Below are 123,215 nucleotides of genomic sequence, written 5' to 3'. Positions count from 1 at the left end.
TGGATTTTGTTGTCGGAATGTGTGACCGTGTGTACAAGGGCTAATAGATGTGTTTTTCTGTGTTCTCTAAACCAGACTTTTTCAACCAGGGTGCCTTGACATGTCTTCAGGGGTGCCTAAAAATTGCCCAGTGAGTGGATCAATCTTGCCTTTTAATTACACAGGTTTTTTTTTGTTTTGTTTTTTGTTTTTTTGTTTTGTTTTCATAAACGTTTTATTGAGAATTTTCAGGATACAGAATATAAAATGGGGGAAGGGGGAAGCAAAGAAATTCTGGGATACAGAATATAAAGTAAGGGGATAGGTAAAGCAAAGTGTACATCTTGTACAGGTTTACACTTCCATGCTCATTGTGTTGTTATCTAGACATAGATTTCTAGAGAACAGAGATATAACACGCAACATAATCATACACAACATAACATTTTAAGACAAACCCTTCCAGTGTGGTGATTACTTGACATAGTACATTTATATAGTGCCCTGGATGCCCAAGGAGAACAGCCAGGGTGCTCGTGTAGTAAGGAGCTCCTGACAGTTTTATAAAGAACTCCCCCTGTCCGGGGTGGTCTACAGTGTAATAGTACATCTCAAGCATGTTAGTAGGTCGCTTCAACCTTCTCTCCCGTAATCGGGATTTCTAAGGACAGGGGAAGGGTGAGCGAAGAAGGGAGAGAAGAGAGGAAAAGGAAGAAAAAAAAAAAAGGGGGGGTGTGGGGGGGAGAGATGGGGGGGTTAGAATTGAGGGGGTAGGGATAGCGTCCACTGTTTGCTTCCAAGATGGGAGAGAAGAGAGGAAAAGGAAGAAAAAAAAGGGGGGGGGGGTGTGGGGGGGGGGAGAGATGGGGGGGGGTTTGAATTGAGGGGGTAGGGATAGCGTCCACTGTTTGCTTCCAAGATGGGAGAGAAGAGAGGAAAAGGAAGAAAAAAAAAAGGGGGGGGTGTGGGGGGAAGAGATGGGGGGTTAGAATTGAGGGGGTAGGGATAGCGTCCACTGTTTGTTTCCAAGACGGGAGAGAAGAGAGGAAAAGGAAGAAAAAAAAGGGGGGGGGGAGAAAAAAAAGGGGGGTGTGTGAGGGGGCGGGGGGTTTGAGATGGGGGGTTTAGAATTGAGGGGGTACGGATAGCGTCTACTGTTTGTTTCCTAGACCCGTACCTGAGGAGAGGGGGTGAAATCGTCGCCACAGGTTTTTATAATGCATCATTACGACCTTCTAGTCATCAGCATCCTAACAACCAATGATGTCATCAGTTAGTAAGGAGGATGTTGGTCACCTACCTACACGGCATCCTTGTGTGACCCTCCTCTGCCCCTCTCCATCAGCGTTGGAGTCATATTAGCTGACTGATGGAGAGAAACTGATAGGGAAGAGAAAATTTGGAATACTAGTCAGTACCAGTGTGCCTGGCTAACGCCCCCTCTATTCGTATAAACAGCGGCATCATTTTGTAAAGAGTTACCGGGTCAGGATAAAAGGAACATTTTCGCAACATTTCTTAGTATTTGAACGTACAAAACACAATCCAGCTAAATACACAATTCAGGTTTGATGCATTGTTCCTGCACTCTGGAGGCTGATGGGAGTTTGAAAAACGTGACTTCTCCGTGATTATGACATTGAGGCCGGGTTCACATTGCAGCGATGCGGGAACGCCGCAAATCCGCGGCGGGTTCCCGCATCGCATGCCTCCCAGCGGCAGTTCACACTGCCCTATGCGAACTGCTGGGAGTGTCAGTGAAATGTTAATGACACCCCCAAATCAGTTCGCATATCGCAGTGCGATCTGCAAACTCGGACAGGAATCGGATCGCATGGTGTGAACACCCATGCGATCTGATTCTGCTGCGGACCAAAAAAAGGGTCCTGTGTGAGTTTGCGGCGGGTGCGATGCGAATTCAGCCATACTATCTGTATGGGTGAACTCGCATCGCACAGAGATCGGATGTGATTTGCAGTGCGGTGCGAATCACATCCGGTTCTCGTAGCCGCAGCAGTGTGAACCCAGCCTAAAAGAGCATTACCTGCATGTGCTCGGAGACAGAAGGTTTGTAGCAAGAATCTTCCTCCTAGCAAAAGCTTATGCCAAATTTTGGGATTTGGGAGCAGCTTTGTTGTGCTTTTTGCAAAAAAATAAAAACAAATACAGTTCACAATAAAAGACCTGCATTTTTAGTTTCTAATCATTTAAAACCTATCTGTAACTTTGTCTAATTGAAGCCTACAGGCATGCTCAGAAGTTTGCATATCCTGGCAGAAATTGTGAAATTTTTGCATTAATATTGAAAATATGACTGATCATGCCAAAAAACTATCTTTTATTTAACCGCTTCCCGACCGCACATACAGGCAGAATCACGTACCTGTGTGTTGCCCTTTAAGAGGCGGGCGGGGGTGCTCGTGCTCCCGCGGGTAGCTCCGTGAGTCGGGTCGCGGGTCCTGCGGACTCCATCACCGCGGGAATACCCGCGATCGCCTCACGGAGAGGAAGAACGGGGAGATGATAAAGTAAACGAGCATCTCCCCCTGTTCTGCCTAGCAACAGCGTCACTGATCTCTGCTCCCTGTGATTGGAGCAGAGATCAGTGATGTGTAAAACACAGCCACGCCCCCCCCACAGTTAGAAACACACCCCTAGGACACACTTAACCCCTACACTGCAAACTAGTGGTTAACCCCTTCATTGCCAGTGTCATTTACACAAGAATCGGTGCATTTGTATAGCACTGATTGCTGTATAAATGACAATGGTCCCAAAAATGTGTCAAAAATTTCTGATGTGTCCACCTTAGTGTCGCAGTCATGATAAATATCGCTGATCGCCGCCATTTAAAAAAAAAAATAATATTAATAAAAGTGCCATAAAACTATCCCCTATTTTGTAAACGCTATAAGTTTTGCGCAAACCAATCAATTATCGCTTATTGCGATTTTTTTTTTACCAAAAATATGTAGAAGAATACGTATCGGCCTAAACTGAGGAACAAAAATGTTTTTTTTTTAATATATTTTTGGGGGATATTTATTATAGCAAAAAGTAAAAAATAATGTGTTTTTTTCTTTCAAAATTGGCGCTCTATTTTTGTTTATAGCGCAAAAAATAAAAACCGCAGGGGTGATCAAATACCACCAAAAGAAAACTCTATTTGTAGGGAAAAAAAAAGGACGTCAATTTTGTTTGGGAGCCATGTCGCACGAGCGCGCAAATGTCAGTTAAAGCGACGCAGTGCCGAATCGCAAAAAGTGCTCTGGTCAGGAAGGGGGTAAATTCTCCCGGGGCTGAAGTGGTTAAGGATAGCAATCACATAAAGCCATTTATATATTTATCACATAGTTTTTTGGATACTTTTTTAAACCATATGATATAACAGAAATCGCCCAAATGGCCCTAATAAAAAGTTTACATACCCTGGAATATTTGGCCTTGGTACAAACACAGAAGGTGGCACACACAGGTTAAAATGGCAATTAAAAGTTAATGTCCCACATTTGTGGCTTTTTAACCACTTCAGCCTCAGACCATTTTGCTGGTCAAAGACCAGACCACTTTTCGCGCACAGGAGAGGGGAGCGGGGAGAAGAAGCAGATCGGCTGTGTCATCTTGTGCGAGAGAGGAAGGAGGAGGGAGCAGCGAGAACTGTAAGCTCTGAGCTGTATGAGAGATACGCTCTCTGCTCAGAGCCGTAGGACTATCAACCCTGCTGGGGCCCCCCCGACAGTGGCGGAATGCCAGGGCCCAGTCACCAGTGTGACCCTGGTAGTTCCGCCATTGTCTCACTGCCAAGCCTGAGACACTAGCACCATCTTAGAGGACTAGAACAAAAAGCAATTGGATATTGGGTCTTTAGAGGTGCTAAATCCTATCCCATCTTAGAGGAGTCATTATATGTAAGTCGAAGATAGATGGATGACAATGTTCTGGCTATATCCCTAGCTGTGAGAAGTTTTTTAACTAAATGAGAGACGAGGATAAAAGGGTTAGGAAATTGCGCTCGAACAGCATGTCTAAGCTGTAAAAAACTGAAGTGCATCCAGGTAGGAAACTGAAACTTGACATTTACTCTCTACTAAGAAGAGAAGACATCCTTCCGGCATGTGTTGCACATTCCTGGTACCATACCTGGTCCAAACCTGCGAGTCTGGCACAGATCACAAGTAAGACAATGAAGGCTTACCCCACAGTCAGGGCTGTCTTTAATATTGATTAGGCCCCGGGCAAAACTTTTCTTGGGGCCCCCCCATGTAGTTTCGCTCGCCATCTGCTCTGAGACATACAATAAATAGCAGCTAGTCTCAAAATCGGTTTACTGAATCAGATCAGGCAGCTATTGCGATTGGTTGCCAGAGGTTACAGTGTATCATTACCGCTCGTGGACTGGTTGCTAGAGGTTACAGCACACATTAAGGCTCACAGATTAGTTACTAGAGGTTACAGCACATGATTTCTGCCTGGTGATTGGTTGCTAGAGATTACTGTGGATATGACCTGAGGGGGCCATGGTATACATATTAATGCTGCCGGCAGCCCCTATTTACATATGAATGCTGATAATTTACATGTAAACACAGGGTCTACAGGTGAGTCATCTTTACACAACAATAGGGCAGAGCTGGGCAGCATTAGTAGCAGCACTTCACACTGAGATATTGGGATACAGCACAGGATTAAAACCTCAAGGGAAGAGGGAGTTTAAACCAGGATAGTTGGCAAGTATGAGGCAGCTGCTTTGGGCCCCACAACAATGACAGGGCCCAGGGCAACTGCCCCTTTTGCCCTGCCTTAAAAAACGGCCCTGCCCACAGTGGAGTATAAGGGGATATAGTTTGAGGGTCGCTGAGGACTGTCTCCAAAACTGATACTGTAGTTTTCATAGGAGCAGTAACACGAGGACTGGATCTTGGGCCTCTGTTGACCAAATTACTTAGTTCCGAATAGGATCCGAGAAGTGCGTGCTTTAAAGCACGCAATTCTGATCTTGATAGTTTAATGAGAAAATTAGGATCCGAGAAGTGCCACCTCCAAATTCACTGCCGGGTTGGAGTGGAGTGGTCCAGGGCAAATCACCATCTCACAGTAACAAGAACAGATGCCCAATAATTTTTCTTAAAACATGGCAGCGCGAGACCCCCCTCAGACAAGGGAAGCTGTAATGTAGATCTAGCCACACGGGGGGACTGCCCAAACAATTTAATACATTTTTTTTAAACAATTTTGATCTAATTTAACAATTAAGGCATTAGGGATAGGTACAATGGTATGACAAAATATATACCGACATTTTGGGAGATAAGTAATTTTAATCAGATTCACCCTACCCACTGGGGTCAATGGCAATAACTTCCAAGTGGAGCTTTTCTGGATAAACTGTTGGAGGACAGGGTTTAGGCTATCTTCTAATTTAGGACGTTAAATCTTTCTGCACGTAGACTCCCTGATACCTAAAGTGTGTCACCCAATTGAGGGGGGGCAAGAAAATTTGCAGGGGGCGCCACCTGGGTCAGGGAAAACAGAACCAATTTATCCCAGTTCACCTTGACCGAAAATGAACCAAAACCATTGATAATCATCCGCAATGTTTAGCGTGGATGGAGGAATCTGTTAGTGTTCTCGCACCCCACCTGTTCTTGCACCTAGATGTGTCAGGTACTCACCAGGGGCCGAAGTGCTGAGAGCGGCTTCCCTTGCAACTGGGTGCACAGTACCCCTGAGGGTGGAACAGCGGGTACAGGGCACGAAGGGGCATGGGTTGCCAGCAAGTGACTGGTATGCAGGAAGTCTTCGGAGGGAAGTGATGCCCGTGCAGATGGCCTTGGGATGTACTTGAAGAGAACACCCGGCAGGGGTTCTAACACCTGACTTGTGTGAAGGTCTGGAAGAGAGCTTGTGCAGGAACAGGCCGAGGGTCAAACACAAGTAAACAGTCCCGGGAGCCAGCAAGGCTGAATGTAGAGGGTATTCCAGAGGCAGGCCGAGGGTCAAACACAAGTATCAGTCCGGGAGCCAGCATGGCTAAGAGCAGGAAGTCCGTTAAACAAGCCAGGGATCAGGTCAGGAGAGAATCAGAGTAGTCTTCAGGCAATCCGGGTCACAACAGGAAGTGGCAAACAGGAACACAGGTGAGCTGAGGAGACAAACCAGCAAAGACACAGAGCAAATGGTTGCCTTTTATAGGCCTGCCAGAGTGATCAGGTGATGTGCAAACCCGCCGTATCGCGCACCCGTGTGCACCTCTGCGCTGGTTTACCACGCAGGCGCACAGGGAAGCACGTTGAAGTCTGTTGATCCTCTGACAAGCTGTGACCTTCCACAGCTGAAGCTCCCATCTGGTGCTGCTGGAAGTTTCCACTGTTTTACTCCTTTAAAGAGGAAGTAAACCCTGATGGGTTTACTTCCTCTTTTTTTCCCTGCAAAGGTAAAGCATAATGTGTCACTTACCTGACACAGGAGCCAGCGAAGTCGCCGCTGATCCCTGTAGTCCGCCGCATCCATGTTGCTGGTGGCGTCTCGCAGCTCCGACGAATCACAGCGGCGAAGCCGCGATGACGTCACTCCCGCGCATGCGCACGGGAGTCGCGTCTCGCAGCTCCGCCGCTGCCACTCGGCGAAGCCGCGATGACGTCACTCCCGCGCATGCGCACGGGAGTCGACAAATTAGGCAAATCCATTCATGGATTTGCCGCATTTAGTGCGCCTGCGCGCCGCTGTCTACGGCGCATGCGCCGTAGACAGCGGTGCCCATTTTCGGGCAAATATCTCCTAAACCATATAGGTTTAGGAGATATTGCTTGGACCTACAGGTAAGCCTTAATCTAGGCTTACCTGTAGGTCCAAGTTGTTTGGAAGGGTTTACTTCCTCTTTAAGCAGCACTACTTCCAAGGCAGATATCTAGAACACCACATTCAGGAGATAAGCTACCGGCTGCTCCCTGAGTTGGCTTGCTGCCTCATCTGTAACATATAACAGTATTCTGACATCTGACGGGTTCCCTTTATTTGCCAGCTTGTGTGCCATTTAACTTTTCAGAGCTTCATTAGCTGTTCAGTGAAATCCGCAGGGAAATTGTTACGCTGTCAGCTATCTGCATCCCTATTTTTACTTATCATTGACATATCCAAACAAAAATAGGGATATATATTAGTTGCCCGCAGTCAACATAAGTGAAAGTGTTTCCTGTAGCTTATCTTTTTTTTTTTTAAACAACTGAGCATAAATTTTGTCAGTCTCTGCTGGCGCTGGCAGCCAATTCCCGACACTAATTTGCAAGCCGACAAAGGTAAAAAAGTCTGCTGAAGGTAAATATGACTCTCTGTCTCTCTCTTGTCTCTGGGGACAGCTAATTTAGAAAGGGGAATTTTCAGAGAGTGTCTCAGGACCACCGAACGCCAGCAGCCATTGCATAAAGGGCATTTCTCAGGAAATATTCACTTGAAAGGCGGCTTACGCAAAAATATGACATTGATGTATATCAAACGGCTGCTTATAAATGAGCAAAAAAAACATACATAAATTAATTGCGGTTTATATTTATTTAAATCAATGCTCTGCAGGGTACACAAGACCTGACTTGCATAATTGCTACCTCTTTTCCTGATAACCTCTGTGTGTTGTGTTTTTTTTCCTTTCCTCCTGTTGCATTCACCATAATACAAAATTATTTAAAGTGGATCTCTTGCTGAACCTTTTTTTTTTTTGTTTTTTTTATAATTTTTTATTCATTTTGGATATTGTGGTGCCAGGAATTTATTGCTGTATGTGTACCTGCTAGGGAGAATATCTCTCTTTCCTGATGAGTATTGTCATTGGGATGAAAAGTGGTAAGAAATCTAAAATTTTACATCTGTCATCAGAACAGGAGGCGAGGGAAAATCTGACAGTGGGGACACCTGTTTCAGCGACAACTGTCTTTGGGTCAGGAAACAAAGGGAAATCTCCCCAAAAGAACATAGGCAGAATACAAAAGGAAAGGGATCTAACTATTTAGTACTCAGTCCAAAACATATAAAACCATTTGGGAAATATACAGTTTAAAGATCCTGTAGAAAGTTTGGGAGTCTCTTTTATTGACTACAGCAGGTGTACATACAAACTTGGCGCATGCATCTTAACTAAATCCCTGGCAGATAGAAAAACATTTTGGTAATTTAGCTCCTTTACTAGTAAAATACTGTATTGCTAAAGTGAATTTCTAACAATGGATATTCCCAGAGTTAAAGCAGTTGTAAACCCGCTGTTTTTTTTTTTTTTTTCCACCTGCAAAGGAAAAGGCATAATGAGCTAGTATGCACCGCATACTAGCTCATTATGAAATACTTACCTTAGAATGAGGCCCCGACATCTGGCCCGATCCACGCCAAGGGAGCTGACATGTTCCCTCTGTGTTTCTTCCGGGTATCACGGCTCCAGTGCTGTGAGTGGCCGGAGCCGCGATATCGTCACTCCCGTGCATGCGCGCGGGAGATTTCTTTCCGGCAGGGTCTGGCGTCTGCCGGGCTTTCAGCCGAGAATCCCCTGTGCGCATGCGCCACTGCAGTCAGCGGCGCATTGCGAGGGGAATATCTCCTAAACCGTATAGGTTTAGGAGATATTTTTTTTTACCTACAGGTAAGCCTTGTTATAGGCTTTGCTGTAGGTAAAAGTCCCCAAAATGACTATACAACCACTTTAACTGAATATTATTATTATAATACGGGATTTATATAGTGGCACCAGTATGCACAGCAAATCTCTTTATAAAACAAAGGGACACAGGACAGTTACAATACAATTTGATAGAAGATGGCCCTGCTCGTAGACAGGGGCAGACTGACCATTTGGCCACTCGGGCACTGCCCGAGGGCCCCAAGCCACTAGGGGGCCCCATCAGGGTTGCCAGCCTCAGTAAAACCAGGGACAGTATGTAAAAATCTTTTTTTTTTTTTTTTACATCTAAAAATAATATACACTGGTCTCACGAGACCAGACCGCGCTATGGGGGTACTACTAGGCACGGTATAAGTTAACACTAAGAATGGTGTCGCCACCCCTGTATCTTGCAGTCCTGAAAAAGATCGCAAGTGAAGGCAAAGATCAAGTAATTAAATAAGGAGGGGCCAGGCGCTACCTATAGTGTCTCAGACGAGGTGTACAGAAATATGTTTTCGGATAGCTCCCGACCATGACTACCCAGACAGAACTCCTAAACTTCTGGTGCTATTGGGGGGGTATCTCCCTCCAGGGCGAACCCAGCTGATAGTCCCGGTGAGGAGCGAAAAGATCCGACACGCCTACGAGGAGGATAAGCGTGCGTTCCACCCTGCGTTCCACCTGTGCTCAGTAAACTTCCGGAAGTGGTGTGCGTGATACGTCAGACGCGTTTCGTCATAGGACGTCTTCAGCGACGATATCACGCACCCACACACCTACTTCTTAAATATTCAAAGAGAGGCCACCCATAACCCAAGGAGGGTAGGTGATAGGCCGACTCTCGCTAGGGGATACGCCCACATCGTACATTGCATGAGGTCGGTTAAGTAAACCATAGGAAAGCTGTATGACAAAGAGAGTCCCTACAGGCAACCAAGACGGCTCCAGTGCAGGGGAGACAATACCAGACAGACCACCGCGCCAACCCATTTCCCCGCGCAGGCTACATATTTGCCCCATACATGAGGGCCCCTCCACTAGAGCTATTATTACTAAATTAAAAAACTAAATTAACTAAAATAAGGCAGACATGGGGCCAGTTATATCAATCTAATCCCACATTCCAACCAAGAACAGAGAAGCCATCTAGTGGTCATTACTCATATAACAGGCATGGAGTTCATATAAGTACCAAAACCAGCTATTACCCCGTAAACCCTGACCAAAAACCATTGGCCATACACATTATAGAAACTATATATATATATATCCACATATATGCATGTGTATACATGCACACATATATATATGTGCACATACACACACACACATACATATGCTCAAATTCCAAAAGCTACAAACAATTGCTATCTCATGGACCTCTCCCAAAATTCCCAGTCAACAGAGTGGGACAGGGGCTTCTACTTGTATCAAAGGTGAAAAGCAGGTACATTGAACAGATACAGGTAATTGGTACATAGGAAGATTATAACGACTTAATCGATTCAACGGCAGAAAGTGCCTTAATACAGGCTAGCGGAACCAAGAAAGTAAGTTAGAAAATGCAAGTGGACCGGTATTAATAAAAATAAAAATAAAAATAAGGTAGATGCAATAATTGCATGAGAGGAAATGAGGAGGAGGAAACATGGGGCCAAGCCAGCACCAGTTACTACTAGATCATGAGATTACATAGTGCATAAAAAATGGATAATATATATATGTAAGTCCCCTCACTTAAGGTCAAATGCATGAAGCTAGAAAGCGATATTCCCAGTGCACAAATGCCAGGGGCTTCATAATATTGACTGCATCATGAAGGAACTCAAAAAGGAAAAAAGGAAAAAAAGGAAAAAAAAGGAAACATCTCTCTCTGAAATGTCCCTTAACGACATCCTTTTGGTCTAAATTTATACTGCCCCACCTCTCCAGTACCTTCTCAGCCAATAGAAACATGTCTGTGTATACTGTGTGATTGTATACTGTGTGTGCGTTTGTGTATACTATGTGGCCCCATAATCAATGATTGTCTGGGGGCCCTGAGTTGCCAGTCCGCCCCTGCTCGTAGAGCTTACAATCCAAAAGAAAGGAAGAAACATGTATTACAAAACATATTCAGTGTGAGGGATGATCTGATGGAGAAGGTTCAAGTTCAGTTTTTAGGTGGCAGTGATAAGACGAGCCAAAAAGCTGAGCTTTGGCTAGTTGGTAGGGGGAGAAAGCTAGACAGTAAAGATCTCAACATGAATTGCATCAATTTCGTTTTTAAAGCGGAGCTCCACCCTAAAGTGGAACTTCCGCTCATTGGAACCCCCCCTCTGGTGCCACAATTGGCACCTTTCAGGGGGGAGGGGGGTACAGATACCTGTATAATACAGGTATCTGCACCCACTTCCGGGCATAGATAGCTGCAGATTCTGCGGGTATTTACGCCACTTCCTGCGGGGCCCCCGTAGGATCCCAGAGACAGCAGGGACCATCCTTATTGCGCAGCGCGACTCGCGCATGCGCAGTAGGGAACCGGGAAGTGAAGCTGCAAGGCTCCACTTCCTGATTCCCATACCCAAGATGGCAGCGGCAGCACCCGAGAGACGATCGAGAGATCGGCTTCGGGTGCCGACATCGCGGGCGCGCTGAGCGGGTAAGTGTCATTATTTTAAAAGTCAGCAGCTGCAGTATTTGTAGCTGCTGACTTTTAAAAACAAAAAACGGCGGAACTCCCGCTTTAAAATGATTTGGCAGTCAGTAAGTTAGTGGGTGGAGGCAGTTGGGATAAAGGAGAACTTTAAAGTTGGCCATACATTGTACAATTTTCTTATTCAATTTACAGTTACCTTAAACTATGTAGTGCAAGGGCATGCCTCATTGCATACACATTGAAAGTGTTTAGGTTTAACCTCATACTATATGGTTTTTTCGTAAATCTAAAGGAAAATTGTACAAGAAAATTGTATAACGTATGGGCAGCTTAAAGTATTACTAAACCCACAACAGTAAAATCAGTCTGTATATGCAGCATGGCATGCTTGTTATACTCACTCTGCATTGTGTAAAAAGGCTGTTTTATCCTTTATGCAGAGATCCCCCCCCCCCCCTCCTGCACTGTCTATGTGGGCCAGCTAACACAGGCAGGATAGCCGACCTGCACAAGCTCAGTTGTGTCTTTTATGCTGGAGAGAACATTTACTTGTTCTCAGTGTTAGCCAGGTCACATGATATTGACATCACACATGTGGGCATGTATACAGGCTGTAGTGAAAATCTCCTCCTTCCTGATCTCTCAACACTGCAGAAACTGTGCAGTTTATCATGTAACCGTGGTATACAGATCATCCAAAAGGTATATAGTGGCAGTATTTTAATGTAAAAAAAAAGATTTATAAGCTGTGGGCACTGCGGGAGGGCAGATTAACTATTTTATATTACTGGGTTTAGTAACACTTTAAGGGTAGAAAAAAAAAAAAAGTTAAAAAGGAATGAATGAGAGGATATTAATGAAAGTGACAAAGAAGATTTATTTAGTACATGGAGGTAGTATTTTAGCAGTGCAGATTTGTACGGGGTCTTGCGGGAATTTTATTTTATGCCATAGAAACTAAAGAATACAGCTGCATCTTTTGAGACTTCTGGTGTTGCCTGTAACCTTTCCTGTTTTCCCATTAGGTTCTGCCAAAAGAAGGAGAATGTATAGTTTAACAACAATGCTTTTTAAGGAATGACATACCTTATTTTGTATTGTCTAACCGTAGCAGTTGGGTTATGGATGATTGGATTTTGGACTTTAACACAAGCATAGTTTTGTCCTTGGAGTATCTGTGTGCCTTCCATTGATTTGTAGAGAGTACCATTGCCTTATTCAGTTAGCGAGAGAGAGCGTTTTTAAAATGATATAAACTTAAATACGGTAATGAATTTGATCCAAAACTATTATAGCTTCCCTTTAGCATCTTGAATACAGTCCCTAGAAAGTGTGTTTTTATTTATTTATTTTAAAAAGAAGCACATGACTGAACAACCAAGATTACACATAGATTAAAAAAATCACTTTATTATATTTATTTCTCCAAATAAAATTGTAAAACCAAACATTACACGGTACACACATTTACTGTTAGAGAAGAGTGAGCTGATTTGCTGCAAATATTCTGACAGACGGTTGTGATTTTACAGTAACCCAAGTAACCAATCAGAGTTTGTGTAATGTATGATATGGCAGATTTTATATCTATGCAAGCAGTCAGTGCTACTGGGGAGCAGGGCCAGTGCAAGGATCCCTTGTCCAGACAGGCAAAGGTGCACCCCCCCCCACCTCCACATGAGAAACAGAGACAGTGGCTAGGGGTGTACATATTCCATGGCTGCGATTCTATGCTTCACAACCATGGCAGAAATTATACACCTGTGAACAAGACCCATTCAAGTGAACAATGCTGCTGTGCAAGTGCCCCGCCACCGCATGCAGTGCAAGCGATTGCAGTGCGCTAGTGCGGGGTCATAGCAGGTGGTAAGGAGGCGATATGCGTCCTCCTCACTACCTGCCAAAAGCTCTCTGAAGATTGATCCATATGCTGATTACTCCTCAGAGAGCAAAGTACATGTGCCCTTATTTTATTTTTATTTTTTATTGTTTTATTTTTTTTAACTGCCCGGTTGGGGGGTTTTGGTGCAATATCAGGGGTCGAAACAGACCCCTGATGTCTCAGTTTTCAGACAGAGAAAGAGAATAAGGACAATGATTCATCAGACCCTTTGGCCCCTTTCAGACCTACGGATCCGTTTTTATTCCTCCGCTTGCTCAGCGGGGATCACTCCATTGATCCCCTGCTGAGCCGACGGATGACAAAGTTTGCCTCTGCACTCTGTGCAGGGACGGACTTGTCAGAGCTCCGCTCTCCCCTATGGGGGGATCGGATGATTACGGACCGTCTGTCCGTTTTCATCCGATCCGCCAGACGGATGAAAAATAGGGTTTGCACCCATCTGGATTTTGCTGAGCCGAACGGATCGGGGAGGATCGGATGTCAGCGGACATGTCTCCGCTGACATCCGACGCTCCATAGACCTGCATGGAGCGCTCGTTCAGATCCGCCTAAAAAACTGACAGGCGGATCTGAACGGTCTGCACATGTGAAAGGGGTCTTACTCTGCAGCCTCAGCTGCACTGGACTGTGAATGAATGAATGAGAAGTGCTTTGTCCTGAGCTTCCTGTTCATTCACAAACTGAAGCATAACATACTATGCTTCAGATCATTCACCCTGTTCATTCAGGAAAGGAAGGGGCCGGTAAATATGACATATTTACTGGTCCCCTCCCCGCTGTCTATCCTGAAGCCAATCCCCCTGCAGCAGATAGGAGGAAAGCCAGCAGCGCTGCGAGGGGCACATGGGGGGGGGGGCAGACTGTAGGGGTGGGGGTGATCAGAGCTGTGGGAGTGCAAGTACTAGAACTGATACCCCTGCAGAGCAGCCAAGGAGAGGAGGAGGAGCTGTAAACACTTCAGGGAGAGCCACAAAAATATCAGTGTCAGCGATATGGAAGTACAGCTAACCCTCCTGCTCGGCAGGTGCCCAGTCCTCCCTTTTGAACAGATGGAGCCCAGTACAGGAGGGCCAGCTGTACTGCTTAATCAGTGGCACTGCATTCCCTATCTTGGCACCCTAAGGTGGCTGCCTAAGCAGCCTTACGCTTGCTTTGGCCCTGCGAGGGAGCAGATCACTGTATGAACATGGTGTATATATGTGACGGAATGGGGATGGTGTGGTGTTGGTTGTGTGGTGTATGTTGGTTGTTGAATATTTTCTATAAAATAGAACATTTGCAGTGTCTGGCTGGTCCTCAAGAACCATTTTACTTGTTAATGTTAACCAACACTGGTGTCAGAGACACTGGCTCCTCAGGGGTAGGACAAGTTGTATCTGCTGTGGGCAGGGCTTGTGTAATCTTCGGCAAAGGCTGCCTCTCCCAGTCGCCCTGTAGAAGATAAACAATGAAAAGTTTTAAGATATACTGCAGTCAGAATCAAAAAACAAAACCTTGAATTTTTAATTCTGGATAGAGTACGAAAAGGTTAGAACTCCTGTGAGTTTGCATATCTCTGTGTTTCTACTGAGAAGATTCACATTCTCTAGTTGTTCTGGTGACCATGTCAAAAAGACATAAAGTAGATGGAAAGTCAAAAGTTTGCAGTTGTCAACAAAATGGTATGTAAGGGGAAATTTTCCAATTGGGACCTTTTCTGGTGACAACTGTCTTAGGCCGCGTACACACGGGCGGATTGTCTGCCCAACTAAGTTCGTCAGACAATCCGACAAACAGTCCGTTCAAAATTTGCATGAACGGACTTGACCACACACGATGAGCAGACCGTCCGCTGAAAGCGTGCGCGATGACGTGTACAGCACGTACGACGGGACTAGAAAAACGACGTCCTATACACTGCAATGCAACCTTCGGCCGTGTGAATCCGTTCTGAGCATGCGCCATACTTAGTCCGTCCAACTTGCCTACACACGAGCGGACTGTCCGCTGAAACCAAGTTTGGACGGACAAAACCAAGTTTGAACGGACAAAATTTCGGAAATTCCGTAAGACTTTGTTCGTCAGACAGTCCGCTGAAAAAGTCCGCTGAAGCCCACACACGAGCGGATTGTCCGCTGAAACACTGTTCAGCGGACTAAGTTGGACAGACAATCCGCCCGTGTGTACGCGGCCTTAGAAGAGATTTCCCCTCCCTTTAGAGGGATTTATGTTTTCTCAGTGCAAAAATGGGAAATTATGCAACAATATTGCAAAAAAGAATGTTATTGTCAATTGTATTGACAATCAAAAAACGTTATCTGAATGCCCAGTTTGGTAGTCATGATGGTGCCACATCCTGGTATTGAGATACAGAAAGAAGATTTATGGAAGGGACTTTTGAAAAGGCACCACTATGACAAATATTTAAAAAAAATACAGATATAATTTTTATTAAATACAATCTAAAGACAATAATAAAATACATGCAACAGTGAATGCAAATTTTGCACAGAATAATAGGACTTTCTTCATAACAAGAAATGGCTCTAGATCCCAAAAGGAAACTTGAGTAGCCATACGCGTTTCGACTCAAGGGTCTTCGTCTGGGAGTTCTCAGGAGCAACAGATTGGACAACTGCACCAGGACCCCTTCAAAGCCTCCACAAGTAGAACACAATGGAAACTACCACCTTTGTGCAGCATAGAGTGGGGAGTGGGGAGTGGGGAGAAAAAAAAATAAGTAACTCCAACTCCTACCCATCAACTTGTGGAGCAGCCATTACCAATGCAAGCCTGATTTCACCCATCTCAGAACAAAGAGCACTTTTAGGTAGCTACACTGTCATGACTTCATGACATTCAAAGGAATACAAAGTTAACAAAAAGAAACCTTATACATTGGCCTGGAGTTCTCTTTTAAATGTTATTAACAGTCCTGTCATGCAGCGAGTACTCCTCTCCGCAGACACAGAATCAACAATGCAGCCAGCTGCACCTTCCATCCATGCGGCAAAGTCACCAGGACAGTCTGACTTCAATGTTCTGGGCAGGTTGTCACTGACATTTTGCAGTACTATTTATAGAAGTGAACGCATAGCAGGGGCCTGTTGAGGGGAAGGTTGATCAATTGTAACAAAAATGATGATCCAGAAAAGAGGTGATTTGAATTGGGAAAATATTCTGCATTCCAGAAATCCGACACTGCCATAGGAGTAGTAGTACATCCAGGGCTGGACTGGGACAGAAATTTGACCCTGGACTTCACCCAGACCGGCCCACTTACATTTTGGGTGTCCCATCACCAGCCCCCTTACGTCAGAGTGTCCCATCACCAGCCCCCTTACATCACAGTGTCCCATCACCAGCCCCCTTACATCACAGTGTCCCATCACCAGCCCCCTTACATCAGAGTGTCCCATCACCAGCCCCCTTACATCAGAGTGTCCCATCACCAGCCCCCTTACAACAGAGTGTCCCATCAGCTCCCCCTTACATCAGTGTCCCATCAGCTCCCCCTTACATCAGTGTCCCATCACCAGCCCCCTTACATCACAGTGTCCCATCACCAGCCCCCTTACATCACAGTGTCCCATCACCAGCCCCCTTACATCACAGTGTCCCATCACCAGCCCCCTTACATCAGAGTGTCCCATTACCAGCCCCCTTACAACAGAGTGTCCCATCAGCTCCCCCTTACATCAGTGTCCCATCACCAGCCCCCTTACATCAGTGTCCCATCAGCAGCCCCCTTACATCAGAGTGTCCCATTACCAGCCCCCTTACATCAGAGTGTCCCATTACCAGCCCCCTTACAACAGAGTGTCCCATCAGCTCCCCCTTACATCAGAGTGTCCCATCACCAGCCCCCTTACATCAGAGTGTCCCATTACCAGCCCCCTTACATCAGAGTGTCCCATCAGCACCCCCTTACATCAGAGTGTCCCATGAGCAGCCCCCTTACATCAGAGTGTCCCATTACCAGCCCCCTTACATCAGAGTGTCCCATCAGCACCCCCTTACATCAGAGTGTCCCATGAGCAGCCCCTTACATCAGTGTGGCCCACTGAGCCATCGGCCCACCGGGAAACTCCCGGTAGTCCCAATGGCCAGTACATGCCTGAGTACATCTCAATGATCCCAGCTGAGGTGGCAAGACTCAATTTAAGGAGAAGCATACTTAAAGTGGTACTAAAGTGAAAATGTTTTTTTTTTACCTTAATGCATTCCCTGCATTAGGGTAAAAAATGCCCCACTACCTGTTCTACTTATCCCCCATCACTAAACACTTTGCTGTCATTGATTCAGCCCTGTCTTAGCTGCATCTCTGCTCCCCTCGCTTGCTGGTTTCGCAGGAGACACTAAAAGCAGCAAGAGCCATGGGCTTCTGCTGCTGTCAGTCAAGCTCCTGTGAGGAGGGAGCAGGGTTACAGCTTACTGATGCTGTATGTGTGTATGGATACACACAGCCCAGCTCATGAGAGCAAGCACTCGGCGGTTCTCATAGCATATGGCATACTAAGGAGGGTACCCAGAGGAGGGAGGAGTGGACAGCAGCAGTGGGGGACTGTCATAGTGGCAGTAAGGGGCCAATATAATTGCTCAGAGCAGATCAAAATAACATCTTTTTTTATTTTAACCACTTCAGCCCCGGACCATTTGGCTGACCAAAGACCAGAGCACTTTTTGCGATTTGGCACTGCGTCGCTCTAACTGACAATTGAGTGGTCGTGCGACGTGGGTCCCAAACAAAATTGACGTCCTTTTTTCTCCACAAATAGAGCTTTCTTTTGGTGGTATTTGATCACCTCTGCGTTTTGTATTTTTTGCGCCATAAAAAAATAGGGACAATTTTGAAAAAAACACATTATTTTTTTACTTTTTGCTATAATAAATATCCCGAAAAAATATATAAAAAAACATTTTTTTTCCTCAGTTTAGGCCGATACGTATTCTTCTACATATTTTTGAAAATAAAAACCAAAATAGGGGATAGTTTTATGGCATTTTTATTGATAATTTTGTTTTTTACTAGTAATGGCGACGATCAGCGATTTTTTTTTATATCATGACTGTGACATTATGGCGGACACATCAAATACTTTTGGAGCGATTTTGGGACCATTCACATTTATACAGCAATCAGTGCAATTAAAAATGCATCGATTACTGTGTAAATGTGACTGGCAGTGAAGGGGTTAACTACTAGGTGGCGCTGTAAGGGGTTAAGTGTGTCCTAGGGAGTGACTCTAACTGTGGGGCTGTGTGTGACACGTCACTGATCACTGCTCCTGACTACAGGGAGCTGTGATCAGTGACAGTGTCATTAGGCAGAACGGGGAGATGCTTGTTTACATTAGCATCTCCCCATTCTTTCTCACCGTGAGACGATCGCGGGTATCCCCACGGATATCGAGTCCACGGGACCCGCGAGCATGGTCAGGGAGCTCTCGGCGAGCGTGCGCAAGCCGCCTCTTAAAGGGCCATGTACAGGTATGTTAACCAGCTCCCAACCATCGCACGCGATGTACGTCGGCAGAATGGCACGGGCAGGCATATTGGCGTACAGGTACGTCCAATCTTTAATGCCGCCCTGCCATCTGGTCGGGACCCCGTGAGTCCGGTCGCGGGTCCCGCGGACTCGATCACCGCGGGCATACCCGCGATCATCTCACGGGGCGGCTGAACGGAGAGATGCCGTTGTAAACGGCATCTCCTCATTCTGCCTAGCGACAAGTGATGCTGATCTCTGCTCCATGTGATTGGAGCAGAGATCAGTGTTCACTAAATGAAAGCACAGCCCCCAACAGTTAGTAACACGCCCCTAGGAACACTTAACCCCTACACTGCCACTCACTGGTTAACCCCCTTCACTGCCAGTGTCATTTACACAGGAATCACTGCATTTGTATAGCACTGATTGCTGTATAAATGACAATGGTCCCAAAAATGTGTCAAAAATGTCTGATGTGTCCGCCATAATGTCGCAGTCACAATAAAAATCGCTGATCGCCGCCATTACTAGTAAAAAAAAAAAATTATTAATAAAAATGCCATAAAACTATCACCTATTTTGTAAACGCTTTTGAGCAAACCAATCAATCCCTTATTGCGATTTTTTTTACCAAAAATATGTAGAAGAATACGTATCGGCCTAAACTGAGGGAAACATTTTTTTATATATTTTTGGGGGATATTTATTATAACAAAAAGTAAAAAATAATGCGTTTTTTTTCAAAATTGTCGCTCTATTTTTGTTTATAGCGCCAAAAATAACCACCGCAGGGGTGATCAAATACCACCAAAAGAAAGCTCTATTTGTGGGAAAAAAAGGACGTCAATTTTGTTTGGGAGCCACGTCGCACGACCGTGCAATTGTCAGTTAAAACGACGCAGTGCCGAATCGCAAAAAGTGGTCTGGTCTTTGGCCAGCAAAATGGTCCGGGGCTGAAGTGGTTAATCTGCCTGTACGTGCCCTTCTGCCGCAGTGTATCTGTGTGAGGCGGTCGGGAAGCAGTTAATCCCCCAAAAATGCATTCTTGACTCCGGCAAAAACTTTTTTTCTTGTTTTGGGCAAAAGTTGCTGAGTAATGAAAGGCTGACTGTGGCTCCACTGGGAAGATTCACCTTCTGTATTTGTTCTGATAACCATTAACAGAGGGATGCCAAAAATGTAGGGTTAAAGCGGAGGTCCACCCTAAAGTGGACCTTCCGCTCATTGGAATCCTCCCCCCCTCCGGCGCCACAATTGGCACCTTTCAGGGGGGAGGGGGTGCAGGTACCTGTACAGTACAGGTATCTGCACCCACTTCCTGCGTAGATTGTGCAGAAGGTACGCCCCTTTCCGCAGAATCTACACCCCTTTCTGAAAGTCCCTCGCTGCCTGCTCGGAAACACATGGATCCCAGAGACAGCGGGGACCATCCTTATTGCGCAGCGCGACTCGCGCATGCGCAGTAGGGAACCGGGAAATGAAGCCGAAAGGCTCCACTTCCTGATTCCCATACCCAAGATGGCGGCGGCAGGACCCGAGAGACGATCGAGAGATCGGCTTCGGGTGCCGACATCGCGGGCGCGCTGGACAGGTAAGTGTCACTATTTTAAAAGTCAGCAGCTGCAGTATTTGTAGCTGCTGGCTTTTAAAAAAAAAAAACGTGGACTCCCGGCGGACTCCCGCTTTAACAAAGCAGAGAAGAAGGTGCTTCTAAGTGCAGTAATAAATCACTTTAATGACAAGGAATGGTTCAAAACACAAGATGGAAGTGAAAACAGGCATTACAATGAAGTGGTGGTGAGAAACACTGTGACTAATCCAAGATGGAGAGCTGTGCTGTCAGGGCCAGCGTGGAATATAGGCAGCCGGAAATGACATCTGAGTGGGCAGGACATGTTTCAGAGCATGCCCAGTTGCTCCTTCTTTAAACCATTGGAGTAATGCAAGTGAAGGGGTTTATATGAGACTCAGGTGTGGGACAAATGGGCAGGGGGTGGGTGGGACTGATAACGACTGCCAGATCATTACATGGCAGTATGCAATGGAATAAAATACAGTAAAATTAAGTAAAAAACTTGCTGCAGTAAAGGTAAAAATGAACAAGACATAAACACGGACTGGGCCAGAACTGCAACAAGTAGAAAATCGATTATTAAAATGCAATATTTAGACACTCATATGGGATGCAAGGTGTGCAGCATGGGATTACCAGTGTCGGCAAAACCATAAATGGGGGAAATATGACAAGAGATATGACAAGAAAAACAATATACAGTGGTGTGAAAAAGTGTTTGCCCCCTTCCTCATTTCCTGTTCCTTTGCATGTTTGTCACACTTAAGTGTTTCGGAACATCAAACCAATTTAAACAATAGTCAAGGACAACACAAGTAAACACAAAATGCAATTTGTAAATGAAGGTGTTTAATATTAAAGGTGAAAAAAAATCCAAACCATCATGGCCCTGTGTGAAAAAGTGATTGCCCCCCTTGTTAAAACATACTATAACTGTGGTTGTCCACACCTGAGTTCAATTTCTCTAGCCACACCCAGGCCTGATTATTGCCACAGCTGTTCACAATCAAGGCATCACTTAAATAGGAGCTGCTTGACACAGTAAGGTCCACCAGAAGATCCTTAAAAGCTACACATCATGCCGAGACCCAAAGAAATTCAGGAACAATTGAGAAAGAAAGTAATTGAGATCTATCAGTCTGGAAAGGGTTATAAAGCCATTTCCAAAGCTTTGGGAATCCAGCGAACCACAGTGAGAGCCATTATCCACAAATGGCGAAGACATGGAACAGTGGTGAACCTTCCCAGGAGTGGCCGGCCGCCCAAAATTACCCCAAGAGCGCAGCGACGACTCATCCAAGAGGTCACAAAAGACCCCACAACAACGTCCAAGGAACTGCAGGCCTCACTTGCCTCAGTTAAGGTCAGCGTTCATGCCTCCACCATCAGGAAAAGACTGGGCAAAAATGGCCTGCATGGCAGAGTTCCAAGGAGAAAACCACTGCTGAGCAAAAAGAACATCAAAGCTCGTCTCAATTTCTCCACAACACATCTTGATGATCCCCAAGACTTTTGGGACAACATTCTGTGGACCGATGAGACAAAAGTGGAACTCTTTGGAAGGTGTGTGTCCAAGTATATCTGGCGTAGAAGGAACACTGCATTTCATAAAAAGAACATTATACCAACAGTAAAATATGGTGGTGGTAGTGTGATGGTCTGGGGCTGTTTTGCTGCTTCAGGACCTGGAAGACTTGCCGTGATAAAAGGAACTATGAATTCTGCTGTCTACCAAGAGATCCTGAAGGAGAATGTCCGACCATCTGTTCGTGTACTCAAGCTGAAAGGAACTTGGGTTCTGCAGCAGGACAATGATCCTAAACACACCAGCAAGTCCACCACTGAATGGCTGAAGAAAAACAAAATGAAGACTTTGGAGTGGCCTAGCCAAAGTCCTGACCTAAATCCTATTGAGATGTTGTGGTATGACCTTAAAAAGGCCGTTCATGCTCGAAAACCCTCTAATGTAACTGAATTAGGACAATTCTGCAAAGATGAGTGGGCCAAAATTCCTCCAGGACGCTGTAAAAGCCTCATTGCACGTTATCGCAAACGCTTGGTTGCAGTTGTTGCTGCTAAGGGTGGCCCAACCAGTTATTAGGTTTAGGGGGCAATCACTTTTTCACACAGGGCCATGATGGTTTGGATTTTTTTTTCACCTTTAATAATAAACACCTTCATTTACAAATTGCATTTTGTGTTTACTTGTGTTGTCCTTGACTATTGTTTAAATTGGTTTGATGTTCCGAAACACTTAAGTGTGACAAACATGCAAAGGAACAGGAAATGAGGAAGGGGGCAAACACTTTTTCACACCACTGTATATAAAAAACATTTGTAAAAAAAAACAATACAATATAGTCATGGCTATGAGCATACAGTATGAACATGATACACCAGAGACAATGTAAGTGTGGTGGATGAGTTGATATATCCACTTACATTGTCCCCGATGTATCATGTTCATATGCTCACAGCAATGACCACATTGTATTGCATTTTTTTAAAATGTTTTTTTATATATTGTTTTTCTTATTTGTGATGTTGCTGAAACTTGCTGTCCCCTGTCGCACAGTATTTACATCTGTTCAGTTACCTTTATTATAATTGTTGTCATATTTCCCCCATTTATGGTTTTGCTAACACTGAAGTCCCATGCTGCACACCTTGCATCCCATATGAGAGTCTACACTATGTCTAAATCTCAGAATTGAATTTATCTACGTTCTACTTGTTCTGCCCCAGTCGGCGTTTATGTCTTGTCTGTCTTTATCTTTACTTCATTTTACTGTATTTTACTGCATTTTATTCCATAGCATACTGCCATGTAATGATCTGGCAGTCATTATCAGTCCCGCCCACCCCCTGCCCATTTGTCCTGCCCCTGACTCTCGTATAAACCGCTTCTACTTGCATTACTCCATTGGTTTGAAGAAGGAGTGACCGAAACATGTTCAGCCCACTCTGACGTTACTTCCGGTTGCATGTATTCTACCCTCGCCCTGACTGCACAGCTCTTCATCTTGGATCAGAAAAACCGTGTTTACCACTGCTGGTCGCCTGCAACTTCCACCTGCAGCTGTCTTCACTCCCAGGAGGATTTCCGCTGGACTTTATGGATTCATTAATATGCCTATTTTCACTTCCATCGTGTTTTTAACCCTTTCCTTGTCATTAAAGTGTTTTATTAATGCACTTAGAAGCGCCTTCTTCTCTGCTTTGTTTTTCCTATAGAGTGTGCTTCCCTCTTCTGAAGTGCCGCTGTGGTGCATTAATCACATTTCAAGAGCCAGTCAGGTACTGTTTGTTAAAGTCTACTTGCTATCCAGAGTGCCCTATTCTCCACCCTCCTTCAAATTTTAGGGTTGTGACTGGACCAGGATGTGAGAATTAATTTTTAGACATGTGCAAAAGGAAAAAATTAGTTTTGTTTAGTTTCGTTTTAATTTGTCAATTAATTAATTTCGTTTAGTTATATTCGTTAAATACGTTAAATTCGTTTTCGGATTTCGTTAAATTTTCTACTGAATTCAAAAAGAATCGGTCGCATTCGAAAATATTTCAACCAAATTCGAAAATATTTCTACCGGATTCAAAATCATTTCAACATGATTCGAAATTATTTCAACCACATTGGAAACTATTTCAACCGGATTCAAAAATATTTTGCGACCCGAATTTAGGGCCATGTATCTCGGGGTCACTTGGTGCTAGAAACCCCAAATTTGGAGATGTTGTAGTGCTAGTTCTATTGTGTTTGTATACCAATATAAGTGACCCCGAGATACGTGGCCCCAAATTCGGGTCGTAAAATGTCATTTTTTGAATTTGATTTAGAATTTCGTTTGAATTCGTTAGCATTGTAATTCGGTAATTCGGATGCATCCGAATGTCCGAATAATGAAAATTCGTCCGAATTTTCGATTCGGAACGAAACGAAATGCACATGTCTATTAATTTTACAATGGTGACATCTGTTTTGGTAGAGTGCTGTATAGAAATATGGGAGCAGCCATTGCTGACCTATTTTTTTTAATGGGCCAGGATTGTCCTCCTGACCCTGCCTTCACTACATGTAGGATGGGGGGTCTAAACTTTTTAGACCTCACTGGGTGCATATTTTTCTCATGAGTAGAAAAAACATGCCTAATGCCGCGCACAAATGACCGGACTTTCCGGCAAACAAGATCCGACCGAATTAGTCCATCGGAAAATCCGATCGTGTGTGGGTTAATCCAATCTTTTTTTGGGAAAGAAATCCGGCGGACCTAGAAATAGAACATGTTTCAAATCTATCCGACGGACTCAATTCCGACAGACTCAAATCGGGACAACCGTTTAGTCTGTGTGCTGGTCCGACAGACCAAATGGGACACAAGGGTAGCTATTGGCTACTGGCTATTGAACTTCCTTTTTTTTTTGTCCTGTTTATGTCACCACGTTCAAAACGAACGGACTAAGTCCGTTCGTGTGGGCAAGTCCGTTAGTTCGGGAAGTCCGTCGGAATTCGGCCGAAAGTCCGTCGAGAAGACCGTCGGACCTAGTTTGCCGGAAAGTCCGGTGATGTGTACGCGGCATAACACTCCCATGATTCTAAACGCCAGCTCACAGGAGCTCACTCCATCTGCAAAGAAAAAAAGCAGGTCTACTAAGATTGCGTGTAGTCGGTAATATTTGGGGTTGTCCTCTAACCTCCATCACAGTACATGAACCAAAAACATGGGTCCCCAAAGACAAGTGGCCCGGAGAAAAGTAAGGCTCGCTGAGGAACAAAACACCAATAATACAAAAAAATCGATGAAAATGTAATTCATTAATAGTTCTGAAGGATATACTCACTAACATATGTATAAGCCCTTGTACACACGGTCGGATATTCCGATGGACAATGTCCGATAGGACCGTGTTGTCGGATAATCCGACCATGTGTGGGCTCCATCGGACTGTTTCCGTTGAAGTATCCGACGGACCAAGTTTTCCAGCTGGGCTATAACATTTTCCGACAACATGATCCGATCGGACTTTGTCCGATTGTGTGTAGTGAATTCCAATCGGACAAAGTGCCATGCATGCTCAGATCAAATTCCTAGACCAAAGCTATTGGCTACTAGCCTGAACGTAGTCCCGTCGTAACGAAATTACGTCATCACGTTACGTACGATCGGATTTTCCGACAACTTTGTCCAACCGTATGTATGCAACACAAATTTCGGACAAAATCCGTTGGACAAAATCCGACTGATTTTGTTGTCGGAATGTCCTACCATGTGTACAAGGGCTTAGAGTGCCTCTAATTAACCCTAAATAAAGTTCAGCTTTTCTATTAGGTCTTTCCTGACTTTTTCTTAGTTGCATCCCACAGCAAAAGCCAAGGTGTGCAGAGAATATATGCAACAGTTTCGGACAAAATCCGTCGGACAAAATCCAACGGATTTGGTTGTCAGAATGTCCGACCCTGTGTACAAGGGCTAATACATTCATTATTTGAATACCACTAAAACACGCTAGACAATATATATGGAAGGGCCACCATTAAATAACCTATAAAGTTGACTGTTATTAAATGAAAAACCAATATTCGATCCCAATAGGCACTAACGCAGAAGGAACAAATACACATAAAACAGTGCTTACGACAAACATAGAACACAAACGTCCGGACGCCAGTGGGATCCCAGACTGGTCCCAAATAACGCCAAGCGGCTGTAAAAACCAGCCAACAATTGGCAATATGGGGCCAGGGTCAGATCCCCCCCCCCCCCCGGTGGCCCGAGCCGAGAATAAAGAGTATAATCAGAAGATAGCCAGGAAAGTAGTCACTCCTTCTGGTCCGTTCCTCCCACACACTGCTCAGCAAGTTCTGTAACTGCACACCACTTCCAAACGTAAAATCAACTTTATTGTTCAGCGCAAGCATTTAATCATAACAAACATGATTACACTCTACAAATAATTCCCAGTAGGCGGCGAAATGTATCAGTGTGGGAACCTGGGTGATTGTCAGTTCTTGTTCTGAACAATAAAGTTGAATTTAATGCTTGGAAGTAGTGTACGGCTCTAGAACTTTTTCTCTGTTTAATTGAATTACTAGCTAGTGAGGTCAGGTTGAGGATAACAGAATATTCAACTGTCCGGCAGGCAGGGTATTAAAACTTCACTCTTTTGAAGAGTTCAATGCACCACTGCTGCATGAACCCTTCTGGGTGTCCATTGCTGGCTGCTGGGGTTAGTATGGGAAACCACAGCAACCAGCAAGCTTCCTGGCACAGCCAGAAATATAGCAATGGCTCATGGGGCTCCTCAAGGGGGTAAAGTTTCAATGTGCCACCCAGTGGCAAGGTGAGTATTTTTATTCTTCTTTTGCAGGGTACTTTAAAATTTGCTTCAGTAAGAGACCAACAGGGGGTCCCCTTAAAGAACAAGTCAGAAATTGTAGATTCCAAAACGTTGTCCTCACACAAGTTAAAGCACCGAGAAGCACTAAAGCGACACTTTCTATAAATATTTTTTTCTTTTTAAACTTTTGACTCGATACAGCGTGAAATCTCTCATTCAATTCCCTTTAAACACACCTCCCCGCAGAGATCAGTGAAAGAGCTGAGAGAGAATAAGTTGTTTTCTATTCTAAAAGGAGGAAAAAAAGACAAAAGCCTTAGAAAATTCCACCCCCTCACCAAAAAGAAAGAGCGAAAGAACGTGTGTTTATTCCCTCTCACTTGCTGCGTGGGTGAGAAGCGTATTAGCGGTGTTTATCCCAAAAAGATTACTTGTTCCTTCCCCCTGGGGAAACATTTCACCCAAAGCGGAGTGAAAACAAAACCAGAATTGCTAGAGAACGCAGGAAAAAGCAGTATAGAATTGCAGCATTTACAGATTAGGGAATTACAGGTTTCTGTGTCTCATGGGCTATACTGGAAGGGGCTCAGTGAAGCTGATCCTTATTTATATAATTTGTATACTTCAGAGCTCTTTAAAACAGCGTAAGCCACAGCTGCTGAATAATGACTCGAGCCCTAATATAATAGCTGAAAATACAGAGACAGAACAGAAAAAAAAAAGGAGAGAACTGCAAAGTTCATGAAATTAAATAGCAAGATAGGAGATGGTGGTGCAAGCCTAGATGGGGTGCTGGGCCTGATGGCACATAAACCCAGGCATGATAAATCCCACTCTGTCCACTACCCAGGCCTCTCATCAGGGGGGAACAGCCCATACACATGTAGGGGGCCCAGGATTCATGAGGGGCCCGGGCCTCAGCAGGCCCAGGCCCCAACCAACAGGATCAAGTTGTTTCTAGGCATAGCATGAGGGGTTAGAGGGGGCCCTTGTGGCCTCCCTGCCTCATCCAGCTGGCTGTTAGAGCATCCAACATTATTGGTGTCAGTGCCCAACCTGTCCCACTGGCCAGAGAATATTGTGCACCCTGCTCTCTGCCCCTTCCACCCCGGTCAGTAGTGGGAGAGTTCGGAGCGCCAGTAGTATAGGTAAGCTTGGGTGATAAGTGCTGGGCCATGCTTCTCCGTGAGGACAGGTCCGGAAGTCCTCCTTGATTGGATGGTGCTGAGAGGAAGTGGAGGCTGTTCACCAGTAATCCTCTACACAGAAACAGAGAGCTCTAAGTGAAGTACTGATAATACGATGGGACCAATGCTTTCTTCTGGTGAGCCGTCTCACACAACCTATCCTGACCAGTACCCACCCAAGAAATCCCTCTCCCACTGCCTAGTGAAAGGCCGCTGTAGAACTAAAAGTCCCAGCATGGGGGACTGGGGAGGAGCTGGGGATGACTAGAATAAATGCCTGAGCTGCAGTTCCTAGCAAAAGGAGTTCCTGGAAATAATGGTTCCTAGCAACCAGTCAGATGTCTCCTCTGTTTGGAGTGGTTACTAGGGCAGAGAGCTCCAGGCTTGTGATGGTTGTCTTTATTCAGAGTCTGTACATCACCCGGTGCCGGATTCTACATCCTTTGTATCTGGGAGAACAAACCCTAAAGCACATTGTGGCTGTATTCTCAACCAGTAATTTTTTGCTGAAAAGGGCAAATGGCTGGTTTGGCTCTTTATAGAAGAACAGCCCCAGTGATATCTGAGCACATAAATATGTACACCTGGTCTATAAGTATGCATGCCTATATGGGGGTAGCTGATGGCCACATAAACATGCACGCTTGGCCAGTAAAGGTGTGATTTTTTTTATGGATTTACAGTCTCACAAAAGTGAGTACACCCCTCACATTTTTGTAAATATTTGATTATATCTTTTCATGTGACAACACTGAAGAATTTACACTTTGCTACAATGTAAATTGGTGAGGGGACTGCAAATTTACACTGTTATACAAACTGTACACTCACTACTTTACATTTTAGCAAAGTGTAATTTCTTCAGTGTTGTTACATGAAAAGATATAATAAAATATTTTAAAAAATGTGAGGGGTTGTACTCATTTTTGTGAGATACTGTATATGATGAGGGCATAAACATATGCACTTGGCCAGTATAAGTATTCATTTTTATATAGGGGTATCTGATGAGCACATAAACATGCACACTTGCCTGTTTGTGATGGTCTCTCTCTTTGTTGGATTGGGCTATCTCTTTGCTATATAGGGATTATCTTTGCTAAATGGGGATGTCTCTTTGCTGAATATATGGAGATGACTCTTTGCTGGATTGGGCCATCTCTTGCTGAATATATATGGGTGTCTCCTTGCTGGATTGGGCCATCTCTTTGCTGAATATAAGTGGGTGTCTCTTTGCTGAATATATAGGCCTGTCTCTTTTCTGCTCTTTGACCAATATATAATATCTTATTATTAAAGTGGTTGTAAACCCTTACAAACCACTTTGACCTACAGGTAAGCCTAGATTAAGGCTTACCTGTAGGTCCAAGCAATATCTCCTAAACCTATATGGTTTAGGAGATATTTGCCCGAAAACGGGCACCGCTGTCTACGGCGCATGCGCCGTAGACAGCGGCGCGCAGGCGCACTGAACGCGGCAGTTCCAAAAATGGAGTTGCCGCATTTGTCGACTCCCGTGCGCATGCGCGGGAGTGACGTCATCGCGGCTTCGCCGAATGACAGCGGCGGAGCTGCGAGACGCCACCAGCAAGATGGATGCGGCGGACTACAGGGGACAGCGGCGACTTCGCTGGCTCCTGTGTCAGGTAAGTGACACATAATGGACTACTATGCTAGGCATAGTAGTCCATTATGCTTTACCTTTGCAGGGAAAAAAAGAGGAAGTAAACTCATCAGGGTTTACTTCCTCTTTAAATTGTGAAAGCACTGATGACTTGGAATACACATTTTATTTTCATATGTTAAGTTGTAAGAGTTTTAAAATAAAAATGGGTGCATCGAAGGACTCGGTGGGATGGCCAGTGGGTGAATTCATTGGGACAGCCAGTGGGCTGGCCCTCGGGAATGTTGGTGGTCAGGCCCAGGGGGTGAGGGGGTGGCCAGGGTGGCCCAGGCCTAAAACTGTTTGAGGGGCCCCAAAATCTCTCATGGCTGCCTTGCCACTACCCACCAGCTCTAAAGAGCTGTGAGCATTACTATGGAGGACCAAATCCATGCTCCAACTTTGTGTTCTGTCTCCATGAAGATGGTGTCCATAATTTAAACCCTGGAATTACATGAAAGGATTGCCAACCATTTTGCCACATAGACCACACAAACTGTTAGCTTTTCTTGTTTTCCATATTAGTGTTGGGTTGAAAGCCCAGTCATTATGTGTATTTTGCAGTCGTGCCTTTTTATGTATGTCGTTTCATATCTTGTTGATATCTTTGGCCACTTACCGGAAAGCGGACAGCGGAGGATCTGTTGCAATGCATAGAGATGGGGGAGTAAGCATACAGGGAGTTAAGGACTTCGCTGGTAAAGGAATTCCAGGGCACTTCGTTAAACTGCGTAGTGACAGCCGCTTGTGGACAGGTGCAGACTTCATCCCCACTGAACCTGCAATGACAAGATTTCCAATACAGTGACGATGACACAGTGCCTAGAGACACATAATACAATGCTTCTATTACAACAATAATGCAGCACCCTATTGGAGATCCTGATGACCAGACACCTGTCTCGATTACTCCAGACATGGTCCAGTTATCCCTTTCAAATTAAACTATACATTTTTTTTTTTGGCCAGTGCCAAAAGAAGATGAAAGATTAGAAAATAAGTTGTACCCCTTCAAGCAGGCTCACTATTAATCAGTTGGACACAGGTCAGCAGAACCAAATTATATTATTATTTTGTAATTAAAAAGTTATCTTTTTTGCCTTGAACTAAGGATGGTGATGAGTGGTCCCACTCTCTCTGATCAAAACAAAGACAAAAAATGATGAACTTCACTGGCAAGGAAAGAGAACTCAACAATAATTCATAAAATATAATGTTTATTTACAACCATGTTAAAACAGCTTGTGTCACAGAGGGAGGAGCCTGATGATGGCGCCAGTCAGCTGTTGCTGCTGCTCAGCTCGTGAAACTCCTCTCCACAACCCGAATGCGGATGGTTATTTGAGAGGCCAGCTCTGTCCGGTGTCCTCCTGACTTCACCCTCCCACCTACCGGTCTCCCTTGAGCCCTGAGCTGTGGTGTCTGAGGAACCTCATCTGAAGGGACATTGTGGTGTGTGCCGTCCGAGAGTATCCTGATGACAGGTGGTGATTTGCAGCAGTGAGCAGTAGTAACAAGGAGAGCAGGGAGCGCTGTTAATCACCAGTTGGAAGGCGGAAGTAGGAGGGAGAGGGAACGAGTGTGTGGCGAGGAGTGGAGCCCAGAGAGAGTGGATAATTGAAAGGAGAGGAGTCTGGAGGAAGCACAAGCGGCTCTGTGAAAGGGCAGACTCTGACCTCCACCCTCCGGATCTGGGCACCAGACCCCTGCCTTGTTCCTGAATTCATCAGTGGCCCCAGGACTTGAAGAAGCTGCAGACGAACTAACAACAACTATCTGGAGCTGGAAGCAATCCCTGAACTTCGCACCTGTACCAGTACCTGTTCCAGCAACATTCCTGGCACAGAGGGGGTTAAGTCATGACTGTTTTTTTTTAAAGATGTGGATTGGATTGTAACTTGCCCCCGAAGACTATAAGCAATCTGTGAGAGAGACAGAGAGAGACTGGCTCATAGAAAAGATTGTCTGAAAAGTTTATATGAAACTGGGAGAGAGAGATGAAGTTTGGCTCAGTGGGGAACACTCCCCCCCCCCCCTTTTCCCATACTCTACATGTGGCTAGAAGCCTGTATAGTCCTTTATATACACTGTAACTCTTATGCCCTCTAAGGGAAACGGGGCCTGTGAAACCGGACGGATGGTAAGGGTGTAAGATCCGGCAGTAAGCCGGGATTCAGGTACTGACAGAACTACAATTTTTTTTTTACTACCCCTACCAATATTAACTGAACTACTCTGCCGTAACCGCTAAAGCGGTTAATAACCTTTTACTAAATCGTTATTAAACTGTTAAAGATATATCTTTAAAATTACGCTTGGGTAATACACAGAACAGCCTGTGAGAGCCTGTGAGAGAGGGATGGAAAGAAAGCCAATGCTGGAACCAAAAATGTAACAGCTAAAAACAGGCCAGGTCATAAGCAGAAAACAATCGGTGAGAGAGACTGACCTGAAGGAAAGAAGGCAGTTGGGCACTATCAAAACTACAAATTGTCTTTTTTTGTTTCTATTCTTATTACCTGTGATGGAACTACTTGCATTGGCATCAGTAAAACCGTTAAAGAACATCTTTTTAGGTACACCTGTAAAAATATACCCCGGTAGTATCCAAAAACAGCCTGTGAGAGAGGCTGATTAAAAAGGAGGCACCTCTGTCAGAACCAAAATACAGATAAATACAGAAAAAAAAGTCCATTATAGGCAGGAAACATAAAGGTGAGCCTCGGAGAAAAGAGAGGAAAGGTATCCATCAAAATTCAGAAAAATGTTCAAATACCACAGACATAAAACATCAATATGAAGGGGAAGACGGGGAGAGGAGCAGGAGTGAGCCCCCTGAAAGTAAATGCTAGCCCAGGGACAATCAAAAAATACATGACACCAGAAGTAGGCAAGGAAAGCCTGGGAAAACAAGCGGGGGTGTCTAGAACTGGACAGGGCAGATTATCTGTGGAAGCAAACAGCTCAATGACTATTAATGAAGAGCAGGAAAATGACACAGAAAAGAACAAAAAGTCAACTTCCAACGAAAGATGAAATGGCAGAGATGTTCTCCAGATTGAAACTATCCTTAAAAGAGGAAATGGCAACATTGCATGGAGATCTAAACCAGATCTTAAAGAGAGTGGAAGAAAAACTGGAAATACAAGTGCTAGAAATAAAAGAACTTAAGGAACATATGGAGTTGCAGCGGGAACAGAAGTATATAAGGTACAAAATAGAAGATCAAGAAAACCGCAACAGAAGGAAAGAAGGAGTTTTTTTGTTTTGTTTTTTGGAAATAGGAATGTCGTGGAGCTGCCGATCTCTCTGGGCTCGCTGAACCCCCACCAAAGCAGAAATCACCAGTATGTGGATTTAACTATCCTGATTTTAAATTTGGGAAGAGTACAGAAAATAGGATTGGGAGAGAGGAATACAGTGAGCAAAGATGACTACAGTGAACTTATACATAAAGAAATAACATTTTAAGAGAAATTAATCAACTCTCTGGAGAGGTAGTCTTTCTGCAGGAAACTCATAACTCCCATGAAACAACTATAAAATTAAGCTCAAAGGATTTTCCAAGATGGTTATATGGAGATTCTACAACAAAACGGGCTAAAGGAGTGGCAATCGGGTTTGCCAGAGGAGTAAGGTTCACGCTAGAAGACAGGTTGGTGGACCCTGAAGGGAGTTACCTATTCCTGAGGGGGAGACTAAACGAGGAGGATTACACCCTGGCAAATGTCTATTTCCCAAATAAGAACCCAATAAAATATTTAAATGCGGTTATTGAGAAACTAATGGAGTTCCAAAAAGGTAAAAACAAGAGATATTATAGCAAGTGATTTTAATTTCTATATGCAACCTGAGATAGATCCGGGTGCAGGGGATTGGGAATGCTAGATTGAAGATATTAAAAAAGAAATTGCATCAGAACCAGCTGATGGATGCATGGGGGATACAACATGCGAAAACACGAGACTATACATTCCACTCCCGTATACACGGAACATACTCAAGAATAGATTATTTTCTGATTGAACATAGGTTACTGGATTCAGTGATTAGTACAAATATAGAAGTCACATCTTTCTCAGACCATGGTCAAGTAACAATGAAAATCGGGATAAGTAGGGCCCAAGAGAGGGTAAATTTATGGAGACTAAAAGAAGAACTAATCCAGGGAAAAGAAGCGGAGGATAGGATAAGAAAAGAATTAGAACATTACTTTAAAACTAATGATACAGAAAAAGTAACAGCAGCAACACTGTGGGAGGCCCACAAGGCCTATATAAGAGGAATTCTGATAGCAATAAGAGCGTTAAAAAAAGGAAGGAATAAGGAAAAGGGAAGTATTAATGGAAGAAATATATGATTTAGAACAGCAACATAAAAAAAAAACTGAGAAAGAAGTGTATGAGGAGCTCACCATAAAAAGGGATGAATTAAAAAAACGAATAGAACAAGAAACCCGTGGTACTTACAATAGAATTAAGAAAGAGAGGTATCTAGGTGGGAACACAATGGGGAAGTACCTGGCTTGAGTACTGAAAATAAAAAAACCTCAAAATTATATAGAGAAAATCCAAAGTAGTACAGGGGAAATGGTTTCTACTACAAAGGGGATATCAGGTGTATTCCACAAATATTATGAAGAACTGTACTCAGTAAAACAGAAAGAGACCCTAGAGCGGGAAAAGGAGAGGAGAGAGAAAATGATAATGTTCCCGAGGGAAGTAAGTCTAAATAAAATATCAGAAGACAGATACAGCGCCCTAAAAGAACCCATTACAGAAGAGGAAATAGGTAAGATCCTAAAAGACAGCCTGAGGGAAAAGTCCAGGCCCAGATGGGCTGACAATATTAATATTAATCCCTAGATTATGTATGTATATGAATTGGATAGGATCAAGTTGGGATATGAGAAGGGACGCCCTAGCAGCGCTTATTACAATTATCCCAAAAGAAGGGAAAGACGCTACCCTGTGTTCAAGTTATAGACCTATCTTGTTGCTAAATGCAGATACAAAACTATTCGCTAAGGTTCTAGTGGGTAGGAGGAAAATGGTAATGAACAACTTGGTCCATGCGGACCAGGTCGGATTCATTCCAGGAAGGGGAGGGATAATTTGGTTAGAACACTGTTACTCACGCATGTAATAAAAAGATATGGGTCCCTAGGACTACTACTCTAAATAGATGCGGAAAAAGCATTTGATAGGGTAGACTGTGGATTCATGATGAAGACACTGGAGGTGTGATGATCATGATGAAGACACTGGAGTAGGCCCAAAGATGACCAACTGGATTGAAGCATTGTACAATCATCCAACAACTAGGGTAAAGGTCAATGGGTCAGTGTCTATGCCCTTAAAGATACAAAACTGAACCAGACAGGGTTGTCCCCTGTCCCCCCCCCCCCTGTTGTTCGTTCTTTCGCTGTAGCCACTTCTGGCAGCGGCCAGACAGAGTCCAGACATACTGGAGATGAAGAGCACAAACTGGCGGCATATGCCGATGATATACTGTTTTAAATTACCAATCCTAGAGCAACCCTTCCCAACCTAACCAAGCTACTAAAAACCTATGGGGGAATATCAAATTTTAAAATGAACCCTCAAAATCAGAGATTCTCAAAATTAACGTAAAGAAACAAGATGTGCAGATATTCCAGCAAGAGTTCCCATTGGTATGGCGATAACAGGATTTAAAATTCTTGGGAGTAAAGATAACACCATCTGAAGAGACAATATACCAAGTAAATTTTATTCAGCTCCTGAATGAAATTAAAACGGAAATTAATAAAACTGTAACAGGACACCTCTCCTAGTTAGGCAGGATTAATATTTAAAAAATGGGCCTAAGATTACGTCTAAAATAGATGCTGCCAATCCCCCCCTCTCACAAGCATACTTTAATACATTAAAAACTTTATTACTCAGGTTTATATGGCAAAAAAAAAAAACGAGGGTAAGCCAGCAAGGTACTGAACAAAGACAAAAAGCAAGGGGGGCTGGGGGTGCCGGATATTAAAAAATATTATAAAGCAATATTACTATCATGGGTGTTAGAATGGGTAAAAACGAACAAGGAAAAAAGATGAGTTCAATTGGAAAACACAATTAGCAATGTTGCACTGGGGAAAATAATATGGATATGACCTGAGTACAGAGAAACAAGTGAAAATGCACATGTTATCACAAAGAAAATTTTGATAATTTGGGACTTGATGTACATGAAGGAAAAATTGAAATTTAATTCACCCTTGATACCATTAAAATAAACTAACTTTTTTCCACCCGGGAAAGGGAGATTGTTTGGGGAATGGATTAAAAAAGAAGATGCACACCTGAAAAGATATCACGAGGAAAGGTAAAATATACACGTTACAGTAGTTAAAAAAAAAAAATTAGTTAATGGTAATAGACGAATGGTGGTACTCCCAGCTGAAACATTTTGTTACATCACTGCCCCAGCCAGTAAGATCCGAGAAGGTCTTACGACTGTTTGAGCAGTTATGTATGACAGAAGGAACAAAGAGGAGGATCTCAAGGATCTACCAAGTGCTTGTGAGATTGGAGGGGCCGGAAATACCGCCATTCATAACAAAGTGGGAAGATTAACTGGTGAAGGGAGAGAAAGATCAGGATTTTGGGAAAATATATAAGATGACACATTCCACGGCAATAGATAGTAACACTATTGAAATGAATTAGCAATATTTAGCACGTTGGTACATACCACCGGATAAGGCAAATAACTATCAAAAAGAAGTCTTACAACTATGCTGGCGGAAGTGTAGGGAGATTGAAACAATTGCCCATATATGGTGGACGTGCCCAAAATGATAACTATTGGAGAGAGGTGTTGCAGGCAATTAAAGAGATCATTAATATAGAGATTGTGGAAGATCCATGGAAGTGTTTGTTTCATGGGGTAAGAATGCCAATTAAACATTACCTGATATGATTTTTGGCTGGATTCAGACCTGAAACAGACCAGAAGATGCACAATCATAATCCAGGATATTTTATGTTTCACCAATGTGACATTAATCACTGGTAAAAAATATAAGAGTTCGAAGATGTCTGCGGATCTCCTCCAACAAGTCAGCAAACATCGCTGTTTGCTGTTGGTGGCCCTTGAGGGTGCCTCTGGTCTGGGAGGGGCGACCTGGGGCTTGGGTGCTGGAGGGACCCACTATGACACATGGAAGACATCCATCCTGGAGGCATGAGAGCAAGTGTGATTAAGTGTGAGTAAAAGCATATATCTTGATCTCCATATTACGGTTGTCCAGAACCAGGCTACATTTGTTTTTTTATAAATTACAAAAGATTGACAAATAAGATGTTATTTGAAGAGTATCAGGCTAAGTACTGAACAGGGCTGTAAAAATAGGGAAACTGGTGTGAGACATAAGCTTTCAAGATAATATAACCGGTTCCCGACCAGCGCACGCCGATGTACGTCGGCAGAATGGCACGGGCAGGCAAATGGGCGTACCTGTATGTCCCTTTAAATTAAAAGGATTTATGTCCCTTTAAATTAAAAGGATTTAAAATGCTCACGTGCTGGTCGGGACCCCCGTGAGTCCGGTTGCAGGTCCCGCGGACTCGATCGCCGCGGGCATACCCGCGATCGTCTCACGGGGCGGCTGAACGAGGAGATGCCGTTGTAAGCAGCATCTCCCCGTTCTGCCTAGCAACAAGTGACGCTGATCTCTGCTCCATGTGATTGGAGCAGAGATCAGTGTTCACTAAATTAAAGCCCAGCCCCCCACAGTTATTAACACACCCCTAGGAACACTTAACCCCTACACTGCCACCCACTGGTTAACCCTTTCACTGCCAGTGTCATTAAGTGTTCCTAGGGGTGTGTTACTAACTGTTGAGGGCTGGGCTTTAATTTAGTGAACACTAATCTCTGCATTTTTATAGCACTGATTGCTGTATAAATGACAACGGTCCCAAAAATGTGTCAAAAATGTCCGAAGTGTCCGCCATGTCGCAGTCACAATAAAAATCGCTGATCGCCGCCATTACTAGTAAAAAAAAAAATTAATAATAAAAATGCAATAAAACTATCCCCTACTTTGTAAACGCTATAACTTTTGCGCAAACCAATCAATAATCGCTTATTGTGATTTTTTTTTACCAAAAGTTTGTAGAAGAATACGTATCGGCCTAAACTGAGGGAAAAAAATGTTTTTTTATATATTTTTGGGGGATATTTATTATAACAGCTTTATTTTTGTTTATAGCGCAAAAAATAAAAACCGCAGGGGTGATGAAATACCACCAAAAGAAAGCTCTATTTGTGGGGAAAAAAGGACGTAAATTTTGTTTGGGAGCCACGTCGCACGACCGCGCAATTGTCAGTTAAAGCAACGCAGTGCCGAATCGCAAAAAGTGGTCTGGTCTTTGACCAGCAAAACGGTCCAGGGGGTGAAGTGGTTAAATGGGACAAAGGGTCAGAAGTTTCTGTTTTTACCACTGACAAGACTTTTTCCTTCTGTAACCATTGCCTGTCCCAATTTTTTGTTTTGTTTTATGGAAAACTGTTCTGTCATTGGCAACTATGCTGATTCAGATTTCATCGGACTAAAATCATCCTTACCTGCATACCTACCCCACATCAGTATCTCAAAATGTTGAAGCAAAACAGCTAGCCTGACAGCCAGGAATTATAGCATTTTTAGAAAAACAGGTCAGCAACAGTAGCCTTCAAATTTTTCTCAAAACAGGTATCCTTTATGGATTGCTTGCTCTCACTATGTCACTGACCTGTTCACCAAATTGAAGTATCTTCGCAGATATCCTGGATCCACGTGACTCTTGCACAGTTCCAGTTCGGTACGAGGGTAATAATGTATATAATTCACACACATCTCATCCGTTATACTGAACCCACCCTGCAGCACCAGAAACAAAATTACAGTTTATAACATTCACATACGCAGTCAGGGGAATAACAAAACCAAAGTAATAATAGTTTAGGCTCTTTGATATCATTATAAGGGCAGATCATCAAAAAATTTTAATTTAGTTTTTGGGGAATCTTGGAAAAACAAGGCTGGTAATGTTTCAATTTTTAGATAAGACATACATATGGGGTCTATAAAGAATATGGCGCCGCTGCTGTGTACCAGCAACTCAGGAGTTAGTATCTCGGAAAGGCTGAGACACTCGTGAACAGGCATGTACTGGCCATTGGGACTACTGGGAGTTTCCCGGTGGGCCGATGGCTCAGTGGGCCAATCTGATGTAAGGGGGCTGGTGATGGGCCACTCTGATGTAAGGGGGCTGTTCATGGGACACTCTGATGTCAGGGGGCTGGTGATGGGACACTCTGATGTCAGGGGGCTGGTGATGGGACACTCTGATGTCAGGGGGCTGGTGATGGGACACTCTGATGTCAGGGGGCTGGTGATGGGACACTCTGATGTCAGGGGGCTGGTGATGGGACACTCTGATGTCAGGGGGCTGGTGATGGGACACTCTGATGTCAGGGGGCTGGTGATGGGACACTCTGATGTAAGGTGGCGCTGATGGGACACTCTGATGTAAGGGGTGCTGATGGGACACTCTGATGTAAGGGGGCTGGTGATGGGACACTCTGATGTAAGGGGGTGCTGATGGGACACTCTGATGTAAGGGGGTGCTGATGGGACACTCTGATGTAAGGGGGTGCTGATGGGACACTCTGATGTAAGGGGGCTGGTGATGGGACACTCTGATGTAAGGGGGTGCTGATGGGACACTCTGATGTAAGGGGGTGCTGATGGGACACTCTGATGTAAGGGGCTGCTGATGGGACACTCTGATGTAAGGGGCTGCTGATGGGACACTCTGATGTAAGGGGCTGCTGATGGGACACTCTGATGTAAGGGGCTGCTGATGGGACACTCTGATGTAAGGGGGTGCTGATGGGACACTCTGATGTAAGGGGCTGCTGATGGGACACTCTGATGTAAGGGGCTGCTGATGGGACACTCTGATGTAAGGGGGTGCTGATGAGACACTCAAAATGTAAGTGGGCCGGTCTGGATGAAGTCCAGGGCCAAATTTTTGTCCCAGTCCAGCCCTGCTCGTGAACATTGCTGGACAGAGAGGGGGCTCAGGTAAGTATTTTTTTTTAACCAATAGCTCACGGAAGTATTAGGGGAGCTAAGGCATGCGGGTGTTATTTTTTTTTTTATCTTTAAGTGGGGTGCCCCCTAAAAAAAAAATCTAAAAGTCAGCAGCTACAAATACTGCAGCTGCTGACTCCTTTCTTGAATGGACATATTGAGCAATTGGTATCTAAACAGCAAAGCATGGGTACACCCCCAACCACTGCAGCTAAAGAGGTAGCAGTTGGAGGGCAGCAAGTGCTAATCAACCATGAGGTTTTTACCTCCTCCCCAATGGCTTATTCACACAGATACTCTGGCTGTGTGAATCTGCTGGTCCTAATTTAACAGGTATGGGTGAGTGTCCCTGAACGCACACTGTCATACACCTGCACCCACACGCCTGTTAAATTACAACCTGTGGCTGTGTTCAGACAGATGCTGTGTCCCCATAGCGTAACATGCACACAGCTCCAGAAATCTCCAACCACATAAACAAACCTGATTTATACTGCACAGGCCACAGTGGCCTGTCAGGTAGGCTGTACAGGCCTGGTGATTTCTAACAGCAGCCCTCCTTCTAAGCCAGAGGTCTCAAACTGGTGGCCCTCCAGTTGTTGAAAAACTACAAGTCCCATGAGGCATTGCAAGGCTGACATTTAAGAGCAAGACTCCCAAAGGCAATGGCATGATGGGACTTGTAGTTTCGCAACATCTGGAGGGCTACCAGTTTGAGACCCCTGCTCTAAGCCCTTGTACACACGGTCGGACATTCCGACGGAAAATGTGCGATCGGACCGTGTTTGTCGGATAATTTGACAGTGTGTGGGCTCCATCGGACTGTTTCCGTCGGAATATCCGACCGACAAAGTTTTAGAGCTGGGCTATAAAACATTCCGACAACATGATCCGATCGGACTTTGTCCGATTGTGTGTAGAGAATTCCGATCGGACAAAGTGCCACGCATGCTCAGATCAAATTCCTAGACCAAAGCTATTGGCTACTAGCCTGAACATAGTCCCGTCGTAACGAAATAACGTCATCACATCATGTACAATCGGATTTTCCGACAACTTTGTCCGACCGTGTGTATGCAACACAATTTTCAGACAAAATCCGTTGGACAAAATCCGACGGATTTTGTTGTTGGAATGTCCGACCCGTGTGTACAAGGGCTAACCCTTTAATGGGCACTTTATGGCCTAATCAACATCCCAGGTATTCAAATCTCAAGAAGCTGCAAACAACTCCTCATTGTCATATCCCTTACAGCACAGAATGTCAACCTACTTAATTGGATCTACCCAGAACTCCCCACCAGTTCTTTGTTTATAGATAAACTATCCCATGTTTTCCACGCAGAATGATTACAAAAGGAATCACAGGTCCAAAAATACTGTGATAACTGGGAATCTATCATTCAATCTTTGCCTATAGAACCTTAAAGCGGAGGTCCACCCTAAAGTGGAGCTTCCGCTCATTGGAATCCTCCCCCCCTCCGGCGCCACAATTGGCACCTTTCAGGGGGGAGGGGGGTGCAGGTACCTGTACAGTACAGGTATCTGCACCCACTTCCGGCGTAGATTCTGCAGAAGGTACGCCCCTTTCTGCAGAATCTACGCCCCTTTCCGAAGGTCCCCCGCTGCCTGCTGGGAAACACACGGATCCCAGAGACCAAATTGACCATCCTTATTGCGCAGCGCGACTCGCGCATGCGCAGTAGGGAACTGGGAAATGAAGCCGCAAGGCTCCACTTCCTGATTCCCATACCCAAGATGGCGGCGGCAGCACCCGAGAGACGATGGAGAGATCGGCTTCGGGTGCTGACATCACGGGCGCGCTGGGCGGGTAAGTCTCCCTATTTTAAAAGTCAGCAGCTGCAGTATTTGTAGCTCCTGGCTTTAAAAAAAAAAAAAAAAAACGGCGGACTCCCGGCGGACTCCCGCTTTAACTATCGATAGTACAAAGTTTTTAGCAGGGATGGGCGAACGGTTCGGACATTCCATGAACAGCCAAACAAACTGGTTGTTCGACCATTTGTTCGGCCCCCTGAACCAACCACAGTGCATTGCGGCGCTGAACAGTGCATTGCAAGCCCTGATTGGCTGAAGCAGTGAAAGCTTCAGCCAATCAGGGCACAGAGCCCTGTCAGAGTCATGATTGGACACTGTCATGACCTTATCCAATCATGGCTCATTCCGGCCCCACAGTAAAAAAAAGTATTCTTTCAATGGCAGGCATTTTCAGTGTGGTTTCGGCGTGGAGACTATACTGACAAACTGTACGCTATCATTTTTGTATTGTTTCACTGGTCAAATTATGCTGTCATTTTCATTCTTAATCGCATTCTTGCATCAAAAAAAACAAAAACCGTGACATTCACAAACATTTACTGGTGGAGAATCATTCACTCCCATTTAAAACACATGCCGATGGATGGTTCACCACCAAAAAATCTTTGTGTAAGTAACATTCTCTGCTTTATAAATATGCCCTATAGTGTTCCAGAAGGAGGTGATATCACAATGTATTAACAAAATATATTTGTGTTAATTTAAAAGAAAAGTCTACTGTGAAACATATTGAGATATATATATTTGTAATAGTCGTTTTGGTAATCAGATATACAGAGTAAACCATTTTGTAATGGTCCCTGCTGGCTTTAGACGCAAGACATCAAATGTATTGTTCAAGAGATAGAACCAAGTAAAAAGTATACAGGAACAACATCATGAACTATATATATGTAAAAAAAAAAAAAAAGCATTAAAGAATAGGTTAAACCAACATTTCATATTGCTGATATGTGTCTGCTGCACAATGTATTTGTATAAAAAAAGTATCCTCTTCTCTTGTATTACTTCCTGTGTAAAATACCTTGTGTTCCTGCAATTCACTCTGATTACCTATCAAAAACTGACCACGCTAGGCACGAGAGCACAGCGTAGTCAATTTTCAGTGATCAGACCCGACACACACATCCCTAAAGAGCCATTCACTGGGAAGTTCCGTTTACTGCTGTTTCTCCTTCTCTAGCTCTATGAGCTCTTTATGCATCTGAGAACAGAGAGTATGTAAAAAAAAAAAAAGGAGAAAAAAAAAGATATATATATATATATATATATATATGAAGGTTTGTATATACATAAACAAATGCCTTTCATTTCTATTCTAAATTAAATGGATTATTTTAAAAGGTGCGGTTCACATATACTTTAAATGACCAATTGCTGAGTTTGACTTTAATGTGGAAGAATAACAAGCAAAAAAAAAAGATGAAAACAGCAAGCAGAGCTGAAATAATCTGACAATAAACCAACATAGTTCTTTGCTCTTGATCCCCAAGAGGGTGACAAGTAAAGGTTTTACGATGTAGGCATTAGACTCTTACCACTGTGACCCGACTTCTGTCTTCTGTGTTGTAAGAACAACTAGTGATCAGCAAATCCCCCTGTGAGGTCAAAGAAAACACGCTGAGAAACTCATATGACTCAATGCTACTGTCCCACCAGCACAGATGAGACTAACCAGAGATACATGTTATAGCTACATTGCCTGTACTACAATGTATTTTACACATGGTATTTTGTGGGCTTTTCCAGCTTGAATATGGCTTAAAAGAGCTGTGGAGACGTTTGATAAATGTTTACATATTTAGGCAGCATGTGCAGTATATATACATCAGCAGTTCTGGATGTATGAGTTGAATAAATAGTTCTATATTTATGCTGTATCTAGGACAGTGATTCTCAACCAGGGTTCCCTGGAACCAGGGCCATTTTTAAGGCAGGGCATAAGGGGCAGCTGCCCTGGGCCCTGTCATTGTTGTGGGGCCCAAAGCAGCTGCATCATACTTGCCAACTATCCTGGTTTAAATTCCCTTGTCCCTTGAAGTTTTAATCCTGTGCTGTGTCCCAAAATCTCAGTGTGAAGTGCTGCTACTAATGCTGACCAGCTCTGCCCTATTGTTGTGTAAAGATGACTCACCTGTAGACCCTGTGTTTACATGTAACTTACTGGCATTCATATGTAAATAGCGGCTGCCGGCAGCATTTATATGTATATCATGGCCCCCTGAGGTTATATCCACAGTAATCTCTAGCAACCAATCAGCAAGCAGAAATCATGTGCTGTAACCTCTAGTAACTAATCTGTGAGCCTTAATGTGTGCTGTAACCTCTAGCAACCAGTCAGTGAGCGGTAATGATACACTGTAACCTCTGGCAACCAATCGCAATAGCTGCCTGATCTGATTCAGTAAACTGATTTTGAGACTAGCTGCTATTTATTGTATGTCTCAGAGCAGATGGCGAGTGAAACTGCATGGGGGGGGGAATGGGGGCCAGGGGCGTAAAGAGAGCACACGCCTGCATTCTGCAACCTGTACACAGCACACGCCTGCATTCTGCAACCTGTACACAGCACACGCCTGCATTCTGCAACCTGTACACAGCACACGCCTGGATTCTGCAACCTGTATATAGCACAAATCTGGAGTCTACAACCTGTACACAGCACACGCCTGCATTCTGCAACCTGTACACAGCACACGCCTGGATTCTGCAACCTGTATATAGCACAAATCTGGAGTCTACAACCTGTACATAGCACACGACTGTATTCTGCACCCCCCCCCCGTCAGGTCAGCTACACTATACCTACTACACAGCAACCCCCCCTTCTATGACAGACCAGCACAGTAAGGATGGCAGGACAGACACACTCCTCCAACATCCCCTATCACCAGCTCACCTCGGCTCTCAGCTTCAGCTAGGGAGGTTTAGACTCTGGAAGATGATGTGGACACAGAGTGTAACAGCAACCACCCCCGCGCTGAATGATGACACACTCAGCTCGGCTGCTCAGCAGTGGTGGGTGGAGCTAGCAGGTGAAAACAGAAACTAGACCATACTATTTCGGCCACAGTGCTGGGGGTGTTCCAGCTCACAAAAAACTCACAAAAAACAGAGCAGCCAGAGCCAGGGATTCCCTTCAGGATTCTGTCAGACAGTGTCTGAGTGCAGAGTGAACCCCATAGCAATGCCACCCAGCCACTTACACCCCCCTCAATATGTGGCACCTGGGGCGGAATGCCCCCCCGCCCCCTGCTTGGTACGCCCCTGATGGGGGCCCAAGAAAAGTTTTGCCCAGGGCCCGATCAATATTAAAAACAGCCCTGTGTGGAACCCTAGGGTTCCTCCAGAGGTTGTAGGGGTTCCTTCAGCATTGAACAATTTCTGCCTCTCACATAAGTTCCCACTCACACCATTGATCTTTTTAGCTCTCTGTAAGGAGGTAATTCTTCCCAATGACCGCAAGTGTAAGGACCATTCTTCTCACTGACCATCACACTAATGTATCATGAGTTGTAGCATTCTAATTTTTTAAGCAGGGGTTCCCCCCGAGACTGGAGAACTATTTCAAGGGTTCCTCTGTGTTGAAAACGTTGAGAAAGGCTGATCTAGGATATAAACCAGTGGTTCTAGATAGAGAGTTGGATAAAATGCTTCTATATGTAGGCTGTATTGGTGTTAGAAAATGAACAGTTGGATAAATTGTTCTAGGATTTAGCTTGTATCTGTATCTATATATTTTTATGTTCCAAAACAAGATGGCCCACAGTTTGGGTGTGAATTCCACATCTCTTTTTCATTATTATTAGTTTTTTGCAGCGATAGCACAGTGTGTACACTTGTTTTTGTACAATTTTGCATTTTCTTGAGCACTGCACACAATTTTACTTTTCACCTAATTTTTGATTTACACTTGTCTTCGTGTTGTTCTGGCTGCTATTCGATATATGTCAGTGCGAGATACACCAATTTTTGAATCTGTGGTATAAACCAGCAGTTCTAGATGGACAGCCCATAAAATATGTACTGTGTATCGATCTTGTATCCATGGGATAAACCAGATATTTTGGGTGGATAGTTAGATAATAGCTGTAAATTTAGACTGTACCTGGGCTATAAACCAGTTCTAGATGTACAATTAAATAAATGGCTCTATATTTGTCAAGGAAGGACTGAGCTAGGGGACGGGGGTGGATTTTCCCTCTTTGGCCAGTACTGATGTTGGGTTGGGGATACTCCACCAATCAAAGGTGAGAGCCAGGGCCATCTTTAATATTGATTGGACCCTGGGCAAAACTTTTCTTGGGCCCCCCCCATGCAGTTTTTCTCTCCACCTGCTCTTAGCCCTTGTACACACGGTCGGAGATTCCGAGGGAATGTGTCCGATCGGACCGTTTTGCCGGATATTCCGACTGTGTGTGGTCTCCATCGGACTGTTTCCGTCGGAGTATCCGACGGACCAAGTTTTCCAACTTGTTGGTAAAATTTTCCGACAAACTGCTCCGATCGGACATACTCCGATCATGTGTAGAGAATTACGATCGGACAAAGTGCCACGCATGCTCAGATCAAATTCCTACATCAAAGCTATTGGCTACTAGCCTGAACGTAGTCCCGTCGTAACGAAATAACGTCATCACGTTCTGAACGATTGGATTTTCCGACAACTTTATCCGACCGTGTGTATGTAACAGTTTTGGACAAAATCCGTCGGACGAAATCCGACGGATTTGGTTGTCGGAATGTCCGACCGTGTGTACAAGGGCTAAGACACACAATAAATAGCAGCTAGAACCAAAATCAGATCAGGCAGCGATTGCGATTGGTTTCCAGAGGTTACAGTGTATCATTACTGCTCACTGACTGGTTGCTAGAGGCTACAGAACACATTACAGCTCACGGATTAGTTGCTAGAGGTTACAGCACATGATTTCTGCTTGTTGATTGGTTGCTAGAGATTACTGTGGATAAGTCCTTAGGGGGACATGATATGCATATTAATGCCGTCAGCTGACCCTATTTACATATGAATGCTGTTGCTATTTACATATGAATGCCGGTAATTTACATGTAAACACAGGGTCTACGGTGAGTCATCTTTACACAACAATAGGGCAGAGCTGGGCAGCATTAGTAGCAGCACTTCACACTGAGATATTGGGACACAGCACAGGACTAAAATCTCAAGGGACAAGGGAATTTAAATCAGGATAGTTGCCAATTATGAGGCAGCTGCTTTGGGCCCCACAACCATGACAGGGCCCAGGGCAGCTGCCCCTTTTGCCCTGCCTGAAAAACGGCCCTGGTGAGAGCTGTGAATGGGTTGGGGTGTTACAGAGGTAAAAGCTGTAGATGAAGGGGGCTATGCAGGGGTGAGAGCTATGGCTAATGGTGGGAGCTAGGTACAGAGGGGAGAGCTGTGGATGGAGTAGAAGGGTACAGAGGTGAGAGCTGTGGATGGAGTAGAAGGGTACAGAGGTGAGAGCTGTGGATGGAGTAGAAGGGTACAGAGGGGAGAGCTGTGGATGGAGTAGAAGGGTACAGAGGTGAGAGCTGTGGATGGAGTAGAAGGGTACAGAGGTGAGAGCTGTGGATGGGAGTAAGCTGTGAAGCAGAAATTGGTTGGGAACAAGGCACAGAATTTAGCTGTGGATTGGGGGGGGGGGGGGGGCAGCGGTAAGAAGTGGAAGAGGGGTGCAGAGATGAGCAATAGGTGGTTATATAGTGTGTGGTTCTATATACAGGTGTAGTGGTGAGGAGTATGCAATATACAACACAGCAAACAGATTGCGACAGTCAAGATTATGTAACATGCGGTGGTACATTACACTATACTGTATGCTGCGCTGTGTGGTACATATATTTTACTGTTGTGTTTTACACACTTATGGCTGCTGCGCTCTGTACTATGCACTGTACATTACATACCTCTGACCATTGCACTCCATACCATACATTATATACTCCTGACCCCTAAACGCCATATGGTATATTGTAATCACAAACTGTACTTCTGATGAAAGTGTTACTTGTCTTAACAGTTGTTGGCCGTTAATGTATTCCCTGACTGTTTTAAGGATTTTCCTCTTTAAGGCTAAGTTTACACTAACTTCAAAAGCAGGCGTTTCATGAGTGTTTTTAAAGTTTCACGAACGCCTGTCAAAACTGTGTGCATTGTAGCCCCCAGTGTTAATTACATGGTTTGCGTTAGCACCGTGTCAAAATTTGACCCGACAAGTCTGATTTGCCAGGCTTTTCCGCTTTTCCTAAACACTTCTATTACCACTCCCAAAACTTGTTTACAGCACATTAGCCATCCACCGTTCACTATGGCGCAGGAGGCGCACCATATCATTTTTCAATTTGGAGTGCATAGGAGTGCCTCAGGTCTTTCACGATCCTACCAACACCTTTGCTGCGGCTCACTGTGCTGCAGAGACAGGAAAGGTACTGCAATATACAGTGTACAGGTTGCTGTACTAACCCTGTGATACATCGGGGGAATCTTATATCTCTCTGGGAGACTCTAGTCGCATCGTACACCAATCACAGTTCCCAGTTCCACAATTTCTGTGGCTAACACATAGCTAAATATAAGTGTCCCAGATAAAGTCAAACGAATAAACGTGTGTGGGTAGATCTCATTAGTGGTGTCTCAGAGAGATATATGAAGCCAGTGGGTGCTTCAGACCACAGATGTACGTATAAAACTGAAGTGTCACTTAGGAGTGAAGCTCGTGACATTTTTGTTACAGTAAAAAATTGAGATTGGAATATATATATATATATATATTAGGGCTGTTACTGATTCAAATTTTCGTGTTTGATTAATCAATTTTTTTTCATCGATTAATCAACTAATTTTGATTAATTATAACGCACATACAGATCCAACTACTTTTAGCTGATCTCCTTGCATTGCAACTCTGCATTAGTCAGTGGTAAATGTGGTATACACTATATACAATCACCCGACACTAGTTAGGTTCCACAATCCATGACTTAACTTCACAGTTCACACAAATACGTTTTAAATTCAAACTGTAGCACTGACGTATGTCATTTTTTTTTTCCACAGTAGCGCGACAATCCCTCCACCTCCGGTCTAACTAATCACTCTCACTTTGTGGCACGGACCCCTGTGCAAACAGGTGGTCATGCAAGCGGGTATCAAAAAGGGTTAACACGGACCATAAACTTCTCTCACGTCTCCTTAGATCTCAGCAAGGACGCCAGATCATGGGTAGAAAAAAAAGATCAAAGTGCTCACCGCTTAAGTATAAGAATACATTTTTGTGTTCAAACACAAACTACTCACATAAAGATGATAAAAACACAGCATGTAAGGCCGACAATCGTGTTAGTTCCGTAGGGCAGCAGCGGGTGACGTCATGCAGAGCTCCTCCCTCATACGCGTTATGTTCAATCAGGACTTCAATGTCACCGGACTCCTCCCCCCTTCCCTTCATTAGCAGATGGAGGCACTTGGGGAAGGGGGGGAGGAGTCCAGTGATGTGGATGTCCGTGACGTCACCGGATCTCCAACGGAACTCCGTGAAGACCCGGAAGCCAGCGGAGAGGTGATTACCGATCAAAATTTATTGATAAATCAAGAATATAATCTCTAATTTTTACAGCCCTATATATATATATATATATGATATGGCTCAACAAAATGTGTTTCCTCCTCTATCACCCTCTGTTGTGTATCTTTAGAATGATCTTGAATCTAAACCTATGGAGATGCGTTCAAAGTGAAGCTGTGCAGGACAAAGCTACAGCTTTACATAAAAGCCCGCCCTTTGCCGCTTATAGCTGCCTTCCCTCTTCTTTCCTGCTGCTCCAATTGTCCACTTGGAGTGAGAGTGAAGGTACTTGCAAGTATGGGTAACAGTTGACTCTCTACTATGATGGAGTGCTGGCCAGTAGCATTGGTGTCAGGTCACCTGAGACCAGGTGACAGATGCACTCCGTAGGAGTCGGAAGTGCACCGCTAGGTAGTGGACTTTAGGACTGACTGCTGCGGATTGTACCCAGGGATATTTAGGACACAGGTCTACAGGATAACTAACACAGATCCCAATGGGAGCTGGAGCATAGATTCCCCAGGGCACGGAGTCTAAGAGCCTGCAGGTGTTCGCCAGAGCCTCCAGTGGTGAGGATGGACTTCGCTGCAGTCTGGCTCCAGGTCGTGGCCCCTAGGGTCTCACAGCTCACACTCACAGTAGACTACAGGAGAAGGAAGCAGCAGGCTGGAACGACAAGGATAGTAAGGGGATACAGCAGAGGTCAGGGCAACTAGCAGACAGGAACAACAGAGTACACGCCAAAGGTTCAGGGTCACAGGCAGACAGGGATGGTCAGGGACATGCAAAAGGTCAAGGTCACAAGCAGACAGGAATCGTTGAGAACACGCCAAGGTCGGTAACAGAGACAAACGTAGAGCACACGGCAAGCAGGAAACAGGAAGCCAAACACATAATGAATACACAATGGTTGATCAGCCCTGCTGGCTTGCGGTGCACAGGTTAATATAGGGTTCCCTGACAGGGCCTGGGGTGGGGCCATGCTTAGAGGAGAGGTTATAAAAACCACCAGGTGGAAGTGGCTGGCCTCTTAGTCAGAACACATGAGGGGAGGTAAGCAAACAGAGGAAGATCACTGAATAACCATGACAATTGGTAGCCACTGGCCAGTAACAGGGGTCAAGTGCAGTCATGTGAGGGCAGGGTAAAAGTTCTCCCTTCACTTCTCCAACAAAAAGCCCTGTGTAAGATACAATCTATTTGGAGCTTACTGGTGATCAGGGCTCGAGTCCTGCAGGAACACATGGGAATGGCATGCGCAGTGGTCTAATGGCGCCGCCTGGCACAATTTTTGAATGGAAAGCAGTAACACTCGGTTTTGGGTCTCGGTGGCCGTGGTGCCTCACCACAGCAGAGGGCAGGAGGACAGTAGCAGTACACTGATATGAGTGTCTCGGTGACAGCGTCTTGCCACAGCAGAGAGAAGGACACTGATGTGAGGGGGCTGAGGAGGACATTACTGGGGGGGGAAGTGAAGGGGGCAGAGGAGGAAATTACTGTGGGGGTGGGGGGGAGGTGATGGGGACAGAGGACATCTTACCATACAATAAACCATTGTATTATTTTAGGGAGGGGAAGTAAAAATAAAATAATGTGGTTGCATAAGTGTGCACACCCTCTTATAACTGGGGTTGTAACTGTGTTCAGAATTAAGCAATTACATTCAAACTGATGTAAAATAAGAGTCAGTAACACACCAGACATCATTTAGCCCTTGTACACACGGTCGGACATTCCGACGGAAAATGTCCGATCGGACCGTGTTGTCGGATAATCTGACTGTGTGTGGTCTCCATCGGACTGTTTCCGTCGGAATATCCGACAGACAAAGTTTTAGAGCAGGGCTATAAAACTTTCCGATAACATGACCTGATCGGACTTTGTCCGATTGTGTGTAGAGAATTACGATCAGACAAAGTGCTACGCCTGCTCAGATCAAATTCCTAGACCAAAGCTATTGGCTACTAGCCTGAACGCGGGAGCGATCTCCGCTGAGCAGAAGATGACAGGTCCATCTCTGCACACTGCACAGGGATGGACCTGTCACAGAGCCGCTCTCCGCTATGGGAGATTGGATGATGACGGACCGCAGTGTCCGTCATCACCCGATCTGATGACTGATGGAAAAATAGCTTTTTCCTCCGTCACACTTTTTCAGATCGGAGCGGGTCGGATGTCAGCGGACTTGTCACTGTTGACATCCGACACTCCATAGACCTCTATGGAGCATCCGTTCAGGTCCACCTGAAAAAACTGACAGGCGGGCCTGAACGGATCATTTGTGTGAAAGGGGCCTTAATGATACAATCCTATAGCAAAAGTTGATCCAAAGGAAGGCAAAAAAAAAAAAAATCCCCAGCAAAGCATAATCCAATTTGCTTTAGCAGGGGAAAAAGTTCCTTCCTGATCCCACAATAGGCAATTGGATATTCCCTGGATCAACTTTACCTATAAATGTTAGTATCTAGTTATATTATGCCCATTTAGGAAAGAATCCAGGCCTTTTTAAAAGCAATCTGCTGAGCTGGACAGAACCAGCCATTGAGGGAGTCTATTCTACATTTTCACAGCTCTTAGCCCTTGTACACACGGTCGGAGATTCTGACAACCAAATCCGTCGGATTTTGTCAGACGGATCTTGTCTGAAACTGTTGCATACACACGGTCGGACAAAGTTGTCGGAAAATCTGATCTTTCAGAACGTGATGACGTAATTTCGTTACGACGGGACTACGTTCAGGCTAGTAGCCAATAGTTTTGATGTAGGAATTTGATCTGAGCATGCGTGGCACTTTGTCCGATCGGAATTCTCTACACATGATCGGAGTATGTCCGATCGGAGCATTTTGTCTGAAAATATTTCCGGCAAGTTGTAAAATTTGGTCCGACGGATATTCCAATGGAAACAGTCCGATGCAGACCACACACAGTCGGAATATCCGACAAAACGCTCCGATCGGACACATTCCGTCGGAATCTCCGATCGTGTGTACAAGGGCTAACTGTGAAGAAACCTTTCCATATTCACTACATGGGCCACTTATGTATTTATACATGTTGGACATATCCCCCCCTTAATCTCCTATTCTCAAGAGAGAAAAAAATTCAGTTCCTCTAATCTATCGCCATAGCTGAACTCCTCCATGCCTCTTATCAGTTTAGTTGCTCTTCTCTGCATTTTCTCTAGTTCCCCGATATCCTTTTTTTGAACTGGTGCCCAAAACTCAACTGCATATTCAAGGTGAGGTCTTACTAATCATTTGTACAGGGATGAACAGATGTCTCTCTCTCTCTGGAGTCTACACCTCTTTTGCTACAGGAAAGGATTTTGCTCGCTTTGGAAACCATAGCTTGGCATTGCATGCTATTATTAAGCTTATGATCTAGCAGGACACCCAGATCCTTCTCCCCCATTGATTTCCCCCCCCCCCCCAGTATGTATGCAGACTCTTGGCCCCCAAGTGCATAACTTTACATTTATCAACATTAAACATCATTTGCCACATAATTTCCCAATTAAACAATGCATAGCTTGATGTCAAGTGCAAAAAACTGAAATGGTACCTTTAATCCCAGAACCTATATCATTTATAAATATATTCAAAAGTAATAATATATTTTATATCTCAAGTTAGAGGAATCCTGTAATCCAAGGAGAGAACTGGGCAGAGCAGTGTCACCTTCCCCACAACAATCTTGTGAAATACAGTAATGTTTAACAATTCAGAAAAATATTTCTCAAAATTATTTTTGTATCCCACTTGTGATTTGTTTTTAAAGCAATATGAAAGAATGTAGCACAATATAATCTGACTTACTGGCAAGACTTGGACGGGCTTCTTTAGCATCCTGATTTCCTGTTGGCAGTAAAATAAAATGTGTGAGGGCAAATTAATTCACAGCAAACAGAATTTTAAAATGGTCTGCGGAATGCCAGTGAGTTGTATATAATCACTATCCACCATCATTTTGTCTCAGAATAAAACTCCACTTTTAAACTTTTTCCCCAAATCACTTTATTGCACATTTCAGTCCATTTCTAAAGATGTTGTCACCTTTTCTCATATGCTGTTCCATGTGCTGCCTCTGAGGGTTTAAAGATTTAAATTGTGAATGCAAATCCCATAATGCCACTCACTCAGTAAGTGTCACGTGTGCACATACTCATTGTCATTTAAAAGATGGGTTAAATGGACACTGGCAGGAACAAACAGACAGGAATTCCTGACCTTTATAACCATTCCCATACGGGTCGGGGATGCTTTTGATAAGCCTGTGGTGATGTGCCCCTGAAGTGGGGTGCCTTACTTTCACTGTGATTTAATCACTTTGATGTTTGGCACCTTGGTCACGTCACCATAACACATGCCTTTTCACACCTGCCTCTAGGGCCGGGCCTTTTGGCTAGGACCAGAGGAATTTTTGATTCCTGGCTGGAGGGCCTGGCCATTGTATTACACAATGGCCACTCTTTTTCACTCTCCTCGTCACTATCCCTTCCCCACTTTATTTTTTTTTTTGAGTGTTGTGTGTCACGTTTTATGTTGTCACTGCACGTGTGGCGAGTAGGGTGTTGGTCCTCGGGCCAACCCTGAAAGTCTTGTGGGAGGGTGGACATAGGCCTTCTGGCTTGGTTCGCCCTCTCTCTCTGGGGGTCTCCCTTCGGGGGGGAGACCCTACCCAAGTACCTGGGTGGGTCTGTTTCGGCAGACCTTCCGGAGAAAGGCGGTCGTCTGGTTTTTGCCAGATGGGCCATGTATGGTACCTCAGTCCCCATCTGGAGCCTAACGCCCCGGAGGATCAGGGTAAGGTCCTTCCTCGTGGAGGACAGTGGTACATCTGTTGCACGTTTTTGTGTTCACTCTTGATGTGTGTGAACTTTTTTTGGCACCAAGTGGAAGTTTTTGGGTGTGTTTTGCACACCACAGGCTTTTCAATAGAAAAAAAAACAAAAAACATTCCCATACGGAAAGTACCACAGTTTTGTAGCAAGCAATGAACCCCCAGAAAGAGGAATGGGACCTCAAAACATTTTCACCCTGTGACATAGGACTAGAAGAAGGACCCAAAGAATATTTTGACTAATGACGACTCCAAGCCAGAACAAACCATTTCAGAAAGAGATTGTACTAACACTCTCTGAGCCCCTGTGCTTGCTCGGGCTTGGAGTTCTCGGGAGAATGACTCCAATGTCTGACCTCCTTCAAGTTCTACTCTGACCATCTCCCCGTCAACATTCCTCTGATGGGGATCTGGAAAAAAAGGACCTCTCCCGCTTCTTACCGCCCTTTGCCATGGAGCTGAACAAACCAGCAATCTTTCTTTCCAGTCCCGCCAATGCTGCAGTCAAGTCATCCTTAGAGACATAGGCCGAGTTTGGGCCCCCCCCCCCACTGGCCAAAATACCAGACGGATGTAGTGGCTCAGATGCACCAATCACTTTAGGTCTATCGGCAGATGCAAAGGGAGAGTTCTCACACTTCCTCTGTAGTCGCTCGGACAATGACAGTTCTTACCTGAAAATGTGGACTGAAATGTTTATCTATATTGACAATCTCAACTTCTTTGCCATCCCGGACATTTACGGTGGTCACTGTACGCCCGGTTAGGTGTGTGTGGAGCTGAGAAGCAAATATTTGAATTCCATCTGGAGGAAGTGCCTGCAATCAAAATTGGCAGCCATTGTTAAATAGAAAAATCTGACATAGAAATGTAACACTTCCCTCAAACATGTTGTTACTGTCTGTATCCCTGTTAGTGAGATTTTCCCTTCTGTCCCAGGCAGGGCAGGACTTTGGTTGGTGGGGGCCCCTGGGTTTGAGTCACTTTCGGGGCCCTGCCTTTTATACATTACCGTATTTATTGGCGTATAACATGCACCTCAAGTTTAGGAGGGAATTTTAAGGAAAAAACTTTTAGGAGGGAAGTTTAAGGAAAAAAACTTATATTTAAATGCCCATCAATGCAGCCTTACCAGTGTCCATCTGCAGCCTTGTCCATCCATCTGCACCCTTGTTCAGTGTCATTGCAGCCTTGTCAGTGTAGCCTTGTCATTTGCAGCCTTGCCCCAGTGTCATTTGCAGCCTTGCCCCAGTGTCATTTGCAGCCTTGTCATTGCAGTCATGCCCCAGTGTCATTTGCAGCCTTGTCATTGCAGTCTTGAAGTTTAAAAATGGCGCCACAGAGATACAGAGTCCTGTGTATCTCGACGGCTCTCGGGTCCTCTCGGTGGTGTAACGACATATTTGGCGACCCATCGCAGTTTGCTACGGAAGTGACATTCCGTCGCCGCCACCTTGGTACACCCCACACTCGTCCACAGTAAGGATACACTAAGTAGGGGTAAAGCGGACAGGTTGTTTTGCATTTTACAAGTATTTATTACAGTAAAGTCAGTTTATATAGTTAAATACAGTACTTAGAACTCTGACTACTTAGATCTTGAATTTTTAAAAGCAGCTGCAACCCTGCTCATCTCACAGGTTTGCAAATCTGAGAGAAGTTCGCTGCTTTTAATATTCAACATCTAAGTAGTCAGACGGAGTTGTAAGTACTGTATTTCACTATATACTAACTTTAATGTTATAAATACGTCTAAAATGCAAAACTCCGGTGAGTGTAACAACCTGTCCGCTTTACCCCTTCTCAGTGTATCCTTACTGTGGACGAGTGTGGGGTGTAGCAAGATGGCGGCGACGGAACATCACTTCCGTAGCAAACTGCGATGGGTCGCCGAATATGTAGTTAAAGCAGCCGAGTGTACTCGGCTTGGCTCACAGTCACACCCAGTCCCTGTGTTATGTCCATCATAGTGCCGGACTGGGCGTGACTGTGAGCGGAGCCGAGCCGAGTACACTCGGCTATGTATCTCCACGGGGGCCCCCTATTGGGGTGGGCCCCAATGGCTTGAGCCCAGTCAAGCCCAATGGTAAGTCCGGCCCTGGTCCCAGGAGCAATATAGGAAGTGAGGGAAAATCTGCCCTATGAAACTGAGAGAACAAAAAAGAAGGCGACCCTTTCTTGCTTTATTAAGACAGCATATTTTAGCTGGGGGCTAAGGATAGATTTAGATAGATAGATTTAGATAGATAGATTTAGATAGATAGATTTAGATTTAGATAGATTTAGATAGATAGATTTAGATAGATATAGATAGATAGATTTAGATTTAGATAGATTTAGATAGATAGATTTAGATAGATATAGATAGATTTAGATAGATTTAGATAGATAGATATAGATAGATAGATTTAGATAGATTTAGATAGATAGATTTAGATAGATAGATTTAGATAGATTTAGAAAGATTTAGATAGATATAGATAGATAGATTTAGAGTCTCAGGGTCAGGTCAGGTGACATGTTAAATTCCAAACGACGTTCATTGGGAATCTAACAGGTTAACTTTTACTCAAGGAGCCCCAAATTAAACTTGTTGCGATTCTTCCAGTTTTCAAACCATCTGCGGCAAACATGTCAGTCTGCTTTAAACACCTGACTGTAATTATAACCTTAAAGCAGAGGAAAAAAAATAAAAATTTGTGTTTTCCCTATGCTGCTCAATAATTAATGCCTCCCCGCTTCATTTAAATGTTGTTTCTGCCTGAACGGACAAGGTGGGCCGATCAAGGAAATGGGGAAGGATATGGAAGCTTTCTTTGCAGAAAAAAAGAACTTTATTTTATCAGTAAAGCCTCAGTTATAAAATATCCACCAGCAGCTCAGCAGCTGTTGCGGAACTAAAGGACTCAGCAGAATCTACTAGCCAAGACAATCCAATGGCTATTTTCTAATTACGATTTTCCAGCTGTATTAATGAAATACATCATTAAAAATGAAACAATGTATTCTTTCAAAATTTGAATAGAAACAGGATTCTTAAACACTGACATTTATCTATAGGAATATATACATTAAAATGAATGTAAATTCTCTCCTATACCCAGTGAAGTGAATAGCCTCAGATGATACACAGAGAATAAACACATTTCCCTACATAAGTTGTATTTGTATATCTGCTGTCTTCAGCTTTATATGCTGGTTAGAAAGTGAACATTGTGTTAGATTTTTTTTCTTCCCGTTTCAGCTGTGGGAGTGGCGTCTTGGCACACACTGTGTGAGAGCTGATTGGAGGAAAGGCACACACCCCCCCCCAGCTCCACATAGTCAAAGGAAAGGCAGATACTTGCAGAGCTGTTCTGTGAATAGACAAGCTCTCTGCTAACCTATTTATAGCACCCACCCCACAAATTTCGAGCTGCTTTTAACTCCTCTGTAAGAGCTTGTCAGAAGTTATCATGCTGATAACAGAAGCACAGAGCAGCATAAAGACCGGGCTTTGGAGAGAGATATGTAAACATTACAGATTTATGGGCGGCACAGTGGTGTAGTGGTTAGCACTCTCACCAAGCAGTAAAAAGGGTTGCTGGTTTGAATCCCAACCACGACACTACCTGCCTGGAGTTTGCATGTTCTCCCTGTGCCTGCATGGGTTTCCTCCGGGTACTCCAGTTTCCTCCCACAATCCAAAGACATGCAGGTAGGTTAATTGGCTTCTGTCCCAAATTGGCCCTAGTATATGAATGGGGACCTTGGATTGTGGGCTCCTTGAGGGTAGGGACCGATGTGAGTGTGCAATATACAGGTATAGGGACAATTGTAGAAACTCACTCAGGTTGAACTGGATGGACTGGTGTCTTTTTTCAACCTTACTAACTATGTAACTATGTAACTATATGCCAGGTCAAATTTCACGAATCAGGTTTACATCCACTTTAGTGATTTGTTTTATGTGTATATGTGTAATCCTTATGTGTGTAAGGATTAAAAACAATTAGTCATTTAGGATCACCCCAATACTTCAGTAGTCATTCTTAAATTATTTTAATATGCAGGATTAGTTATTTTTCATATTAGCCCCTTAGCTAATTTGAGGATGGTTCTGGAGACTGATAGTCAATACAGAGAACCCCCCCCCCCCCCTAAGGTTTGATATTTATTGTTCTGTGAACCTCATTATCTCATGTTGATTACATATGCTGCCTCCCAGCTTGTGAGTTTACACAATAGAAACAAATCACAGAGCCGAGCCATACAGTGTTTTACAATCCTCCCAACCATGGAAAGTTATTGTTATCAGCAAGAGATCAGGAAACTGACTACAGCAAGTGTCGGACCTCAGCTCTCACTTTTAGCTCCAGAGTTTTCCTAAAAGATAGGTAAAGCCACATAAGGGGCAAATTTGAATCACTGGTAAGTAAGCCTACACATTTATATTAACTGTAGACTGAATATTCGGGTTCTTGTAGAAGCTGAATCTTTCTTGGTGTTCCTTATCAGCAGGGCTGGACTGTGACAAAAATTTGGCCCTGGACTTCATCCAGACCGGCCCACTTTAATTTTGCAAACAGGCAAAAAACAGTATATAAACTGTACGCAATTGGGCAAAAAAGCACCCAGAGAGCCCCCCTTACATCAGGGTCCCCAGAGAGCCCCTCACTTACATCAGGATCCCCAGAGAGCCCCCCAATTACATCAGGATCCCCAGAGAGCCTCCCCTTACATCAGGGTCCCCATATAGCTTTCCCCTTATATCAGAGTCCCCAGAGAGCCCCTCTTACATCAGAGTCCCCAGAGATCATCTGCCTAACATCAGGGTCCCTAGAGAGCCAACCCCTTACATCCGGGTCCCCACAGAGCCCCCCCTTACATACGGGTCCACAGAGAGCCTCTCTCTTACATCAGGTTCCCCAGAGAGCCCCTCCTTACATCAGGGTCACCAGAAAGAGGGCAGGTAGTGGGCCAGGACCCTGTGGTTGGGGACTCCTGGACAGACTCGGGGCTATGGGCTCCAGATTCAGGGCTATAGCCCCAAAAGTCCCCCCCAGCAATGCCCCTGGCTGTCACTGAAACCGGCCCACTGAGCCATCGGCCCACCGGGAAACTCCCTACAGTCCCTATGGCCAGTACATGCCTGCTTATCAGGAACCTTTTTTTAAAGCCTATCCTTCCTGCCAAACCAGAATGAGCTTCTGTTATCCAGTGCAAACGCATGAGCTTAATGCCTTTATTTTGTAGCAAGGAGTTGGCCAAACTGCAGGTCCCAGGCTTTACAGGTCAGACAGACCTCTCAGCGAGTATAACAATGTAGTGCGTAAGCAGAGAAGAATCCAGGCCGCGAGCCTGGCAGTCCCCAGGTGTCAGTATAGTAGGAAATTAGTGACACATCACTGACACACCAGTCCACAGCAGGAGATGAGAATTTAGCCTCTGAAAGCCACACTGCTCAGCTGGCGTGAATAATTCATGCGCACTTCCAGTTTACCTTGAAAGCAACGTGTCACGGTAAAGTTTGGATTTCTGGATGTTAAGAGTTCTGAGCATAATTTTGATATACAACCCGATGGGATGTTTGTGAAATCTATAAACTTCATCAATGCTCTAAAATAGAAAATATATACTCTATTTTGTAGTGAGTACTGATAGAGCTTATAGATACTGCTAAAGTCCTATAGACCTATATGTCAACATTATTTGAAAAAGTTCTCCGACGGGTATCCGTTCAGATTTCTCACATTTATAGAACCAACATCCCAAGAAGAAACATATACCGTATTTATCGGGGTATAACACGCACCGGCGTATAACACGCACCCCAAGTTTAGGAGGGCATTTTAAGGAAAAAAGTTTTAGGAGGGAAGTTTAAGGAAAAAAAAAAACTTACATTTAAATGCCCGTCAATGCAGCCTTATCAGTGTCCATCTGCAGCCTTGTCCATCATTGCAGAATGATCAGTGTCATTTGCAGCTTTGCAGTGTCATTTGCAGCTTGTCCAGCACCGTTTACAGCCTTGTCCATGTTTAAATTTCCCACCGCCGAGACAGACCGAGCGAGCGCCTAAAAATACCGAGCCGACTTGCTCGACTCCGCTCGTAGTAGTCCCGCCTCCCTGCTGTTTCTCTAGCGAGCGCTGCCGAAAAAGACCGAGCCGTCTGTACTGTGTATTCGGCTGGGCTCCGCTCGCCCAGTATGGGTGGGACGCCGAGCCGAGTACACAGTAGAGTCGGCTCGGTTTTTTTCGGCAGCGCTCGCTAGAGAAACAGCAGGGAGGCGGGACTACGAGCGGAGCCGAACAATTGGCTCGGTATTTTTCGGCCGCGCTCTGTATTTTTCGGCGGCGCTCGGTATTTTTGACTCGCAGACAGTGGGGATCGGCGTATAACACGCACCCACGACTTTCCCCCGATTTTAAGGGGGAAAAAGTGCGTGTTATACGCCGATAAATACGGTATACACAAAAGGTTTGGAGGTAGGGGACTTTTACGGTACCAAAAGGTGAAAAACAAAAACAGTATAATAAAAAAATATAAATTTATTCAACAATTACCAAAATTTCACAAACATGTAAAACCTGACATTTATTACAAATTCCTTATGGTCTATAACAGAAACCTGATATAAAGAAACAGGTAACATTCTATTATGAACCAACATAATCTCCATCCCAACATGTTCAAACATTGGAACATATTGGGATGGAGATTATGTTGGTTCATAATAGAATGTTACCTGTTTCTTTATATCAGGTTTCTGTTATAGACCATAAGGAATTTGTAATAAATGTCAGGTTTTACATGTTTGTGAAATTTTGGTAATTTATATTTTTTTATTATACTGTTTTTGTTTTTCACCTTTTGGTACCGTAAAAGTCCCCTACCTCCAAACCTTTTGTGTCTATAATGCCGCGTACACACGATCGAATTGTCCGGCGTACTTAGTCCGCCGAAAATGCATTTCACCAGACAATTCGATCGTGTGTGGGCTTCAGCGGACTTTCTCAGCGTAAAGTCAGGTGGACTAAGAAAGTATTTTTGCAGTCCAATCTTTCCGCCGGACTTCAGCGGACAATACGTTCGTCAGTATGCTAGTCCGGCGGACTAAGAATGACGCATGCTCAGAAGCAAATTACGAAAAGGAAGCTATTGGCTACTGGCTATTGAACTTCCTTTTTCTAGTCCCGTCGTACGTGCTGTACGTCATCACGCTAGCAAACGCCGGACTTTCTGTGTGTCCGTGTGTGGCCAAGTCCATTCGGTAGAAAGTCCGCCGGACTATCCGCCGGATTGTTTGCCGGACTAAGTACGCCGGACAATTCGATCGCGTGTACGCGGCATATGTCAACATTATGTTTACATATTGAAATAGGGATGCTAGGATGTTGGTATTTGCCCAGAAATTATACAGGGATTAAAATCCCCCCGTAAAGAGAATTAAAGCCTTTGATTATTTTAAATGGCCAAAGTTGGATAATGTTTACTTACCAGGCAACAGATTTTAAAAATTTGTCTGACATTTGTGGCTACAATCTCTTTCTAATAATGCCCAGGAGACCATCAATCAAGTCATTTCAGAAGCTGAGATTCCCCTAGCTATTAAATCACCAAAATCAATAAAAACACCTAGTCAGATGGTTTTTATTTTAAAAATATTCCTTGTTTTCAATATCGCACTTGACTTTTCTCTTCAGTACCCTTAAAACAGGAGCCTGGCTCTCCTTTTCTTGCTTGCAGGTGCACATGATTATGATATATAGCTATAATTCTCAAAGGTACATGACATCGGACCCACAACAGTTATGTCTAATTTACTTATTGAATTGTGTGCACACCCTTCCTCTGGTTTTACTGGGGCATGTACCATTCCCTTTTTTGTGGTGGCTTTTGAGCGCTTCTCTGTTTTTATTTATTTTCTCTTCCCCTTCTCCTGTCCTGTTTTTCATTGCCAAATCATAAAAATGGGTCTGTTACTGTACCTCCTATCCTGATCTAGTTTATTATTTTGTACTGTGTTTTGTTTTGGGTACCGTATAAATAATCTTTCCATTGCACTGTTTTGATCTCTTTTTCATATATATTCCTCATTGACAGTATGTATTATTATGGAAAGCCTTTACATTTATGTCCTTATGTATGTTTGTACCCTGGTATTGTGTCGGCCAATAGACACATTGAAATGTGAGTGCAATACGTTTTTTTAATTGATTTTCCATTAAAGTTAAAACGATTTTACGCTATATTGGTTCCATTTAATTTTGTATGAATATATGGACGTTGAGGAATTGCTAACGGGAGGAATGCGTTGTGGATTGGTTATCCGTTGAATGAACCGAAGGCTTACTGATTGGGGACATCTGGTGAGTGGCCATTCTGCTTGGTGACGGTGGCACAGTTTTGGTTATTTTAGTTGACACAAGTGGACTTTTGATTAGAAGATGATCAGTGATTAAGACGGCACAGTTGGAGCAATCGAATTAAAATATCGCACAATAAGGACGCTATATTTTTTGCAATTATAAATTAATGTTTTGTGTATATATTTTGGATAATATGGGGGCACAGTGATTATTTAGTGAATATAAGTATTATTAAGCATACTCTATTGAGAAGGGGGGTAGTATAAATAGTGAGTGGGAGGCGCAATCCCCTAAAGATATATATTGTACCCTGGTATTTGTCTGAATAAAAAGTTACTTGAATCTAATTTTATGAATGTGGACCGAAAATTGTCGGGGAAAGTTCTTGGTTCCTGGATCAACAAATATCTTCAGTCCCTCATCCACAAGGACCAAGTAGGGATTGTCCCTAAATGTCAGGCTAGTGATATCCAAAAGACTATCTATCCTAGTCACCGCTTGCATCAACGCAATTTTCCAGGTTTCCTGTGATATTTTAAAAGGCGTTCGACTCCCTCTCCTGGAATTATCTACGTGTTGTATTACAGAAAGGTTCCCATTTCATCTGGGCATAAACCTTTGTGTGATAAAAACACACTTTCTGTAGCACACCAGTGCTTATCGTTGCAAGGTACATTTGCTGAATTTGAGACTTTACACTTTGGAGTGGCCAAGTTTTTTCTTGAAATGTTTCAACCACACAGGTCTCAGGATAAATAAGAAAGGATAAGTCCTTTTATGCAGTGGGAGCTTTCCCTGCTCTTAATATATGAATCGTAAGTATTGTATGTCAACTAGAGTGTGGGCCAAATGAGCAATGGCACATAGCTTTTATATTATATATATATATATATATATATATATACATATACATACATACACACAGTGCCTTGCGAAGGTATTCGGCCCCCTTGAACTTTTCAACCTTTTGCCACATTTCAGGCTTCAAACATAAAGATATAACATTTTTATTTTTTGTGAAGAATCACCAACAAGTGGGACACAATTGTGAAGTGGAACGAAATCTATTGGATTTTTGAAACTTTAACGAATAAAAAAATGAAAAGTGGGGAGTGCAAAAATATTCGGCCCCCTTGCGTTAATACTTTGTAGAGCCACCTTTTGCTGCGATTACAGCTGCAAGTCGCTTGGGGTATGTCTCTATCAGTTTTGCACATCGAGAGACTGAAATTCTTGCCCATTCTTCCTTGCAAAACAGCTGGAGCTCAGTGAGGTTGGATGGAGAGTGTTTGTGAACAGCAGTTTTCAGCTCTTTCCACAGATTCTCGATTGGATTCATGTCTGGACTTTGACTTGGCCATTCTAACACCTGGATACGTTTATTTGTGAACCATTCCTTTGTATATTTTGCTGTATGTTTGGGATCATTTTCTTGTTGGAAGATAAATCTCCGTCCCAGTTTCAGGTCTTTTGCAGACTCCAACAGGTTTTCATCCAGAATGGTCCTGTATTTGGCTGCATCCATCTTCCCCTCAATTTTAACCATCTTCCCTGTCCCTGCTGAAGAAAAGCAGGCCCAAACCATGATGCTGCCACCACCATGTGTGACAGTGGGGATGGTGTGTTGAGGGTGATGAGCTGGGTTGCTTTTATGCCAAACCTATCGTTTTGCATTGTGGGCAAAAAGTTGGATTTTGGTTTCATCTGACCAGAGCACCTTCTTCCACATGTTTGGTGTGTCTCCCAGGTGGCTTGTGGCAAACCTTAGACGAGACTTTTTATGCATATCTTTGAGAAATGGCTTTCTTCTTGCCACTCTTCCATAAAGGCCAGATTTGTGCCGTGTACGACTGATTGTTGTCCTATGGACAGACTCTCCCACCTCAGCTGTAGTTCTCTGCAGTTCATCCAGAGTGATCATGGGCCTCTTGGCTGCATCTCTGATCAGTCTTCTCCTTGTCTGAGCTGAAAGTTTAGAGGGACGGCCAGGTCTTGGTAGATTTGCAGTGGTCTGATACTCCTTCCATTTCAAAATGATCGCTTGCACAGTGCTCCTTGGGATGTTTAAAGCTTGGGAAATCTTTTTGTATCCAAATCCGGCTTTAAACTTCTCCACAACAGTATTACGGACCTGCCTGGTGTGTTCCTTGGTCTTCATGATGCTCTCTGTGCTTTCAACAGAACCCTGAGACTATCACAGAGCAGGTGCATTTATACAGAGACTTGATTACACACAGGTGGATTCTATTTATCACCATCAGTCATTTAGGACAACATTGGATCATTCAGAGATCCTCGCTGAACTTCTGGAGTGAGTTTGCTGCACTGAAAGTAAAGGGGCCCGATCATTTTGCACGCACCACTTTTCAGTTTTTTATTTGCTAAAAAAGTTTAAAATATCCAATAGATTTCGTTCCACTTCACAATTGTGTCCCACTTGTTGGTGATTCTTCACAAAAAATTTAAATTTTATATCTTTATGTTTGAAGCCTGAAATGTGGCAAAAGGTTGAAAAGTTCAAGGGGGCCGAATACTTTCGCAAGGCACTGTATGTATGTATATATATATAGGCTTATAGGGGTTATCAATCATATATTATTTTTTTTATTTACTATTTAAATTGATATTATTATTAACCCCTATACCTACTGAAAATTGCTCAATCATAATGGTAATGGTACATACTAACTATCGTCACAGGACAACCTAATCGGGCCCCCCTAATATTACATAATCCCACTAATTTAAGAGGCAGTTAATTTAGTCCCTCATACTTACATAAACCACCCCCTCCGATGAGAATGTAATGAAATCCTTGATCTTATGGACTTTTCCTTTGGCGGTAGCTGTAAATTCCTTCCGTTTCTTTACATTGCTCCTTTTTGTGGTTTTACACGCTAGGCATCTCCCACGTGAATAAAAGCCAGTTAAAAACGGTGTAAATGTTCCTATCCCTTTAACAGGGGGGTCAAGTATACCTGGGCCATATATATGCCTTAAACTGTGTGCCTTTTTATAAACAAATGTAGGGAATGGGGGAAGGGCTACCCCCAAATCCCTTACCCTCAGTAATATCTCCCAATGTTTTTTAATTCGATTTTCAATTTTATTCTTTTGGATATTATAGCCTAATACTACCCTAAAATCATCTCCTATTTTGCCTTCATCTCCTGCTTTATCTTTAATTGCCAGTAAATCCTTCCTGTCCATTTTTTTTTAAACTATTTCTAATTGCTTTTGATGAATATGTCTTTATAACCTTTTTGTCAGGACTTATCTCCAAACTGGGTTGCCCGCCCCATGAATTCCTCTTTTCTGGTACAATTTTTCCTTAAGCCCACAAATTGTCCCCTTGGTATATTCATTAAGTAGATATCTTTACCAAGCAGTAGTTTTAAATATATTGTATGGGTTAATAGGAAGTTATTTTAATAAAAGTAAGTCATTTGATTGTTATTCGGTTCTAATAGGGTTAAAGCATCATAGAGATAAGTATTGGGCATATAATATGTCAGAATGCGATAGTGGTGTAGAATACGGAGCGGTACTATTGTTTAGAATGTGTAGATTGTACTCCGGGCGGTTACCACGGCAGGGGAAAGTGGTGTGGAATTATGTGTATATATATATATATATATATATATATATATATATATATATATATATATATATATATATATATATGAATATAAGTGATATTTTTCACTATTTCATGTGATTGTCGGAAGTAGGCACCTCTGAATACACTCTAGAAACTCTAGACTGCCAGGAAGAAGCCCGTGAGGTTACTATAGCATCTATAGGGTATTTAAGGGCTCAGAGGAAGCGGCCCGGCCATCTGCTGAGGAAGACCAATCAAAGGTCAATACGTGTGCAGAGGGGAGGAAATTGCACTTGTGTCGGGTCACCTAGAGGCCAGGTGACAGATGCACACCGTAGGGATCAGGAGTGTACCGCAAGGTTGTGGAGCCTATGGCTGACTGCTGCGGATGGGAGTCCAGGTGATAAGGAAGGCAGGGCCGCCGGAACACCAAGACGGATCCCACCGGGGTTAGAGAGTAAGATTCCCTGGGGTGCGGAGTCTAAGAGCCAGCAGGTGTTCACCAGAGCCTCTAGTGGTGAGGATGGACTGGGCTGCAACTGGCTCCAGGTCACGACCCCCAGGGTCCCCCAGCTCACACCCACAGTAGGCAACAGGAGGATAGTGGGGATAAAGCCAAGGTCAGGGCCACAAGCAGACAAGGACAGCAGAGTTCACGCCAAAGGTTCAGGCTCACAGGCAAACAGGGATAGTCAGGGACACGCCAAAAGGTCAGGATCACAGGCAAACAGGGATAGTCAGGGACACGCCAAAGTTGGTAACAGAACAACAGAAGAGCATAACCATGACAACTTGCAAGTGCAGTTACTGTAGATCTGAGGGGAAGATCTGAAATGAGGGGAAGCTCTGCTAATTTTATTATCCAATCGTGCAAGTTAAAATGCTGTTTTATTTTATTTTACTTGCATGTCCCCCTCAGATCTACAGCGACTGCACTTCCAAGTGCACTTGGAGTGCAAAGTGGATTTTCCTTTCGTAATTAACCCCCATGTATCCTGTTTCTTTAATTGCATAAAACTGGAGCGTTTTCCACAGAAGTGGAGGAAAAATCAAAGGAGCGGAGCTCTATGTAGGAGAAATGGCTCTGTATTCATTGAGAAATATGGGAGGAGGTTGAAGCAGAGAAGGGCAGATGGTGAACAGCTGATCGACAGAGGGTCCATAGAGGAGTGGGAGTAAAGATTTATTTCTGAGTCTATCTAACTCATGCTTGAGGTGAGGTGGAGGGTATATAACAGCTGGTGGAGGGCGCACAATCAAGCATTGTTTATTGTTTATAAGAGAAGCAAGGTGGTGAACGATACAAACAGAAGTTTAAAGCCCTTAAGAAGTCACTTATATTTGAATTCACAACAGAACTTTATTTAACGGGAGATTATAATGATTGTATTTTTTATACTTTTATTTGCACAATTTTGTTGATATTATGCCGCGTACACACGATCGAATTGTCCGGCGTACTTAGTCCGGCAAACAATCTGGCGGATAGTCCGGCGGACTTTCTACCGAACAGACTTGGCCACACACGGACACACAGAAAGTCCGGTGTTTGCTAGCGCGATGACGTACATCGGCATGAGGCGGTCCTTAAGTGGTTAAGCAGGCTATCCCCACTACAGTCTATTATGAATGCTGCTGCTAGACTAATACACCTCACTAATCATTCCGTGACTGCTGCCCCTCTCTGCCAATCCCTTCACTGGCTTCCCCTACCCCACCGTGTAAAATTCAAAATGCTAACCATAACATACAAAGCCATCCACAACCTCGCCCTCATCTACATCACCAACCTCATCTGCAGATATCGCCCAAATCGTCCCCTCCTCTCCTCCAATGACCTCCTGCTTTCTAGCTCCCTTGTTACCTTCTCTCATGCTCGCCTTCAAGACTTCTCCAGAGCCTCTCACATCCTCTGGAACTCCCTGCCCCAGTCTGTCCACTCAGCCCCTACCCTGTCCACCTTTAAGAGTTCCCTGAAAACTCATTTATTCAGGGAAGCCTATCCCACACCCACCTAACAACTGTCCCCGAGCCACCCCCATCAAATCATTCTCTGCAGCTATTACCTTTTGTACCACCACCCCCTCCCTTTAGAATGTAATCTCTACAAACAGGGCCCTCCTGTACCTTTTGTATTGTACTGTAATTGTGTTGTCCCCCTATACATTGTAAAGCGCTGCGTAAACTGTTGGCGCTATATAAATCGATAATAATAATATGTATACACACACTATGGTGCCCACATGTCCCGGATTGCCCCGCAATTCACATTTGTGTCCCGTGCCCCGGGCACCTTCATTCCAGGACAATACAGTGTCCCGGAATGAAATGAGGACACATAGCCACCCTAATAGAAGATTGCTAAACTGGTTGCTAGGGCCACCCCGCCTGGTGTCTAGCAACAAGTGATGTCACATTCGCAGAGTCTCAGAGCAAGGCTGAGGGGAGCAAGACCTTTACCCAGTGCTGCCCTTAAAAGGTGAGCAAATGGAACCTGATTGGAGCGGGTCAGATGACAAGTCGGGGGCACTGGGGCTGGGGACAGTACAGTAATTAATGAGGCTGACAAAGGGGAGCCCTGCCCTGGGGGGGGGGGCAATAAAAAATGAGGCTGACAAGTGTGGGGGCAATAAAAAAAATGAGGCTGACAAGTGTGGGGGCAATAAAAAAAAATGAGGCTGACAAGTGGGGGCAATAAAATGAGGCTGACAAGTGGGGGCAATAAAATGAGGCTGACAAGTGGAAGCAATAAAATGAGGCTGACAAGTGGGGGCAATAAAATGAGGCTGACAAGTGGGGGCAATAAAAAATGAAGCTGACAAGTGAGGGCAATAATATTAGTCTGACAAGTGGGGGCAATACAAAATATATATGTAGAGAATGTATACCACCTGTCCAAACTGGTGACCACTATTTGCTTTTGTTTTTCCAAAAATTGGCAAAAAAAGTATCAAAAATCAGCTTTTTTTTGGCTGGCGCGAGGGCGTGCGCGCTTGGCGTCCCTGAATGGCAGTTTGGAAATGTGGTCACCCTAACACACATTATATATATGTATACACATAAATATGACAGGGGGACATGGTTACAGTGTTGGGGGGTCTGAACGAGGTATAAGGAAGTTAAAAACTCTTCCTTGTTCCCCATCAGATCACCTGAGATTCTCTCTTCACTCCCAGATTCTCCACCTCTGAGCTGGTGAATCGGGGGAGGGTGAATTTTGACACAGATCGCAGCTTCATAAACTGGCCATTAGTGTGTCAGTCAATGAGGATTCTCAGTGTGCGGAGATCATCGGCGGGAGAACATGTTCAAACACTTCTCCCCCCGATTATCTCGGTTTCACAAACCGTTTATGGACTGTGATCAGCGGCGATCCTCGGGATCACCACTGTTCACTGCTTCATAAACGGACACCATATTGATGCACAGTATTGTGTATTTGTTAACCTCTTAAGGACCGCCTCCTGCACATTTACGTCGGCAGAATGGCACGGCTGAGCACAATCACGTACAGGTACGTTGCTCTTTAAGTGCCCAACCGGTCCTGAGCTCCGTGACCATGTGACCCGCGGACCCGATCGCCGCTGGTGTCCCGCGATCGGGTCACAGAGCTGAAGAACGAGGAGAGGTCTGTGTAAACAAACCTCTCCCCGTGCTTCCTACTGTGGCTGTCACCGATTGTCTCTTCCCTTTTATAGGGAAAGACGATCTGTGACGTCACATGCCAGGCCACGCCCCCCTAAAATAAAAATAAAAAACACACAAACGTCACACATAACCCCTCCTCGCCCCCTAGTGGTTAACTTCTTCACTGCCAGTGTAATTTACACAGGAATCAGTGCATTTAAATAGCACTGATTGCTGTATAAATGACAATGGTCCCAGAAATGTGTCAAGAATGTCTGATGTATTCGCCATAATGTCGCAGTCACAATAAAAAATCGACGATCGCCACCATTACTAGTAAAAAAAAAAAAATTTATAAAAATGCTATAAAACTATCCCCTATTTTGTAAATGCTATAACTTTTGCGCAAACCAATCAATAATTGCTAGTTGCGATTTTTTTTTACCAAAAATATGTAAAGAATACGTATCGGCCTAAACTGAGGAAAAAAAATGTTTTTTATATATTTTTTGGGAATATTTATTATAGCAAAAAGTAAAAAATATTGAATTTTTTTTCAAAATTGTTGCTCTATTTTTGTTTATAGTGCTGAAAATAAAAACCGCAGAGGTGATCAAATACCACCAAAAGAAAGCTCTATTTGTGGGAAAGAAAAGGGCGCCAATTTTGTTTGGGAACAACGTCGCATGACCGCGCAATTGTCAGTTAAAGCGACGCAGTGCCGAACCGCAAAAAGGGGGCCTGGTCCTTTGGCTGCAAATTGGTCCGGGGCTTAAGTGGTTAATTTGCACTTAGCACTTTAGGAAAGTTAGGGGTGGAGCTGATTGTTTTATATGCACAATGCCTGCTTGTTTGAAGTCATTAATCAGGAACCATTGATCACTGGATCAGTATGACAGCTAGGCAACTTGTATAGTCAGAAGGAGAGGTCAGTAATGGCCGCTTGCACACAGCATTTCTTTCAGTTAGCCTGGGTTCACACTGAATGCGGGTTTGAAATAGAGTTGCCACCTCATCCCTTTAAACCCGAACACATATGAATTACACGGGTTCTGAGGCTAATTTCATGCAGATAAGGCACCAGGTGAGTTCAATTATCACCTTAATCAGCCACAGAAACTGTGTAATTAATATGTGTTCGGTTTTAAAGGGATGAGGTGGCAACCCTAGTTTGAAATCTGAACTCGCATGATTTCAAACTGTAATTTCAGTCCGACTTCGGGGGGGGCAATTTGAGAGAAATCTGTGCGGGTTCATGCACAGATGTCTATTGAAGTCGCCAAAAGTAGTGCAGGAACTACTTTTGGAAATCGGTGCGGCACCACAAAGTCAGGGTCGCACAGATTTGGATGTTGACATTGCCGGCCCAATGCGAATGGGCTAAAAGTTCCTTTTAAATGTAAATTTTAAGGGATTCCCACAGCTTCTTATTTTAAAATAAACATTTATTTTTTTAATCAACGCTGCACAAACTGTTGGAGCTATATAAATCCTGTATAATAATAATAATAATAAAACTGCAGCAGAGTTTTCCTTTAAACTCCACAATATTTCCAAGTGCATTTGCTTCTGCGTGACAACACATTTTGACTCCGCAATTAATTGTTACAGGGAAAGTTTTCTGTTCCAATAAAGAGATAAGTCAAAGCCATCAAACAACAAACAGATCCGCTATGTCCCGGCATGAATACATATCAAAGATTCATCACCGCTTGTGTTTCATGAGCAAGAACTGCAATCATCCGCCAAGTATTCCCTGTCAGCTTGCATTGGCGTAAATATGCGACTTGTTCGGATCTACTGCAGGTAGGAAGGGGGGGAGGGGGGTGGCAATTAACCCCATGTATGACAAAACAAAGCAGCTCCTTAGCACTTAGCTCTGCCACTCTAGTAAAGAAGATCAGGTGACATGGCTGCTAAGAATTTGACAAAAGCAGGCATGTCACTTGCAAACATATGTGGAAGACACATGCCATAATTGAACCATTAAAGGTTTGGGGTTGTTGGTTAAGAATGTATTAAGCATTTGTATAAATGGATGTTACAGTGGTTATACTATGTTAAGTGTGATGTTTTGATACAGACAAAAATTAATAAAGAAAAAAAAAAAAAACATCCAGTGTGTGTATATTATATATATATATATATATATATATACATACACACATACATACATACACACACTGGATGTTTTTTTTTCATTTAATTTTCTTTATTAATTTTTGTCCTTATCAAAACAAATATATTTTGTATATGTTTTTTTTTTTTCCTCATTTGGTCTTTATTGCCCCGATCCTTTTGTTTGTATGAATGCCCCGGGCACTCATTGGTTGGCTTGCTAATCAATGATCCGACCAACTTGAGCCCTATGGTTGTGAGTCCCGTTAGTGCACATTTGACTGGGGAGCCTTTTTGCTTTTACCGGCTATTTTTCCTGTTTGATGGATTGGGTTTTTCGCAAAGGCATTTGCTATCACTCTTATCTATATACAGTGGTGTGAAAAAGTGTTTGCCCCCTTCCTCATTTCCTGTTCCTTTGCATGTTTGTCACACTTAAGTGTTTCGGAACATCAAACCAATTTAAACAATAGTCAAGGACAACACAAGTAAACACAAAATGCAATTTGTAAATGAAGGTGTTTATTATTAAAGGTGAAAAAAAATCCAAGCCATCATGGCCCTGTGTGAAAAAGTGATTGCCCCCCTTGTTAAAACATACTATAACTGTGGTTGTCCACACCTGAGTTCAATTTCTCTAGCCACACCCAGGCCTGATTATTGCCACACCTGTTCACAATCAAGGCATCACTTAAATAGGAGCTGCTTGACACAGTAAGGTCCACCAGAAGATCCTTAAAAGCTACACATCATGCCGAGACCCAAAGAAATTCAGGAACAATTGAGAAAGAAAGTAATTGAGATCCATCAGTCTGGAAAGGGTTATAAAGCCATTTCCAAAGCTTTGGGAATCCAGCGAACCACAGTGAGAGCCATTATCCACAAATGGCGAAGACATGGAACAGTGGGGAACCTTCCCAGGAGTGGCCGGCCGCCCAAAATTACCCCAAGAGCGCAGCGACGACTCATCCAAGAGGTCACAAAAGACCCCACAACAACGTCCAAGGAACTGCAGGCCTCACTTGCCTCAGTTAAGGTCAGCATTCATGCCTCCACCATCAGGAAAAGACTGGACAAAAATGGCCTGCATGGCAGAGTTCCAAGGAGAAAACCACTGCTGAGCAAAAAGAACATCAAAGCTCGTCTCAATTTCTCCACAACACATCTTGATGATCCCCAAGACTTTTGGGACAACATTCTGTGGACCGATGAGACAAAAGTGGAACTCTTTGGAAGGTGTGTGTCCAAGTATATCTGGTGTAGAAGGAACACTGCATTTCATAAAAAGAACATTATACCAACAGTAAAATATGGTGGTTGGTAGTGTGATGGTCTGGGGCTGTTTTGCTGCTTCAGGACCTGGAAGACTTGCCGTGATAAAAGGAACTATGAATTCTGCTGTCTACCAAGAGATCCTGAAGGAGAATGTCCGACCATCTGTTCGTGTACTCAAGCTGAAACGAACTTGGGTTCTGCAGCAGGACAATGATCCTAAACACACCAGCAAGTCCACCACCGAATGGCTGAAGAAAAACAAAATGAAGACTTTGGAGTGGCCTAGCCAAAGTCCTGACCTGAATCCTATTGAGATGTTGTGGTATGACCTTAAAAAGGCCGTTCATGCTCGAAAACCCTCTAATGTAACTGAATTAGGACAATTCTGCAAAGATGAGTGGGCCAAAATTCCTCCAGGACGCTGTAAAAGCCTCATTGCACGTTATCGCAAACGCTTGGTTGCAGTTGTTGCTGCTAAGGGTGGCCCAACCAGTTATTAGGTTTAGGGGGCAATCACTTTTTCACACAGGGCCATGATGGTTTGGATTTTTTTTCACCTTTAATAATAAACACCTTCATTTACAAATTGCATTTTGTGTTTACTTGTGTTGTCCTTGACTATTGTTTAAATTGGTTTGATGTTCCGAAACACTTAAGTGTGACAAACATGCAAAGGAACAGGAAATGAGGAAGGGGGCAAACACTTTTTCACACCACTGTACATTGGCTGTGTCCCATTTATTTCATCCGTTATGGGCATTAGCCCTTGTACACACGGTCGGACATTCCGATGGAAAATGTCCGATCGGACCGTGTTGTCGGATAATCCGACCGTGTGTGGGCTCCATCGGACTGTTTCCATCGGAATATCCGACGGACCAAGTTTGAGAGCTTGGCTAATAGCCCTTGTACACACGGTCAGACATTCTGGCAACCAAATCCGTTGGATTTTGTCCGAAACTGTTGCATACACACGGTCGGACAAAGTTGTCGGAAAATCCGATTGTACATAACGTGATGACGTTATTTCGTTACGATGGGACTACGTTCAGGCTAGTAGCCAATAGTTTTGGTCTAGGAATTTGATATGAGCATGCGTGGCACTTTGTCCGTCGGAGTAGGCTACACATGATCGGAGTATGTCCGATCGGAGCATTTTGTCGGAAAATTTTACGGACAAGTGGGAAAACTTGGTCCGTCGGATACTCCGATGGAAACAGTCCGATGGAGACCACACACAGTCAGATTAGCCGACAAAACGGTCCGATAGGACACATTCCGTCAGAATCTCTGACTGTGTGTACAAGGGCTAAAACTTTCCGACAACGTGATCCGATCAGACCGATCGTTTGTAGAGAATTCCGATCGGACAAAGTGCCACGCATGCTCAGATCAAATTCCTAGACCAAAGCTATTGGTTACTAGCCGGAACGTAGCCCCGTCGTAACGAAATAACGTCATCACGCTACGTACGATCGGATTTTCTGACAACTTTGTCCGACCGTGTGTATGCAACACAAGTTTTGGACAAAATCCGTTGGACAAAATCCGTTGGACAAAATCCGAAGGATTTTGTTGCCGGAATGTCCGACCGTATGTACAAGGGCTTAGACTTTCAAAAATGGCAGTCGTGTTCTGACGTGAGCCATCGTCATAATCTGTGTGCCGTCTCAAGCTCTGGTGAATGCGCAGGGGCATCCCTACACCATGCCGCCAGATTGGAAGGAGACTATGAATTGTGGCATCCCGCCGCTACAATCTGCCAGAGACATATAGAGAGAGGGAGAGAGAACATCTCACCCATCTCTGATTTACTGCCTTGTCCTCCCTATGCCGGTAAGTCTATTTTTGCTAATGTAGGTATTGGTCTTCCTATTCATAATGAGCAGGTACTACCTCTACTTTGAACTTGATGGGTTTTTCTCTAATCTAATAAGGTAAACCATTGCTAATGACCTATCCCTTAATTAATGTTAGATGGTCCCCGCATTATAATTTCACAAAGGGCCATCAGTGTATATATATATATATATATATCTATATATATATATATAGATATATATATCCCCTTTTCCTGCTGTTTTTCAGGAAAACTGTTATGCCACGCACACACGATCGGAAATTCGTCCAGCAAAAGACAGATGAGAGCTTTTCGGTCAGAAAATGCGATCATGTGTATGTTCCATCGAGATTCAACCAGCAAAAGTTTGAGAGCATGTTTTCAATTTTTCAGACAGAAAAAGTTCCTATCCGAAAATCCGTTCCTGTGTATGCAATTCTGACACGCAAAAAATCACGCATGCTCAGATTCAACTACGAGACGGAAGCTATTGGCTACTGGCTATTGAACTTCCTTTTTCTAGTCCCGTCGTACGTGTTGTACGTCGTCACCGCATTCTTGACAGTCGGAATTTGGTGTGACCGTGTGTACGCAAGACAGCTTGAGCGAAATCCCATCGGAATTCCATCGGGGGAAAACCATCAGAGCTTTTTCCGACCAAAATTCTGATCATGTCTAAACACTGGTTGGGCATTTTACCAATGGGATGTCTTCCACACACATGGAACTTGTATTTCTCTATATGAATTTCAAGCTACATATTGACTTTGAGCAGTTCGGGTATGGTCCATGTCTCTCCCTTATATTGATAACATGATTTGTGCTCGATAAAGACATTAAGTTTACTTCTTTTCAATATCTGTATATCTAATATATGCCAATCTTTTTGATCAATATGTTTCTGTATTAACAAAAATCAACATGAGTACTCATTCCAATCTTTTTGTCGTCTATAGCACATAAAATGAAGCAAAGGACTTTAGAAAAACGCATAGCGCGTGCTCTTCAGGAGCCGCCGCTACACAACATAATGACAAAATCTCTCTGCGCCGCTGATGATACTGATGTGAGAGAGAGAGAGAGACTCGGGACTGGACTGTAGTCCGTCACCAATATTTTCGGGGGGGGGGGGGGGGGGCGCAATTGTCCCGTTGCCCCCCTGGATCCGCCTCTGGCCCTGACCTGTCCCTGCCTACTTTCTCCCTTGATTGGCTAGCTGACTTTGATTGACAGCCGTGGAAGCCAATGGCGCCACTGCTGTGTCTCAGCCAATCAGAAGGGAGAATTTCAGTCGGTTGAGACATGTGGACATCGCTGGACAGAGAGGCACCTCAGGTAAGTATTAGGGGGGCTGAGGGGGGCTGCTGTACACAGAAGGCCTTTTATCTTAATGCATAGAATCAGGGCTGGACTGGGACAAAAATTTGGCCCTGGACTTCATCCAGACTGGCCCACTTTATTTTGCAAACACGCAAAAAACAGTATATAAACTGTACGCAATTGGGCAAAAAAGCCCCCAGAGAGCCCCCCTTACATCAGGGTCCCCAGAGAGCCCCTCCTTACATCAGGATCCCCAGAGAGCCCCTAACTTACATTAGGATCCCCAGAGAGCCCCCCACTTACATCAGGATCCCCAGAGAGCCTCCCCTTACATCAGGGTCCCCATATAGCCTTCCCCTTACATCAGGGTCCCCAGAGAGCCCCTCTTACATCAGAGTCCCCAGAGATCATCTGCCTAACATCAGGGTCCCTAGGGAGCCAACCCCTTACATCCGGGTCCCCACAGAGCCCCCCCTTACATCCCGGTCCACAGAGAGCCTCTCTCTTACATCAGGTTCCCGGAGAGCCTCCGGCTTACATCAGGTTCCCCAGAGAGCTCCTCCTTACATCAGGGTCACCAGAAAGAGGGCAGGTAGTGGGCCAGGACCCTGTGGTTGGGGACTCCTGGACAGACTCGGGACTATGGGCCCCAGATTCAGGGCTATAGTCCCAAAAGTCTCCCCCCAGCAATGCCACTGACTGTCACTGAAACCGGCCCACTGAGCCATCGGCCCACCGGGAAACTCCCTACAGTCCCTATGGCCAGTACATGCCTGCATAGAATGCATTAAGATAAAAAAAATCTTCTACATTTACAACGCCTTTAATATGTGAAAACACACATATGATATTGTCTGCACAAGTGTGAAGGTAACCTTGGTCTTCCAAAAGCTTAAAGTATGACATTTATTTTAGATACCAATTAAATAAAAAATTTTATGATTCTTTTTTTCTTTTTTACCAATGTAAATGTATGGCATGAAAGTTTGATTTAACTGCAAATTTTATGTGCCTGGTTCACCTCTAAGTAACCCTACACTTCTAAAATGTCCCTTTCCCATTTGATAACATGTACTAATCTATATTCATGAGACTCTGAAAAATATATATCATTATAAGCACATGATGCCTCCAGGTGTGAGAGTGAATTATTCCTCCTAAACCGAAGTGTCTACAATTCTAAATAGTGCTGCTTATTCCCAGAGGATGAAGTTACATGAGGGTGCATATTCTCACACATTGTTCTTGGAGCGCTACCCCAACAGGAGTCGCTTAGGTTCAACTGGTTCTCTCTCCCATCAGTGCAGAGGCAGCCAGTCAAACAGTAATGCCGCATACACACGACCGGACTTCCCTGCAGACTAGGTCCGACGGTCTTCCCGACAGAACTTTCAGCAGAGTCCCAGCGGACGTTCCCAATGAACGGACTTGACCACACATGAACGGACTAAGCCCGTTCGAAAATCCGTTCGTTTGGAACGTGATGACGTAAGATAGGACTAAAAAAGAAGTTCAATAGCCAGTAGCCAATAGCTTCCCTTGTGTCGTATTTGGTCTGTCGGACCAGCACACAGACAAACAGTTTTCCCAATAGGAATTGTGTCCGTCAGACAGATTTGAAACATGTTCTATTTCTAAGTCCATCGGGTTTTTTAAATGAAAAAGGATTGGATTAGCCCACACACGATCGGATTGATTCTGTCGGACCTAGTCTGCCGGAAAGTGAGGTTGTGTGTACGCGGAATTACAGTCCATTTATTCCAGCTCGTTGAACAGTTGAGGGTTTTGTCTTTTTCTGTATTGCTTGTAGGAACTGGTAAGGAGGTATGGGGTGATGTGGAATACTAGGAACGAGTAAGGAGGTATGGGGTGATGTGTAGACATGTGCAAAAGGAAAAAATTTGTTTAGTTTCGTTTCGTTTTAATTCGTTAATTCATTAATTTTGTTTAGTTATATTCGTTAACTTCCTTAAAGTCGTTTTCGGATTTCGTTTAGTTTTCTACCGAATTCGAAAAACCGGCCACATTCAAAAATATTTCAACCAAATTTGAAAATATTTCTACCGGATTCGAAATGATTTCAACATGATTCGACATTATTTCGGCCACATTCGATTTCAACATGATTCGAAATTATTTCAACCGCATTCGAAATGATTTCAACATGATTCGAAATTATTTCAACCGTATTCAAAATGATTTCAACATGATTCAACATTATTTCAACCGCATTCTAAATGATTTCAACATGATTCCAAATTATTTCAACCGCATTCGAAATTATTTCAACATGATTCGAAATTATTTCAACCGCATTCGAAATTATTTCAACATGATTCGACATTATTTCAACCGCATTCGAAATGATTTCAACATGATTCGACATTATTTCAACCGCATTCGAAAATATTTTGTGACCCGAATTTAGGGCCATGTATCTCGGGGTCACTTGGTGCTAGAAACTCAATTTGGATATGTTGTAGTGCTAGTACTATTGTGTTAGCATACCAAATTTGGAGTTTCTAGCACCGAGTGACCCCGAGATACTTGGCCCCAAATTCGGGTCACAAAATGTCAAGCACTTTTCTGCAGCAGAGAATGACATTTTGTGACCCGATTTTGGGGCCACATATCTCGGGGTCACTTATAGCTAGAAACCCCAAATTTGGTATGCAAACACAATAGTACTAGCACTACAACATATCCAAATTTAGAGTTTCTAGCACCAAGTGACTCCGAGATACATGGCCCTAAAGTCGGGTCACAAAATATTTTCAAATGCGGTTGAAATAATGTCGAATCATGTTGAAATCATTTCGAATGCGGTTGAAATAATGTCGAATCATGTTGAAATCATTTCAAATCCAGTATTGAGTCGAATTTCGGCTGAATTCCGTTGAATTCGTTAGCATTGTAATTCGGTAATTCGGATGCATCCGAATAATGAAAATTCGTCCGAATTTCGAATCGGAACGAAACGTAATGCACATGTCTAGTGATGTGGAATACTAGGAACTGGTAAGGAGGTATGGGGTGATTTGGAATACTAGGAACTGGTAAGGAGGTATGGGGTGATTTGGAATACTAGGAACTGGTAAGGAGGTATGGGGTGATGTGGAATACTTCAAAAAGCACACTTCTGCAAAGGTCATCTCTCGCTCTCAACAGTAGCGACACACTCTTTTCACTCACAACTGGGAACTGTGAGATAGGTTGTAGAACAGGTATAGCTAGACTGAAACAGTCTATAGATTCACAGCTGGGGACCGTTAAGTAGCTTGCAGAACAGGTAAAGCAAGACTGGAACTATCTATAAGTTTGATTTAACTGCAAATTTTATGTGCCTGGTTCACCTCTAAGTAACCCTACACTTCTAAAATGTCCCTTTCCCATTTGATAACATGTACTAATCTATATTCATGAGACTCTGAAAAATATATATCATTATAAGCACATGATGCCTCCAGGTGTGAGAGTGAATTATTCCTCCTAAACCAAAGTGTCTACAATTCTAAATAGTGCTGCTTATTCCCAGAGGATGAAGTTACATGAGGGTGCATATTCTCACACATTGTTCTTGTAGCGCTACCCCAACAGGAGTCGCTTAGGTTCAACTGGTTCTCTCTCCCATCAGTGCAGAGGCAGCCAGTCAAACAGTAATGCCGCATACACACGACCGGACTTCCCTGCAGACTAGGTCCGACGGTCTTCCCGACAGAACTTTCAGCAGAGTCCCAGCGGACGTTCCCAATGAACGGACTTGACCACACATGAACGGACTTAGCCCGTTCGAAAATCCGTTCATTTGGAACGTGATGACGTAAGACAGGACTAAAAAAGAAGTTCAATAGCCAGTAGCCAATAGCTTCCCTTGTGTCGTATTTGGTCTGTCGGACCAGCACACAGACAAACAGTTTTCCCGATAGGAATTGTGTCCGTCAGACAGATTTGAAACATGTTCTATTTCTAAGTCCATCGGGTTTTTTAAATGAAAAAGGATTGGATTAGCCCACACACGATCGGATTGATTCTGTCGGACCTAGTCTGCCGGAAAGTGAGGTTGTGTGTACGCGGAATTACAGTCCATTTATTCCAGCTCGTTGAACAGTTGAGGGTTTTGTCTTTTTCTTTATTGCTTGTAGGAACTGGTAAGGAGGTATGGGGTGATGTGGAATACTAGGAACTGGTAAGGAGGTATGGGGTGATGTGTAGACATGTGCAAAAGGAAAAAATTTGTTTAGTTTCGTTTTGTTTTAATTCGTTAATTCATTAATTTTGTTTAGTTATATTCGTTAACTTCCTTAAAGTCGTTTTCGGATTTCGTTTAGTTTTCTACCGAATTCGAAAAACCGGCCACATTCAAAAATATTTCAACCAAATTTGAAAATATTTCTACCGGATTCTAAATGATTTCAACATGATTCGACATTATTTCAGCCGCATTCGAAATGATTTCAACATGATTCGAAATTATTTCAACCGCATTCTAACTTATTTCAACATGATTCAACATTATTTCAACCGCATTCAAAATGATTTCAACATGATTCGACATTATTTCAACCGCATTCGAAATGATTTCAACATGATTCCAAATTATTTCAACCGCATTCGAAATTATTTCAACATGATTCGACATTATTTCAACCGCATTCGAAATGATTTCAACATGATTCGACATTATTTCAACCGCATTCGAAAATATTTTGTGACCCGAATTTAGGGCCATGTATCTCGGGGTCACTTGGTGCTAGAAACTCAATTTGGATATGTTGTAGTGCTAGTACTATTGTGTTAGCATACCAAATTTGGAGTTTCTAGCACCAAGTGACCCCGAGATACTTGGCCCCAAATTCGGGTCACAAAATGTCAAGCACTTTTTTGCAGCAGAGAATGACATTTTGCGACCCGATTTTGGGGCCAAATATCTCGGGGTCACTTATAGCTAGAAACCCCAAATTTGGTATGCAAACACAATGGTACTAGCACTACAACATATCCAAATACTCCGAGATACATGGCCCTAAAGTCGGGTCACAAAATATTTTCGAATGCGGTTGAAATAATGTCGAATCATGTTGAAATCATTTCAAATCCAGTATTGAGTCGAATTTCGGCCGAATTCCGTTGAATTCGTTAGCATTGTAATTCGGTAATTTGGATGCATCCGAATAATGAAAATTCGTCCAAATTTCGAATCGGAACGAAACGAAATGCACATGTCTAGTGATGTGGAATACTAGGAACTGGTAAGGAGGTATGGGGTGATTTGGAATACTAGGAACTGGTAAGGAGGTATGGGGTGATGTGGAATACTTCAAAAAGCACACTTCTGCAAAGGTCATCTCTCGCTCTCAACAGTAGCGACACTCTTTTCACTCACAACTGGGAACTGTGAGATAGGTTGTAGAACAGGTATAGCTAGACTGAAACAGTCTATAGATTCACAGCTGGGGACCGTTAAGTAGCTTGCAGAACAGGTAAAGCAAGACTGGAACTATCTATAAGTTCATGGCCAGGGACCATGAAGTAGCTTGCAGAACAAGTATAGCTGGACTAGAACTATCTATAAGTTCATGGCCAGGGACCATGAAGTAGCTTGCAGAACACATACTTCTGTACTTTTTCCACAACAGAAACTCAGTTCCCATTAGCAGCCTTGTCCTGCAAGACTTTGAAGTATGTGAGCTGTGTGGCAGGTGCTACACCAGCAGCCGCGGACACAGCTCGCAATAGTAAGTGCCGCACACCTGACCGTTCAGGCATTGCCAGTAGGGGGCCACATGACAGTTTCCACTTTGATCTACCTGTCAATCACAGCTAGCTGACGGGTAGATCAGCTATTCTGCTCACAGGACATGCAGGGAGAGAGGTGAGCTGAGGGAGGAACATCAGTTTGGGGTGGTAAGCTGGGCACAATACCTGGCAAAGTTTAATGCCAGGAGGGAAGTTTATGTGGAAATATGTGAAGGGTTGGAATAGCAGCGAGTGTGTGTTGGAGCCCCTGCAGAGTTTGCAGCCCCCCCAAGCTAACATACATCTCCTAAGCAGGAACACATCACTATCTCCCCAAGCATTCTGTCCAGATAATGTGCAGTTCATTTATGACCTTTCCGTTTAACCCTGTGTTATCCAAACTTTGTTCAATGAAAAGTGTAAACTCACCACATAAACACTCTATATACAAAATAACATTCCCCAATAAAGATCAGAACATGATGTTCACATTTGTATGGAAGCACAATTGAATGAATGCTGATTATTCAGAGAATTACCATATTTATGTTTATTGAGGATTGTTTTTATTATGTACTAACAGTTAAGGTTCATACACACAATACGAAAATTGGATGAAAAATACCACGTTTGAAGCGTTCGTGCATATGAGCGTATCATTTTTATTTATTTTTTGATGGGGGAGGGGATCTTGGGTGGGAGTTCCCACACTTTTTTCCCCAGGACTTGACCCCTGGACATGCAGGATGGTAAGTCAGGAACTGTGGCAATGTTACACAAAGCCAGCAACCTATGGCAATGATACAGAGAGAAACTGTGGTCATGATCCGTAGGAAATAACTGCTTCTGTTACCATGGATACATGTGGCATAAATACACAAAAACACAGGATCATTCTGGTAAACAATAATGCTGTCTATGTAAACTGACTACTAAACATTTGCAATTCTGTTCAAGCAGTTTTGAGATCCGGGTACCCCTTCTGGGCAGGACTGACAGTCCGTTTTCTGCACTGCTGTTCAGTTTGGCCATTGACCTGCCCCCTGCTGGCTGCTTAGGCAATGAGAAAGCATCACCACACTATTGAGGTCATCCTACTTCTCACCTCTTGTTTCAGCAAGCACAATGTAATACAGTACAGCCAGAATAGATAATGGGTGTGCCCCCCCTCTAGTCCTGAATTACAGGGGCTAGCATAATTAAATAGAGTATGTGTGGTTATACTAGCAGTATTCAAAAATAAACAAACGACTTTATAAAGATTAGTGATTTTTTTTTTTATTTATCTCCACTTGAAGTTCAGCTTTAATTTCAAGTAAAGGCAGAGTTTTGCTCTTTTAAAGTGGTTGTAAACCCTTATAAACCACCTTGACCTACAGGTAAGCCTAGATTAAGACTTACCTGCAGGTCCAAGAAATATCTCCTAAACCTATACGGTTTAGGAGATATTTACAAAAAGACAGCCACCACTGTCTACGGCGCATGCGCCGTAGACAGCGGCGCGCAGGCGCACTGGGCAGTGCGCAAGCGCGGGAGTGACGTCATCACGGCTCCGGCGAATCACAGCGCCGGAGCAGCGAGACCCGGGAGTCATTCCGGGATACATGGCAGCGGCGAACATGAAGACGGAAGACCGCTTCGGGGGCTTCGTTCTCAGGTAAATTATTCATAATGAGCTAGTATGCTATGCATACTAGCTCATTATGCCTTTGCCTTGCAGGTTGCGTTTTCTTTTTTTTAAATAGCCTTTACTTCCTCTTTAATACCATTACAAACCTACAAAGAATAGGAATGGGATTCAGAAACTGCACTCACCATCTCTGTGCATTTATCTGTACAGTATCCAGTGAGGTAGAATGACTTTTGCCGTGGAGGGATAGCCATCACCGGTGTATACACCAAACCTAGCTCCATTATGCCAGCATCAAACTTTCGTAAAGATGGCGTATAATACAGACGGATGCCTGAGGAGTCATGCAGACCTGAGGGAAGATGAGACCAAAATTGGATTTCAGATGTTTATATACTAGTGATAGTTGGTATTAAAGACATATTCCAGTTAAACATAATGTTTCGCATTTACACTGAGAAGGAAGCACAACTAGTTCTAACCATGGTCCTAGCATTCCTCTTCTGCCCCTGGCTGCATCACTAGCTGAACTGCTATAGTTATGTCATTATTGGCCCTGAACCTAAGAAAGGACAGCCAGTGTACTCCCTGGTTTCTGGCTCCACCCTCTGTAGCAGCTCTACATCACAGGATCATATGACCAGTACCGGGACTAGGTCATCTAGAGCCCAGGAGGGCAAATATGCCAAACTGTGTCCCCCCCCCCCAGATGTATGAGCATTGCGTGTTAGCTAAAATCTCCCAACAAAAACACTGAGCACTAATCTACATGCTTACCCCCTAAGCGCTAAATCCCCCCTCCCCCCACATACAAATCTGCCCCCCTGCTGAAATGCCCCCAACAAATCTTTGCCACCCCAACCCCAGATTCCCCAGTTCAACCACCCCCCCCCCCCAAACAAAGAAAAATCACCCTGCCTAGCACAAATTCCCTTCTAGTACAAGTATATATCTTCTCCCCCAACTTCAAATCCTACCCCTCCAAGCGCAAATTCCCCCAAGTCCCTCCACCTACCACAAATTTTCCCTCCTAGAACAATACTCTGGGCTTTTTTTCAGCAGGAACTAGGGGGGGGGGGGGGCTCAGTTCCACCACCTCTGGCTCAGGTCTTCTGCTCCCTGTTCACCACTATCACTTGGTAACACTGAAGTCCAGCTTCTACATTTAGAAGTGATAGCCTATCTTCCAGTAGCTCCCACAGGTCAGATCTCCTGCGCAGTTCCCACTGAGTGCCGGACAGGGACAAGGGAGATACAGAACAGGTACCCAGGGTTCAGTGCAGTCATGGGCAGGAGAGGGTGCGTGGTAGGCTGCACCCTCTGTGGTCTCCATTTTTTCCCCGGTGACCAGTTGGTGAGGCTCCTACTGCATGATCTCCCTTAGAAGTGACTGTAGTATAGTATAGTATGCTGGGAGGTACTACAGCCGGATAGGTGTTTCAGCTTAATATTGCAACAAAGGTAAGACGTATGACAGATGGTGGAGCTTTTAAGGAGGGGGGTGAGATGAGGGCAGTGGAGGGAGAGGGTTGTATGCAGAGGGAAGAGCTACTATTTGATGCCATTTGGCAGGCATGTGTGTGTGACGGGCATGGTTGAGTTTCTGCACCCTGACAATACTTATCCCTGCAGCCCCCCAAATTCCCCCTTCCAACACAAACCACCCCAATAGCCTTGTGCCCCCCCTCCACCTCACATGATACCACAGTGCCCAGGGCAGGCAAATACAGATCAACATCAAATTGTGTAAATTTATATCTGCTTGGAGTTCGGCTTTAATATTTTTTCAAATGATGCAAAGCGCTCAGACACATTGTAGTGATTTGCCTCATTCTGCTATTTTTTAATTAGGGGTCATATTTATGACTTATTAATCTTTCTTTATCATTAATTTTTCCTTGTTTTATTTCTATTTTATACATCATGGTAATTACTCCCTGTGTAGTCACATTGAGTTCACTACACAAATAATTAATTTATAATACACTTTTGTTATGCACTAACACACATAATTAGTATAATATTTTGTTCTCAGATATCCCTGTTCCACTGATTATCTATCATCACGTCTGGCTATATCATATTGGCTGTCCACAATGTACACTTCCTCTGTTCGTCTGACGTTGCACCTCCATATTATGCCGCCTCAGCTCCCGTGTTGGGGTCTATATCCGGGGCCTACCCTGCGTCGGTCACCATGCGCTGCGTGTGCGGTTAGGGTTGGTGAGTGTGTTTGGTGAGCCATCTATTGACACATAATATCTTGTATAATTCTATTTTTTTAATATTGATATATCTTATATATATATATATATATATCGTATATACCTTTATAGGAATCTCTGGTGCACTTGCTCCTGACGAGTGGGAAAATCCACGAAACGCGTCGAGCTATACTTGATGACACAGTTGTATTCCATATGGATTGATCCCTACCCAGCTTTTATCAACATTTTATGATATTGTCCTTAGATTAGCCAATAGATCTGTATATACCCTGTGGGTGCATATGCCAGTTTTGGGTTATGTCGCTGTGGCATTTTTTGCGCCATAGCATTTATAATTTTTCAAAATAATTTTCTCCTTTTTTATTTACTTATTTATTCGACTTTGATCTTATATCGTTTTGACTATATTATCTTACTCATTATGTTCAGGCCTTATGTGCAGTATATATGTATATGAAATAAATTATATTCTTTATGATTCTAGATGAATGTCTTCAATTAAATATTTAAATATTATTAATTTACAGTTTGTCTTCACTATACAATTGCTTCATCTAAAAGTCCCAAAACCCCCCTTACAGTTTTTACATATTTATGACTGTCAGATGGACTACAATGACGATTTCTGCACACATAAATGTTTCCTGAATAGTGTTAGTTCATGGACGATTTTACTTGCTATAATTTCCTTTTGGTGTAATTGGAAGGGGATTCATAGATATCGTCATAGCATGTCTGAAATACTCAAGAAAAGGTATTTTCAGTGATAAGAGGAAGGCAGGTATGAAAAATCACTTTGTTTCTTAGGGCTGAACTTTCCAGCGACCAAAATCTATAAATAACTCAAGAATGCCAATGCCAATGCTTTGTGTGTCTCTCTGTACTGAGTGGGCAGGGAGGAGCTTGGCACTATCATCAGCTGTGTGGCACCAGACGACCAGAGAAACCCACATCGCTTGCTGCTGCTGCTATTGCATACTCAGGACCAGAGATCTACTAATGAGCTTACGCCTTGGGGTGGTAATAATTAAAGTGGTTGTAAACCCTTATAACACACTTTGACCTACAGGTAAGCCTAGATTAAGGCTTACCTGTAGGTCCAAAAAATATCTCCTAAACCTATATGGTTTAGGAGATATTTGGCGAAAGACAGGCACCGCTGTCTACGGCGCATGCGCCGTAGACAGCGGCGCACAGGCGCACTGAGCGCAGCACCCGTCAACGGCGATATGCCGCGCGTGGCGGCTCCCGTGCGCATGCGCGGGAGTGATGTCACGCGGCTTCGCCGAATGACAGCGGCGGAGCGGCGAGACCCACCGAGAAGATGGATGCGCCGGACTACAGGGGACAGCGTTGACTTCGCTGGCTCCTGTGTCAGGTAAGTGACACATAATGGGCTACTATGCGATGCGATGCGATGCATAGTAGTCCATTATGCTTTACCTTTGCAGGGAATGAAAGAGGAAGTAACACCCATTAGGGTTTCTTTAAATGAGACTGGAGGTTGGCAGTGAAAAAATAAATAAAAAATTCACCAAGCTGATATATGACAAAAGGGGAAAACCGGGTCATTGAACAGCAATCATTGTGCCGTTAGATTTCAGGAACACCCAGCATCAGAAAGTAGTGTGGAGGATAGGTACTGTGAGCCAATCAGGTGCCACTACACTGCACAGTGCTATCAATCTAATATGTTTTAGGAATTGGGGGCCTAAGCTATTTATGCAGTTTACAGTAGGGGGAGAGTTTAGGAACAAGCTAATATGAGCAAGGCCGTCTTTAATATTGATTGGACCATGGGCAAAACTTTTCTTCGCCCCCCCCCCCCATGCAGTTTTGCTCTCCACCTGCTGCTCTGAGACATAATAATAACAAATAAATAGCAGCTAGACTCAAAATCAGTTTACTGAATCAGATCAGGCAGCTATTGCGATTGAGTGCCAGAGGTTACGGTGTATCATTACCGCTCACTGATTGGTTGCTAGAGGTTACAGCACATGATTTCTGCTTGTTGATTGGTTGCTAGAGATTACTGTGGATATGACCTCAGGGGGGCATGATATACATATCAATGCCACCGGCCACCGCTATTTTCATATGAATGCTGTTGCTATTTATATATGAATGCCGGTAATTTACATGTAAACACCGGGTCTGCAGGTGAGTCATCTGTACACAACAATAGGGCAGAGCTGGGCAGCATTAGTAGCAGCACTTCACCCTGAGATATCGGGACACAGCACAGGACTAAAACCTCATGGGTCGAGGGAATTTAAACCAGGAGAGTTGTCAAGTATGAGGCAGCTGCTTTGGGCCCCACAACAATGACAGGGCCCAGGGCAGCTGCCCCTTTTGTCCTGCCTTAAAAAACGGCCCAGAGTATGAGGACGCTTACCCACTTTTTACTGAAAGATGGAGGTGGGGGGTAAGGGTGGTAAAGGATATAGTGGTTTAACCCTTTTGACTATGTATAAGGGGTGTTTAAATGAAAAAAAGAATTACAGATCCTTCAATAGCTGAAACAGTTCACATATGATTTAGATAAAATTGTTTGTCTGGAGTCCTGTGTTAAATAAATGTATACCAAAATACAATCACATTGATATATTGCATACAAATGACGAATATGTATTTAAGATGGAACAAAATCTAAAAAAAGAAAAACATTTAAATATCTGTGCTCATCCTGAGATTGTGTGTATGTGTGTGTATATATATATACCCCAATGGTTAACTGCATTTTCTTGTGTTTCTGGGTGAAATAATTCCTGCTCCCCGATATTTGGAGCAATGCAAGAGTTAATTTCCTATCTGCTAGATTACATAAAGCACTGTCATTTTCTGATGGGGTATATGCAGAGGGTTGCTAGGTATTGCTGTGCTGCTATTTATAAACCCATTATACCACCGCTATCTTATGTAGAGACAGCTTATGTTGGGGTTGGAGAAAAATGTATTTATATTTTGTTAAAAAAAGGAACCGATTTTCCTCCTCCTGAACAATTTTTCAATCTGCTTCAATGTCATCAGCTAAAGAAGATTGACAGCTCAAAGATGAAATGATCTGCAGAGCTTTGTGGGAATACCAGCAGGGGGGACAAGATGCTCTGCAGGTACTATGAGGTAGCCATTAAGGAAATACAATGCTCTGCAGGGTAGTGTAAGGTGAGCAGTCAGGACATGCAGTGTTTTGCAGGTTAGGGTAAGGAAGGCAGCCAGGACATATACGGTGCTCAGCAAGCTACCGTAAGGTGAGCAGCCAGGACATAATGCAGTCTAGAGGGTATTGTAAGGTGAGTAGCCAGGATATACAATTGTATCGCTACCGTTGAAGGAGCCACTAGTTAAGATGAGTCCTTTGTTTTCTGACACTATCTACCAAAGGCCTCAGCCCTTCTGACACACCAGGTTAAAGTGGTTGTAAACCCTCCCCCACAACTTTCTCCCATGTAAATCAGCATAAAAACCCCTAATGAACACTGCTTGTAGATATCTCCTTACTTGCTTAGTATTGTTGTAATCCTTATTGTTCTGTAGAATTAAGTCACTGAGCATGCCCAGATCTCCCCTGATTTACGGCACACTCTCTATGTGCTTATCTATCTGTTATCAGGACTTCCTACGGCACACCACTGAACTCTGCTAATCACTCAGATCTTCCTCCTACACACCACGTGACCATGTGACCTCACATACAGTCTAAACTTGGTCATTACTGCAGTCTTATCAGCTGAAACAAGTGTATGTATCCCTGTTAAGTGCTGTATTATAATGCAGATCTCATAAGAGTACTCTTAATGTTTTTAATGCTTCTATTCTGTTTTTTTATCCTATATGCTTAATTAGTTAGGCAATCTCACATCCCCATCTGCCCAGCTCTCTCCATATAGATCCACATTAAGGAAGCATCAAAATATGTGTATATATGCTTGTAGCTGCGGGACTCTAGGACCCAGTAGCAATGACTCCTGTGCTTATAAGCCCTCATCCAATATGGCCCCCGACAGGCCTGAAGAAGGAGTGCATGCTCCGCAAACACGTCGCCTATTGAATCTCCTCCACCCGGAAGTGAAGGCATCCCTCAGCTCCCTCTATGTGTGTTCCAGACTCAGCCCACTTTGAGCCCCCAGGAAGCAGCCCCAATGGATGCACCGACATCCCCAATGTTTGGCAAATTGTGCCTAAATGCCTGTTACAATTTTACTCTTGTGAGTACCCATTTTTATTTGTGAAATTAAATCTTCTGTCATACTGCACTTAGACTGACGCCTGTGTTTTATTCTCAGCTGTTCCAGAAGACCCTTCTTATGTTCCACTGGGCTGCCTTCAAGTTGCTTTTATATGGACTTAATGGACTTTTTCATGAGTCAGTTTTTAAAAATTCCTTTTAAAATTCCTCTTTACTATTCCCTTCCCCTATGAGCAAGTAGTCAGCTGTAGGGTCCACTACCTTAGCAATGCACTCCTGACCCTTACGGGGTGCATCTGTCACCTCAGGTGACCTGACAGCTATATAATGCTGATGAGAAAAGTTATTTAGCAGTTTATATTTACTGAAATAATTGCATTTCCATGTTCTGTGTACTGTGGGAGACCAGATACAGCGAATGCAGGGTCCTGGGTTTAGTAACACTTTAATGAAAGGAGAGGCTCTAAGGGGAGTCTTCTGCCGGCTAACTTTGGGGTCCTTTAAATGACCGATGGTGCACTTGAGATAGACCTCCTATTGAGCAAGCAGTAGGAGGAGAAGAGGTGTAGTTCTATCTAAGGCAAGGCAAAACCGAAGTGAGTCAAGAATGTGCAATAAGTTTGCAGTATGACAGCAGTCCTGAGATGGCAATCATGCAGAATGGGCTTAAGTGGCAAAATACCAGATTGCTACAGCTGGATGCGAGTTGATGAATACTATGAGTGTCCTGCTCTCAGTGGCTTGTCTATTAATAAAAGGTACAAGGTGGGCTGGTGACCCCCTCAGCAACTCCTTGGCATGGCAATGGAATCTCACAATGGAAAGGGACCCATTTTTCCTCCAGTTGCTGTGTAGTTGTGACTTGGATGACAATGCTCTGATCTCTTGGCAGCAGCCTCGAAAGGGGCCAATAATTCCAGTCCTAGTGATCTTCAGTCTACTCTCCCAGGCTTTCCTCTCATGGCTTTGTCTCCCTCGCTTGTTCCAACAGGTCTGGATAATCGGACTCCCACATTGCCAAGAGCCCAGGCTTTTTCAGGCAAAATAATATAAAACCCTTCAGGCTTATTCTGCACCACACAGGATGTTGGGATCCATAGTTCAGAAGGACAGTCATTTCATTACTGGTGAGGAGGAGTAGGTGATTTACACCGTCTGATGAGCTGTGTTGCTGTTTGGAGGCTGCTAAAGATTCGATAAGGACTCTCAAAACTCTGGGGCGAAGACCCGGCTGCAAAACTATTATGCGGAGGTAACACAGCATCATCAGGAATATCAGGCTGAACAGTGGAATGTACCATCTGAAATGAGTGAAAAAAAGGTGATCCTCTACATGAGCTTGGCCTTGCTTATTATTCTGGCTTGTGGTTGGAGTTGAATCCCTTCTGTACATCCTACTGGAACTTTGGAGACGTTGGAACCCTGTGGAGGATACAGACTATTCCTCCTCCGATCGGAAGACCTACAGTAATTCTAACAGCTGTTAGACCCGTGGGGATCCGTCCATTTCTTGATGCCCGTATGATCTTATGGTTTTGGTAAGAGTACCCATCCGATTCCTCTTTATCTAGAACTCACTGCTTTGAGACGTCCTCAAGATCACTATACTGTTCTTACGTCGTGTGAAACACTATATTTCACGTCCTGAGTGGACTTTAATGACTTTTTGCATTTATTTTTTATTAGTGCTTTATTGATTTTCTTTTCAATACTTGTCACCTATGTTCAGCACACTTTTATAGCGCTACATTTATTGTTTATTTCATTACTTGCCTGCCGCCTTGAACTAAACCTCACAAGACTCCAGGTGTTCTACATTGAAGTCTATGAGCTTGTCGTAACTTGGCTTTTCTCCTGCTAGCTGGAGGAAAACTGTGCAGCAGCATTAAGAACTCAGCAAAGTGGAGAAGAAAAGATGCATGCAAAGCAGCGTCTTTGTCTCATAACATTGTAGCCCAGTGCCTGGCTGCACGATGCTCTGCAGGGTACTGTAAGGTGAGCAGTCAGGACATACAATGCTTTGCAGATTACTATAGGGTGGGCAGCCAGGACACATAATGCTCTGCGAGGTACTGTAAGGTAAGCAGTCAGGCAATGCAATGTTCTACAGGGTACAGTGAGGTGGGCAGTCAGCATACACAGTGTTCTGCTAGTAAGGGAGCTTGTGTTTGGTTGTGTGCTGGCACCAAACTGCTACTGATTCAGTGCTAGTAGATGAAATTTGCATTCGCCAAATTGTTCCCAACTCCCAGCCATAGGCCACTCACGATGTCCCTGGCCTTAGGCCTTAATATTAAAGAACAAATGGATGTCCACACAAGTAATGCCTTCTCCACACTTTACTATTACTCTTCAAAGATGCCAGTGGCATTTAACATCACATTGACATACTGACAAAACGCTTCAGCACTGAACGCTATATACAGGAGCAGACATTCTGATGCTATATATCACATAAAAAAAAAAGCTTTCTATGGAGAAATATAGATCATGTGTCACCTCCACTCTAGCAATGGAATTATAGTGATATTTTATTAATACAATATACTGTAATATAAGGATAAACACCCACCCCAAGAGCTCCTGTTGGACCACAGGTACTCTCTAATACAGAAGCTCTTTTGGCAATTGCAAGAACTAGTCCCAGGTCACCAACGCGTGCTGCACACATTCCACCCAACTTACAACAACAGACAACATACAAATATGAAACTATTGGGGTTCACCTTTCAGCTCCAATGGATTGTGATAATGAACCTCAAGTCGTAAGAACCTTGAAGACCTCGCTCCCCCAAATGATAAGCCAACATCTTGTGGGTAGTAAAATGGCTGAAATTGTCAAAAATAGCTAGTGTTAGGATCCAGTTACAAGAGAAGTTTGTTAAGTTTACACATATACAAACAGTTAAAGATAGTCCGTCATAACTGAGCATACTGTATATCATTATATTACTATAATTGTAAAGGCTTAATTAGGAAAAGTTTCCATTTGCTAGTTAATAAGATTCAGGCACAACCTGTTCAAGAGTGGGACCACCACACCAAGTGAACACAGGAAATAACTGTAAAGATATACAGGACTTTCAGTGGAACCTAATACATATAAGGATCAATAAAAATGCAATACTTTATTTTAAAGTCAGTAAACAATTCTTACTAAAAGAATCAATGTGATAAATTGTGTTGCAGTGTCCAACCGACAACATTCACCAAATGTATGTCATGAGCATAGCATGGTCTCGCCATAATTTGGAGACCCTATTAAATTACAGGGTGCACAAAGTTATACAGTCCATTAGTGATGATGAAGGTTATTTCTCAACACATTTCTCAGATAGACTCTGCTTCAGCAGGAAATGTAGTAGGGAGCATAGTCATAAAATGCAATCAGAAACGAACACTCACTCAGTGCCCATGCACATCCCTAAATGCCTCCAAAGGTCCCCAGGGGAATGAAAACAAATCAAATCCACAAAGGGTGCAGGACAATAGTAGGATACTGGGCAATAAACAATATTATAGAGTAATTGCCACAGATAAAAGAAAGATAGTCATATGGCTAGCAGCAAGTATCAATAATAGGATAATTGCATTAGTCTAAACAGCTTTTGTGAGGGACTAAGCTCATGGATTGCCAAAATCACATTTGCCCCATTTAGCTTTATTTTGTTTGCTTGAATCTTTAGTTTAAGGGCCCATTCATACTTTTGCTTTGAGGTATTGTGTTTGTTACCACACATATAACATACATTGCTGCATTGCAATGCTATTCATTTTGTGTTCAATTTAAGGTCCCATTTACACTTTCACTGTAGCATTTGCATCTTGCAGAGCAGTTTAGAGACTGTGTCACGTACCTAGTGGCAGAGCCTGATGTGTAGAGGGAGACCTCTCGTACAGCCTCGGCTCAAGGCCCACTGGAGTTGCGACAGTGGGCGTGAGAGCGCGGTGAGGTAAGAGTGCCTGCAAGACCTTCCATTGGTTGCAGAGGTGTGTGGTAGGTGCATCACCAGGGCTGGATGGCGGAAGCAGCTGATGACAGCAGGAACAGTAGATGTGGACACACAGCAGATGGAGGACCTTTGTCCTCCATCTGCAACATGCAGAGCAGGATAGACGGATAAACTGAATGCAGGGTAAGACAAGCCAGGTCAGGAATGGATGAACAGATACAAGCATAAACGGCAGGCAGAGAATGGTCAATGTGCAGGCAGAGGTTGGCAACAGGATATCAGGCAGATGAAAGATATAACAAAGTCTTAAAGGGAAGCCAAGGTCAGGATAGGTGAAGAGCAAGCGTGGTCAAGATAAGCCGGTTCCACTGGAATCAAGCAGAGATCATGGTAACGGGTATACAGGTAAAGCTGCAGATCAGACAGCAAAGCACTAGTGCAGCTGCTGCTTTTATATAGGCCATTTGGCACCAGCATCAATGGCTAACACACACGCGCATATGTGTTCGCATGTGCATGCTAATATGTTTGCACATGCTCATATGCGTTCGCTTATGCCCAGCAAGACGGGTACCTGTAGGAGCGCATCTGCGCATGTGTATCCATCTCTGCCTCAGAACTTCACCTATGCTTTGGCCAGTCTGTCCCTGACAGACTGGCCATTGAGGGATTACTTTGATACAGTTGGCTAGCTTAAACATGTATTGCAATATGTGTGCAATAAAAACCCATGTTTTTTTATTGCAAAGTTTGCTAGAAAGGGTATATATCAGTGTCCAGAGGGTTCATTTAAAATTTCTAGTGTTACCATGTGGTCACAACCCTTTAGCACCTGATGGATTCTATACATGTACAAGCTATTGGGATCTGAGCACAGGTATAATTATTATTGTTGCACTGCAGGTCAGTGGCCTGAACCTAGTGCCCAACAATTCACTACAGCCGCGATCAGTTTTAAATTACTTTTTTCCTTTAGAAATGTAATTTTGCTGCGGTACTGTTATAAACACAGGAAAACTGCGCCACATTACAGGCATACTATAGACAACCGCCAGGCACAATAATAAAAATATGGGGCAATTTAAGGAAACAGCGATCACAGGTCAATTAGTTTCAGTATAAATCATACAAATAGCAAACATAAGGAGAATACAAAGACATTGAATTTCAAAAGAGCCAACTTCCCTAAACTACAATCCTTGTTAGAAGATACTAAATGAGATAAACTCTTAGGAACAAAGACCATGGAGTAAAAATGGGTATGCTTTAAAAGCATATTAAATAAGGGTATTAGCCAGTGCATCCCAATGGGAAATACATTTAAAAGAGCTAATAAAAGCAAATAAAAGCAAAAGAGAAGGCCTTCAAAAAATACAAGGCTGAGGGATCATCGTCAGCATTCCAACTTTAGAAAGAATGCAACAAGAAATGTAAGGGTGCAATCAGGGCAGCTAAGATAGAACATGAGAGGCACATATCAGAGGAGAGTAAAGAAAAGTACATAAATAGTAAGAAAGGGAGGTCAGATCATATTGGTCCCTTAAAGAATGATGGAGGGAATCTGGTTACTAAGGATGGAGAGATTGCACAGGTATTGAATTTATTTTTCTCCTCAGTCTTCACTAAGGGAATTTAGGGGTGCTTCAGTAACCACAACGGCAATGTTTATCCTCATGACGTGTTGCAGAAAGCACCCTCATGGCTAACAGAGGACAGAATTTGAAATAGACTTGAAAAACTTAACATTAATAAGACACCAGAACCAGATGGCTTGCATCCGAGGGTCCTTAAGGAACTTAATCAAGTAATTGCCAGACCATTGTTCCTAATGTTTACGAACAGTCTACTGACTGGAATGGTACCAGGTGATTGGAGAAGAGCCAATGTAGAACCAACATTTAAAAAAGGGCCAGGATACAACCCTGGGAATTACAGACTAGTTAGCCTAACATCAGTTGTATGCAAGCTCTTGGACAGGGTGATAATGGACTATATACAAGAGTTTAGTAATGACAACGGTATCATTAACAGTAATCAGCATGGATTAATGAAGAATCATTCTTGCCAAACCTATCTATTATCTATCCATCATATTCTCATACAGCAACATATAACACAAGAAACAAACAAAACAATCGACTAAGCCACTAGCCCAATATGGATAGAGGGTTCAGTTCAGGATTAACTATGCTCAAATCTGGGATACCAGGATACAAATTAAAATGTTTAACTCAGGACTAAGTGAGTGGCCAGAGACTATGTTTTAACTAGAGTATGCTTAATCTCCACTTGCCATAGTGGCGTCCTCGAGCCAACATGCCCAAACTTTATTAAATTTATTGGGACAACCCCTGTTCGCATAAATGGCCCTATGCAGGGACAGACTGGCATTTATCAGTCCCTTCTAGAATTGGACAGAAGGAGGGGATGAATGCTTCCAATTCATTGTGATGGCTTTGCGAGCGTAAAACAGTAATAGGTTGATAAGTATTCTCCTGGCCATGGTCACTCACAGTTGCTCAACCAATCCTAACAAGCAATATCTTGGGTCGCATGGTATGTGAAGCTTGGTTACACTGTTAATCACTTGAAGGACCTATTGCCAGTATTGTTGTATTGCAGCTCCAAAAGATATGGAAAAATTCCCAAGGTTGGTGCTTACATCTCCAACACAGTGGGGAATGTGCCACAGACATCTTGTGGAGCCTGTGAAGCTCCACAATGCTATTCTCTTTGCAAAATTTTATATTGAACCATCTTATGCCTGGCTGAGAACAGGGGCAGAAGGGGAAATCCCAAATCTCCCTCCAGTCATCCTCATCCAGTTCCGGGATGTCCCCCACCCACTTCCTGTGGAGGGAGGACAGCTCAGGATTAGCAGCCACTAGTAGGTAGCTGTAAGAGTTGAGACGTGGGCTTCCCCAAGTCTTTCACTCAGAGGGTAGATTCCAGTTCTGAGTATGTCAGAATTACCAGTTGACCCAGAAATTGGCACCTGAAGGCATGAGGAATCTGGAGGTATCTAAAAAGTGCTTGTGCGGGTATATTAAATTTCGATTGCAGAGTATTGAAATACATCAACAACTCATTGTTAGTGATAATATGTTCTAGCTTCACAATTTGGTGTTTGGCCCAAGCCTGTGGGTCTGGGATGGTGTAGAAGTGCGGGAGATTGGGGTTCAACCACAATGGTGTGTGTGGAGAAAAAGAATTCTTCTGGGGCATCTGCAGGGCTTCACTCCTTTTCCACACTTGTATGGTGGTGCTCATGGAGGGAGTGAGGTAATGAGGGGTTTTCTTGCCCCTAAACAACAACCCCTGTAAGGCCTGCAGAGATTTGACTACGGCTGCCTCCAGCACTATAGCGGAATTGGTTAGGTCAAGTTGAAGCCACCAGTGGGCATTCACTAGCTGGGCAGCCAGGAACTACTTGTAGCAGTCAGGAAGAGCCAACCCCCCCTATCCTCAGGCCTAGTCAAGGTAGTATATTTGTATCTGGGTGGTTTTGATCCCCAGATAAAGGATGTGAAAAGTTGTTTAATGAAGTTAAAGCAGTGTTGTACTCAATTTTTCAAGTTGATATAATTTAATTCTCTTAGGACCATAGATGCTCAAATGACCTTTAAAAAAATAATAATGCTGTAATTACCTTTTAGCAGTAATTCGTTTCCTGACTTCCGGGCTCTGCTCCCGTGGGAGTAGGAGTGTTTATCGCCTTTCCCCGGCCTCGCAAACCCCCCTGGGAGCTTTGTTAGAGTCTTCCCAGGAATCAGTGGGGAACGGCGTCATGCTGAAATCTCATGAGATTTCGGAACCAAGACGCCGGTCACGTGACGAGGGTGTGTCCGAAAAAGCCATTTTAGAAGTGGGCAGGCAAGTATTTATTTGGTTACCATCACAACAGGGCGGGAACTTCCGACGACGCCGCCCGTTGTGATGGCAACCCGAAATCTTACGGGTCTGCTCGCTGGTGTCAATGAGCATGCGCAGGATCGATCGGTGAATGCTGGCAGCTCAGCATTCACCGCATCCCGGGAACTAAATGCTTGTGGGCTTCAAATGCCCACAAGCAAAATGGAAACAGCCGGGAGGAAATTTTATAACTTATATTTGCGCAAGAAATCGGCAAGCCGGGGAGAATAAAACTACAAGTAGTGAGTACTAGAATTACATGACAAACTAATTAATAACACAGGGAAAAAAAAAAAAAAAAAACGATAGGTCAGCGGAATCCCGCTTTAAAGAGTTTTTTGGAGAGCCACTGAGCAGAGTTCCTAAAAATATATGTGAATTTGGGGAGGACAGACATGTACTGGCCATTGGGACTACCGGGAGTTTCCCGGTGGGCCGATGGCTCAGTGGGCCACTCTGATGTAAGGGGGCTGGTGATGGGACACTCTGATGTAAGGGGGTGCTGATGGGACACTCTGATGTAAGGGGGTGCTGATGGGACACTCTGATGTAAGGGGGTGCTGATGGGACACTCTGATGTAAGGGGGTGCTGATGGGACACTCTGTTGTAAGGGGGCTGCTCATGGGACACTCTGATGTAAGGGGGTGCTGATGGGACACTCTGTTCTAAGGGGGCTGGTGATGGGACACTCAAAATGTAAGTGGGCCGGCCTGGATGAAGTCCAGGGCCAAATTTCTGTCCCAGTCCAGCTCTGGGGGAGGACCTTCATTTTTAGGAGGTTAATGCGTAATCCTGGAGACGTTGGCTAAAGGTATCCGAATCACAGTCGGAAACTGGACTGTGATTATTATACAATGTAGAGAAAAATTATTGAAAAGCCTCAAGGAGAAACTAATTTTGAATGGCATCCCAACACACCAAGGCAACGTACCTGTGTAGCTATAAAAAAGCTTCATGTGCACCAATTTTAGGTGTATTAGAACGCGCTAACTAAAAATTAAGGTATATTGTTTTTCTCTTCTAATAAACATTTTCATGTGCAATGTGGAATGTAACTCTACAATATCCCTTTGATTATGCAGCAATATGCTTATTTTTATTTTACTCATTAATTAATAAAAAATATTGAACAGAAAGTGTATTTAAAGTCAAAAGTTTTTCTTAGGCCACGTACACACGGGCGGATTGTCTGGCCAACTAAGTTCGTCAGACAATCCGAAAGACAGTCCGTTCAACTTTTGAATGAACGGACTTGACCACACACGATGAACAGACAGTCCGCTGAAAGCTTGCGCGATGACGTGTACGGCACGTACGACGGGACGAGAAATTCGACGTCCAATACACTGCAATGCAACCTTTGGCCGTGTAAATCCTTTCTGAGCATGCGCCAAACTTAGTCCGTCGAACTAGCCTACTCACGAGCGGATTGTCCGCTGAAACCAAGTTTGGACGGACAAAATTACGGAAATTCCGAAAGACTAAGGCCGCGTACACACGGGCGGACTGTCTGTCCAACTTAGTCCGTTGAACCGTGTTTAAGCGGACAATCCGCTCGTGTGTGGGCTTCAGCGGATTTTTTCAGCGGACAGTCTGACGGACTTTGTCTTTCGGAATTTCCGTAATACAGTCCGTTCAAACTTGGTTTCAGCGGACAATCCGCTCGTGGGCTAGTTCGACGGACTAAGTTTGGCGCATGCTCAGAAAGGATTTACACGGCGAAGGTTGCATTGCAGTGTATTGGACGTCGAATTTCTCGTCCCGTCGTACGTGCCGTACACGTCATCGCGCAAGTTTTCGGCGGACTGTCTGTTCATCGTGTGTGGTCAAGTCCGTTCATTCAAAAGTTGAACGGACTGTCTGTCGGATTGTCTGACGAACTTAGTTGGCCAGACAATCCGCCCGTGTGTACGCGGCCTTAGTCCGTCAGACTGTCCGCTGAAAAAATCCGCTGAAGCCCACACACGAGCGGATTGTCCGCTGAAACACGGTTCAACGGACTAAGTTGGACAGACAGTCCGCCCTTGTGTACGCGGCCTTAGAGTGTGATGGAGTGGGGAAAAAGGGTTACATTTTTATTACTGTCTGTGTCCCCACTGGGCAAATTAACCCTCTCAATCACCTCTGGGCACATTAACCACCAGAAGAGAAATCTTTCAACAGGAACACCTGGTCCAGTGACAGCTCTTATATGAGGGAATTTAATCTTAATTTGGAGAAGTTTCCACTCATGTACTTTTGTGTCACTGAAACAGGAAGTGAAGGGAAATCTCCTTAAAGTGGAAGTAAACTCTTCTATCGTTTTCAGCCAAGGAAGCTGCCATCTTGGCCTCTAATGATTCTTCAACTGCCATAATGCTGAACATGTGATCAGTTATAAAACCAGCCATTGGATGGTTTGAAAGTGTGGTTGAGAGCACAACCAATGTGAAAGTTAGCATTTCCGGCATGCCGGGAATGTAAGTGTTTTTTGAAACTGGGTTTACTCTCGCTTTAATAGAACAAAGACAGCAAATTACAGGGACCCTAACAATTCCCTACTCAAAAAAAGAAAGAAAACTAAATTGGCTGTAGATACACTTTAATACATTTTTACATAAATACACAACCTAATCAATGGATAAAACACTCACCTTTGCCCCCATTGCCCAGGCAGCTAGGACATGCCTGCAGTGGTTTAGCTTTTCTGGTTTCATCTTAGAGTCACAGGGCCCGCTGTAGTGGGGGATAGTGTCATAATCTTCAGAACACTGGAACACCTCAATGTGATGGACAATTGCCTCGTGTCCTTTTGTAATTGCTGGCTCATACTGCAAAAAAGATCACTTTTATTAAAGTCTCGTGGTCTCATGACAACAGAAGTTCAGTCTCAGATGCCCAATAGGCTTTTTCTGCCTGCACACCCCACCCCCTCTTCATTGGTCCCATCTGAAATCCTGTGTGTCAGTAAGGGTCTTGTGACCAATGTCTAGGCAAAAGTCATGTGACCAGACAGGAGCCAATACAGGACTTCCAGTTACTGTAGGTCAAAATAGTGATTTTTTAAAAATGTATGAACAGTTTATAAATATATATATATAGGAAGGTATGTGTGCTCATTACACATCTATCCTCACTAAGTAGTGCAACACGTGGATTTTTTTTTTATTGTTTCTCTTTTCTCGCTGCAAGTCTACCAGTCAGGTCTGACTAATTGAAAACAATGAATGTTTCATAGTTAGTAAGGTTGATTAAAGACACCAGTCCATCCAGTTCAACCTGAGTGAGTGTCTACAATTGTCCCTATCCCTGTACATTGCACACCCACATCAGTCCCTACCCTCAAAGAGCCCACAATCCGAGGTCCCCATTCATATACTAGGGCCAATTTAGGACAGAAGCCAATTAACCTACCTGCATGTCTTTGGATTGTGGGAGGAAACCTATGCAGGCACAGGGAGAACATGCAAACACCAGGCAGGTAGTGTCGTGGTTGGGATTTGAACCAGCGACCCTTCTTACTGCTAGGTGAGAGTGCTAACCACTACACCACTGTGCCGCTTTGAGAACAAAATTATCTCCTCAGTTGTTGTTGATCAGGGGTCTAAGTGACTGCAGTGAAACAAAGGTAGATTGTTGATGGAGAATTTAGAAAGCAGTACCCTGTTTCCGCTAAAATAAGACCTAGCGTGATTGTCGGTGTTGGCTGCAATATAAGCCCTACCACCCAAATAAGCCCTACTCTGTTTCCTCAAAAATAAGCCCTACCCTGAAAAGAAGACCTACAAGGACTTTAACTAGGGCTTATTTGGGGGTAGGGCTTTTATTGCAGCTATCACCGACAATCACACTAGGTCTTGTTTTAGGGGAAACAGGGTATATGCAGTGTGGGCACTGACAATACATTGTGACTTCCCTTTAAATCTTATAGTTAGAGCCTGTCTTTAGGCGTCTGACTGTAACAGCAATTTAATGGCTAATTAAAATTGATGGCGGAATTTCAGATTGGCCGCCTGACATCTGACAGGGACGTCTAACTGCCAGCAGGATTGGTGAATTGTTAGATGTGGGATTCACACCTTCAAGCTTTTTTAATTTCTTTAAAGAATTTCTCATGGCTCTGCGAGAACATGCGACAGGGAACTCACGTCTGCCACCTTCCATCCTGCTCCTGTAATTATCAGACTAATTAGAATTCCGAGTCAACTGGGCGCACACACCAAGTGCTGTCACTGTATTTTCCCCATGGCAAAGACTAATTTGAGATACCACGTCGAGGGGCGGCTTTACCGTGAATTGGCAAATTATCTGTAAGACAGCACAGAAATTATTGCTCTAGTAATCTGCCCGGCTGGCTTCATATCTACATGACATTTGTAGGACTTAAGCCCATACAAATGTATATCCATATCCTTCCACCCATGACAGGCGCCCCCCTCCAAACCCGATCCCCACCTTTAACAAACGACGGACAAGGTATGGAGTAAATGGTCATCCGGCCTTAATTTATTAACAAAAATATATACTTTAATAAAATACCATAAGTAACTTTAAATAACTGTAAACATTCCCAGCCTTTAAATGGGTCATGGGTACTGGCATAACAACATACTGGTCACTGCGAACGACTTCCAACTTTTTGACCTCTTGACCTCCAGACGGAATCCCCTGTCTCGGAGGCTATACCCAAACCATCGCAGTGACCTACCCCTTTTTAACCCTTCCAGGTTAACCCCTCGTAACCAGGAAGTACATTAACCACCCCCATCCCATGGATGGGTACAACAGTCTTTTCTACCTGTACCTCACATTTCCTACTCAAAAGCCCCAAGCACCGCCTGCATTCCACCTGCATAACCCCAACCTGACAGACCCCAATAGAACCAGGGAGGGTGGGTGGGAATCGCTTCCTCCTCCGCTCTCCGAGTGAAAGAATGGTAGCCTGTCTGGACTCACTGATTAAAAATGCTGCACGTTCTAGTGGCTGATATGTTAATACACTTAGGTTTCATTCTAAAGTAAAACATTGTTTTTTTTTACCATGACAATGTGATGTTTTGGGAAGTGTTGCGGTAATTCCGTGATGTAGCACCAGTAAGTTGTCTCCTTATCTGGAATGACAACATCTGGAGCAAGAACGTCCATTGTCAGGACGTCATCGGGGAGAGGAGGTGTGCGGATCTCTGGTTTCAGCAGCTGCACCCGCTGCAGCCCGCGGTGGAGGGTGGAGATATTGATGGCTGACAACGAATGGAAGGGTTTCTCCAGCACGGCATAAATAAGGTGTACCGTTCCATCCTGAGAAGGAAGATTACAAATAGTTAAGATCTGAAATTAGGACCTATGAAAGGATAATATAAGCACGTAAAGAGCACCCATCGCTTCACAGAGTGGAGACAGTTATTTTGTGGGTGAGATTTGACCTTTGTGCCTCACCCCAAACAGTTACAAAGCTGTATGACCAAGCAACGTATCAGCTGGTAACCAACAGCAGCAGAGCTTGTAGCAAATTCTTAGGATAGATGCTGCATAGTTTCCAATATTTTTATATAGTTCCTGGGTGACATTTTGCTGCAGAGATGGTAACACCAATAGCGCTGACCATGCACATTACAACATGCAATCAAGGATAATCTATTGTCCAGGCCCACATATTGCACATTAGGGGCCCGTCGAAACAATTTGGCTAATTTGCATCCAATCATGTAGGCTCTATATTACAATGATGCAAGCAGATCTAAAAAAAAGACTGCACAATGTGATTGCTTGGTGTATGGTCAGCTTCAGCTCATCACAAGTACTACTTGTTCCAAAAATCACCTATTCTGATTTTTTTTTTTCTGTCTGTGTACCATGAAGTAAATTTTCCTTCACTTCCTGCCCCAGAGATGTAACAGGAAGTAAATTAAAATATCCCAATGTGGTATTCCCCTCTTAGATAGTTGTCCCTGTAACAAGTGTCCCCATTGGAAGATTTCGCCTCATCTCTTATTCTAGGGACAACGCTTTGCCACTCTAATCAATACAAAAGTTTTACCTAGAGTTATACTTTAATTGTGATAAATTTTAATTAAAGTAGAGCAATGAATGGAATACTTTGTTAACTGTGGGAAACCCTTTTGACATTTCATGCAATCCCCCCCAGCTTGACAGGCAGAACTACCCCTTGAATTGTGGAACCATTTATGGTGCCCTGTAGGCTTTGTTTTTTGTTTTGTAATAAAAACAGTACCTCAATGAGGTAATCTTTGGGGTCACATGTTATGAAGGGTCTTTTGAAGACAAGGTAGAGCCCCTCTGGTGTCTGTCGGGCTGACAACAGCTGGTAGTCTTGGTGGGAGTCAATGTGCAGTTGTCCCTCTGCGTCACTCCAGGCATCCTGGGAATAAAATATGTGTTAAACAAATACAACCTATTTAATTGGACCAATAGCTAAATAATACAATCAATAATCTAGCTTGGATGGAGACAGAAATATTGGAACAACCATGGAAGGAGCAGGGAGTGAAACTGCAGGTAAGGCTACTTTCACACTGAGGCGCTGGGCGCGCTGGCGGTAAAGTGGCGCTATATTTAGCGGCGCTTTACCGTAGTTTTAGCTGCACTTTTCGGGCGCTAGCTGGGCAGTTTTAACCCCCGCTAGCGGCCGAAAAAGGGTTAAAACGGCCCGCAAAGCACCGCTGCAGCGGAGCTTTGCAGGCGGGTTTGGAGCGCTGCCCCATTGTTTTCAATGGGAAGGAGCGCTTTAGGAGCGGTAAATACACCGGTCCTACAGCGCTCCAAAGATGCAGCTTGCAGGACATTTTTCAGCGTCCTGCAAGCGCACCCGAGGGCTTTCACACTGGAGAGACAGCAGCGGCTGTTTGAGGCCGCTTTGCAGGCGCTATTTTTAGCACTCTAGCGCCTGCAAAACGCCTCAGTGTGAAAGGGGCCTTATAGAAGGGTTACAGATTTTTTCTTTTTTTTTGCCAGTGACCAGTATTCCTGTAGGCAGCAGTATAACCCTAAAAGTTTAAGACTTAAAGCGGTTTTAAACCTCAGGCATAAAAAATTTGAACAAAGCATATCCTTCTATACTGTGTACTTTCCTCAATTAAGAGCATTAAAGTGGTTGTAAACCCTTACAAACCCCTTTGACCTACAGATAAGCCTAGATTAAGGCTTACATGTAGGTCCAAGAAATATCTCCTAAACCTATACGGTTTAGGAGATACTTACCCGAAGACAGCCGTAGACAGCGGCGCGCAGGCGCACTGGGTAAGACGCAGATCGCGGCGATGTGCCGCAAGTGTCGGCTCCCGTGCGCATGCGCGGGAGTGACGTCATCGCTGCTCCGGCGAATCACAGCGCCGGAGCAGCGAGACCCACCAAGAAGATGGACGCTCGGAACTACAGGGGACAGCGGTGACTTCGCATAGTAGTCCATTATGCTTTACCTTTGCAGGGAATCAAAGAGGAAGTAAACCCATCAGGGTTTACTTCCTCTTTAAGTATAATTTATGTCTGCTGCTTTGTTTCTCTGCTATCAGCATGACTCATTTCTGACAAGTTTTCCTGACACCAAGAGAAAAATGGTGACAGGGGAGGGGGCTCCAGCTGATTGACAGCCTCAGCTCTGTTCCTGTGTGCTGTATGAAGGACTCCTCACTGAGCTCTATGGAGTGTAACTTCAACTCTACGCCCCATTTATTCTGAACTCTCAGACAAGCTTTATAATGTAGCGCTTTGAACAGTCGTAGAGAAGAAAGGACTGCAGACATACAGGTACAACTTATGTAAGAGGATTTGTTTCATCTCTGCGTATCACATGAGGCCAGTCACTTCACTGGGTATATGGAAAGGTTTACAGCCACTTTAACGTATCTCTCAATGAACAGAAAATAAATGGATTTGTTGCCAGATTTAGATTATTACCACTTTACAGTAATATTACTTCTCTCGCTTTATGAAGGAGGCAGACCTTCCACTTATCCACTTGTCCTCTATTTATAAATAGCTTTTCATTCATGGAAGCTAGAGTACAGCTTCTAAGAATGGATGAATAGGGGAGATGAGTGGAAAGGGTGAGCATAGTCAGCGCTCTTGATGAGTGCACATGACGGGTCCCTCGGCTCGTATTACCCCCACAACACCAGAAGACTGCAGCTTTGGGGTATAGGAAGGGAAAAGAAAACAGGATTTCAACCCTAAAACTTTAAATTAAATGCGTGTACTGTCCCTTTTAAGGCCTCGTGCACACCGGACCTTTTCACAGCTGCTGTTTTTGGCTTCAGGCATTTTTTTCCTGCAGCATGTTATCCTATGTGTCCATGCACACATAGGCTGTTATCAGTGTTTTTTGGCACGGGCATCTTCCTGCTGAAAAAAATTCCAGGACTAGTAGGTTTTGAGAGGAGTTTTTCAGCTGTAAAAACACTCTAATGCTGAAAAACGCTTTTTTTGTTTTTTTTTTAAGCACATGATTAGAGCCAGAGGTTCTAATTGGCTTCAAAAAAGGGTGGGCTTGGAGCGCAGAGCATTGTTCCCCCGAGCCCACCGACTTGTGTGACAATAGCAAATGAATATTCGCTATTGTCTTCCTGATTCTCTTCCCGGCCAATCATAAAGCAGGTCCTGAGACCTGAATGGCCAGGGAGTCTTAGGACTTCCTATTCAGCTAGGAGGAGAAGCAACGTCCCCGAGGCGAGGAGCAGCAGCCATACCATCTACCTTCTAAGGTAAGGAGGCCTTTCCGTCCGTCTCTCATGCGTGGGGGGGGGGGGGGGGGGGGGGTGATTGCTGACTTTCCGTCCATGTCTCCCGCTTGGAGGGGGGCGATAGATGGATGGGAAGGCGCCCCCCACAATATTGGGCACCAACCGCAACTGGTTTTACCTAAACTTTTAAGTATGATCAAGTGTCAGTATCTACCTCTTGGGCTGAGATACTGTATCCGGCTGGGTTCACACTGCTGCGATGCGGGAACGCTGCGAATCTACTGCGGGTTCCTGCATCGCATGCCTCCCGGCGGCAGTTCACACTGCCCTATGCGAACTGCTTGGAGTGTCAGTGAAAAGTTAATGACACCTCCAAATCAGTTTGCATATCGCATTGCGATCTGCAAACTCGGACAGGAATCGGATCGCATGGTGTGAACACCCATGCGATCCGATTCTGCTGCGGACCAAAAAAAGGGCCCTGTACGAGTTTGGGCCGGATGCGATGCGAATTCAGCCATACTATCTGTATGGCTGAAATCGCATCGCACAGAGATCGCATGTGATTTGCACTGCAATGTGGTGCAAATCACATCCGATCTCATACACTGCAGCAGTGTGAACCCAGCCTCAAAGATGATACAACCTTGTCAATCTGTCTAGTTCTTGGCTGTGTTCACAAGTGTCTGAGGCGGTTCAGCCTCTACTGCTTCCTTTCACCCCGTGACTTGCTCCAAAGTTATGATTTACAGCCTGAATGATCACTGGAGGAGAGGAGACTGAGGAAATGCTCAAGTACAATTGATTGATATAGTTACATAGTTAGTAAGGTTGAATAAAGACACCAGTCCATCCAGTTCAACCTGAGTGAGTGTCTACAATTGTCCCTATCCCTGTACATTGCATACTCACATCAGTCCCTACCCTCAAGGAGCCCACAATCCAAGGTCCCCATTCATATACTAGGGCCAATTTTGGACAGAAGCCAATTAACCTACCTGCATGTCTTTGGATTGTGGGAGGAAACCCACCCAGGCACAGGGAGAACATGCAAACTCCAAGTAGGTCATGGTTGGGATTCAAACCAGCGACCTTTCTTACTGCTAGGTGAGAGTGCTAACCACTACACCACTGTGCTGCACTATGATGGAGCTTTTATGAAAAATGATACTGTTGCTATATATTGATACATTTTAGGATTTTTTTTCATACAGTCTTCATACAGAGTTTATTTTAAATATGCCATGATGGAACTGTGAGGCAACACAATTTCTAAGGACAATACTGTAAATAAGCAACTTTACCAGCAGAGTAGTTTTTTTTTAAATTCAATATCATGGACATCTTTGTGTATGAAAAAAATTCACAAGTTTATGATACAATGCAGTCCAGCATATGATGCTGATTCCCACATCCTACTCATTAATGTACCTGCCATATTGTTCTGGCACCTGTCCGCCCACTTGGCCCTCACTATTACGTAATTCTAGAATGCTCTAAGTTACTTACAGATTCCGTTTTTAGAAAAAGTTTTTGAAAATTTAGGATTATGGTTCTGCAGGGCTGACAGTGAAATAATAATAAAATAAAAATAGATATGAAAATAGGCCAGCCTATTCAGCTAGGAAAAAAAGAGAAGTAAAGAGATTAAATAAGCATTACTGGGACCCATTTATCGGTTGTCTTATTCATTAGGGAGCAACCAATTCAAATCCATCCTGAACTAGTCTGAATTCTGACTGGTTGCTACGGGTAATATAATAACTGAATGGTCTCAGTCTGTGCTGCCCATATCAATCAACCAGCATATCAGTTTCATTTTCCTTCTGGGGCTATTTGAGAGCATGAAAGGAAAACCTGATTGGTTGGTATGGGCAGCACAGAGGGTCAGTCACTAAAAAGAAGGCCCAGCACCAATTCATACATTATTGGTGCGTCGGAAAATCATTAATTGAACGTGAGAACCGGCGCACGTTTAAGCAAAAATAGTGATAATAAATACCCGCATATCTAAACTGCAACTGTCGCTATGGTAAATGCGGTTTTCTCGTTGATAATAGCGCATTTGCCCAATACAATTGGTTAAAGAGGAAGTAAAGGCAAACATTTTTTTTTTTTTTTTTTTAAAACACACCCTGTAAGACAAAGGCATAATGAGCTAGTATGCATAGCATACTAGCTCATTATGAATAGCTTACCTGAGAACGAATCCCCCGAAGTGGTCCTCCGTCTTCCTCTTCGCCACTGCCATGTATTCCGGAGTGACTTCCGGGTCTCGCTGCTCCGGCACTGTGATTCGCCGGAGCCGTGATGACATCACTCCCGCGCATGCGCACGGGAGCCGACACTCTCGGCATATTGCCACGATCTGCGGCCTGCCCAGTGCGCCTGTGCGCCGCTGTCTACGGAGCATGCGCCGTAGACAGCGGTGGCTGTCTTCGGGTAAATATCTCCTAAACCGTGTAGGTTTAGGAGATATTTCTTGGACCTACAGGTAAGCCTTAATCTAGGCTTACCTGTAGGTCAAAGTTGGTTGTAAGGGTTTACAACCACTTTAATTTCATCTAATCGGGTGTGTCTTGTTAGGCAGTTAGCAGGTGGGCTCAGTTAATTAACCCTTTTGATGCTAATCTCATTCCTATTATGTCGAATATATCAAACTTCTTGATGTCCGCACTATAGCCGAATGACGGCCACAGCACGGACCTGAATTTCTGGGAGGCCGTCATATGATGGCCTCCCCTGTCCGCGCTTCCTGCGCACGCCCTACAGGGTGCGCGTGGGGTGCGCTGTGATCACTGAGACTTGGGTGATCACCGTTCCCGGCCCCTTACCATGTCATCAGCTGTCAGCCAATGACAGTTGATCACATGATCAAAACAAAAGCTCGGTGCTCGTATTTTTTTTCCTCCTCACACTGACAGCAGAGAAAAAAAAAAGCCGATCACGGCTCATCTGAAAGGGACATCGGTCCCGAAGAGGAAGAGGCAATTATGCCTAATCTATGCCACCTGCCATTGCCACCTGACAGTTCCCACAAGTGCCACCTATCAATGCCTACAAGTGCCACCTATCAATGCCCACCAGTGGTGCCAATCAGTGCCACCTAGAAGTGCTGCCTTTTAACAAATAAAAAAATAAAAACTGCAGAGGTGATCAAATACCACCAAAAGAAAGCTCTATTTTTTGGGGGAAAAAAATTAATCAAATTTTCATTTGGGTACAGTGTAGCATGACCACGCAACTGTCATTGAAATTGCATCAGCGCTGAAAGATGAAAATTGGTCTGGATAGGAGGGGGGTTTAAGTGCCCAGTAAGCAAGTGGTTAAAATGTGTTTTTTTTTCTTTTTTTTACCCAAATCTATCTAAAAAACATTTTTTACCCAAATCTAAACCCAATAAAGTAATATTTTCAGATGTTGATCTTTAAAGGTGGCCATACACTGTGTAAGGATTAAGGTATATGTTGAAACAAAATGGTTGACCTTATGTCTTACTAATTACTTGTATTTCTCTCTGAAAAATAAGGATTCATCATCTTTTGTCACGTACTCATCAAGAAGAGGCCGCATCAGCCCTAAAAAGCAGTCTACGCCCAGAAGATTGTCTTATCAGCTGATAACACCCGGAGAATTGTCTTTACTTTGAAAATGTTTTTTTTTTTACATTTGCTGATGTTTGCCCTTTTCTGTCTATAAAAGATGTAATAAAGAAGCCTCAGAGCCACAGTCAGTCAGAGACAGTCAGAGTTAACGACGGACTTCTGAGCAGAAATACTGAATAATATCTCCGTGTCTCTTTGCTTGGATAAGAACTCTAACTAACAATTGGGAAACGGTAACATAACCTGACAAATAGGTGACTTGTTGAGGTCACACCTAACATTTCTGGCGCCGCGAATAGGGACTCGCTGAAGACACTACAAGAGGCGAACGAACATAAGGACGGAACGAAATGGTCGGGCACATCAAAGAACCACAGACAAATCCTGCGCAGGTAAGAAAAGCTTTATTTTCTTATAAACTCTGTGCTTCTTAGATTTGTGCCCACCTGATCTGTCTGAATTGTTCTTCAGGTAAACACCAACCTCTGTAGTAAGTGGGTCTTGAACTTAATATTTTGGCTTATGTTACCGTTGTTTCTTGTCTGTCTACTTGTCATCTGTCTGTTGTGAATGAGATAAGCCCTGTTTGTATGGTGTGAATTGAAACATATATCATCCCAATGGGTAACGGAATGCGCCCTTAACTCGTAAGAGTACTTTGGGGGTCCGACACTTAAGTTTGATATACGCTTTTTGATTCATGAGCCTAAAAACGGGTTGAAAGTATAAGTCCTGACTGCCTCAATAAAGCAGGAATAAGAAACGAATGCTGAGAGATTCCATGGTAATGGGACGGAAATAAGGTCTCCACAAAGTCCCGGAGACCTAGTCATATGTGTTTGGCCACCAAAAGGGAATGCTTGTATATGTTGTAGCCGTCAGTCTGGTCATAATATTTGTCAGTTGGCTAGCATATAAGGTAATTCGATTTCAGAAATCTCATATAGGAGAGGGTTTTTAGTATTTTGGCACCCTAGGAGGAGAAGGCAACGAGACACTTAGTAAGTGATCCAAACGCCACCTAGGCAGGACTGTCAAAATGGGCCAGACACATGGTAAACCCCAGGAGGAATCTCAGAAATGTTATGCTGTTAAAGACATAATTACAATGTTGTATGGGAAGGATAAGGCACAGGGCACAAATAGGATTCTCAAGAAATTGGGGATGGATGGAGAAAATGGATTAAGTGTAGAAGGTTGGGAAGAAATAAAGAAAGACAGACAGGGAGAGATATTGCAGAACGGATGGGTATCACAAATACAATGTTTAATTAAGGTTTCCAACAGGGCTAAAGAGGAGGGATGGGAGTATTGTCAGGAAAAGGGTGGATGGGATATGAAGGTCCGACGCAAAAGTCTTCCTTCTGCTCCCGGCGATAGGGTAAATACGGGAGATACTCCACCTCCTTATAACACTACCACACCAGGTAATGAAAGACCAAAACTTTATCCTTCCTTAAGAGGAAGAGGATGGGTATGCCGAGTATGCGGTATCCAGAACACAGACTGGGCACAGGAATGTGTACATTGCGGCGCTCAAAGACCAGAGCCCGTAGCTCCAGTCCATAGTCGGACTAGGGTAATACAAGTAAATAATCCAAATGCGGGTCAAGCAGGACAGCCACCTACAGTGACCCGACAAGTCGTTCTGAGGACATGGACACCTTGGTCGGCTGACACTCTTATGGCATTAATACAGAATGCTCCTGATCCCGTAGCAAAACCTGCCGCATTCTGTAGATTCGTGACACAATTACTAGACACACATGAAGCAACTTGGCAAGATGGGGAAGATATATGTAGACATAAAATGACACTAACGATGTTTAATCAATTTATGAATGAAATTGCTCCACATAGACCACAAGGGGATCCAGCGGCAGATCCGCCAGGAGTACACCCTCGTCATATAGACTCTAGACCCCTGTTTATTGCTCAGTTACGAGAATTTTGCCAAGGGAAACAGCAGGAAAGGGGTTCGACAGCGCCCATAAAACAGGCCCCAGGTCAGACTGTTACAGAATTTTACCTCAACATGGAAAGCATGATGGCTGACGAAGGTCTAGATTTAGCCTTACCCGTCACCATTAGGGCTTTCAATCGACAGTTTATGGAAGGACTAGTACCCCAAATAGGTGACAAACTGAAGGCATGTACTCCCGAATGGAGAGCCATACGGGACAGAGGAACATTGTTGCAGAAAGCACAAGGCATAGAGGCTGATTTAGCAGAAACTAAACCCAGAAGGACACCGGGAGTTAACACTGTTGCCCGGGTCAATGAAGGAGGGAATTCCTCCCGTAAACCTCTTACCTGTTATTACTGCAACAAGGTGGGACATATAAAAAGAGACTGTAGGAAAAGGATAAAAGACGAACAGGAAGGAAACACGGACAGAGACACGAGGGACTACAGACAGAGGCGTACCAATGATAGGGACGATCCGACCGCATGACTTGCCCCAGTCCTAGCTGAATCAGAGAACAAAATGCTCCACATGTTGATGAAGGTGGAAGGTAAACATATTCCTTGTTTGGTTGACACAGGAGCGTCACGCAGTCTGTTGTCTGATTCAGTAGTCCCTCCACACATGACGTCCCGTGACACCATACCCATAAGTGGTTATGACGGTCTTTTGTCCGATGCCCCACTGACTGACTAAACCTTTAAAAGTAAAAATAGAGAATGGCTACCGCCTGACACTTGTGTATTGTTGCAATATGTAGATGACCTATTGTTATGTTGTCCGGATAACGATACTTGTTTAAAAGCCACTCTATCATTGTTACAATTCCTGGCTGAAAAAGGGTGCAAGGTGAATAGAACTAAGTTACAGGTATGTCAGAAAAAGGTTCTCTTTTTGGGCCACTGTATATCCCAGGGTACTCGACATCTCACTGAAGACCGAGTCCAGGCCATAAGACAAATGAATATCCCACGCAATTTTAAGCAACTTCGTATGTTTCTGGGAATGGTATCATATTGTAGACAATGGATACCACATGCCAGTTCTCTGATGCAGCCATTATATGATTGCTTGAAAATAGTACCCTATGTACTCACAGAAGCAGGTCATGAATCTTTTAGCACCTTAAAAAGGTTACTAATTTCGGCACCTGCGATCGGGATCCCTGATTATACCAAAACATTTCATTTGTACATTGCTGAAATCACGGGACACGCAACAGGGGTGTTGACACAACAACACATCAAACAAAGGCCGGTAGCATACTTCTCGGCGGCTCTCGATCCTGTCTCTAGAGGATCACCGTCCTGTGTACGAGCAGTTGCAGCAGTGTCAATTATCATTGACAAATCCTCAGAAATTGTCTTAGACAATCCTGTAGTGGTACATACCACACATGACATACACGCCATCTTATCACAGGTCCAACCAAAACACATATCAATGGCAAGGCAGCTGCGTCTACAATGCACTTTGCTCCTACCCCCCAATGTTACCTTTCAGCGATGCACTTCTTTTAACTTAGCACAGCTTTTACCATTACAGACAGATTTGACAGGGGGGAGTAATGATGATAATGGTGTAGACACAGCACAAGATACTCAGGATTCTGACACACTTTCGTTTCAGGACATAACATCTGATGAACACGATTGTTTCCAACTTATGGAACAAGAAACCACGGGGTTCCCACATGTCACAGACATACCCATTACAAATGCAGAACACACACTGTACATAGATGGTAGTAGATTTGCCGATGACAAAGGTAAATATCACACAGGTTATGCTGTGGTAACGGACACACAGGTAATTGAGGCAAAGTCATTACCAGCACACATGTCGGCACAAGAAGCGGAACTAACCGCTCTAGAGAAAGCCCTAGAACACTTAGAGGGACAAGAAGGGAACATTTACACTGATTCCGCATACGCCTACGGTGTTGCACATGATTATGGCCACATATGGAAAGCTAGAGGTTACCTTACAGCAGCAGGCACACCTGTTAAACATGGTGAAGGAATCAAAAGAGTCCTGAACAATCTTCAAAAGGTTATAAGAGTAGCCATCATGAAGATAGCGGCACACACGAGCGCAAAAACAACTGAGGCAAAAGGAAACGCATTTGCAGATTTAACTGCAAAGAAGGCAGCTCTAGGGGAAGTAAGCCCTGAGACCTTAGCCACGGTACAGGTGAGTATGCCCGAAACCACATGGCAGCAGCTAATGGAACTACAGGAACAAGCAGGGGCTATTGAGAAGGACCGTTGGGTTAAGGAGGGAGCTGCACCAGGCCTTGACAATGTATGGAGAGAAGGAGACAAAATATGTCTACCCGGTTCTCTATACCCAGCAATGGCAGCGGCTGTTCACTTACCCACTCATGTCAGCTCCAATTCTATGTATAGGATTGTAAGCCAAGGATGGCTAGCCCCTGGATTCAGTAGTACTGCAAGGAACTACTGTGCTGCATGCCAAATCTGTCTGATTAATAACCCAGGACAGAGAGTAAAAACCCCACGTAAACATCAGGTCCGGGCCCAATATCCCTTTCAGAGACTGCAGATTGACTACATACAAATGCCTAAGAGCGGCCCCTTTGAATTTGTTCTCGTGTGCATCTGCCTATTTTCAGGCTGGCCGAAAGTTATCTTGTGAAATCAGCTACGGCAAAAGCCACCGCCAAGAAACTGATTACTGATACCTAGGTTTGGTCTCCCAGAAACAATAGAATCAGATAGGGGGACACATTTCACGGGAGAAATAATGCAAAATGTGATGGCAATGTTAGGGGTTCAACAAAGTTTTCATACTCCTTACCACCCACAGAGTTCAGGATCAGTAGAAAGAGTAAATGGTACAATCAAGCTGAAAATACAAAAAGCTATGCAGGAGTTGAACAAACCATGGCCTGAGTGCCTAGCTTTAGCTTTGTTCTCTATTAGGTACACCCCAACAGGAAAAACAGGGTTATCCCCATATGAAATACTGTTTGGAAGTGCACCTAGATTAGGTTTATATTTTCCTCAAAGTATGCAATTACAATGTGATAGTTTAACTACGTATGTAATACAGTTGCAACAGCGTCTGACTAAAATCCACAAGAGTGTGTATTCTTCTCTTCCAGACCCTAATTCTGTCACAGGTACACACGATCTACAACCAGGAGACTATGTGTATGTAAAGAAACATACCAGAAAGACACTGGAACCAAGGTTTGAAGGTCCTTTCCAGGTGCTATTGATTACAGCAACCTCAGTGAAATTGGAAGGGAAACCTACCTGGATCCACGCTTCTCATTGTAAAAAGGAGCAAGTTGGCAAATGACAACATGTATCTTTTTATTGTTTCAGTAATTCTGGCTAATAGTTTGGTTACCTCACAGAATAAAATATACAAGGATGAAGGATTTTCTAAAAAAATGTTATTACTGAAGTTTAAATATGCTTATGCCCAGAAGTCAGGATATGAGAAATGTTGGATTTGTAGCAAATTACACCCCAGCACAGCAAGTATACCACTGATGGCAGTTCCTATAAACTATACTGACCTTGCTAACAGTAGCATTAACAATTAGAATTACATGAATTAGCAATTGAAAGTATGAGTGCAGCACTGACAGGACTCTGTGAAACTACTGAGGACTATGAGTGCTGTACTTGGATACATAACACCAGCATTGAGGTACCTGATTATTATGACATCATTGCACAACACCGTACGGAAGTAAAGAATTTACAAGAGAAGGCCCGAAATATTGGTCGCGACTGGGATCCGTTTGGTGGAACTTTTAGTTTCTCAGGGTTATTCTCTTGGGTTAAGAAGGCAGCAATGACGATTTTAGTGGTGCTCTTATTCGTATTTTTCTTTTATGTATGCTTTAAACTGCTCATGTGCTTTTGCAAGAAAGCCAAGGTAAATGATGCGGAAAAGATGGAACTTTTGTGAAGATAGGTAGATTTAGTTTCTTGACATCACCCATCTGTCAGAAAAGCCAGTCTTCCTGAATTTTAGATGTTGGTACTGTCCAGGGGGATGGGTGTATACCCCTCTGACAACTCGCGGTCAGGGAGAGTACTCTGGATATAGGCTGACTAGAACTTGTTCAGGTGGACCCAGGGCAAGAGGGAGGGGTGATGTCAAAGGGGGAAATGTAAGGATTAAGGTATATGTTGAAACAAAATGGTTGACCTTATGTCTTACTAATTACTTGTATTTCTCTCTGAAAAATAAGGATTCATCATCTTTTGTCACGTACTCATCAAGAAGAGGCCGCATCAGCCCTAAAAAGCAGTCTACGCCCAGAAGATTGTCTTATCAGCTGATAACACCCGGAGAATTGTCTTTACTTTGAAAATGTTGTTTTTTTTACATTTGCTGATGTTTGCCCTTTTCTGTCTATAAAAGATGTAATAAAGAAGCCTCAGAGCCACAGTCAGTCAGAGACAGTCAGAGTTAACGACGGACTTCTGAGCAGAAATACTGAATAATATCTCCGTGTCTCTTTGCTTGGATAAGAACTCTAACTAACAATTGGGAAACGGTAACATAACCTGACAAATAGGTGACTTGTTGAGGTCACACCTAACAACTGCAATCAGTTAGATCTTAAATAAATTAGAATTTAGTGCAAGAGCCTGTTTGGTTTCCTATAATCGGAATTAATTGTTCAAGTGTGTCTTCCTATTACTTATTTTGCCTAAATATCAAGTTGTACAGAGATTGGCCAATCAGATTGCATAGTGCATGACCATCTTAAGTGCAATATTTGGAATGAAGATGTGCCATGACCCACTTGTATGTCCCAAATGATATTTTTTGGGCATTATACAAGGCACATGAGAACACACCTTTTTTCAAGCCTGTGCTTTGTTTTTCATACATCACAGATTAGGGACAGTGCTGAAAACATTTTTTATACCTCCAGAATTAGGAGTGGCATCTACCCAACTTTTCTCTGCTGGTGGACACAAGCACCTACATCTATATCAATCTATCTCTCTATATATTGTGGTAGTGTGGTACCCCACCAGTGTATGTACCCAGCATTTTAAACCAGGTGGGTTGAGGGGCTCCAGGGAGCTTGCAACGTTAGGAGGAAACTGACTTTTCAGTTTCCTCATTATTTACTAAAATCTGTTTTGGGATCTGGAGCCCGGGGATTTCGTAGTGATCTGGGTGGGATGAAATCCCTAGTCCTGGGTCCAGATTTTGGGATTCACCAGCACACTGACTGGTCAGGTGCATGGGCGTACCAAGCGGGGGGCGTTCCGCCCCAGGTGCCACACATTGAGGGGGGTGTAAGTGGCTGGGTGGCATTGCTATGGGGAACCTTTTTGGCCTAAAAGCAAAATGCTATATGTGGCGGAAAACAAACACTGCACATCACACTGAACACATCATCCCCATCGTGAAACACGGTGGCAGGGACAGGGAAGCTGGTCAGAGTAGATGAGAAGATGGATGGAGCCAAATACAGGGCAATCTTAGAAAAAAAAACTGTTAGAGTGTGCAAAAGACTTGACTGGGGTGGAGGTTCACCTTCCAGCAGGACAACGACTCTAAACATACAGCCAGAGCTACAATACAATGGTTTACATCAAAGCATATTCATGTGTTAGAATGGCCCAGTCAAAATCCAGACCTAAATCCAATCGAGAATCTGTGGCAAATCGTAAAATTTACTGTTCACAGACGCTCTCCGCTCAAGCTGAGAGCTTGAGCTATTTTGCAAAGAAGAATGGGAAAAAATGTCGCTCGCTAGATGTGCAAAGCTGGTAGAGACATTCCCAAAAAGACTTGCAGTTGTAATTGCAGTAAAAGGTAATTCTACAAAGTATTGACTGTAGAGACATTCCCAAAAAGACTTGCAAACCATTTATCATTTTCCTTTCACATCACAATTACGTAGCACTTTGTGTTGGTCTATCACATGAAATCCCAATAAAATACATTTACATTTTTGGTTGTAACATGACAAAATGTGGACAATTCAAGGGGTATGAATACTTTTTCAAGGCATTGTAGCTTACAATTTTATAGTGAAAATATACTCACTTTTGATTTGGTAAACATCCATCATTTTTTTTCCATTATTTCATATTTTTGTGATGAAGAAAAGCATTTCAATATACAAAGCACTACCTTGTATGCGATTATCCTATAGCGTTCATATACATTTGTATGAAAAGGAGTATAGATGAATAGCACTTTAGACAAAAATGATATTTTAAAAGTCTAAAATAAACACAATTTTCCACAGCTGAATACTCAGTAAAATCATTATGTAATAAAAGCTTAAAACCGACTTAAGCTGTTCCATAACAAATTCTACAGCAGCCGCATTCTGCGGCATGAGTGACAGATTCACAAGCAAACGTTCTCTAATTTTTGTGGACAGTGCAGTGTATATGCTTGGACTTGTGGTCCCATAGCACCTGTGCAGAGCCGCATAGGAGTTAATGTATGGAAAAACTGCATAAGGAATATTCTATTATATAAGGGAGCACTCTACTAGACCTACTTCACAGCAATGTTTTACATTTAATACTTTTTAGCAGGATTAAAAGAGACACACAAGGGCAATGTTTAAGGATATGCTCTATTGACACTCTAAGCCCTTGTACACACGGTCGGGCATTCCGACGGAATATGTCCGATCGGACCGTGTTGTCGGATAATCCGACTGTGTGTGGGCTCCATCGGACTGTTTCCGATCGGAATATCCGACGGACAAAGTTTTAGAGCTGGGCTATAAAACTTTCCGACAACATGATCCGATCGGACTTTGTCCGATCATTTGTAGAGAATTCCGATCGGACAAAATGCCACGCATGCTCAGATCAAATTCCTAGACCAAAGCTATTGGCTACTAGCCTGAACGTAGTCCCGTCGTAACAAAATAACGTCATCACGTTACGTACGATCGGATTTTCCGACAACTTTGTCCGACCGTGTGTATGCAACACAAGTTTCGGACAAAATCCGTCGGACAAAATCCGACGGATTTTGTTGTCGGAATGTCCGACCGTGTGTACGGGGGCTTAGAGAAATTTAAAAGCAAACCAGTCACTGAAAGTACCCCTGCCTACTAGAGCTGCTTGATTAATCGTTATAAAATCGCGATCTCGATTCTCTCCTCTGACGATCTCTCCCACTGAAAATAGGCGATTCTTTCATATAAACAAGTGGAGAGATTATTTGCTCACTCAGCTGTCAAAATAAAGCATCCGGGGCAATCTGCCAAATTTAGAACTTGCTTGAAACATTGTAACTAACTTCTTAGATCAAAGGCATAGAACTTCTTGTGTAAACAAATAATCTGGGCAGTCTGCCAAGCTTTCAACCACTGTGTAAATGCAGGAAGTTTAACCACTTAAAGTCTAAATCTTTTTCTGACACTTCTTTCTTAAAGAGGAGCTGCACCTAAAAAAAAAATATTAAAAGCCAGCAGCTACTAATATTGCAGCTGCTGACTTTTAATAAATTGACACTTACCTGTCCCAGGTTCCAGCGATGTCGGCGGCAGATGACGAGCGATCGCTCGTCTCGCTGCTGCCACCGCCGCCATCCTCTGTCAGGGAATCGGGAAGTGAAGCATGACGGCTTCACTGCCCAATTCCCTACTGCGCATGCGCGAGTCGCGCTGCGCGTCTCTTATGGTCACCCGCTGTGTCTCTGGGAAATGTGTGTTTCCCAGAACACAACGGGGGGGGGGGGCGGGCGTCTGTGGCGGTCTGACCGGAAGTGGGTGCAGTTACCTGGATTATCCAGGTAACTGCACCCCCCTCCCCCCTGAAAGGTGCCGATTGTGGCACCGGAGGGGGGGAGGGATCAGATTAGCGGAACTTCCCCTTTAGGGTGAAGAACCGCTTTAAGTTAAAATCAATATGTTTTGCTAGAAAATTACTTGGAACACCCAAACATTAATAAATAAATAAATAAATTATATATATATATATATATATATATATATATATATATATATATATATATATATATATATAAGATATATAATTTTAGCAGAGACCCTAGGGAATAAAATGGCAATTGCTGCAATATTTTATGTCACACTGTGTTTGCCCAGCAGTCTTTCAAATGCAATTGTTTGGGAAAAAATACACTTCAATAAAAAAAAACAAAAAAAAAAAAACAGTAAAGTTAGCAATTTTTTTTGTTTTAATGTGAAAGATGATGTTACGCCATGAGAATCGTGAGAGAATCGTGATCTATCTTCTAAGCAAAAAAATAGTGATTCTCATTTTAGCCAGAATCGTGCAGCTCTACTGCCTACAGAACACATAAAAGATAATAAACAGTTACTTACACCAAAGAAGGAGCTCAGTCCGTCACTCCATAAAACTGCCATATCGGCTCCTTCAAACTCCCCCCGGTCGGACATCCCAAAAATAATTCCATATTTCAGGTCCTTAATAAGGATCTGGAAATGCACTACTTTTTCTGAGTAGCTGACATTCCAAAAAAGACGGAGCGACCCTTGAGGATCCAGGGGGACGCTGTAGGGAAAGGAGCTGTCCACGGGGGCTGTTCCATGGAGGGAGACCATGAGAAGCGCTAAAAAAAGGCCAATCATGGTGAAATAGATGGGGACAACCTTTCTGATCCGCAGGTGAGACGGGCAGGAGAGCTTCCTGGTCGCCATCAGTTAGGATACAGAGGCAGACCATAGAAGAGTGACTTTTTATACCTCAGTGAATCTGTGCTGCTGTGGTCAGCATAGTTCTGTAATCACATTTGGCTTGATCACAAATCTCATTCTGCATTTGGGCCCTCGGGTCATGCAGGCCTCATTGGCTGCCGCGCGCTGATAGGCCTTAATTGCCTTGGCAGGTTTAAAGTGACTTTTACAGGCTGTGACGTCTCTAAAAGATAGCTGCTGACAAAATTTACTTCCTCACCTGTGATAGAAGGCTTTAGTTTAATGTCGGCCTGCAGATGAGCGTTGTCTAGTTTGACCATTTTCATCTGAATCTGGTGTCAAACACATGTCCAAAGCTCCGGTGTCCCTCATTTGGAGGGACTGTTCCTCTTTTTGAAACAAATCCCCCCTTGTCCCTCATTCATTACTCCTCAAATGTCCTCTCTTTTGGTGTACAGATCTAAATACACACATGTACTATTTAATTGCCACAGTTTGTATTCCTTTAAAATTTCCAGACATTCTGCAAATTACTTTATTTGTTATTTTTAAATGTTAACACAAAGGAAAGTAGTGTTAAAGAAAACCCTAGTAGGAATAAAGCCGGCCATACACACATAGATGTTTCTCATTTAGACTGTGGGCTGAAGAAAAAAAAAATCTAAGCCCTTGTACACACGGTCGGAGATTCCGTTGGAATGTGTCCGATCGGAGCGTTTTGTCGGATATTCCGACTGTGTGTGGTCTGCATCGGACTGTTTCCTTCGGAATATCCGTCGGACCAACTTTTCCAACTTGCCGGAAATATTTTCCGACAAAATGCTCCGATCGGACATACTCCGATCATGTGTAGAGAATTCCGATCGGACAAAGTGCCACGCATGCTCAGATCAAATTCCTACATCAAAGCTATTGGCTACTAGCCTGAACATAGTCCCGTCGTAACGAAATAACGTCATCACGTCGAAATTTCCGACAACTTCGTCCGACCGTGTGTATACAACAGCTTCGGACAAAATCCGTCGGACAAAATCCGACGGATTTGGTTGTCGGAATCTCCGACCGTGTGTACAAGGGCTAACAGCTCCCTCCATGCCAAATGGTCCAGATGGATGAATTTTCCACTGTATTATGTTACTGCATTCTGAGCTCCGGTGCCACTGATTCTCAAAATATCCATATAGTAGCTGCATCTGATTGGATGAAGGTGCTATTTAGCTGGAAATTTTCCACTCAGCTGCTTAAATTTTTCAATTGAAGGATATCCGGTGTGCCAACAGTGCCATCAATGGATTTGCTCCACGTATAGCCAAATTAAGAGACAATATTTGCTCTTTCATTTTTAAGACCCCTTTCACACTGGGGCGTTTTTCAGACGCTTTAGCGTTAAAAAAAAGCGCATGTAAAGCACTTGAAAGAAGCCTCATCTGCAGTCCCAATGTGAAAGCCCCGAGTGCTTTAAGAGCCCTTTCACAATGTCAGCGCCCGAAAGACGCTTGTAAAGTGCCGCTTAAACTAGCAGCGCTTTACCAGTGTTTTTCGAGCGTTATTGGGGGCGCTTTTAACCCCTGCTAGTGGCCAAATAAAGGGTTAAAAGCGCCCACAAAACGATGCTGCCAATATCGCTTTTTAGGCCTTTTACAGGCGCTTCCCATTAATTTCAATGGGAAGGGGCGCTTTAGGAGCCGTGTATTCACCGCTCCAAAAGCGCTGCAAAGAAGCTGCTTGCAAGACTTTTTTTGGCGCCCTGCCAGCGCAGCGCCTCAGTGTGAAAGCACTCGGGCTTTTACATTGGGATTGCAGTTGCGGCTTCTTTCATGCGCTTTACAGGCGCTTTTTTTAAAGCTAAAGCGTCTGAAAAATGCCCCAGTGTGAAAGGGATCTCAGTGTGAAAGCACTCAGGCTTTTACATTGGGACTGCAGTTGCAGCTTCTTTCAAGCGCTTTACAGGCGCTTTTTTTAACGCTAAAGCGCCTGAAAAACACCCGAAAAACGTCCCAGTGTGAAAGGGGTCTAATAGTCTGATTGATTGGGGTGTGACAATGGTGTGTCCTTCGTCTAAATATCCTGTGTTAAAAAGAGCCTCCTTTTTTCCATCTTTTAAAATTGTAAGGTATACCTATAAGTACCAGCAGATGTCCCTGGCCGACCAAGAAGATCTGAAAAATGAATTGACCAATACTGCAACTCCTACCAGTGTGTCTTCCCTTCTTCATAGTATATAGGTGAATCAAACATCTACTTTAATGCGTAAAAAGATCCTGAAAATGTCCTACATCAAACAGCTGAGGTCTATGGCTTAGAGCTAGTCAAAAAGGCTGGATTATGTAATGTCTGTATGACCTGCCCATTATCACAGGTTGACCACTCTCAGAAGTATCAGAAAGCTGATATAAATCACTATTGTGCTTTTCTGTGATAAGCAGCAGCTGTAAAGTCTGGGAGGCTTCAAGATTCCAATAAGCCCCCTGCCCACAGACCCCGACAACCACCATCCAGGGTTGTCAGGAAGAGGCCCCTGTCCTCATCAACATGGGGGCCCCCACCCCAAAGCACCCACCCCCCCCCATGTTGAGGGCATGCGGCCTGGTATGGATCAGGAGGGGAGGGGGGATCTCGCTTGCCCCCTCCCTTTCCTGATCGGCCGGGCGGCATGCTCGGATAAGGGTCTGGTATGGATCTTGAGGGGGACCTCACGCCATTTTTTAAAATTTTGCGCAATTCTGAAGGGTTTCTCCGGAATTTTTTTATTTTAT

At 43.8% G+C, this 123,215-nt stretch overlaps 1 protein-coding gene across 1 annotated transcript; it reads right to left on the bottom strand.

Annotated features, from left to right (window-relative positions):
• Nucleotides 1–12,651: 12,651 nt before the first annotated feature.
• DBH (dopamine beta-hydroxylase) lies at nt 12,652–120,494 on the bottom strand. The gene is made up of 12 exons (XM_077468191.1): nt 120,127–120,494; nt 103,766–103,912; nt 102,574–102,831; nt 100,188–100,364; nt 92,415–92,517; nt 83,457–83,623; nt 54,449–54,592; nt 52,751–52,789; nt 42,885–42,944; nt 38,165–38,292; nt 30,013–30,172; nt 12,652–14,595 (listed from the first exon to the last, which is right to left on the bottom strand). The coding sequence occupies exons 1-12, from the start codon at nt 120,460–120,462 to the stop codon at nt 14,473–14,475; spliced, it is 1,842 nt and encodes a 613-aa protein (XP_077324317.1). The 5' UTR covers nt 120,463–120,494; the 3' UTR covers nt 12,652–14,472.
• Between the last annotated feature and the right edge of the window lie 2,721 nt (nt 120,495–123,215).

This window comes from Lithobates pipiens, unplaced genomic scaffold (assembly GCF_037356315.1).
Source record: "Lithobates pipiens isolate NorthernLeopardFrog02 unplaced genomic scaffold, aLitPip1_a1.2 Scaffold_11, whole genome shotgun sequence".
In the NCBI taxonomy this organism is placed as follows: Eukaryota; Metazoa; Chordata; class Amphibia; order Anura; family Ranidae; genus Lithobates; species Lithobates pipiens.
Note: the sequence above shows the minus strand (reverse complement) of the source record. Positions and strands in the feature narration are given on the sequence as shown.

Bases quoted from the DNA above. Each gene is read 5' to 3' on its own strand.
- DBH (XM_077468191.1), bottom strand. From the start codon at position 120,462: ATGGCGACCAGGAAGCTCTCCTGCCCGTCTCACCTGCGGATCAGAAAG. The intron at 100,365-102,573 runs GTAAAAAAAAAC...TCTTTTTTGCAG, and splicing joins CAAAACATCACATTGTCATG to TATGAGCCAGCAATTACAAA. The intron at 14,596-30,012 runs GTAAGTGGCCAA...TATCTTCTACAG, and splicing joins CCTCCGCTGTCCGCTTTCCG to GGCGACTGGGAGAGGCAGCC.